The sequence below is a fragment of the Fundulus heteroclitus genome, unplaced genomic scaffold (genome assembly GCF_011125445.2).
Source record: "Fundulus heteroclitus isolate FHET01 unplaced genomic scaffold, MU-UCD_Fhet_4.1 scaffold_47, whole genome shotgun sequence".
Lineage (NCBI taxonomy): Eukaryota > Metazoa > Chordata > Actinopteri > Cyprinodontiformes > Fundulidae > Fundulus > Fundulus heteroclitus.
The window spans coordinates 2,328,716-2,451,315 of NW_023396890.1; the positions used below are offsets into that span (position 1 = coordinate 2,328,716).

Sequence of the window (122,600 nt, forward strand, 5' to 3'; positions counted from 1 at the left end):
TAAATGCTAACGTTTCAAGAATGTCAACAAAACTGTAAAGCTGGAAAAAATGAGATGCATCCAAACCTATAAAACCTATCATGATGAACCCAGCCGTCCCTCTTTGTCCCCTTCTGTCTCCGCGTCTCTCTCGCCGTCCAACAGAGCGAGTCCTGTCCCAGAATAAACTGCATGTGGAGGGTGATGTCTATTTCACATATTTCTACTGCAGATAAAGAAGACACACCTGACAACAAACGTCACAGAACCTGAATTTAAAAGCTGAAACATCCCATTAGGTCTAGGACATGTCACAGCTGCTAATGTGGTTTAGTAATGTTATTTTTCTCTTATTTTCTATTTCATTAAATACAAGTTGCTTCAGTTTGATGTAATGAATGCAGACGTGAAAAACAATAAGCCTGAAATCCAGAAAAATGCTCCGATTTCTTTTAAAAAACTCAGCTCAGAGGCTTAAGTTACAGAAGCTGATGGGAGGAAAGCTTCTGCTCTCTGTCCATTTCCACACTCTGTCAATAGATTAACACGTCGCTTTAGGAACGTTTCAGTAAAAACATCCAGTTTATCATCAATTTATCCAGCAATGATCAACTGGATGTTCTGTTACTTCAGGAGGGAATCCTCTGACCAGCAGAAGTTTGTTGTGTTGTTGGCAGCAACAATGCAGAAGGAAGAGACCACCACTCAGATAGAAATTACCCTCAAGCGTCAGAATAAAAAAATTTAGTCAGAATTTGAAAAAAAGACACAATCAGATACAAAATTCTCAGAAAAACATTTCTACAACAGTTTGTTTTCTAATAAATTAGGTTTTACAAAAATACACAGTTGCATATATGAGAACCATTTGTGGAGGTCAGAGTAAAATGAACAGCAAACAGTTAGAAATAAAAAATATTTATGTCTGCAAATATGCAAACATCACACTGACATAAAGAGGAAGTCTACAGCATGGATAAGTTTTGTACATTTTGCATGTCTGGCACCTATTTCCACCAAGTAGTGCATCCTTGTTACAATTCAGACAGAGAAATAAAAGAAAAAAATGAATATTTAACAGTCAATAAAACAATGATCTATATAACTGTAGAGTTACACAGAGATGAACAACTGGTACCCAACCTGTTTGCATGTGGTTCTACCATTACTCTAAGTGCTTTCCTTGGCCTGTGTGGTTCTGTAGAGGTTCTTTAGCCCTTTGACCAACAGATTAACTGCAGCTGCTTTGCTTGTAATCTCAGGTTGTGCTTTAAAACGGTTTGGACAAACGCTTTAACCTTTTTGAGGTGCTAAAGGCAAGAAGTTCCCAGAACGGACAGATGAAGCAGTGTGCATGTCTCAGTGGTTCTGAGGAGTTCCGGTTTGCTAACGTGGCTCAAGAACTTGTAGCTTAGAGTTTCTAAGCCTCATTTTTGCCTTGAGGACAAACACGCAGCTTCAGCCAGCCTGACTGGTGGATTTTCAGAGCTTTGGTGGTAGCCGTTCAGCTCCAGCCAAAATCCTGGCCGGTCATTTGGTAGAACTTGAGATTGAAGGGTCTGTAGAAGTCTCTGAGCCGGAGCAGGACCTCGGATGGTATCTGAGGATGAGGTCTGCCCTTAGACTTCCCCAGGCAGCGGGGCCTGGCACTGCCCACAGGCTTCTTCAGGCACGGGAAACCTTTGGTCTGGTTGAAGTAGAAGTGCTTGTCTGTCACCACCCGTTTGAGGCCTAGAAAGTCCTGGACTCGTCCCATCTCGCCCGCCGGGTCCGTCACCAGGCGTTCCCCGCTGACGAACAGGAAACGGGACAGAGGAAAGTAGCGCAGCCAGTTCTCCAGGTGCTTGGCGTAGATGCCGACGCGTATGGCGCTCCAGGACGTGTCGATGAGCCCCGTGGTGGTGTTACGGAAGGCCATGCTCTGGAAGGACGGCAGCTCAGGCGCTTTGGACACGGACTGGGTGTAGTCGGACACGGCTCGGGTCACCGGGTCTCGCACCACCACGATGAGCTTAGCCTGCCGGCTCATGGACTGGATGCGCTGAGGGGCTTCTTTGGTGATGAAGTAGCTGGGGGTCTTCTCCATGGTGATCTGACCCTCCAGAGTACGAGGCATTAAGCTCCTGCATGAACACAAAAACAACATTACAGTTTTTATTGGTTGCTTTGACACAGCAGTCAACTCAAAACCCACATTTTTCAAAACAGTTAACGCAGAGGCCTAAACAGTGGCACCAATGGTCAAAATTAAACATTTTGTTTGCAAAAGGCTCCAACTCTGCCAAAACATTTAAAATATGAACCAAAAGCTAATTTTGCCCTCAAACAACACAACCTGCACACAAATGTTTGAGCCCTTCCAATCATTCGTTACACAAGGGGCAACAAAATACAAAACACCACACTCAGTGTGAATCAGTGCACCATTGCTGGTTCATTATAGCCAAAGACTGTAGGCAGCTTACATGTCAGTGTCATTTGTAGTCAAATTTGCGTTTTTGCAAAAAATGGATCCAGAAGCAAATATGTTGTGATGCAAATTTTATTGATTCTTCATTCTTTTTTTTTTTCCAGATAAACAAATGAAATATTCCAAAAAATGAAAGATTCCAACAGAAAATACTAGGGCTGTTTGTTCCTTCTAGTCCATTCTGTCCTGACGAATAGGCCACATGGCCTCATCTACGTCACATTCAATATTTTCCCTTGCACCTAGGGAAAATTTCTTCTTCCATGCCTGATCCATCCTTTGACATGCCTCTGCATCTATATCATAGGCAGCAGCAGTCATTGCATTGAGCAAGGGCATCTGTTCATAGGGGCGGTGATCACATACCTTCCATCTCCATGCACTGAAGAATTCCTCTATAGGAATAGATATATCTGTATATACTGTATAGCAGCATTACCTGCTGTCCCGTCAAAAACTCTTACAATGGATGCAACCGTGTTTCTATTGAGAAAAGGTTGGACTCTTTGTCCTGCACCTCTAAGTGAAAGCCATGATTTACCACATGATCAATCATGGTTGCCCAAATTTCATCTGTAACTTCAGCCCTTCCAGCTACACCTCCACCTCACACATGAATTCCTCTTCCTCATAATCTTCTTCCCCTGACCCATCTACCTCTTTCTCTGACTCTCATCTGCCTTAGACAATCCATGCTTGCAAAGAACAATACACAACATGACACCTTTTACGTAAAGCCTGCAAACTGATTGCAAATTGAAAAATTGTGTAAAGAAGTGTCAGTCAGGTGATTCAGTGATTTCATTCTGATCAAGAAGTTTCTAAGAGCTTGGAACATTATGGTTTTTGTTTTGCTACCACAGCTAAAGCAATGGAGTTTGGACTGCATGAATGACATCTGTGTTAACTGTTTTGTAAAAGGGTGGGGAAAATGAGTCAAACCAATGAGAATGGGTTAACTCATTTGCAAGACGTGTCTTTTGCTATGCAGAGATGGTGATGCTGAAAACTGAAAGGTTGCCAGTTTCTTCAAACAGGTCAAAGCAACCAATAAAAACTGTAAAAAATCTGCATATCTTAAACATTCAGCATCTACAATTTGTGAAAGAAATCACTATGTTATTCTGTTCTAAGCACATTATTTCACATTTTCTGAATAGTTTACAAGTCTTGTTCATTTTGCTTATAGTTTGAGATAAACCTGTGACTTTAAATGTTGGCAGAGATGAAGAAATAAAGTCAGTGCTGACAAACAGAGAGAGAGAGAGAGACTGCCCAGTAAGGACTGCAGGAAAGGCTTTTCTCCCAGCTGCTGCTCCTTAATGTGTTCCTTAATTCCAGGACAGATTCCTGCTGGACCCGAGGAGGTTACAGAAATTGTTCTATGCCATTCATGTAATGCAGATGTGTGTTGATCCTCATAAAAACTTTTACTCAGCTGGAATCGCGGCTCCAGGAGTTGCAGGAGGACGATACAGGAGCTAGAAACACCTCCAGGGTCTTTGGGTTACCAGGTCTCTTCTGCCCTGGCTGCCATAGCTACAGACGTCACTGTTTCATTGTTTTTGCCTTCCCTTATGGTCGGCCAATGACTTTATTTTGGTGGTATTTAAAGGAATGAGGTATAGAAATGTAGTTTCTCATTCTGCATAATGAAAAGCTGCTGATATGGGTCATGTTGCACTGTCTGCAGTTCAGTTTTGCTACGCTAGCATCAATATGCTACATGTCAAAGTTAGCAAAGGCAGAGACGTTGATCCAGTTTCTCTGCGTTCTCATGAAAATAGAACAATTTTTAGAAGCGGCTTGAATAAAGAAAGAAGAGGAAAAGATCATGAAGAGCGGCTCTGATAGCTGACAGCATGTTGTCAGAGACGGCTTGCAGCTAGCGCTAAACCGGGACGTATCACCGCTGAACAGAACCCAATAAATACCTGAAAATGAAAGCCAACAGCACAGATTCACACCAGATTCTGCCGATAGTCAGTTGTGTGAAAAGGGCTCAAGAAAAAGGAGATGCTGACACTTCTTTGTCAATTTGTACCTGTGTTGCCATTTCTTCCTTTCCTACTTGCATCACTGTAAACACAGTTAATGCCTATGTATTTAAACCATAGGGCATCAGTTTATTGTTCTTTATAGTTCAGTAATTTCCTGAATTATGGAGATAATAGATATATCTCAATTATTTTTATGATAATAGTATTAATTAAAACCTTTGCTCTACAGCCTGGTCTCCACCTGATGACAGATGAGGACCGCCTGATCGAACCTTAACGTCACAGACTGTAGACAGTATTTATCACGGTCATTTAACAGGTTTCTTTACCATATTAAAACTACGTTAAATCCCTGAAGGTCATAGTTGGTATGAAATGTTCTGCAGCCTACAGCTGAGCATGAAAGAACAAATGCAGGAAGGCAGGAAATGGCTGGTTGGGTTCAACCGGCTGCTTTCTAGGCTCATAAATGTTCCTGCAGGCTGTCTCAGCCTCCAAGGGTTTCAGTAATGTTCTTTAAGTGCCTAATAAGGAGTTTTATGAATGACAAATTTCTCCTTGATTTCATAAACCATTGCGCCACTAAAACCCGAACCAAAGGACTCCTGCACTCATCTTGCCATTGGCTCGGCTCTAAGCCAGGTTGCTGCAGCCTGTGAGGCGTTCTGGCTCTACCAGCAGCTTTTAGAGAGCTGGATTACCGTCTTCCCTGTTATCCTCACCGCTGCTGAGATGACTTACAAACTCTGAAGCTGTGATGAAGCGCCAGAACACGTTTCTTTAAAGCCTCATAAAATACCAGAACAGGCTGTACAGAGATTGAAGGAAATCACGGGGAAAGGAAAACGCATTTGTCTTTTGTCCTGTACTATATTTAAGAACTAGCATAATAAAGAAAATAATGTTATAACTGTCTTTTTCTATAAAAGCAACAATTTTCACTGCGTGGAGATTCAAAGCATGGACTTGGTGTGTGTAAGCAGTGAAGAAGGCCAGAGCTGCTCGTTTCCAGGCTTCCCTTCCCTTCAGAGCGGCCGTGTGGTGGCGGGCGGGCGGGCGCAGACTTCCTGGTTGGTCTGTCAGTGAAGGTCTTATGAAGCTCTGCTCGTCTGTCTCTCATCCAACTTTACTCGCTGCGCTCCAAGTGCAGCATGTCCTCTGGTGTGCAGCGCCAAATGCGCAGCCTCGGGTATTCAGAAGAAATATCTGAGCTGCATTAGAGGGCTGGAGCAAAGCTGAACGGGAGGAAAACAGAGAATCCCAAACAGAGACCAGTTTTGGAAACATGGTTGTTTCTATGGCTTCCTTCTCTTCGGGGATCTTTTAAAACGTCAGTTTTGAGCCGACGCTTTTACCTCAACCTGCTGAACTGAAAGCGGGATTTGAGCTGCTGGATCAGGGGCTTATTTCTGGTTGTCACATGATGTAAAGGGTGATATAGTTTTAAGACATCTGGTTCCTAGAAGAAAGAAGGCAATGTCTTATTTATGACCATGAAAGCTGCTTTTAAAGGAAAATTCCAGTGTTGGATCAAAACTCTTGGGGGTATTTAGTGGTAAAGGTTCTTTGTGGCGTTGCACCTATAACTCCTGAGCTCACCTTGTCTATCTGTGTTCTCTGCATCTCCAAGAACATTTTTTTCTCTAATCCAACAGAGAACATGCAAAAGCAATTAAGTTCTTCCAGTAAAGAAAACAGGGAAAGTTGCATTCTTTAATTAACATATTTGTGGCCAAAAGTCACTTGGAGCCTCTAATATTTGTCCCAGGAGGCATCATCTTTTCCTTCAACAAACACGGTGAGTTACTGACCAAAATCAGAATTAATCTTTCTGTTTATTTTGAGGAATACAAGTAAAGCTGAAATAAAGACGCAGCAATATGTTAAAGATTGATTAAAAAGGTTTCTTGGGAGAAGCGCTCTGTCTTTCTGTGGCTGCAGGGAGTTTCTAGACTGTGTTTGCAGCACAGAATCAGTGTTTAATTCCAGGCATGTGGGCTAATGAAAGCCATGGAGCCCCACTGGAGGCTTACAGGGGCTTCTATTGACATGCCGTTTACATTTTGGACCGTGCAGCAGTCTGTGATGTCGGGCCACACCGCAGCAGAGACCAGCGGGGACGCAGGGCGGTCATAGCAGAGAGGAGATGGAGGGAAGGGAGAAGGAGACGCCTGGGTGCTCACAGGAGTCCAGGGAACGAGAGGGAGAAAGAAACGCTGCACGTCTTCTCTGATCTACAGCGAGCCGCCGCCTAAAACCTTAATCTGTCTGTTGGCTTCTGAAGATGAAAAGGCGTTTTTTGTTCTTTCTTATCTAACGAGTTACTGAAGGAAACCTGAAGTTTTCATCTCACCTTTACATCTGGAGCAGCAACGCAGCGGCTTCTACAGCACAGACGGCCGTTTATCAGAGCGAATGTGATCATCTCTGTGGTCAGAGTGGGGGGGGGGGGGGGGGGGGGGGGGGCTGAGGTTCATCAGGGCCCATTTGGGTTCCGGGCTGCTTTATCACTCTGATAGGAGGAGAGAGACGCGGTGGTGATGAAGAGCCAAAGGGGCGATGATTTACGTGGATTCAAGCTCTGCAAACCAAACTTATGGAACTAAATGTTTAGTTAAAACGCCTGAAAAAGATCCGGATCTAAATTAAATATTCATTATTAATGCGACCGTATGGCTGGAATCTCATGAGTAACAGAAAGAAGAGATGCACCAAGTCAATCATTGTTCCACTGTCAGCCAGAGAAACTCCATTAACTAACTGGTTAATTAGCTAAGTATGTTTTCAGCCAGAATAAAACTGTTTAAACTTTGTATTTTCTGCAAAGGTCCAAGAACTTCGTTTGTAAAGCCTGCGACCTGAAACGTGCGTACATCTCTTTCCACGTTAAAGTTGGGATGTATAAAAAAAGTTGACATTGGGAAAACATTCAGTAAATCTGAGCCAGGCGGTTTTAGAGACGCAGGTGGTGACGTGACGTCATGGTTCCTCTCAAACATTCAGTTTCACTCCATAACAGACTTTAATCGACTTAATTAGAACGCTTCAGAACCGCTGTGTTGGTCACCCTGGTGACACATAACCTCTCACTACTTAAATCTTAAATAAAAGTGTTTTCTTCTGGGTTTTCTGGCGTTACACTCCTCTCCTTGTTGATCTTCAGGGTGACGTCTTCCACAGATTAACAGATTTTTAGTTTAATGGCTGTAAACGGTCAGATCCACTCGTGGTTAAAGCTGCGCTGCTGGAAGACCTTGTAGACGGAGAATTAGGAGGAAACTTGGTTTCAGGGATCAAAGATCAGTCCAACCTTATAATAATAAAGATCATAATAAAACGTTTCTCAGAGGGAGCAACGGACCCACAGATGCAGAGGATTCCACCTACTGCCCCCCCACAGCGGACAGGAAAGATGGTAGAGATAGCGTTGGCCCTGCTGAGCCAGAACCAAACAGCACAACCGTGAGGTGTTCAGTGTCTGTAGATTTTTCCTCTTTCCACAACTGTCTGCGCAGAGATTCCTTCAGATTCTAGTTCTGGTTTTGATATCTGAGGAAAGACCTAAAAGTTGTCTTGCATGTGGATCTGTGTGCTACGCTCGTTATCTTTGCACAGAGCGGACCTTCCTGCAGTTTATACATCAGAGCTCTGCCTCTCTCTGTACCGCTGAACTTCTTGAAAGATGTTGCAGGCATCAACACACCAGAACAAACTGAGCTGAAAAGCTGAGAGAAGGTTTCTTCTCACGGCTGTTTGTCCACAAACCGTTTCCCTCTCTCCTACGACACAAACACACGTGTGCAGAGTAACACAGAGCTAACCCCTCGCTCTGCACCATGGAGTCACATCTGTGAGCAATGAAGCTCTCAGTGTGTGTGTGTGGGCAGCGCCGCTGCAGAGGAAAGAGTTTCTGGGTTATGAAGTCTCTCTCTGGGCTCCGGCTCCAGAACTCTGAGCCGTGATCCGAAGCGGCGCTGCCGGGCCGGAGGCCAGACCCCCACATCCTCCTAATCCCCGTCAGGCTGGGCTGTGAGGAAATGGACTCTTCCCCCCTGAAGGTCAGGCTGAGACCACCGAGGATCACTCATGTGATGCAACGTGCCATCATGGACAGATTCCTCTGCTAAACAGGCTGCGCTTCCTCTCCAGACCCCCCCCCCCCCCCCTCTCCTACTGACTCCTCGTCGTTCTCCTGCAGCTTTAAAGGCGGCTTGGTGTCTGGGTGGGAACGTCAGGAGAACATCTGACACGTGCAGAAGAGTTTAAACAGAAGGACATGGTCCATGCAGCTCAGCAGCTGTCTGCCTGCAGGAGAGGCAGTGGTTACCGTCGGCCATCACAGGCTGGTTATAAGTCTGCAGGGAGGGGGGGGGGGGGGGTGCTCCATTAAAGGCAGCTAAGGTAATGTTTGTCCTGTTTCTGTTGACTTTGGACCGTTACGTTACGTAGATGATGTTTCTGCTTTACTGCCGTCTAAAAACGTAGGAGCCATTTCCCCTCATGTGTGTCAGATGGCCAAAACCAGATGCAGGACTAAAATGTGTCGGTTTGTCTGAGTTTAGCACGAGGCAGCATGGAAAGCACCAGTAAAATATCCCAGTTTCACCATTTTACACTAGAATTTTTTAACTAAAACATTTAAGAGACAAAGGCACAGGTTGTTACATACTGATAATTACCAGTATTACACTGTTATTTATCACATTTATCTGTAGTTACTTTGATTTTCCAACACTGACAATAAATAAATAAAGAATAAACACAAAATTTGGATGTAGTTTCTGATTAAATATTCTTATAATAAATAACCTTTTTGCAGTTCTGTTGTTTCTATGTTGTATGTTGTTTTATTATAGAGTAACATAATCACAGTGAAGTCAGACTGCAGTCAAAGTGTCACTTTAAAACTGTTTTACCTTCATAAAGGAAACGTATGATTATTTCCTGACAGATGCTCATTATAAGTGAAGCTGTCTTTTTTCAGCCAGCTGACAGGCAGTGTGTTGCTACCCACAGCTCTGGTCCTTCTCATTATTAGAGCTTCACACTGTTTGATGGCTATAAAAGCGTAACTTTATAAGCAGCCGGTGGCAGAGGGAGCACAAACGATCTGCCTGGTTTCCTAAAGTTCATTTAGTTCAAAACTGGTAATAATAAGTAAAACTTATTTCACAATTCATTCCTCAAACATTTATCAACACGTCTGATCTCGTCGTTTTATAGCCACAGGATGAGTTAATGAAACATGATTCTGCCATAGAGTCAGAGCTTTAAACCTGAAAACATGCCGTCAGCCACTGAACGGCAGCCTGTTGCATCATCACTGCGACTTAAATCCTCAAATGCTTCATGGTTTCTCAGCTCTGTCTGTGTGTGGCAGGTTATTAAAGCCTAAAGCTTTCCGTCCGGCAGACGCGCTCCGGTGGTGGCGAGTATTTTTACTGACGAGGTTTGCATCACAGGGGTAGGTCGGTAGGAAAGAGCTGAAGAATGTGTCTAGCTGAGAGGAAAAATACAGGCGTAACGGTTAATAGACACATCTCAAGGCCTGAGAGCGGTGGGTGAGTGAGAAGAGGTCAGTCAGAGTTTCCTCTCAGTAACCAGAACGGCCCCAATAACAGAACAAAGCCACAGACCTTCAGCTCCTGTGATTCCCTCTGATGCTGCTGCAGATGCTGCACAGAGCAAATGGACAGAAGTTATCTATCGCTTTCTGTCAAAGAATGTTAAATAGTAAAAACGGTAAATGTAAAGCTTTTCACATTCAGTCAGCTACATCTCAGCTGCCCTGACTCCTGCAGGATGAGTTCAGTACAAAAAGTCAGCTTTGAGCAGCAGCTCATTTTTCTGTGATTAGTACAACCTGACTGAGTAATCTTAAATTAAACAGATGAATTAGCATAAACCACACTAGAAATGCCTATTTATTTAAGCTACATGTAATTTAAATTTTATAGATAAAATTACAGATGAAGGCTTACTAATAAAGTTAATTTATGGAACAGAAAATATTCACATCGATCCTTCAATGAGTCAACAAGAACAACCAACACTAGATTGTCCTACACTATCCAGCAGACAGTAAACGTAACGTCTGCATTTCCAGCGTTCTGATTGGACGATCTGAGCGTGGGGCCGTAGGATTTGTGCCCCACTATGTCTACTGAGAGCGTACTGAGCATGCTCACTGAGATTTTAGATGTTCATTATTTAAACAAACGTTGGTGGACCGGCTCCAATATCAAGACGTATCAGGAGGATTTAACTGCTGAGCTTGTTAGTCTTCTGGCAGATTTAGATATATAAACAGAAATGTTTATAACAGAAATCTGTCTTTTTTACAATATTACTCTATAAAGAACGATTATTGTGAACATAGAGCTCCACAGTGACATCAGGCCCCACTGGCCCCCAATGCAGAGACATCTCCTCATCTCCCATGTCAACAGAGTCCACTTTAAATATTCACGCGGATGTTTTCCACCTCTGGCAGCACGACTGACGTGACGCCGCCTGTCAATCTGTCCTGGTGGTCTGTTACCAACCGACCAATCAGCGATCTCAGTTTGTCACAAAGTCTGACATTACACAGCCTCACCAGTGCACAACATAATATATTATACAAAAACTCAGAAAAATTACATTTGTTATCAATTATTTAAAGGAAATATGTATAAAAGAGCTCATTTTATGGCCCAGCTTGTTTCCTTTTCTAGAAGCTAGCTACTTTCTACCTATAGCACCTGTAGAAGATCACTGAGACTTGGCTACGGCCAAAAAAATAAAACAATACTTTTCACCCTCAATATTTTTTAAAGTTTATTAATGTTGAAATGACTAACACAAAGATTTTAACGTTTGCTAATCATTTTCATTCTTTGAAAGGGCAAAGTGCTTATTTAGCCTTTTAGTACATCATTATATATATATATATATATATATATATATATATATATATATATATATATATATATATATATGTGTGTGTGTGTGTGTGTGTGTGTGTGTGTGTGTCAGTAATTGCTCCCTCCCCTCCTCTGTTATCAGATGGGAAAATCAGAAGTCATGTCCCTGCCTGGCTCACAGTAGTCTCCTTGTGTGGCTTCATCTCTGAGCAGCCAGAGGCGGCGAGGGCCACGCCCTGCTTTCATCAGAGCACAGGCGGTCTGATCACAGTGAGATACTTCCTGTACCCAGCAGCCTCAGTGACGTCATACGGCTTCATAACATAATAACGGCTTTATTTACTGGAAAACCCGCCATGTCTGAATCAATTCTGCACCACAGAGCGCATCCAGATTCCTCCAGTGGTGTTAAAAACAGAAGCAGGCAGATGAGCGTTCACACTGAGCCTGGTTCTGGTTCTGCTGGAGGTTCTCCTCCCTGTTAAAGGAGAGTTTTCCTCTCCACTGTCGCTTCATGCATGCTCAGTATGAGGGATTGCTGCAAAGCCATCAACAATGCAGACGACTGTCCACTGTGGCTCTACGCTCTTTCAGGAGGAGTGAATGCTGCTTGGAGAGACTTGATGCAACCTGCTGGGTTTCCTTAGAGAGGAAACTTTCTCACCAACCTGGAGGATCTGATGGAGTCTGACTGAGCGCTGTTGCCTTGCAGCAAGAAGGTCCTGGGTTTGAGTCCCACCCTGGGTCTTTCTCTGCATGTTCTCACTGTGCATGCGTGGCTTCCTCCCACAGTCCACAAACATGTCTGGCCTCTCTAAATTCTCCTTAGGTCTCTGTCTCTGTGCAGCCCTGTGACGGACTGGCGACCTGTCCAGGTGAACCGCCTCCCACCCACTGACAGCTGGAGACAGACAGCAGAACTCCTCAGGACCCCAGCAGGGACAGACGTGGATAACGGATGGATGGATTGATGGCAGCTAAGTCACCAAGGCTGAAACAGCCAGTTATCTAAGGGGGGGAATACTTTTTCCACATTGAGCCAGGTTGGATAGATTTTTTTCCTCAACAAATGAAATCATGATTTTTAAAATATTTTTGTAACAACCTAGATTATCTTTGATAGTAAGATTAGTTTAATCTGAAAAACCTGAGTGGGACATAAAGGTGAAACAGCATAAATCTGTAGGGGTGTGAATACTTTTCTTGTGAACTGAACTGTTTGCTCGTCTGGTTCCTTTCTAAGGACTCGGTGCAGCGCCTTCAGCCTGGAGAGCGTCCACACGGTGGCTGATCATGGAGCTCCTGGCTCAGCGTCTCGTTCTCCAAGTCTTGTCTTGTCTTAGTTTGCTTGACTTCAAATTGTTCTGCAGCTCCGTGCGCCAGAACCGGAGGCGTAATTAACCCAAATTCCTTTAGAAACCAGGACAGACATCACGACGGTTAAAACCGGTTATTCTGAGTTGGAGAAAGTCAACTGGACGAGCGTTCTGTAGGAGAACCGGGTTTGTGTTGACGGGTTCTGATGACATGGCCTCACCTTCGTCTCATCCGGCCGTCAGACATCTAACCGACACGGACAACGCGCTGAAACACTGATCTGCTGTTCCTGTAACATGATCACAGCGCCTACGTTATCCTGTCGCCACACAATCACCAAGAAGAAAGGGAAGAGGAGGAAGAGCAGGAGGAAGAAGAGGAAGAGCAGGAGGAAGAGGAGGAGGAAGAGCAGGAAGAGCAGGAGGAAGAGCAGGAGGAAGAGGAAGAAGAGGAGGAAGAGCAGGAGGAAGAGGAGGGATTATGGCGTCTCTGATCAATCAGGATCTCAGACGAGTCTCTCTGCCTGGAGTTTGTGAAGTCTGATCAGTCTCCATGAGAAGATCCATCAAAGTGACACCAGCTTCTTCCCTTCCTAGCTCTGTGAATGGTCCCCCCCCCCCCCCCCGACCCCCCCTCTGCTTCTCTCATCAGTCATCTCAGCGTCTTAAACGTGACAAAGCCAAATATGAGTTGTAAGGCCGTCCAATGGGAAGCTGTCATAAAGTCAGGCCTGAAAATCCATACCTGCTCCACCACAATCAATCAAGTCCTTCAGAGCTTCTGCTTATTGCTTTTCCAGCTTCATTAACATATTTCCACCCTGACAAGCTCCCATTTAAACAGCACTGCATGCATTAGAAAATCTAATTATTAGAAATATTGATGCAAAAGACCAAAACATCATTGTGAAGCGGAGGGAAAATGTTTTAAATCAAAGAGAACATCTGAGAAGGTGTGCATAACTCTTCTAAGCAGCGTGCTTTAGAGAACCACCGGTTAGCACCAGGCAGTTATTTCTGCTCATCTTTTATCTAATTTAGCCCATAAAACCATATAGAGCTGAAAAAACAAGGGGTGTGAATACTTCTGCGATGAACCGTACGCTGGTCGTAGATATAAATCATCTTCCAGACCGGGCCGGTTCTGATCCAGTGAGACCCACGCGGTTCCTAATCTTCCCGACCTGAGAGCCAGGCAGCGAGGAATTCAGCAGCAGCCTCCTCTGACAGGAAATAAAGAAATGGACATTCCTGTCTGGCCGCTCCGCTCTGAGCTCTACGACTCTGAGACACTCGTTTGAATCAATAAGCGAATAAAAGACGGACTCTGAGGGGCATAAAGGGAGAGAAAACACATCAGCTGCTTGTTTTCAGATGAATGTATCCGCATTCATCCTCGTTACTGATGCGTATCTCATCGCCTATAAATGTCAGCGTCTAGGAACGAGCTTCTGATAAATAAATCTGAATAATCAATGAATTACTCTGATACAGGCAGAGAAATGTGCTTCATTTAGGACTCTTTTATCCAGAAACTGTAATAACTGCTGTTTGCTGGTGTTTTGATGTGGAAACCTTAAAGCAGAACAACGAGGTTCCTTCATCCTCAGGTAGCAGACCACAGCATCTCTGCAGCATCTCTGCAGCTTCTCTGCAGCATCTCTGCAGCTTCTCTGCAGCTTCTCTGCAGGAGGGGACAACCACGTCTTCTCCACGTCTAAGCTTCTGTTTTCCAACAATCTCTCATCTGTGTTTCACTTCATGACCAGCAGCCAAAGATGGAGCCCAGGAGAAATGTCTGGGTGATCCGGACTTCTCTTGCTCTTTAGGGCATTTACAAAGTTCCAGAAAAAAAATAATAATCTTTTGAGTACATGAATGTGTAACTGCTCCTGTCTGTCTTGGTCCTGAGTCTATCCTGTGTAGTTTGCTGCTGTGAGGGAACCTAACATCCTGTTTCTGTCTGGCCTGTTTGTAATTTTATGTTTCTATTATTTTACATTTAATGTTAACATCAACCAAAAACCACAGATGGAGATTAGCCGATGGCTACAATCTGGCATATTTACATATGATATGTATGTCCATTAATAAGTACAGTCCCTGTTAAATAATAAATAAAGGAAATAAATCAGTGGGTTGGTTTCATAAGGAACCGACACAGCCTCTAAGTCTGGGGTGTCCAAACTTTTTATCACGTGGGCCAAAACTGTTCAGTCAGAAATACTGGAGGGCCAAAAATGCACTTTAAAAACCAACTAAACCCAAACAGTATATTGTGATTTAAAATAGTTTTATGACCTGCTCCACAAAATATGGGCATGCAATATTTTAATTAATCAAATTAGTCAGATTTTCTGTGTAAATCCTTGTAGATCCAAAACTTCAAAATGGTTTTGCACGTTTGCTTCACTCAACGATGGTCAGACAGTTTACAAATTCTTTTGGGCTCGACTGAAAAAAAATTAGAAAATATTTGTCTATTTTTAGTATTTGTCTATTTTTAGTCAGTCTTTGAAAAACTCTGCCTGTATTTAACCAATTTTAATAAAGAATAATTTAATGCAAATTTTGGTGCAACAAATGGCCCCCGGGCCCCACTTTGCCCCCCCCCCCCTGCTCCAGATGGTTAATAATACAATTTAAAGGTTTAGACACCTTATGGAGATCACATCTCAAGGTTCATAAATGAAAGTTCCCCTTCATAATTTAAGTTAAACGTATTACTGATGACCGGTGTGTTGTGTGATTAGCTGTGGCTAGCATGCTACCACACACGTGTTCTATTTGGGTTATTTATTTAACATTTATTTACCATTTATTTGCACTTTTATTTAACGAGTATCTGTGATTCTGTTGAGGAAGCATCTTCCATGTTGAGACTGAAGAAGGTGAGTTATTTGTGTTAATAAAACATTTATGCCTTTAATTATTTGTCATTTATTTATCTATGTGTTATCAAAAATGGTATCAAGTTAGATCATTTTGGTATCATGGAAACCCTAGATATAAGAAAGCCAACTATTAAATATGAAGCAGAAGAAGTGAACTCTGGTTTAATTTTAATGCGAGTATTTCTGAGGCCTCGACCTCTTTAACAAAGTTAAAACCAACTGTGGCTAAATATTCTTCACTCATTCTGTATAAAACATAAAAATGAAAAAAGCTGAATAAAATTTAAAACACGGTAAAAGTAAAAACTGTTTTTAAGTGTGGTTTGTTTTTAGCTCTTTTACTAAAGATTATTTAACAATGAGAATACATCAGAAAAAGAAATTATCGGGTTTTAGATGGTTTAGACGTCTTTTCACAAAGTTTGTCTTATTTAGTCAATTTGTGTTGATTTGATTAAAAATGAACAAATATTTACTTTTAATAAAGCATGAAGGGCCTTAAATTTTTATTCTCCTCTTTTTTAGGTCTTAATATTTTTAACCAGGTTATTGGTAGGAATACATTTTTTATTAAGTTTGTGTTCATAATTTAGTTGTACATGAAGTTCTGTTATCTACGCCTCAGAAAAGTTTGACTTTGATTTCACAGAACTGTGGACTAAAAGTTGGAGGAAGTTCATTTTAACACTCGACCATTTATTGTATAATATTTATAATTAGCTTTGCTTATTTTTATAAAAACATTTAAATTAAATATTTCACAAACAGACAATTGAAGACTGAAATCATAACACATTTCTTTACTCAAAGATATTTTCTCTTAACTTGATCTTATAATTTATAGTATGACAGATAATTAGTTAAACTGAGCCAACCTTAATGAATTGCTGCTATAATTGCATTTTTCAGAATAAAAGCACATTTGTACCAAACAGATGGTCTGAATGCTGTGAGCTGGATGTTAATAGCCTTAAAGCCAGTAATCTATCGATGTTTTACAGTTTCCTTACTGCCGTAAAACAGGACCAGCACAGGGATAGAGGAGCCGCCATCGCTGCACAGTTCAAGCTAAAGCAGATAAATAAAACCACACATTTTAAAAAATGCCGTCCAGCAGCAGCGTTCTGTCATCCTCGGCTCTGACACTGCAGGTCCTCACTTCCATCAGGAGACAGAAAACGTTTCTGAGCAAATCATAAATCCTGCAAAGCCTGCAGAGTCTGCTGCTCTCCAGGCGCAGGGAGACCCAACGTGGAGCGGCAGAAAGCCTCATGTCCAGCTGCAGCCAGAGACCTGACCCGGCACGGCCCGGCACGGCACGGCACGGCACGGCACGGCACGGCCCGCGTTTCCCTGGGCTGTCTCGGTTAGCGCCTGCCTTTTTTTACGAGTCTGATTCACAGGGAGCTGACCTGAGCTGTCAGCAGGTCAGAGGAACGCGCTTCGTTACGCGCCCTGGACAGGGTCCAGCGGGACTTTAGGGTCCTGGTTGCATTAACGGGAGCAAAGGTGAAGCTGATGAACGGATCAGAACCACTGCTGACGCCCTGATGCATCACTGGAATCAGTCAAACCACAGATCTGCTGCCCACAGCGGCACAGAGAGGAACATTTAGCAGTTTTTCTGTTAAATCTTTCAGCAGAAAGAGCCGCTGCTGCAGGAAGTTCTCCTGAGGCTCAATAAAAACTGGAAATAAACAAAACGCTGCTAAAGATTTAAACTCATGTCAGTCTGACGAACAGAAAATAAAAGTTTTACATTAAACCTTTAGGAATGACATAGAATACATACTAAATGTTTGAAGTTATTGTTATTAACATGAAGGGTATTATATTATATAGGCTATTATATTATCTGGCCAAGTAGAGTTAGTAAAACTTTTGTCAACAATTAGCTTTAAAAGTTTTCATAAATCTTGAGCTTTTCCACCTTTTTCTGCTTAATTTAATTTTATCATGAATTTATCAAACCGGTCAAGTAGCAGATTAGTGTAAAGAGGAAGAAAAATGAGTTTTAAAGGAGACAAATAAAGAGTGTGAGCCAGTAGAAATGTGAGGGATTGTCTCTGATTAAAAGGAGATTTTTCTCCTTTCTTCTTGCAGAATAACTTTGGCTCAGAAATGATAAAAGAAGGAAACTGTCCTGTAGCGTACTGATGGAGTCAAATCTGTAAATCTGTGTAGTTTAACTATAAATTCATGAAGTTTTACTGGTTTTAGTGTCTCTTCTCTTCCACTTCAGTGAACTTCATGCAGGTCTGGAACCGTGTGGCTCCTCACGGCTGAGGTTCTGAACACAGGTGGAACACCCACAGGGGTGGGAATACCTCCGCCAGGCTTAAAGTGCTGTTTCTAGGTGAATGTGGTGCGCACCAGTCTACAGTGAGTTTTACCTGTACCACTCCAGCCCCTTGTCGTAGAAGCGGTCGAAGAAGTGCGGCTCTGCGCCCACGGCCCTCACGTCCGGATGGACGCGCAGGAACTTCAGCAGAGCCCGAGTGCCGCCCTTCCTCACGCCGATGATGATGGCCTGGGGGAGCTTTTTGCTGCCGAAGTTGTTGGTGATGGAGATGTTGTTGGAAGAACGGAGTCCGTTTGGAGAGGCCGACTGCTGCCGCCGGAGCAGCGACTCCGGGGAGGCGTCGTGCGCACCGAGGAGGCGCTCGCCTTCTGGAGCGTCATTGCTTGAGACGGGATGTTGGTACGCGGGTCCGGGCAGTGATTCGCAGTACTCGCTGAGGCAGTAGAAGAGGTAAGTGAAGAGAAAGATCATGGTCAGGAAGACGGACAGCTTGGACTGCGCCCTCAGGGGTCCAGAGTTGAACGCAGCTCTCCATTTACTACATCCCATGGGTCGCGATCCTGGGCGGGAGGACACAGCGCAGGAAACATGGCACACGCAGGGACTCCATACCGCCGAGCTCACCAGGTCCTCACATTATAACCGAAACCACTTCATGTGGGGACTCCAGCGCACGCTGCGCCAAACCTGCCCACGGCGCGTCACGCCAGCTCTCCAGATCTCCATCGGTTTGCTGTGTTGTTCTCAGCATCCAGGAACGAAAGGCAGCGCGTCAGTATCTCCTCGGTCCTCCTCAGGCTCTGCGCCTCCATAGGAAACCCACACCCACGCCCTGTTCACCAGACACGCCCCTTTTCATCCCCACGCCACGCCAAAATAACCGAGAACATAATCATTATTGGGTGACTGCCCTCTAATCTCCTGCAGGGAACAGAGAAGGGAAGCCTCTCATGTTAAATGATTATTAGAGTCATTCCACAGGAATACGGTAGTTACTTTAATTGTATTTAATTTGCTTTTAATTAGCTGGAAGAGAAAAGGTTTAAAAACTAGAGAGGTTCCACTCTGCAGCTTTCTGCGCATTTAAAAACCGCCTTAGCTGAACTTTAAGCTGATCATCCAGGAGAGACACCTGCTGTCTGCGGACCACACACCGTCCTGCTGCCCAACATGACCCAAATCTAACCCCCCCCCCCCCCCCCAACAGGGGCAGACAGGTGTCACCTCCCTCTGTGTCCTCCTGTGGGAATGTTTGAGCATGCCCCCCCCCCACCCCCCCCATCTGATGGTTCTGTTCTAACAGTTTATAGAATTTGTTCTTTTTTCTGAAACTCAAAGGAAAAAAGAAGAAATGTAAAAAGTGTCTCTGTTCTTCATTGTGTCGGTTTCTAGTGGCAAGATGGACCCGCTCTTAACTTTTCACTTGACTTCTGCAGAAAGCCTTCATCGCCTCATTAGGTTGAGATGAAAAATACTTTTTATTCTGCAGAACATGTTTCTGGGTTTATTATTATTATTCTTTCTGACCTGGAAGCGTCTGTTTATTCACAAGCATGTCCGCATCTGCAGATACACGTCAAAGTATTTCTTAGAGTCAGTGATCTTATCCTGCCAGCCTGGAATGATCCCAGACTAATTCATGATCAGTTCTAACCTTTAAAACATTACAGTCGACAGCCAGACCTTAAAGACCTGCAGCCGGGGGAAAACGTCGTCTACAGTTTGGGGAGTTTCTCCTTTGCAAAGAAAACCAAGAGGTTTGAAAACAGGATCTGTTTCTGGACAGCAGTCTGATGCGGCTGCAGGCGTCCCCAGCTAACCTTACGCCTGATGATGTCACACAGGGACCTTCAGTCAGGAATGCTGGTCCAGAGAAGACCCTGTCACAGTGTTTTTGTCTGAGACCCTCATGCAGGCAACAAAAGGACGGTTTATTGACACGAGTGAAAGAGTGAAAGAGTTTAGTTCTTCTGGGTTTGGAGGAGAAATGCAGGACGGCCATGAGGAGGAGGCGGTTCAGGCTAATGATCCTTGTTCTTTCTTCCAGGTGAAGAAGGAGAAGCGGAGAGGAGACTTCCAGGGAGAATCCAGAGGTGAGTTCTGAAATGAACTCTGAGAGTGAGCGGGTAAAGAGCTGGAAACCCGGAACGGACCGGTTTCCCTAAAAGACGGACAATAAACTTTGAGCATCAGATAAAGTGAGAGCAACGAGCGAGGAGGAGACCAGATTACCTCCAGATTACCTCTTAACGAGGAACAACAATCTGGCATCTACCTCAGAGAACCTCCCCGCTGATTGGACCTCGACCAGCTCCAGGTGAGAGGCTGCTGGAACCAGTCAGAGGAGGCAGGACACACAACCTGCTCACAGCCCCAGAACCAGGAGAGACCCGGTCCAGGTCAAAAGTCAAGCCTGACCCACTTGGTGAAGATTCGGCTAAATAAAGGCTAAATAAAGATAAAATCACATCAGTTTACTGTTATATTGTTTATTTATTTAAAACCAGTGTTATTTTATATTAGACTCTTTCTAGTTATTTATTATTCAGGATTTAGAGGGTCTGGGCTGAATTTCACAGCATATTTCTGCCTACAGTGAAAATAGTCCTCCAGGTCCAGGAACTGTGGTTCTGAGGTTCCTCAAACACCTGAAGTTCTGCAGTGTTGACACCAAGCGAGGCTCTGCATGGATGATGGATCTGAGAGAAAGAAGATCTATCGACCCGCGGCTCCTCAAGTGTGGCAGTATGTCAATTCAAGGAGTCTGCAGAGCCAGAAAACATCATTTATCCTCCTGTTCTCTGCCTGCATTGATCTGTTGTGATGCTGAAAGACAATCAGGGACGTGCTGCTGCGCGTCTGCTTGGTCAATATCGCTGCTACGCGCTGTTCGTGTGCTGCTGTCTTAGTCAGTTAGTTTACTGAACTTTTTTCCTGCTTTAATACACCGAGCCTGTTGCTGAGGCTAGGAACTGCAGGTCAGCAAAGGAAGGGGCAGACATGCACCGACCGTAGATCTGAAGAGAGAAGAGAAAAGCTAACAGGTCTTTATGAGATTCTGAATGAACAGAGAATGCAACTTTTATCAATCATAAATAAACTGTAGAAATTGGAATATGACACAATCAAATACATTAACGAGACCATACGCTGTGTGCCTCTTTAATTCTGACATAGGAATATTGCATTATTCTCCTCCTTCACGCTCTCAAGCTTCGCCTCACTCCTCCTCCTCACGGCCTCCTCCACCAGTATCCGGACCCCGGGGGAAGACTTCACTAATCCTAATTCTAAAATTATTGTCCAAGCTCATAGACATTCGCAGCTTCTTCTGCTGAGATCCAAGCGGCAATAAAACCTTCTAATTTACGCCAATAAATCTCTGTAATTGCCTCTTTTTGTCTGTGTGAGCCTCTCCAGATTGAAATTAGAGTCTCCTGACCGCCACACACCTGTACCTGTACCTGGGCTAGATTCCCTCCCACCCCTGACTCTCTAAAGGCTGTGACAAGGCTGGGATGAGAAGCTGCCTCCAAGACTGGTTCCAGGTCCAGAGTCGACTCTGACTATTGTTCTAGTTATTTTTAGTAGAATATTAGAGCATCCTGGCTTTGAAGACCTTTATTGTTTCTTTCAAGAACTTTATGCGTGATTCGTCAGCTTTCTTTGCATTAGCGAAGCAGAAATCTCCCTCAAACATCCAGTGAGTTTCTGCACAGGCATGAGCTCTGACTTCCTGCCAAACCACTTTCTGTTTTTGTCCCTTTGACAAAAGCGGATCCTTTCTTTTCTCACATTCAATGCACCTCTCAACCTGTCCGGAAGGGCGTTGTCCCTGTTGTCCCTCAGGGTAACGGAGAGCATTATGCCGCTGTGGTGACAGTTTAAAGTGAATATGATATGAGGAGCTTCCTCCACTGGGCCTGGAGCTGTTACTCTGTTGCCTCTGAGCAGGCAGGTCCTGGGTTTGAATCCCAGTCTGGGCTTCAGTGCTGTGGGGGATTTTGGCCCCTGGGGGGGGATTTTGGCCCTGTCCTCTGGGGCCCTGCAGCACCGTGTCCCTGGCCTCCTCTGTGCAGCTGCTGGGTCTCTTCTCTTCTGAAAGCCATCCTTTGTGACAACTGCAGACCTACATTGTAAGACGCATTAAGTCTACTTTACTAAAAAAAAATATGCAAACTCATTAAAAATAAATACTTTTGTGAACTTAAACTGTCAGTATGTGCAAGTTGCACACATGAAGTTTGCACAACTCTGTGAACTTAATAACTTTGAGCAGACTTAATAGTGACAGTGAACTCTTTTTGGGGAATCATCCTTTAGATCTGCTTGCAGGAAGCATTCCATCTGGATCTTAAGTTATTTTTCAGATTTTCTTATTATGTTTCCATGTTGTTAATCCAGCAGTTCTGCGTTCTGAATAGACGTATTACTCAGGACACTGGGACTCTTTATCTGGGTGAAGCATTTATGTTTCATATATTAAACAACCAGCAGATCTCAGTGTTTAACGTCTTAGGAAGGCCAGTATTTTATATTATTGACTACATCCCATTATTTTATTAGCCAATCAGCTAATGAGGTTAAACTGATCTGCTCATGTCTCCACCTCTTTCAAATACTTCATTTCTATGTGCGGACTCAACTTATCCAACCGTTTACAGCACTCAGCTAAAATGAGTATAAACATCAGGTTGGTGAGAACTGAGTTTAATTAAACTGAACGTTGCATTTTACAGAGTAAATCTGCACCTAAACAGGAAGATGAGGTCAGTTATAATCCTTTATACTGAATAACATCAGCTGTGCAGGAATGCTAATATTTAATTTTCCTCCGTGTTGTAGAGCAAATCTGACACAGTTAACTCAACCAGACCCGTTCTTTCTGTAAAACAAATGTTGAACGGATTTAAAACAACTCAATGCTAGAGTTAAACACAGAGGTGAGTCCATGATGCTGTGGGCCTGTGGGACACCATGGGAACCTCGTTGAAATAAAAGCATGAAGTCACAATGTTTTAAGGAAAAATCTGCTGGGCCGTCCTCATTGGCTGTTTAAACAAATGTAATAATACAAAATACCAAGAGGAGCCATTTTAGAAGGATGTAGTCCAGGAAATTAACAGCAGAGGTACAATTAGCTCCAACTGTGATTGTGTGAAAGTATTTCTGAACACGAATAAATGTACCTTGAATAAATGTACTGGAATTACAGGTTGGGGTTTTCCTTTTTACGCGTCTTCACCTGCTGACTCTGATAAGAATTTCGTTTTTAGATGACAAAGTATCAGTTTTTGTAGTGCAGTAAAGTGAATATCCATTGGTCTGTGTTGTGTTCACATAGCGCCCGTCTTTGCAGGTTCTGACCGGGTTCTGCTGACCCGTCCTCCCAGAACCTGAGAGCTGACAGAGGACCGCCTCACATGTCTCTCCCCACAGAGACGGAGGGAAGGTTGCTGGTTCCTGCTGGCTGAGGCAACAACACACACCTCATTATATTCATTTAGCTTCCTGAATAAATTACGCTGATTGTTTTCTCTAATCTGTGGTAAAAGCTAAAAGCTACTTAAAATGCGCCTTACACTACAGTCAGTCATCTGAAATCTACGTTTCACTGGTTTTCTGTCACAGCCAGTTTATATTCACTCATTCAGATTTATTCTGTGGGTCTGCTGTCGAGGATTCAAAGCTTTTTGCTTTATAATACAGATCTGAAAATGTCAGGAAGGAATCTTCTGTTGATTTGCAAACTGCTGCTTCCCTGTGCAGAGAAAACATGCAACGGCTGAAAGTCCTGCAGTGGCAGCGGAAAACTCTGCAGGAATGTGTCCTCTTCACCGAGGATGTCACACAAACAGATCCCAGCCGTCTGTGCCGGGGGGGGGGGGGGGGGGGTCTGCATGCTGTGAGAAAGCCAGCTGCGGGGCCACATTCCCGGCCTAACTGCAGGGCAGAGTTCTGCGGTGAGCCGGGTAAGTATAGGCCGCGGCGCAGCGTGCATTATCTGCCGGGCGTGGCCAGGAGCTGCTGCTCTCTGAGTGCTTCCAGAGGAAGGCACGCTAAGTGGCAGGCATGCCTGCACAGGACTGCAGCCTCGCTGGGCGACACCGAGCGAACCAGAGGGCAACCAGAAGACATGTTTACCACTTTAAAGACGGAAAGAATGACGGCAGCAATAAAAACTCACATTTAGACGCTGCAGGGACCGTGGAGCAGTTTATGAAACACGTTTCTACTGAAACATGGGATTAAAAAGAAAAAACGGCTCCAAGCAGCGAGAAAAGGGTCAATAAATGAACTTCAGATGGTTTCTGCTTGGTGGAAACATTCATGAACAAAGGTGAGGGGGGGGGGGTCATGCTGGGATCTGCTGACACCAAGCTGACAGGAAAAAAGGATGTTGAGAATCAAAAGGAGGAGATAAGCCGGCAGGTGTTTCATGTCCAGTTGAGATCCAGACAAAACATCTGAGATACAATCTGATCATGTGACTCAGATGTTCTGTGTGTTTGTGGCCCAGAAGAGGCTGAAGGAGACGCTGTAGTCCTGAAAAAGCTCCAGGAGGAGGAGGACGCCGTCAGGAGACGAGACCTCTGAGGAGAACTGGTCCTCCAGCGTGTCTCTCCCTGCAGCTCTGAGCATCAGCATCTCTGATGGCTTATCAGACACGTGTGTCCCAGATAAAGACCTCCATGAGATGCCAGCCTGTTGGTCGTGTGTCTGCCAGCTTCTCCAGCAGATCCTCAGATTTCCTCCCTGTGGAGGTCCTGGCTGCAGCTGCAGAGCGACTTACTGCGTGGCGTGGAGAGGACGCCCAGCAGCCATGACGGGTAGAAGCTGCTCTGTGATGCTTCTGGTCACTCCTGCTGCTGCCATCCCACTGGAGACAGCGAGATGTTTAAAGCCTGACATGATGAGGAATTATCAGAGCAGCAACTATTTAAACCGAGCCCAGCTTCAGTTTCTTTGCTCATAAAGATTTTAGATTTTAACAATCCTTTGGATTCCTCCCGTCTGATAGGATCCTCTGCAGACCTCCAGCTGCAGCTCTTTGGGCTTCAGGACAAATCAGACAAAATTGGTGTCAAACATTTGAAAAGCAAAAATTTTCGTTTATGCTGCTTTAATTTTATTCCAGGTTAAAACTGAATTATTCATATTCATAGGTTAGCATCTTATAATTTACATAAAATTCACAGTTTTAGCATGGACAGATGTTCACTGACTTTTGATGACCTCCACAAACTATTATTAATATAATTAAAATGATAGCAGTACAAAAATTTTATATATTTTAAAATATGCATTTTAAATTTTTTATATTTAAAATATATAAATTTAAAATATTTTATATTTAAATATGTTTAAGGCTTAAACAAACCTCAACGAGCCGAGTCATCATGTTCTGCTCATGTGGGAGTAAACGTGGGGTGTTCTAACTTATTCCTCACCAGAATCTGCATTTTTATCACATAGAAGACGCTGTAGGTTCTACAACGAGACATGCAGCCGGCACCGTGGACCAGAACCGACCCGGTAGGTCGGCCACTGTGATGGTCGGTAGCTACGGTGCATGAAGATGGAGATTTGCTTGGTGTCCACAGGATGGTCCATAATTCAGCCCAGATGGCTGCTGGTTCTGGTTCCTCTCACAGACGGGTCGGCTGCCTGTCAGCTGATGCTTTCTGCAGCCGCTGCATGATTTCATGTCTCTGTGGGTCGTAGTCACCCAGCAGGAGCCGGCAGTCAAACACTTTTACACATTCAGACGCATTCATGGCAGATTCAAACCCAAACACTGATGGACCAGCTGGTTCTGAACAACGAGCGGAGGCGTTCAGGTCCAGTTAACGGAACCGTGACAGGAGTTTCCTTCAACAGAGAAAAAGAAGTTTTCCTCCATCTGGACAACGAGGGATGTCTTAAAAAGACAAATGCTGACGTTTAAACGTGGCTGAGAGGCGCTTGGTGCTGATCCGACGGGCCGACCCAGTCCCAGTTTTGGTTAAATCTGGTTCCTGGTGGAACCGGGTGGAACCAGGTTCTCCTCATCGGACCCTGATGGGGTTGTAAGAGTTGCTATGTGAAATAAATGATAAAACCTTTTAAATCAAATATCTGCGGTAAGAACATCCTAACAAACGACCCAGAACCACCAGAACCACCAGAACCACTAGAACCACTAGAACCACGACTTGCTCTGCGGTTGCCTAGAACATGAAGGAGCTTCGTGTCTCCATCCATGGTGACGTCCTGAGATCGTCTGCTATGACGTTTCTTCATGAAGCCTCACTGAAGGAACCAGGAGCTCCTCCCCAGGCTGCAGCAGAACCAGAGAACCCAGAGAACCCGGCGCTGATGAAGCCGTCATTTTACAGCCAGGTGAGGTTCAGCCAGGTGAGGTTCAGCCAGGTGAGACACCTGGAGGAAGGACGCCGTTCTCCCAGGACCAGCAGAACGTTCTCTGTGGGTCGCAGCGTCTCTTATTAACCCTCTGCGGTTCCTTCCTGCGTGTCTCTGTGTGTTTTGGCCCAGACTTCCTCCCTAATGAGCCTAACTATGAGCCTAAGCTTTGACGAGTTTCCTTCTCCAAAACGTTCTGGCAACTCGTTTGCTTTGTGAAAATAGCAGAAGCTTTTTTCCTAAAATAATATTTACAGTGTTGGTAGCAGGCTTGAGCAAACCTACGGGAAATGTGCCGTCTGGCCTAATTCAGCGTCTTCCATGCAGGTTTCTCCTGTAAAACCAGGGAGGAACTGGAGCGGCCGGTAACGACGAGGCCGACCTCTGAACGGCGTTCCTGCGTAAAGACGTCAGCAGGTCATAATGCAGCCCGCCTCTAACCAACCTCACATTTTTCCTCCATTCAATCGGTCCCTGAACGCCTCGGGGCCGCCGGGTTAATGGAGCGTTTGTGCACCGCTATGATGCTCCGTCTGCTGTCTGCCAGCAGCTTGACCTTAGGCCTCAGATCCACCGGGGAGAAAAGATGTCTCCTGGTGGAGCCGAGTCTTCACAGAAAGCTTCTTTTATTTTCTCCGCTGCGAAGCGAAAGCCAAAATGTTACCTAATGGATGTGAGTCACAGAGAACAACAGCGACCAGGAGGTTCATGTTTTCCTCTGCTAGCCGAGCACAAATTGCCTGGAGGAAGCTTTTATTCAACCACAAGCCCGGTTCACAGCAGTCCGACAGGTCAGCAAACCTGTTTGTGGTTCAGACTGATGCTGCTACGTGTTTTCTGGGAAGTGGCGTTAAAAAGCCGTGACAGGAAGCGTTTAGTTGGGTTTCTCTGCAGAAAGCTAAATCCTTCAGGTTAAATCTCTGCCCTGCAGCAGATAATCAGAGGCTGGAAGCAAAACCACCATGAGAGTCTCACACAAAGAGAACCAGGAGCAGAATGTGGTTAAAAATAAATAAAGACCATAATAAATTAAGACAACACTTATCCTGACTGCTTCTAACAGCAAAATAACCATTACACTTAAAATAAGTTTTCCTGAAACATTTCTTTTATTTTGGGAGTTAAATTATACACACCCCTGGCAGACTGGGGCTGAAATCTGTTTTTCATTGAACAAAGAAAATGACAAAAGCATCTCTCAGAAATGATAAGACAATATAAACCAATTTAATATTTTATTAAAACCTGGCATGACAAACATAACGGATTCCCTGATTCCCGTCAGTGCTTCAAAACATCACATTTAGCTCCTGTTAGAAGAAACATGTTGGTCACATTGAAATATTAGTTTGAATCTAAACCTGACGGGGTGTGAATAATTTTGGGCTTTCTTGGTTTAGTTGTTTTAGTTTTTAACGTGGAGTAATTTAAATAAAACAGCAGATTGCAGCAGATGACCCACACCGTGCATCCAGCCAGCTAGAGGCGACGCCTGAACACGGCATCAGTGAAAGGAACAAACGGACGTAGCCGTAGTCACTCCTTCAGCTTCTAGTTGTTTAAAAATCAACATGTGAAGAGCTACCAATCAGCAGAATTCAGCTTAATAACTTTCATTAACAGCTTTAATAACTAATGTGCAATAACTAATGTGCAATAATCTATTTAATACACCGTGCAATAATCCTGAAAGAAATTACTTCTGCTGCTATCACCACCTGAATATATGTCAATACACATGTATATATATTTGTATATGTATATCACCGTGAATGTAAATAAGACATCATCTTTCTTTTTGTATTTTTGTTCTTATTTTTCTCTTTTTCTTTGATCCACTGTATATAACTGATGCACCTTCTCTACTTTGCACCTTCTTCTGATTATTGACTAATGAGCTGATGTGGCAAGTGAATTTCTCCAATGTGAGATCAATAAAGCCTATTTTATCTTATCTTATCTTATTTTATCTTAATGGGGGATGAGCTGATGAGCAGCTAAATAACATCTGTAATGTTAATGTGAATAAACGCAGCAACGATCAGATCATGAGAAAACGGGTTTAAGATTAACTGAACCAGAACCTTTATGGGTCTGAAATGTTCAGCTCTGTGATCTGATGCCAACGCGTTGCTCAAAGGTTTCTGCTAATCTAGAGCTGCTCCTCAGAACGGGCCTCAGCCAAGGTTCTGGTTCTGTAACGGTTCGTGTAAAATAATAAATAATAATAAAATAACAGCCTTCTGGTGCTGAAACCAGCAACCGATGACTGGAAAGGAGAGGAAACTGGTTAAACCTGATTTCCTTTGTTTTTTCTGTAAGCTTGCAGAATCAGGCAGATGGCAGGACATCACCTTCCTCCACCTGGACCAGCAGGTTAGTGATGCAGCAGAACCTGCAGAACATGGCCTGCAGGCTGCAGCTGGACCACAGAGAAGGAGCCAACATCTGTAATTAATGCTGACAGAGCAGACAGAGCAGCTTTCATCCTGCAGGAGATGTCGCCCTCTAGAGGTCAGTCACATGATCTGCTTCTGCCTCTCAGGACCAAAATCCACTTTGAGAACATTTCAGCTAATTTAAACTTTAAAAAAGACCCGTTGATGCACGTTGAATCCTTACTGAAAAGTGCTATTTAAATAAACTTGCCTTGCCTATGATGCGTAATTTCACTCATATCCAGCATTCAATGATTCTTTATTAGGGAGAAACTGTTTCTGGACGGGCCGAAGCTGCAATCAGAACCAACCGTTCTCAAAATAAAACGTTCTAATGTCAGCCTCAGCGTCCCATCACAGAGTCACAGCCGTCTACTGAACATGCAGTCTGCTCCTTGGTACGGAGGAGGTGGTGAGGAGGTCCTGCGATGTTTCTGTCTTTATAAATGTGAGTCTGGCATGAAATAAACGATAAAAGCACAGAAACAAACCTGATCCCAGTGTTGAGCATGGTGGAGGAACTGTGATGCTGCGGGCCTGTCTCTCCTCCCAGAACTTTTAAAATCAGCAAATCTTGAACTAATTGAATGTAATTGCTTTATTTGTTATTTTAGGTTTTAAGACAAATAGATAAATAAATATCTGGAGATTTACAAACCGTTCAACAATACAGCGATCCAAAAAGCAACACAGGAAAAGTTCACCGAACCAAATCAGCCTAAATCCTGCAGAACGGCTGCAGCTGGAGGACCCGGGGATAACATGTGGTCCAAAATCTACAGCTTCTATTTTTAATTACAAATGTGACATAAAATGGTATAATAATACACTTAATAAATAGCTTTTTTAAGAAGTGCTACATTTCAATAAATAATTTGGTCTAAATGGGTCACAGATGGCTCTGTAGCCTGTCAAAGCTTACAGCTGCTGTCTTATTGGACTAACAGGGGAGCTGATAGGTGTTGCACCAGAAACTTGTAAAAATCTATTTATTTTTCATAGAAAATACTCCCAGCAGAATAAAGACATTTAAAATGATGCTGCTGCAGGAGAAAAGTCGTGTATTTCCTATGTCCCAGTGTTAACAGTGGCTGAGAGCGCGTCTCCACCCAGCAATCATTCACTCAGCAGCAGGAGGTACCAGGAACCTGCAGGAGAACCGCTCAGAGTCTCTACACTCAGCAACGTTCTGACGCCTCGCTGGAAGTTTGTTCTAAGAATATCAGCAGACGTGTGGTCCAGGTTGGTCAGTGATCATCAGCAGGCAGGGAGTCCTTCTCAGGCCTTTCCCCCGTCCACGTCACCCTCTGACCCGACCTGAAACCTGGACCCGTGCCGAGCAGCAGCAGAACCAGCCGTCTGCTCGCTCCTTACTGCTCGCCGTTACCTGCAACCAGACACACAGCAGATAATGATGTTCATCAGGTCAGCGCAGAAAGGCTGACCGGTGCTCCATCTCAACAATAAAAAGTAGCTCTGCCGTTTAAAATCATTCCAGGACCTACTGGTTCACAGAGAAGAGCTCGGCTCAGTGGAGAAAGCATCCAGACAGCTAGCAGCTAGCAGCTAGCATCCAGACAGCTAGCAGCCAGACAGCTAGCAGCTAGCATCCAGACAGCTAGCAGCCAGACAGCTAGCAGCTAGCATCCAGACAGCTAGCAGCCAGACAGCTAGCAGCTAGCATCCAGACAGCTAGCAGCCAGACAGCTAGCATCCAGACAGCTAGCAGCTAGCAGCTAGCATCCAGACAGCTAGCAGCCAGACAGCTAGCAGCTAGCATCCAGACAGCTAGCAGCCAGACAGCTAGCAGCTAGCATCCAGACAGCTAGCATCCAGACAGCTAGCATCCAGACAGCTAGCAGCTAGCAGCTAGCATCCAGACAGCTAGCAGCCAGACAGCTAGCAGCTAGCATCCAGACAGCTAGCAGCTAGCATCCAGACAGCTAGCAGCTAGCAGCTAGCAATGACAGCAAAAGTAGCTTAAAAGCACGGCGGTGGCGCCATCATGCTGTGGTGCTGGGTAGCTGCTGCAGTAACAGGCCGCTGACTTTCAGCAAAGCTTCAAATATTCAGTCAGATTAAGACAAACAATCTGTTGGACTGTGAAGCAACGATGAACCCGAACATCCAGAAGAAACGACCTTAAAGTTCCTAAAAGGTTTCATTGAACTGACCCACAGCGCCGTACCTGAGCTGAGATAAATAAAAGCTTCTGCCAGTGAAACCGGGTCGGTGTGCGGTACCTTTGTTTGGGATGAACTTGAGCGAGTGGCTGAAGATTCAGAAGCGGGACGCTCCATCCTCTGGACCGTCGTTCACAAACTCGTGGCCCAGCCCGGTGCCACACTTTCCGCACAGAACCTGTGAAGGAGCAACAGCGTCAGCCTCCAGGATCCGATGTGGCTGAGGTTCTACTGACTCACGGGTTCTACTGACTCACGGAGTCGGACCGCAGACCTTGTAGGCGGTGAGCGTCTCCATCATCTTGGTGACGCTGTCCTCTCTGATGGTGTCGGTGAACGCCGGCCACGGAGACGAGTGGGGGAACTTGGCCCGACTGGAGAACAGAGGGTGGGTGCAGTTGGAGCAGGCGTAGATTCCTGCAGGGAAAGGTCCGGAGTCATGCTGGAAGGAAGCAGCAGCTGTAGCTGAAGGTTCTGGTCCAAACACTGACTGCAGTCTGGCTGTGGTCCATTTCCTCCATGCTGACTAAGGCCTCAGTCCCAGATGAGGAAACCAACCCTGAGGCATGATGCTGCCACCGTTACTGAATAAAACATGTCTGCCATGGAGAAGAGGCTCATATTTCACAAGTTAACGCTCTAAAGTTGATCTGGTTAAATATCCTGCAGATGCTTGCAGGCTGAGAGGGAGGCCATAATCTGAGGATTAAAAATAATCTAAAGATTGTCAGCATTGAAACGACCACCTCTAGATTCTGTATATATATATATATATATATATATATATATATATATATATATATATATATATATATATATATATATATATATTGTCTATAAGTCAAATTCCTTGTAAGTGCAAACCTACTTGGCAGTAAACTTGATTCTGATTCTGACCTTGAAACCTTTTTTTCTGTGGAGCCAAACTGTGAATATGTCTTAGTTAACTATAAAGTTATTTATCTGAGGAGGGCCTGATGTCTGTCTGCATGTCGTCTTCATTGTGCCAATCTGAGTGCATGTGTGGAGAATAATATACCACATGGTATATTATGAGATGATGTGTTGTGAATAAAGAAGATGGAACTGAAATAATGGAAATAATGTCATAAATTATAGACGACGCTGAAAGCTACGAGGACGGTTAGGATCCTGAGACCCTGGGGAGAATTTATTTCTGAATAGTGTGAACTCTCTGTTGATCCTAATGTCCTGTTTCTTTGACTCTTTTATTTTCCTATCATGTTCCAGACTAACTAATGCAGCGAGTCCAGCTTCTCGCCTCCCTGCAGCTCTTCTAGCCTCTGTCTGCGGTTCTTTCCCACCGCCTGGTTCCTGCTGACGCTGCTGCTGCTCCAGGGCGTCTCCAGATGTTCCTGAGGCTCTTCCAGATGTTTCTGAGCTCCAGACATCGTTTCTATGCTTTGTTCATCTACAGTCTCATCCTTATGTTGTTTTATTCATAATTACTGATTACATTAGAGAAAGCTCAGTAATTAATTTAATGCGTGTTGCGACAAAAAGCCTCTATTCTATTCTAACTCTGCATTTAGGCTTAAAACGGGATTTAATTCAACTATAAACATGTTTAAATCTGCTGAGGCGGTGATGCGGCTTCCCTTCAAGTTGCTTCTCTATGAAAATTCATTCATTCATTTAAAAAAACATGCAACCGCGGTGCTGCACAGGTGAATAATAAATAGGAATATCAGAATAATAAAAGGCACTAAAACACAAGGTTCACAATAAAAAAAAAAACTAAATTATCAATGAAGGCGAAGACAGCCGAACCTCATGATGCCACTGTTGATGAATTTCAGAGAGAAATCAGGCTCATCATCAGGGAGCAGGTGGCTGGTTCCGATCCTGCTGACCCAGTGGGACGTTACGTCACGTCCTGTTTGCTCACCTGGTTTAAAGTGATCTCTGTAGATCTCATCCCCCACAAACCGACAGAAGGACATCCTGCTGCTGCTGCTGGACAACAACCACCGCAGCGGGTCTTAACCTGGATTCTGGTTCTGGTTCTGGTTCTGGGCTCTCCTGGCCGACGACACCGCCGCTTGGCTCCTTCTGGCGTGCAGTGACGTCATCCCGGCTGATCGCTGGAGCTCCTCCCCCTGCAGTGCTCGCCGCTGCCGCAAGATGTCGCTGTTGGACAGCAGAAGAAAAGCCAGTTCATTTAGGAGGAGCAGAAAACCAGAAAACATGTGGATTTAAATGGAAACGCAAGAGAAACACAAAGAGATCCAGCGGTTTGAAGGAGACATGAGAGGTTTCTCCCTACCTGAACATCTGATTGGTCACTCTGAAGCCTCACCTGCTACTTTTCAGGTAAAACAAAAATCCCACAAGGTTGGAGAAACCTTCATTCTGGTTTTAGGTGAGCTGACAGCTTCCTGCGCCAAACGGTCCTTCCTGCAGACTTTGGCTGATCAAACAGAGAAACGGAGCTTCTTTCTATAAAACATGTAGTCTTTTTAGAAAAGTTGTGTTTTCCTGCACCTCAGCAGAAACCCTGTAACCCCCTGACTGCTCCATGGGGTTTGCACCCCTCACTGTCTGCATAGACACTCAGATGTTTGCAGAACAGTTAGTTTATAGATTATATCTGCAGATGTAGTTGGTCTGAACAGTTCTATATTTTTAATGTGTCAGTTTCCTTTGTGTCTTTGCTTCTGGAGTTACATTCTTCATCATGTCTGGAGCAGCTGTACGGTTTATCTCTTATGACTGGTCCACAGAGAAACAATTTAAAACGATTTAAAACAGGTCAGTTCATAAAGTGAATACTTTCAGATGCTGTTGAGTCACTCAGCGATCACCTATGGAGCACATAATGACAACCTTACCATGTTTTTTGTTTGGAGAAATTAGCTGAATGCATAACTTAGTTATGATTTTATCCACCCTGATCTCCAGTTCAATCCATTTATTTTAACAAGATGGCTTCCAGGGATCGACTGGACCATCCAGCTGCTGTCGGCAGAAAACTAAACCCGGTCCATTTATCCTGTCGTCCTTCCTTGGATCGTAAAAGGTCTACCAGGACACCTGAGAGACGGCCCCTACCATGATGCTCCCCCCTCCTGACCTCGCTGTTGGTCCTGAGGAGAGATGGTCCATTCTTCCTCCATTCTTCCTCCAAACACGGTGCAGCAACGCCCCCAGAGCTCAGTTCTTGTCCCATTCTCCCAGAACTTCACTGGCCCGTCCAGATATTCTGCAGTAAACGTGTTAAAGCTTCAACTTGCCTTTTCTTCAGCAGTGGTGAATGTTCCTCCAGGCGATTGTGGCTGATGTGTCGCTGCTGGTTTTCATGCTAAAATGGTCCCTGCTAACTAAAACAGAAACCTTAACCTGCAGGAACAGTGAAATTCTTCTCTTTTTACTTCTGGTTCTCACGGGAACCCTCAGAACCTCAGAGGTCCGTCTGGAACCAACAGCATCAGCATGTTTTACAACAGCAAGGCTGTAAAAAGCTCTCGGTAACACGGCTAACTGGGAGCCACACGTCTAAACAGACTTAGAAAAAATAACGGCCACTTTAATCATGATAAACTAAAGTGGACCGGCAGCTGTCCATCATTGTTCCAGAAAAAACTACAAACATGCAGCGGTACCCAGTCTGGTCATTTTCTGCTTTATTCCACATTATACAAAAATAACGTTTCTGTAAGACAAATGAAACTGTAATAAAGTTTTTATTGGGTTGTTTGATGCACATCTGGAAAGGTCTCACGTGGTTCTTCATTTTCTGCGCGCTTCATTCATACTTGCAGTAGTGCTTCAGAGCCTCTGGCAGCTGGAGCCAGTCGATAGCCATCCTGTGGACGATATGCTTCTGGATGGCCTTCCTGCAGAGCGTCTGCAAGGAGGAGACTGGAGGAACATGGAGAGGACAGACAACGGGAGCAGAAGCAGGAAATGAGTCAGAAAAACCTTTCAACAAGAACTATCACAGAAAAACCTCCAAACATAAGGACTGCAATGACCTTCAAAAAAGGGGATGCATGAATGCAAAGAGTCAAAAAACAATAAATTACCAAAAATCCCACATAAGGACAAAAAAACTGTAGAAAGTGAAACAAAACACGGAGATTCAGCTGGAGAACAGTTGGGAAGGCGTGAATGAGAACAAATGCTGCCAACGTTGGCCCAGCGGCACCAAACATCATGACTGCCGGTGCTGACACTCACAGCCGTACTCCACCTGGACTATCCGGACACACTTAGTGGCAGCAAACACGTCCACCACCGCGTACAGAGGCCTGCTGGCAGGAATCCCCTTGGCAGAAGCTCCCATGTCCTCTCCGTTGATGACGATGTGCATGTCAGCCGTGCGGTCGCTTCTCGGCACGTACAGAACTCCGATCCTGCTGCGTCTGGCTGTGGGAGGCAGCGCGTTTGTCTTATACAGATCGTCCAGGATGTGGCTGAAGCGTCCAGGGCGGCTCCGGCCAACCAGTTTGTCTCTGGGGATTCGGACAGAGTCAATGTACAAGTGCGTGTCCGTGAAGAAGGTCTTTGGTTTGGAGTTGCTGCCTCCACCTTCATCCTCCTGAACTCCATCTCCTTCCTCCCCTCGTCCAAGTCTCCGTCCAACACCGAGCTCTCCTCCTCCAGCTTCCTGAACCTGCGCCTCCTCCACCACCTTGTTGTGGTTCCTGGTGATGGCAAACACCCAGCTGTCCCCCAGCTCCATCAGGTCTGGGATGGAGTACTCAGGGACGGCCTCTAGGCTCGTTGGGTCCCAGGCCGTCAGGCCCACCCGGAGGTGTCCACACCAGCCCAGCTCCTTCTCCTCAATCTCAATGAGAAAGATCTCTCCAGGCTTCAGAGGGTACTTGCTGAAACAAACCCCGTTGGCGAAGCTTTCCACTCGGGTGGCCTGAGTTCCTGAGTGGTCCAGTCGGATATTGGTACCGTGGTTTGGGTGGAACTCCAGGAACTGTTCAGAAAGAGCCTCCATTTTGTTTTCTGCCAATCAGATGAAACACAACCAACTTCAACAAACTATTTCAAAGGAGACTGAAGTTATTATTAAAAGAATGAAAGCTTTGAATCAAACCTGCAGTGAAGCTTCTTAGCTAGCGTCAGCATGAGGCCTGACAGAACCGCTCGGCTGGACGCTGCAGGAAGGGCCTGGAAGGCTATTTATACACCGCCGCATGTGTCAGCCGATCCAAAGGTATGTGTGTGTGTGTGGGGGGGGGGGGTGTTAAGGGGCAGCAAAATAAATCACTAGAAGACCAGAGAAAATGAACACTTTGATAATAAAAACTGCCAAGAATGAACAGGAATACAAGATTAACAGATTCCTCAACTTCAGGACAGATCCAGAGTTTAATCTGGTCACAAAACCTCTGATATAACGACACACATTCCACCAGTGTCAGCAATTATTTACCAGATATTAGGTTAAAGTGCTGAAGAACACCTTGAACAAAGACAACAGCAAACCAGCCTCGTGTGTTTGGATCAGCAATCAGTCAGAAAACCAGCGACGATTCTGGAAAAGCTCATGAACTGTTTACTAAACTGTTTTATGCTGATGATACTGTGATGTTTGCTGTCAGCTGCACTGATGTTTTCATCCTGTTTATGGTTACATCTGTGTAGCTGCTGTTAGTCTTGGCAAAATAGGACAAAATAAAAAGAAATACTGATGAAATAAAGCTTTAAAGGGAAATTAACATTTTCTTCTTCTCTGTCATTAGTGTTCAGTTCATTATTTATTTAGTTATTAATGGTTCTGTTAGATTATTGTTTCTTTGTGCTCTTAGCTTCTGTATCCAGTTCAGTCTTTAGAAGCTTTATTTAGTCTCTTTAGTCATTCTTTGGTTCTTTTTTCCTTCTTTCTGTTATTGCTCTCTCTCAGCTCATTACCTGTCACTCACCTGTGCTAATTACTTTCACCTGCCTTCCTCTCTGCCTCCTCTCCTGGTTAAATTGCTGGCTTCCTCTTGCTCCTTGTCAGATCTTCCATTATGCTTCCCCTGTTCTGATTGGCTCCTTGTTAATTAGACTGAAGAGTCATTTTAATTAAGCAAAAGCTCTGCAGCTCAGGGCAACACCTGCAGGTTAATTTCTCCTGGCGTTGCTGTTAAACAGGTTAGTGGCCATTGGAGGATTTGCCCTTCCACATGAAGGGAAGTGATTCCTTCACACAGAAGCTTAGAAACATCAAAGATTTAACATTTTCTGAAGCTAGTAATGAAATCTATTTTACCAACAGTTCCTACAGAAAGCCTAGATTAAATCCAGGGGAAAGCGTGAACCCAGCAGTGAAAAGTCTCGTCAGCGATGGACGATGACCTCTTTACTCGTTAGCGCTCCTCGTTATGTAGGCCAGCATGGAGGGAGGAATCAGGCCAGTTCATTCATTTTCTCCCCTTCAACACAACGCTGGCTTCCTGACACTCATGGAGGCTCAGAAGTTTTCATACCCCTTGAACAGTTTTCAAAGTTTTATTAAAGCCACAAAGTGTGAGGAGGCTCTAGTCAAAGAAGTGGTCAGCCTAGTGCAGAGGTCTGGTGTTCAGAAACCTTTAGATCCGTTCCTGATCCAACACACCTGAACCAAAAGGACCTCGTTAGAATGTAGTCAGGTTCTCAAGAGTCCTGCTATCACCTGATTATTTGACTCAGGTGTGATGAAGCAGAGACACCGATAAAGGGTGCAGGACACCAGACCTCCAGGACTGGACCCTGATGAAGAGGAACCTGCAGAGATCCACGGTCTGTTGACGGGACAGAACTCCACATCTGGCCTCTGTGTGGCAAGAAGAAGCCATCACTGAGAAGATCTGATTCCCTCATGCTGTACGGAGGCTTTTATTCAGCAGGAGCAGGAAGCAGGTCAGAGCTGATGGAAGATGGATGGAGATAAATCAGGACCATCCTGCAGGAGACCTGAGACTGAGGTGGAGGTTCTCCTTCCAGCAGGAGAACCAGCCTGAACATGCAGGGTTAAAATGGCCTAGTCAAAGTCCAGACCTGAACCTGAGCCTGTAGCACCGTAGCTCCTGTGAATCTGAGCTGTTTCACAGCGATGGACGAGCAGAAATCAGAACCTGTAGACCTCTAGACGTCCAAGGCTGGTAGAGAACCACCAGAACCACCTGCAGCCGGACCTGCAGTGGTTCTGCAAAGTGTTCGCTCAGCGCTGCTGAATAAAAATTAACACAACATTCTGGATATCATTTATAAAAACGATTAAAAACATGCATCATTTTCCCAATTATCAGGACTTTGTGTCAGTCTGTCACATAAAATCCCAACAGAACACAAATTAGAAGATGAGAAAACGTGAAAAGTTGCTTTTGGGCTTGAATCCCTGAATGAGTCTCAGCGCCTCGTTGAGCCTGAAGGCTGCAGCAAACGGTGGAGTTATGGGAGCTGAGCAGGACGTGTCCCCCGTGGAGACCAGCATCCGTCTGACTGGGCGGCTGCAGCTGTAATCTGGATTATCGCGCAGCGCGTCACACATCTGGCTCCGGGCTGCGCCTCAACTGGAGGCGAGAACGACAGAGAGAGGAGAGATGGAGGGAGGGATGCTGCTCTCCTCCTCGCTCTCCAGCCGCTCAAACCAAGCAGGAGGCATCAGCGTCCGCCACGCAGCTTTCCTCACCTTTCCACTGACAGAACATCTTTGGGTGAGTAAACGTCCATCATTCCTCCTCCTAAAGCGTCACCGGCGAGTTTTTAAAGGATAATTCAGCGTGGAACAGCAGGACTTTCACTCTTTATTCCTCTGCTGCGCTGATAGGAGGAATAAACCGTTACTGAGAGCCAGCAGCCATAAATTAAAACATGCGTTTTCAGTATGTTCATTTATTATTTCATCCTGAAAATATTCATTTTATTTAGAAAAAGCACAAGTGTTATTAAAGAAAACGCGACTATTTCTGTTTAGTATTTTACTAAATCTCGGTAAAACGCTGCGTAGATTAAACAGATTAAACAGTAATCAATTTATTTGATTATTAATATAAATGTTCAGTCAATCATTGACTCATTCAAATAATTAATATATTTTTGTTGCTGTATTTAAATTATGACATAAAATAATCATTAAAGGAATCCATTTTGTAATTAATTGCTCATTTATTTTGACGGTGAACCTTTTGGTCCTCAATAGCTTCACTGTCACACTTCATAATGTGATTTAATTCAATTCAGTTAATTTATGTGGCAACAATTCACAACATGCGTCATCTTAAAGCACTTTACTATAAAAGTAAAGAGTCAACAGAGTCGTGCAGCAAATTCCGGGTCAGTTACGTCCTTTCCAGTTGATCCCAGACATCAGAAGTTTATCCTCCAGGTTGGTGAGAAAGTTTCCTCTCTAAGGAAACCCAGCAGGTTGCATCAAGTCTCTCCAAGCAGCATTCACTCCTCCTGAAAGAGCGTAGAGCCACAGTGGACAGTCGTCTGCATTGCTGATGGCTTTGCAGCAATCCCTCATACTGAGCATGCATGAAGCGACAGTGGAGAGGAAAACTCCCCTTCAACAGGGAGGAGAACCTCCAGCAAAACCAGAACCAGGCTCAGTGTGGATGAAAGAAGCTCAGCCAGCAGCTCCGTCCAGGAAAGAAACGGGTCAGACAGAAAAAGCTCCTATTCTCCTCAGCTTCAGTCGCTGGGTTTTGTTTTTTATATATGATTTATTTATGATTTAATGCTTTTAATGCTGATGAAACATATTGGATCATAAAAGGCCAAGTAACGCAGCAACGGTCTCATTTACACTGATGGACCACCAGTTAATAAGAGTTGCATTGCTTCTGGTATTCATTTCTCCTCAATTAAATAAATAGAGATTATGATTTTAATCTGACAGTTTTGTTGCTAACTTTACTGTTTCTGATAAAGCAAAGGAATAACTGTCATTAGCAGAAACATGTCAGCGGATTAAACAGTTCTCTAATAATCAGATAAGGGATTTAAAACCAACAGATTAACCTCCTAATTCTGTTAGCTGGAGAGTTTCTCCATTCTGGTGGCTAAAGCAAAACCAAAACACTGCTGGCAGTTTTTCTTTATCAAGCAGCTGAATTGAATAATTTTTTACATATATGTAAAAATAAAATATGAAGGGTGAGTTTGGGTGAAAGCGAGCAGCAGCATCAGGTCGATCCTGGAGACTCCAGGATGAGATGAACGTTGGCAGAGGGCCGGTGAAGGACTGGCTAGTCACTAATAAGTGAACCGGCACAGAAACACAGCCACCAAAATACCGCTGCAGCTCATAATCCCCTGGATTAATGTTTAGGTTTTACAGTAAAATCCTGATTGAATGTTAATCTGAGATTGTTAATGTGTGATCAGAGTCCTGCTGCAGACATGAAGGCAGGCCTGACCTCAGAGTGTTATCATCATCAGACGACTGAGGAATGTCTGCACCAGCAGCCAAACTGGAAATATCATCAGCCGCTTCTGTTTTATGAGCTTATGGCACGACATGTGCAGAGATGCGTCTTTTATTTGTGTTCCATCAGCTGATGAGGGACGTCCTGCATCCATGCACAGCCAGGGCCGCCTGCCAGATGGTGGAGGAACATCTTAAAGGAACCAGCTCCCCCTTTAGAGAAGATCACAAACAGCTTTTTCTCTTTTCTTTGACAAAATGCTGATAAGGTGGTAACGTTATGGACGCTGGACGTAGACCCAGCAGCGGCCAGGAGGCAGGCACAATCCTGTCTGATGAGGAAACGAGGAAAACGTGCAGAAGCTGAGGAGGAGGAGGAAATGGACCGAGAAGAAGAGCAGAACCCAGCGAAGAGTGTCCTAGATAGAGACAACAGGAAGGAGGAGCGGCGGTCAGCAGCTGACATCGCTGCAGGGCAACAGAGGAAAAGGAAGCACAGAAATAAACGAGCCGTACAACCGGTCGCTTCTTTTCTGTTTCTGTTTTAGCTTAAAGTCAGACTAAACCTGCTGCCGTTCTCTAACACAGAGGTTAGGATTTTCGTTACCTCCCTTCCCATCATGAATGCCCAAAGGTCTGCAGAGCCGGGCTGCTGGAGGGACGGTTAGCTTTAGATTCAGGTGTAGAGAAACCGTTAACCGCAGCAAACTGAGCCTGTAGAGTCCAGATAAATGTGGTTCCTTGTTCACTTTAATTCTTCCTGTTTATGGGCTTCTTTAGATCAGTTTCCTCTGGTCTGTTTCTGATTTTGAAACCTGGCTAAGAGAAATTTGTCTTCGTCTCACAAACACCTCAGGAAAACAGGAAGTCATGGATTACAAAATAAAAGCATGTTGTCGTTCTGATCAATTGCTGCGGGTAGCAGGAAGTGTTGCAGCACAGATGCTGTATGGATATTGTTTAATATGGTGGAGTTTTCCTTTCCACTGTCGCCACGTGCTTGCTAATAATGAGGGAGCTGCAGCCGGCTGGTCAGAGTCGTGTCGGAGCTTCTGAAAGCTTCTCTATTGAGACACAAAGTACCTCCATCTTTCCCCGCTGAATGACGACCGTAGCAGATCCATCCGCCTCTCACACACGTAACGCCGCTATTGGCTCGTCAAACTAAGATGGTCACGGCTTAGACACAAAACTCAGAGCCTTAAACCAATATTTGTTACAATAATGTAATAACTGACGGCCCAAAATCAATTTTACGCAGATTAGATGATGGATCTGCAACTTTTATCCCGATAGAAAAATACATTTTCCCGATGGATGCTGTTCCACTCCAATAAAATGTGCAGCATAACCCTTTAATCTGATCCTTTCACGGTCAGAAATATTTATTTAATTTTCTAAAATGGTAAAATCCAACTTATAGCTGCAGGGCGGGATGAGGAACCATTTGGCTCAGTGCAAATAATAAAACCCTGCAGCAGTGCAGCTTCACAGCTCTACAATCAGCTTAAGACGTAAAGCCGTGGCTCGGATGTTTCTGTAAAGTGCTTCTGGCACCTTGCAGCTCGTGCTTCCTGTCGCCACGCTGCCAATATCTGGGAGTCAGACTGACCCAGACCCTCAGCTTTAGCTCCCCTCCGTCCATTCTGGACGGCAGCAGATTAATTTGACTCTACCAGCTGCTGTGGAGTCGGTTCAGATTGTGCCACACGTCGTTTTAATGCGGTTACGTAAATGTGATCAGTCAGGAGTCTGCTTTAACTGCAGACCACAGCAGTTAAAGCATTGGGTGTTTCCACCTGACCCCCAGCAGCACTCCTTTGGGCTCTGCCTGTTTCCAGTAAAGCAGAACTGCTTCCTGTGCCTAAAAGTTGCAGCAGAGTTGCTGTAAGTTGGTGGAGCTTTTTCTGATTTCTTGGAGGTTTCAGCCGCCTTCAAGCTCTACTTCCTTAAAACCTTTAAATGCAATAAACAGCGATGAGGAAGAAATGTGCTGCAGGTTCCTGGACAGAGACGACCGACTTAAATCCTGCAGAAAACAAAGACTAGCCCGTCGCTAACCGTTCTGTCTGTTACGGCTCTTAAATCAGAGCGGATTGGACGACAGCCGGTTTATTGGTGCAGCTATTGACCAATCAGTGGAAGTCTTCAATTTCAGTGTTTAAAAGAAAATAAATCAGTTGGTACTTACAGTGCCTTGCTAAACTATTCACACCCCTTTATCACCTTACAGACAAAGGAACCTCTGTATATTTCATTGAGGTTTCATGAGCCAGAACCAGAACTCTGTAGAACCTCCTTTTAATGCAGGTCCAGCAGCACGTCTGACATTTTCTGCTCATCCATCCAAATGAATGTCAGCCAGTATAATTTCCAAAGTGTTGCCACAGGTTCTCAGTTGGATTCAGGCTTGGACTTTGACTAGGCCATTCTAACATGAATCTGCCCTGATCTAAACATCTCAGGCTGGTTCTCCTGCTGGTTCTCCAGGGATGGTCCTGATTTAATGATGCTGGACAAACGATTTCTTAATACGCCATCAGAGTGAGACGCTACTGAGGTGAAAACTGATGGATTTGGAACAATACTGTAATCCAAGCTATTCTTGTAACGGCTGTGTTTAAATAAAGCTTTTCATGAGACTCCTGCTCAGCTGTTCCAGCCATGAAAGTGAAAATCAGTGAGATCCAAGGATGTGCTGCCCTAGTTTACTCAGCGTTCCACACAGAAAGTGTCTGAGCGCCTCTAAAGCTGTCAGCATGTGGAGCGGCTGCTATGGGACTCATGCTCACTTGGCTGGGATCCTCAGATTATTGGAGAGTTTTGTGATTCTTCAAAGGCCGGCGCCACAGCTGGGACCCAACAGTGCAGTCTCCACTGATCAGACGTTTCTGTGGGAATGGAGAACAGCTATTCCTTCCTCCCTGTAATGCATCACTGCTGTAATGTTTGTCTTCTTCCTCCCTCTCACAGGCGCCCTGGCTCGGACATGTAAAGTGAAGACATGGCCGACAGAGGGACGTGCGGTGAAGGAGGAGGCGAGGACGGCACAGAGGTGGGAAGCAGATCCTCTCCTCGTGTTCTCCTGCCAACGGGCGGCTCGGTGGGCACTAAGAGGAATCTGTCCAGGGGGATTGTGATCCACCTGACTGGTACTGAAGGGGAGTGGGACAGCCTAGATGATGATGAGCTCGTTTTCTCCCTGGACCACGGCGAGGACTTCGTCTCTAAAGCTCTCCCTAAGGAACGTCTGCTTTCTGCAGAAGACGAGAAAGGCTTGAAGTGGCAGAACTTTTTCGTCCCTCTCTCTCCGTCCTCCCCGGGTTCTCTGGGGAACTGCTCGGCAGCGGGCCCCAGCTTCCTCTCCCCCGCCTCCTCCTCGCCCGGCCCGCGGCCCCCGCCGTGCCTCGTCAAGTCGCTGTCAACCGAGCTCGAGCCGAAGGAGGGTTCTACTCTCAGACCCAAGCCCTTCCTCAACCTGGTGAAGTCCATCTCCACAGAGCTGTCCCGCTCTGAACCCGAGGTGTCGCAGTCCAGATCAGACTCCCGCCTCAACCTCCACCTGTGGAAGCAGCTGACCCGCACCGGGGGGGACTCCCGCACCGCCCCGCCCTCCCCCAGCACGCTCTCCCCCAGCGCCGAAGGCTTGAAGGGGGGCTTCTTCAAGATGGAGCTGGAGGACACCAAGAGGAAGCTCTCTGAGGCCATGCACGAGCCTCTGAGCAGCATGCTGAGTAAGATCATGGGGGAGGAAGGCGGCGGCAGCCCCAAACACCACAGCAGGGCCACGGCGGCTCCTCAGAGCGGCTGCAGGAGTCTGGGGAGGGACGGCAGCACAGACACCGTCTTCTCAGATTCTCCTGTGAGGAGAGCAGACGCTGAAGTTCTTCCAGTCTTTGAATGGCCTTCAAGAGTTCAGCGTGGCCTGTGTCCTGTGCATCACCCAGAGGAGGAGCTGGAGATATGCTCTGATGGTGACACCATGCAGGTGTTTGCTGTAGAAACCCTCAGACGGACAAAGACCGCTACGTCCTGCCGTGTTCCTCAGCCGCCGCCTCCTCTGCCTCAGACGGCTTTGTTGTGTGTGGCGCTGCTAGCTTACGGCTATTTCACCCTTCCTCTCAGTCCGTACCTCGCCGGCCTTGCTTTGGGACTGGCTCTGGGCTTTTTGCTCGGCCTCTTCCTCATTCGCATTGGTTCCTGCGGTTCTGATCGCCGGCCGTCTGCTCACAGACCAGCGGGAAACGCAGACGGCTTCATCGGCGCGGCGCCGGACAGCCTTAAGGTAGGCGACGGCATCAGGAAGCTCCGCCTCCTCAGGGCTCCACGTCCTGCTCATTCATTCTCAGCCTGGTTCACATAGAGCTGGACCATAGAGATAAAAAACATATCGATAAAATAGAAAACATATCGATAGAATAGAAATCATATCGATATCGATAATTATCAACAAATTTAAAGCATATATAAGTGCAGCCCTGGACATTTAATGCTGCTGCTTAGCGACTTCTTTTTAGATACAGACACAAAGACTGAATTCAAACTCAAACCTTTATTCAACCGACTTTTTACCTAAACTGAAAGTTTTTAAAAAAGAAAAAAGAACACATGCTCTCTGAACTCTCTGAAGGGGGCGGAGCTTGGTTCCTGGGTCTGCGCTGTGATTGGTTAGGAGGATGTAATGATGTAATATTAATTATGATTATAAAATGATAGGCTAGAATGTAAAAAGAAGGAAAACTGTTATTCTATTGAACTTTTTATTGACCCTTTTTTTTTCTATCATCCATATATATGGTTACTGAATTATCGTCCAGCTCTATTTCAGACGGTGTATTAATTCGGCCATCACCAGATATTAAATCTGCTCCAATGTTCACCTGATTTTCTTTTCTGAGCAGAAATCTGCAGTTTTCCTGTAAAGCAGCAGTTTCTCCACCTGCCGTTGCGCTGTGAGTGGGGGGGGGGGGGGGGGGGGCTGCGTTCACAGCAGTGATAGACGCTGCTAACAGCCAATCACAGCCAGACATTCCTCCTGGCTCTGATTGGCTGTTTCTGACCGGGAGTGATGGATTTCTGCCAATAGCAGCAGCCATACTGGAATATTTTACTGTCAGGACATAGAGACAGTTTTAACAAATATTTAGAAAATAAATATCTAAAAGTTACCTGATGAAGCTTTAAGAAAATAGAGCAGATCTATTATTCAGTCATTCTGCTCCTCTTTTCACAGCTCTGATGTTTGGCTTCATACAGTCATGTTGAATCGTGTTAAATTTGGTGTCTTTGTTGATAAAGCCTTAAAACTGGATGCTTTCCTGGGTAACTGGCTATAAAACATAATCATCATCTTTGATTGAGGTTGGGGTCAGGATATAGGGAAGGATCTTCCAGAAGCTTAATGATTTTCCTCTTTATCTATTCGACGGTGAAGGCATGTTTAGGATCAATGTCTGTCTGACCATTTCATTACTTCCAGGTTTTTAACACCAGAGCAAAACCGACTCCTTCAGATAAAATCAAATCATTCAGGATGTTCAGGAGAAAGGACAGAGTTATTATCCTGCAGCTTTTAGATGCACACACCTCCATCAGATGAATGTCTCGGTGCCGGTTCTCTGCAGAGCTGAAGCTCAATGAGGGAATCCAGCGATCTGGTTCAGGTGTGTAGGAGCAGGGATGCACCCAAAAGCTGCAGGTCCAAAGCTCAGAGGACCGGAGGTCAGGGACTAGCTAGGACGCTAGTTTCACAAACCTGGACTGCTTCTTATTTATTAAAATGTTTTAGCCCAGCTCTCTCAGTACCGACACCAGAGGACTGGGATCAGCGCTGGACTCAGACAGAAAGAAATGTGAAAACGTCTTTTAGTTTCTAAACGTTCTGCAGCCAAAGCAGCAGAAAGCTTCTATGGATTTCTCCTGATTTGTTCTCAAAGGAGGCCGTCGAGTCGCTTCAGTGACTCCGTCTGTTTTCTGCACAAATTAAAGCTTTATTAAAGGAGCTTAACTCCAGAACACGAGCAGCCCCGGGTCCAATTAACACCGTCAGGTCCACATTCAGCAGAGAGCCGACGCTGTCAGCAGCTCCCTGTGGGATGAAGACGGTGAAAAACCAGCTCCACTGTCAGGGTTTGGAGATAATTCCTCTGACTGAGAGGAGAAAGGAGGGTTTTATTTTTCACCAGCTTTTATACGGAGGTGAAACATTTATCTGGGTGGGATGGGTTGATTTATTCAGGGTTTGATGCCTCTATGGTAGAATAAAGTTCATTAGAGCAAAACAGAACGATGAACCTGAGGCTGACACGTCTTCATAAACTGCTACAGATTTACATCAGCTGTTCTCATTTATTACCTAAAGTCAACAGAATGACATCAACTTGAGACGCCGGCTGCTCGGTCAGCTGCACGTTGAACACACACTCAATGAGCAAATTCTTCAGGATTAAATAATATTTATCATCTTCCAGCTCAGATACTGCAGACTCCAGGTTCAGGTTGTTATAATGAAACAAATCTTTGTATTTATGTAAATGGCCTGACTGCAAATATCACTGCATGCTTTGCCAAACCAGAAATGTTTCTCCTTTTAATGTTCTCTGACATCTTCAGGGCTGGATGAATGAAATCCATGATTATGACCCAGAAACCTGCCATCCAGCTCTGACTCAGTCCGTCTTCGCCACCCTGGAGGGCTCCTGTCTCCGCCTGGACTCCCCACGCACCAACATCAGCCGGAGGGCCACGCATGACGAGAGGCTCCAGGAGACCGCCTTCATAAAGTCCCGCTGCTTTCAGCTGGCAAAGAGCAAAGTATGACGAGCCCAAGACATTTTAAACACGCAGCTTTATGGTGCATTTCACTCCTGACTGGAAATGTCATCTTTATGGAGCATGAACCAAAAATTCAGTTTATTGAGAGTCAGGAGTCATTAATGTGTCAGAAATCTCCTCTAACAGCGGCGATCAGCAATGAAATGGAGACATTTAGCGTGGCAGAGGTTACTCCATATAAATTTATTAATGCATGTGATTTTGAATAATTAATGCAAGGATCTAAGAGGATCATTAGCCTTAAAGTTCAAGCAGAAGGTCACAGAAACTCTAGTGAGGTAAAGGTTAATTGGCCCTTAAAGATGCTGCAGTATAACCCGTTCCTCATTGTTCTCTGCAGGTCTTCCTGCTGCCGCCTGCGTTGGCTCGGAAGAGAGTCTGGAACCCCAAATATCCCATCTGCATCCAGCTGCATGCCGGAGGCGGAGCCTCTCCAGGTGAGGAAGACGCAGAGCAGGTGGAGAAGGCTGCAGCTGACCGAGCAGCTGACCGAGCAGCAGCTGACCGAGCAGCAGCTGACCGAGCAGCAGCTGACCGAGCAGCAGCTGACCGAGCAGCCCCCATAAGGCCAGCCAGCACAGCTCCAGTCAGACTCTTCCTCTTTGGACGGACCGGACGGGAGAAAGAGGAGTGGTTCCATCATCTCCTGCTGGCATCCAAGGACGGCGAGGCGGAGAAGGAGCGGGACGAGCAGAGACCCGGCAGATGTTTGACCAGAGCGGGTACGAGAAGTGCTTTTATTTGTTTTATTTGTTGAGAAATCCTCCCTAAAGTACCTCTGCTGAGGCTCAGAAGCCTGAGAGCCTGAGAAGCTTCTGACTTTCTGATGAGGAGTCCTTGTGGCTAGAGCAGGGCACTTACCTCCTGGCAAGGCTGCAGGTTCCCTGGTTTGAATCCCACAGAGCCTTGTCCCCTTCTATGGGTTGGTGCTGGTTGATGGAGTCTGTGTGAATGACTCCACTCTGTCACCAATAAGTCATGTTAGTCAGAGGCGTTTGCTGCAGGCTCTGTGGCGCCGTGGCCTGACAGAGATCCCTCCTCCGTTATCCATCAGAGAATCGTCTGTTTCTGACGGATGACGGAGTGAAACACGTCGTTTTCTGAAATCCACACAGGCCAGACTGGAAGTCACAGGAGGTGTAAAGGGAATATTGAATATTTGGACCATATTCCATATATATATAGTGGCTTCATGCATGCTCAGTATGAGGGATTGCTGCAAAGCCATCAACAATGCAGACGACTGTCCACTGTGGCTCTACGCTCTTTCAGGAGGAGTGAATGCTGCTTGGAGAGACTTGATGCAACCTGCTGGGTTTCCTTAGAGAGGAAACTTTCTCACCAACCTGGAGGATCTAATGGAGATGACGTGATGTGAATTGATGCTATAGAAAATAAATTGAATTTAATTCTATTATATTTCAAAATAAAGGGAGGGGGCGGGGCGGGGCCACACGGCAATAGATGAGGAAGCATGAAAAGTCCCGTAGTTTGACGCCGGCTTCAGTCCCAGAATGCTCCCTGAGGGACGGGATTGATGCAGAGCACACATTAAACTGGAATATATGTATAACGATGATGAATATTATCATAAATACTTGACATACCTTTACGTCCCTCCCTGGTCTTTGACTTTAATTCAAGGTAACTGGGTTTGTGTCCTGGTTGCCAGGTCTGGCCAAATGGAGGCACATTTAAAAGCCGGTTACCTGGAGGGCGTGTGAGCCGCAGCATTGGTCCTTAATGCAGGTAACAGGAGGTTTAGATGCTGTGGCTGAATAAATTTAATTCATCACGGCTTCCTGTTGCTGATGCGAGGAGCGGCCATGTTTAAAATTTAAATGAGAGCATTTAATGGGAGTCATTAATTATGGGAGTGCCGTTAATTATGTAGTAACTGCAGTCATTCGTGTGAAATGGTGCTGTAGTTAAATATGCATTTATTGTGAGGCATTTATCACATCTTTTCAGTAAGCATGGAGGCTTTGGTTCCCTGACCGGACCCTGAGCTCCTCTTCCCTCTCATCCGGACAGAATCAGTTTATAGAACAAAGACGAGTCTCCTTCATAGACGGCTTCCTGTGATAGTTTTATTCTCTGCATGGCTCCTTCAGAGGAACGATCCTCTAACACCTGTGCGTCCTGCAGACGATCCAGCTCCCAGCATCCATGGCCCAGGCAGCTCCAGCAGGGCGGGCAGCAGCGACGGCGACGCCCCGTCCTCACCTGCAGCCTCCAGGCCGCCGTCTGAGCTCGACTACCTCGGCTACATGGATCGGCTGCTGGCTGCAGATGAGGCCACCCCCCTGCCCAGTCCGCCGGCCGGCAGCGCAGAGGCAAGCCCCGCCCTGACGGCAGACGTAGGTGAATCTGCAGGTGAGATACGGCGAGTCTCCGTCAGTCTGAGCCAGACTCTGCCTCTTTCAGAGCGTCTCTCGCTGCACCTGCGATCAGGTGAAGCCCCCAGACGTCAGCCAGACCGCCTGGGCCAACGCCTTCATCGGCCGAGTCCTCTGGGACTTCCTGCGAGAGAAGCACTGGGCCGACGCCGTCTCCCACAAGATCCAGAAGAAGCTGAGCAGGATCAGAGTGAGCGCTCTCAGTCCCAGACAGGTGAAGCGTGGATAGGCTCCGCCCCCAACGCTGACACCTGCTGTTTCTGCAGCTGCCGTACTTCATGAACGAGCTGACGCTGACGGAGCTGGACATGGGCCGCTCTGTGCCGCAGATCCTGGCCGTCTCCAGACCGCAGGTCAACCACAGAGGTCAGCACCCCCCCCCCACCCCCCACCCCACACCCCCACCACCCCGGTAGGTCCTGACAGAGAGAAGCCTGATGTCACAGAGTCAGGTCATGTGATCCTACCAGAATATCTGTTACCAGCTCCTCCTCTTTACCCCATCATCATCTAAGAGGCTGGGCCCTGCTGTTCACCTGCCCCCCCCCCTTTCCTCCTACCCCCCCCCCTACCCCTCCAGGCCTGTGGGTGGAGCTGCAGCTGCTCTACACTGGTAACCTGCAGATGACTCTACAGACCAAGTTCAACCTGTCCAAGCTGGGCAAAGAGGCCAATCAGGACGCAGCGCACTGCTTTACGGAGACGGGAGGCCCAAGGTCAGCACTGACACACACACACACACACACACACACACACACACACACACACACACACACACACACACACACACACACACACACACACACACACACACACACACACACACAGTAACACAGACACACACACTGACACACAAAAGGGAACTAAAAGTAGGTAAAATCCTCTTGAAATTTGTGTATTTTTCCTTGATCTGAGCAGCTAAATAATATTATCTGCCAATGAAATGAGATTTTTACACTTAAAACGAGAACAATTCATCTCCATCATCTTATTTCAAGTGCAGGATGTCTAATTATTTTATTTTAGGGGTAGAAATTATCGTTCCATTGGCAGATAGTGTTGTTTAGCTGCTCAAATCAAGTCAAAATATACATATTTTAAGAAAATTTGACTTACTTTTAGTTCCCTTTTTGTAGAGCACAGTAACACACACACACTGGAAAACTGGAAAAGTTAAATGAAATAATTCTGCAATGGTTCTTTAATCTGGTTTGGATTAATTCTGGATTAATTCTGGATTAATTCTGGATTTTCTTCCCTTTTTTGCTCATCCTAAGTGGTGCTGATGTTCCAGGAGCATCTTTGAACTTGACTTGTTCTGTCATCTTCTTGCTGATGGTGACTGAATAAATGTTTGACACCTCCTGTGGACCCTGGGGAAGACCTGAAGATCAGAGCGGTAGATGAACATCGGCTGACCAGGTGTCCACATAACGAGGTGTTGATGTGACGAACCTTTGGCCAAGGAGAGGAGGAACGCCTCCATCCTCCCTCAGCTCAAAGGGAGGAGGGATTAGCAGGATGGCAGCTTCTCATGAACCTGCTGGGACACCAGAGCCACCGTTCCCATGCAGAGAGAAATGAACCCCTGGTTTGGTTTGAAATCTGTAAAGTTATCAGATTATTATCAGATTATTGTTTTGCTGCAGCAGCAGGAGGATCAGGAAACCAGAGAAATTACTCCACCTCCCTCTGGTCCTGCAGAGCCCTTCCTGCTGGCCTGGCTGTCAGAGACCAGCAGCAGTGGCTCTCTGCAGGCTGTGGAAGGAGGACATATTCACTCCAGAAGCTCCACATGAACTTTGTGTCCTCCAGCTCTCCTGATCTTCTCGTGTGTGTCCTCTCCCCACAGCCGGCCCGTCCTCAGCGTGTTGGCAGACAGTGATGAAGAGTCCTCCAGTGCTGCTTCGTCTGATGAAGAGGAGCTCCTGCTCTCTGAGCCCCACTCTTCAGCCGGGGAGAAAAGCTCAGCATCAGCAGCTGACGGGTAAAAACTGCTTCATCCAGAACCTGCAACCCAAACCCACTCATGTCTTCACATTTAGTTACGTTAAAACCAGAAACTTTAGGTTCTAGGTGGTGAGGCAGAGTGGAACCTGTGGTTCACCCAGAACCATCTGCAGGTCCTTTAGATGTTTGTCTCCACCAGCCTTAAACATCTACAGACTGACTTCTTCTTTGCATACAGCTCAACCCAGTCGGATTGGAGGAACTGGACTTTGACTAGGCCAGTCTAACCCATGAACCCCATAATACCTCAGGCTGCAGGTTCAGGCTGGTTCTCCTGCTGGAAGGAGAACCTCCACCTCAGTCTCTAACAGGTTCTAGGATGGTCCTGGTTTATCTCCATCCATCGCCCACCAGCTCTGACCTGCTTCCCTGTTATTGCTGGAGGAAACTTCCCCACAGCACCATGCTGCCACCACCGTGTCTCCCCGTGGGACCAGACAAGGTGGTGGCACGCCTTCTTCTGGCTTTCTTTCAATGATTACTTCCTGCTTCCCACGCTTCCATACAGCCCAGATGGAGATTATTCTTCTGTTGGCAGATTCTCCCACCTGAGCTGTGGCTCTCTGCAGCTCCCCCAGAGTTCCCATGGACCTCTATGCTGCTCTGCTTAGTCACCCCGGGTGTCGGGTTAGCTCCATGTGGGAAGTTATTCAGATAACTTTATTTAGAGGATTCAGAGTGAAAGGAGACTGAATGCTGATTTCTGCCCATTTCTCAGCTTTTTATTTATTAAAAATGTTAAAAACCACAAAGCTCTCCCTGCTACTGCACATCTACGCAGCGCATAGCACATAACATCCCAGCTATTAAAGGTTAAAATGTGGAAATGCTCTGTACTCTCAAAGGAATGTTTTGGAGCGAGCGTCTGAGAAAATAGCATAAAGGGTAAAATGGCGTGTTAAATTGCAACAGAAGCGTGATTTGTTCTGTTTAATGAGCGCTGCTGACATCACAGTCCAGATGGTTGTGGATCTCAGTCACGGATCAGACTTCAGCGTCTGAGCGCTGAGGTCTGCTGCCAAGAAGCAGGATGACTAAAGCTCTCCTCCTCCTCTAATCCTCTGCTCTGACAGGCCCGGCGGAGGAAAGACCGGCAGGAAGATTTTGAGATTTGTGGACAAAATCGCTAAATCCAAGTGCTTCCAGCGCGCCGCGGAGAGCGAGTTCATCAAGAAGAAGTTTGAGGAGATGTCCAACACCCCCCTGCTGCTGTCTGTGGAGGTCAGAGAGCTGTCTGGGACCCTGGTGGTGAACATCCCAGCGCCCCCTACTGACAGGATATGGTATGAACTGAGACACTGAGCAACACGGAGAGGATTTCAATCCCAAACCTGATCAGCCTTAAAATAAACCAGCAACTGAATTAAGGGAGGGATTATTTTCAGATGCAAAAGGCTTTGTGGTTTTCACACATTTACAGACGTAATCACAGCCTGATTTACATAAAGAGAATAAAAAGTAAGAGGAAGAACTGAAGCAGATATTGTTGCTTTAGGAAGTGAAAAACGTTTCTGTCACAGGAGGAGCCGACATTACTGAGATAGCCAGGAGGTTCTGGTGAGGTTCTGGTGGGAGGTTCTGGTGAGGTTCTGGTGGGAGGTTGTAGGCAACTAATGTCTCTGTAAACCCAGATCAGTTGGGTTTAGAACGGCTCAGGACCAAAGTGGACCGTTACCGTCCTAAAACTACTCCGGCCTCAAAAGCTTTGCAACATTTTCTGAATATTTAAAGCATCGTCTGGTTTGCCTTAGCAGCTCATTTACTCAGAAAGAGGTGAATACTCACAGAACATGAAGCCTGAAGGCGGCGCGCCACCAAAGGTCTTCCTGTGTGAAACGTTCAATTCAATTCAATTCAATTCAATTCAATTCAATTTTTATTTATATAGCGCCAAATCATGAAACATGTCATCTCAAGGCACTTTACAAAGTCAAGTTAAATCATATTATACAGATTGGGTCAGATTATACAGATTGGTCAAAAATGTCCTATATAAGGAAACCAGTTGATTGCATCAAAGTCCCGACAAGCAGCAGTCACTCCTGGGGAACCGTAGAGCCACAGGAAGAGTCATCTGCATTGTACATGGCTTTGCTGCAATCCCTCATACTGAGCAAGCATGAAGCGACAGTGGGAAGAAAAACCACCCATTAACGGGAAAAAAAACCTCCGGCAGAACCGGGCTCAGTATGAACGGTCATCTGCCTCGACCGACTGGGGTTACAGAAGACAGAACAGAGACACAACAAGAGAAACAAAAAAGCACAGAAGCACACATTGATCTAGTAATCTGTTCTATATTAGATGGTAGTAGCGGGTGAGCCGTCTTCTCTGGATGATGTCACAGTTAACAGAACGCCAGACCAGGTGTACCTACTATGAAGAGAAAAGAGAGAGAACAGAAAGTTAAAGCAGAAATGACAACACATAATGCATAATTGAAGAACAGTAGAACTCAATATAGTGAGAAAATTAGATCCTAATATACTCCAGTAACCTAAGCCTATAGCAGTAAAACTATAAAGGTAGCTGAGAGTAACATGAGTCACTAGTTATAATTTTTGTCAAAAAGAAAAGTTTTAAGCCTAGTCTTAAAAGTAGACAGGGTGTCTGCCTCACGGACCAAAACTGGGAGTTGGTTCCACAGAAGAGGAGCCTGATAGCTAAAGGATCTGCCTCCCATTCTACTTTTAGAGACTCTAGGAACCACCAGCAGACCTGCGGTCTGAGAGCGAAGTGCTCTGTTAGGAACATACGGGGTAATCAGAGCTCTGATATATGATGGAGCTTGATTATTAAGGGCTTTATACGTTAGAAGAAGAATTTTAAATTCTATTCTTGATTTAACAGGAAGAAACGTTCTGAGGCCAGAAACCGTCTGACATGAAGGCAGAACAACAAAAACATTAAAGCGCTTTAATAAAGATAGTTTTATTCTTCCTCATGGCTCTGATCGGTCGTCTCTATGCCTCTACGTCTTATTCTGTTGTCAGCACCGATGATGAGTAGCCGTTAGCTTGATTATCTCGTCAGAACATCGCTCTAATTGTCCCGGGGTGCCTCTGAACCCATTCTGCTGCAGGAACCGCGGGTTTATCCTCCTAAAAACTGTTCTGATCCATGATCTGAAGGTGGGACCCACCCAGAACCACCAGGTTGTTTCATTGTTCAGGCTGATCTCTGCTCTTTAAACGGACCGGGACATTTTATCCTGTCTCTGATGTTAAGTCATCCCGTGACACTGAACAGGATGTTTGTCCTCATTAATGAATCTGTTGGATCCTGCCGGTCGGTCTGCATGATTTTTTCAGACAGTGTCGACACTGATTTCCTCATTCAGCCATATTTCAGTTACGGTTCGGGACGTTTGGACTGATCCAAACTAACTGAGATTTTCCTGTTTGCTCTGCAGGTACAGCTTCTGCGTGCCGCCCAAACTGGATCTGCACGTCTGTCCCAAGCTGGGGGAGCGAGAGGTGACCTTCTGCCACGTGACTGAGTGGATCGAGAAGAAGCTGCAGGATGAGTTCCAGGTAGTAAAACCTTCAGCTCGTCTTTTACTCTCAGAGCAAATTCTCCTCCTCTCTTAGCTTCCTGTTTTTCTTGCTCAGAGAGTTTTTGTGCTGCCAAACATGGACGACATCTACTTACCCCTGATGCATTCTGGGATGGACTACCTGCACGCCTGCAAGTCCCAGAGCTCCTCCTCGGAGTCCGTAGAGAACCGGACCTGAAACGGGTCGGGACTAACTCCAGTGCCTGACCGTGAAACAGAAGCTCGGCTAAATGGTCGTAATGACCCTCGGGTCTGAACCAGGACCTGCTAAAGTTCTGGTTCTCTGGAAACTAACTGGAAGGAAAAGAACCGGTCTAAGTTTACATGTGAATAATCCCTGTGAGATTCTATTTATCTACTGATCTATTCAATATAACCCAGAACTGTTTTTAAGATGTGATGCATTCATAAAAAACAAATAAAGTTGTTTTATTAATATGTGGAAATTTATTCTCCTGGTTCAGAGTCACATGACGGCTCTTAAAACGCATTCCAGCCTGACGGGGCGACGCTACGCTCCTTATTGGCCCTTCTAATGCTTTACATGGAGGCTTTATGTTGCTTTGGGTGAATTTAGGTGTTTGGCACCAGTCAGCACCAGTCAGGACTAGTTAGGTCCAGTTAGGACCAGTTAGGTCCAGTTAGGACCAGTTATGACCAGTCAGGTCCAGTTAGGACCAGTCAGGTCCAGTTAGGTCCAGTTAGGACCAGTTAGGACCAGTTATGACCAGTCAGGTCCAGTTAGGACCAGTCAGGTCCAGTTAGGTCCAGTTAAGACCAGTTAGGACCAGTTAGGACCAGTTAGGACCAGTCAGGACCTGTCAGGACCAGTCAGGATCAGTCAGGTCCAGTTAGGACCAGTTAGGACCAGTCAGGTCCAGTCAGGACCAGTTGGGTCCAGTCAGGATCAGTCAGGTCCAGTCAGGTCCAGTCAGGACCAGTTGGGTCCAGTTAGAACCAGTTAGAACCAGTTATGACCAATCAGGTCCAGTCAGGTCCGGTTAGGTCCATGCAAAGCGCTCCACAAAGAAATAAAGAACCCATCATGAAGGAAGTTTATAGAAAATAAAGTAAATCATGAAAAGAAAAATATAAAAAGTTTAAACATAAAGCTCAAAATAGAACCAATAAATAGTTAACAAGTGATCAAATGAATTGATGACATCATTCTTGATGATTCTGCAGCAGTTTCCTTCTGGTTCTGGGAACACGGAGTAAACGGGTCTCTGAGGAACTGAGGGGTCCACTGGTTCCCAGGCAGAAAGCAACTCTGAGATCGTTTTAGCTCCAGGAGGCGTGCAGCGCCTTAAAGTCTGATAACAGGAAACAAAATGCTGTCCTACAAGCAGGAAGCAACAACTTATTATAATGGCTCACTGACCTTTAAATATTTTAATAATTATATTTAGAACAGAGCCAATGAAGCTGAAAGAGAGTCTGATCCAGCCACTAAGTGACGCTCTGGGGACCGACCCGGTGGCTTTAGGGGACTGTGGTGGTTTAGAGGCACAGAAACAGGAAGTCGTTTGTCATCAGCATACAGCAGCTTAGATGTTACGCTCTGCAGATCTGGGCTGGAAGGAGCCTAGAGGCCCAAGAACAGAGCTCTGAGGAACCCCACATGTGATCATTCAGATAAATCATGTTAGTCCCAGTTTAATTAATCAGAATATTATGATAATCAGAGCTGATGGCCAGTAAAAGCAGGACATGTTCAGATCAATGAAGCCTTTACCTGCTAACCCTACAGGAAAACCCGACTTCCTCTTTAGAATATAAACATTTGTTACGTTAAGCAGTTTATTTAAGTTAAATCACTCTTCTTTAATAAACCTGATTTTTTATAATCTATAACGGATATTATCTTTACACAAAACAACAGTTTAACAACAAAATTAGAGATGTTTTAATTTCTATTTGGTCTGATCAGTGAAATGAACAGAAAAAGCAGCAGATGATGACGACCCTGCAGCTGAGGACCTGCAGGGAGTCTGATCTGTACGTGTGGGAGGAAGCTGAATTACTTACGCCTAACGGGTTGTGTTTGCATGAAAGTGGTGAGACATGCTGTTAATAACTGAAATATTTCCCAGTGGAAATGACAGGTAGGTTAAAACAGTCAGAATAAGCATTGGTTGTGTGATTTTTAAGAGTCACAAAGGGAAGTAGTGGACCTGAAAGGTTTGGATAAACTCTGTATGGAGACGGATCCCAGCTCATCTTCCAGATCTAATCCTGACTTTAATTCCCTCAGATCTGGAGTCTGCAGAGGCATTACAGAGCTAATTGCTATAAAAGCTTGTGTTGAATAGACATCGCATTAAAAACAGCTGAAATATGAATTCATTCCTGATAATTCCAAAAAAAAAGTAAAAAACAAAGCAGCTGGACTTGTTTTCCGTAGTTGAAGACGTTTCACTTCCTCTCCAGGAAGCTTTCTCAATTCAAAAAGTCTGGAAATCTGAGAAAGCTTCCGGGAGAGGAAGCGAAACGTCTTTAACTACGGAAAACAAGTCCAGCTGCTTTGTTTTTTTACTTTTTTTTTTGGAATGACCATGACCTGATGACTGAGAATCTTCACCAGCCATTCCTGATAAACTAAGCCGTCTTTCGCAGTGGGACAAAGAGTAACTTCATCATTTCTTTGTTTTCTCCTGTGCAGCCTCAGATCCATCCTGATTCTAGAATCTGTTCATCTCATGTTCCTAACAGGTGACATTTCATTAATGCCTTGAAGACATTTCTCCAAACATCATCCAAAGACTCTCCAAAAACACTTGCAACCACTAGGTGGCGATAAGTGTCAGGAAATTATAGAGGCGAAGAAAGAAACCCTTCAGCCTCCATGAGAGATGTTCTGTTCACGATCTGCAGGCAGGAGGATGCAGGAGTTTAGGAAATGTGACCATCTGAGCCCAGAGTCAGGTTTTCTAACATCAGCTTCACTGAGTTCTCCTTCAGATAATAGTAATAGTAATAGTAATAATAATAGTAATAATAATAGTAATAGTAATAATAATAGTAATAGTAATAATAATAGTAATAGTAATAGTAATAATAATAGTAATAATAATAGTAATAGTAATAATAATAGTAATAGTAATAATAATAGTAATAGTAATTACTACTCTCTCTTTTATCTTCATAGTAGGTACACCTGGTCTGGCGTTCTGTTAACTGTGACATCATCCAGAGAAGACGGCTCACCCGCTACTACCATCTAATGTAGAACAGATTACTAGATCAATGTGTGCTTCTGTGCTTTTTTGTCTCTCTTGTTGTGTCTCTGTTCTGTCTTCTGTAACCCCAGTCGGTCGAGGCAGATGACCGTTCATACTGAGCCCGGTTCTGTTGGAGGTTTTCCTTCCCGTTAATGGGTGGTTTTTCTTCCCACTGTCGCTTCATGCTTGCTCAGTATGAGGGATTGCAGCAAAGCCATGTACAATGCAGACGACTCTCCCTGTGGCTCTACGGTTCCCCAGGAGTGAATGCTGCTTGTCGGGACTTTGATGCAATCAACTGGTTTCCTTATATAGGACATTTTTGACCAATCTGTATAATCTGACCCAATCTGTATAATATGATTGAACTTGACTTTGTAAAGTGCCTTGAGATGACATGTTTCATGATTTGGCGCTATATAAATAAAATTGAATTGAATTGAATTGAATTAATAGTAATAGTAATAATAATAGTAATAGTAATAGTAATAGTAATAGTAATAATAATAGTAATAGTAATAGTAATAATAATAGTAATAGTAATAGTAATAATAATAGTAATAGTAATTATAATAGTAATAGTAGTAGTAATAGTAATAGTAATAGTAATAATATTAGTAATAGTAAGATACGCAGAGCTGCTGGTTTCTGTTAGGCAGACTTCAGACCAGCTGTGCTTGTGTCTGAATAGCAGTTAGAAAGGCTCCAGCTGCATGAATCCATGAAACTTAAACCTATTCTCAGTTTAAAGCCAACTCATCATCATCATCAGCACCATGTTGATTCCCATCAGAACAGCTGTAACACCTACGCTGTGGAGAACATCTGCGTTGAAACCCCAAAGAGTGGCCAACCCCAGGCCTGTTAGCGGTTACCATAGCGACCGGTTAGCAGCTGCCTGCTAGCAGGATAACAGCTGAACCTGCTGCGTTTGACCGCTTTAGTTTTATTTTTAATAGGCGTATTTCCCTAAATGTTGGTAACATTTTGCATTCGCTGCTCTCCCTGCATGGCCAGCTGCAGCATCTAAACACGTGTAACCCTCACCTTTCTACCTCACTATGCAACGTTAGCATAATATTCATTATACTTTTAATTTGGCCTTTCTGATAAAGCTCATGCTCTGTTGCCTTAGAACTAACTTTAGATTAGATTAATTTTCATTGCTAAAAATTGTCTGTAACTCTGTTTTTGCCATCAAATTTCCCCATTATGACAATAAAAGAATTTCCTATCATATCTTATCTTACCTAAACCTAACCTGTCTGTGCATATTTTCAGTTTTCCGGGTCATCAACAGCAAACAGGCTTGAACTTCAGGTAAAAACACTTTTGCTCAGTTTTCACCTGTTTGTACGCCTTTCCACCTGTGCACACCTGACCCTAACAGCGGTGGCTGCTTGTGCTGCTCTGTGACGGCTACAAAGATGGCGGTGACCCTCCTGCCAGCGCGCGGTCAGGCGAGGACAGAATGGACGCGCTTCAGCGACAGCGGCGCTGAGAAACGGAGGCTCTCTGTGCATCAAGGCTGAATATTTCCTGAAGTTTCTCTTCAGTCCAGCCAAACCGTCACACCTGCATAACCCACAGAGCTGGCAGGTCTGTGGGTTATTAGGTCACACCTTGCTCAGGGGTTGAACAATGAGAGGATGGTGAGGCGGTAGAACCGGTTACCGCTGAGAAACCTTAGATGCTTCTTACATAACGCTGGTTTTTCTCACAGGAGTGTCTACGGTAAACGACGCGTTGAAAGTGAACTGAAACCGGACTGCAGGGAATTTAATTAATGAGTCAATTTGTCAGGAAGTCAAAACAATCCGTCTTCCTCATGTTTGTCTACCAGAAACTATTTATTTTCTCTTGAATCATGTTAGAAAAATGTTTGCTTCTTCTTCTGTTTCATAATGAGACTTTTTTAAGCTTGAGGAGATTTAGATGTTTTATGAAATAAATGTAGCAAGACTTCGATTTAAATCCCTGAAACTTTGACGTGGTTTCAGTGAAGAGCAGAAAACTTGGACTGATGGGTTTGTGAATGATTTGAATTAAGATTAGCTGCACACATCCAGTATTTCATAGCATGGATACATCCAAACTATCATGAAATGAGGCCAAATCGTTTTAAGGAGAACTTTTTCATACTTTGGACTGAATGAAAAGGTGTTTTCTTGAAAATGTGAAGTTTTTTATGCTTTCAGAGCTTCTCCAAAATAACATGAATAAACAAAACCAACAAGGATTTATTTCTTTATGTCTTTAGGATTAACGAAATGAAAATAATTTCCCTCTGGGATTATTAAAGTATTTCTGATTCTGATTAATTATTAAATGAATTTCATATAAACAGGGTTAACTGACCTCAGTAAATAAGAAACATTTAGAACAATAAATCTCCTTCACTCTTTCTACGTTTATCATTTGCAAACAATCCTTTCATTTCACCTTGAAGGAAAAAAATCAGTTTTTCTTTGAAGGAAGTGGTTTTTGTGTGGTGAGTAATCTCCTATCAGCCAATCAGATAACAGCTGGACGTCTCCCAGTGAAACTCATGTCCAAACTGACATGTTAATAAGTTTTCACGCCTCAGGCCGCCTTTCACCTGGTTTTAGTTCTAAGACATTTTGGACCTGATCCTGTCCTGATAATGTCAAACAGGAGGTGATTTTTCTGTAATACTGAAACGTTCTGATAAATTATAACTGTAAGATGATCAGAAATCACGCAGACGATGCTTTGCAGAGAAATCTTGGTGAATTGTCTCACAAACCCACTTTATTCCACTTCTGTATGTCCTGCCGGGGTTTTAATCCTCCAACCTGCCTGGACAGAGCAGCGGCATGCTTGGATAAACGCTGATTCCTATCTGTGGCACACTTCTGACTCATATAAGCTCATGTTTCCTCATATTTGACCATAAACCCTGTTTGATGGTAACTGGCCCGCCTAAAGTAAACAGCTCTTTTATGATTCTTGTTAAAGCTCCTCTCCAAGCCAAGAAATGCCACATGTGGCACAGATCCATGAGTTTAAGGAAATGAAATGCATGACTGTCGTTTCATCAGAGAGGTGGAAGAATGGATTTATTGCTGAGGAGACCAGGAAGTGAAATCAAAGCACTCAGCGGAGATTTCCTCCTTTAAGGTCAGCATCTCCTGGACCTTCCAGGAGCCAAAGCCAACGGAGGAAGTTGGTTCAGATGAGATCTGGACTTTTTTCCTCTGCATTTATTGAAAGGAGCTGCCATCAGATGCGTTTGGTCCAGACCTCCTGAAAGCTATCTGCGGTCTGAAGAGGTTCTCCATCTAGGCTGAGCTCCCAGCTGTAAGTTCTGGTCCTGCTGGAGGAGCCTGCTGTCTCTTTGAGGTTCTGCACAGGTCCAAGGTTCCCTGAGCCTGATGCAGTCAGACCAAGCCAAGGTTCCTCCACGTTCCTCCAGAGCTCTGATGTTTGTTCTGGGAAAGCTTCATCGTTCCTTCTGGTGAAACAACGGCTGTCTTCACTCACCGACCCAAAGCATCTCCTCCCAGGAATTTTGATCAGGTCCAGCCCAGCTTTTCTATCAGCTGTGGAGTCCTTCTGGACCTTCATCCATGGAGCTCATCATGATTTAAACAGTGATGACAGATGTGGCTCCATTTCCTCCTCTCTTTCTGCCCTCAGAGGCTTTCTACAAGCTCATGGAGCTCCAGGAAGCTGCTTGGAGATGTTCTGGAGGCCTCTACATTTAACATTTTATTCTTCTTTCTCCGGTTCTTGTCCATGACCCAAAAACCCGGCAATGCATCATTTTTCTGACGCTTCAGTATCTTTAGAATGAAAACAAGTGACTGACTTCATCGTAGTTTGACCTGGATAAAGTGACGGCTCTGCTTGATTTGGCTGCTTCCCAAAGTTTTATGGTTCTTTTCAGACTTGCTTTGATAATATAACATAAATGTGATTTATATTGTACAGCGTTCTGGGACTTTTTGTCTGTGAAAGGCTCTTTATAAATAAAGTTTACTGACTGACTTGCTGCAGTCCTGTGATGAGGAAAACTGCAGGAAGACTTACGGTTCCAGATCCACCGACCATGAAGGTGTGAATGTTTCCTGAAAGTAGAGTTCCCTCAGGCCGTTCTCCACAGCCTCCAGCTGCAGAATAAACCCAGAATTACAGCATTACTCTGAGTCTTCAGTTACCTTCTGTCACAGCCCTGCACTGCTGCAGCTTTTCTCTAATTCTGCAGCTTTTCTCTCGTTCTGCAGCTTTTCTCCCGTTCTGCAGCTTTTCTCTCGTTCTGCAACTTTTTTCTCGTTCTGCAGCTTTTCTCCCGTTCTGCAGCTTTTCTCTCGTTCTGCAGCTTTTGTGTCACACATTCATGAAAGATTCCAGCTGCTGATGAAGGTTAAGTCTGTGGCCTGACATCTGACCTTTTTCTGAATGAATTTACAGATTTTGTATATTCAGTCAACAACAAGGTGCCGTTTTGCATCAAATATTTGAAATATTTGACCTTTGCAATCCAAAGAGACTTTGCTGCAGAGAACAGCCCAGAGGCTTTTGTCAGCAGAATAAACAACTCCAGACAGACAAGAGTAAAGCAAAGTTGGACTCTAACATTTTATAAAACATCTGAAAAACATTGTAAAGCATATTGAGCAGGTTATTGGCTCCACTGTCTTCATTCCCACACAGAAAGCAGAGGGAAGTCTGCAGGTCTGTAGCTGCTGCCTCTGCACAGATCCTTGATCTCTGATCACTCGGCACCTAACGACCTCGCCGGCAGGCCGAGGTGCCGGATGTTTGTAACAGCTGTGGACGAGCATGTAAGGATTCCACGACTGTTTCAAGCATTCATAAAACCTGTGTGACATCTTCAGCAGACGGCAGCAGAGGCTTTGCATCATGAGGTGATCCTGCACCCCCCAGGGTGGGTCAGGGGTGAGGGGCAGTTCACAGCTGGAGGCTCCAGGCGGCTCTGCAGCCACATTCCTCCAGTCTGAGCGGTAAACCACGGCTGCTCAGCTCTGCTTAGAGCAGGAAGCCACCGCCAGGCTGGGCTGGTGGCTGGGAGACTGGAAAGGTTTATTCAGGTTTTAACGTCAGTGAGGCTGTTGAAGCAAACAAATAATAAATGAACAAATGCTTAATAATATTTTGGGTGTCGCTGATACGCTTTGAATCCAAAAACCTTTAAGAGCTTCCAGAAACCTTCACCTAAAGCTTCATTTCAGCGGACTGCTGCTTTCCTCCGTCCACAGAGGATGCTGCAGGGGTGCACTTACTTTCTCCACCCTCTTTAAATAAGCAGCTTGAAATAAGCAGCTTGAAATTGGACCAAGTCAACATTTAAAGTGATTTTCCTGCAGAGGGCTGCGATCCTCCGCTGCATCGTCCCAGCAGGTCCGCCTGGACTGATGCAGGCAGATCAACATCCTGATGGCGACAGGCAGAAGTTTCTGTTTCATCACTCTGTTTATCACAGATGGTAGAAATTATTGTCAGATTTTCTGCTGTGGACTTCCTTTAAAACCCATTTTTAGTGCTGCTGAGGTTAGCCTGCTTCACCTTTTCCAAAACCAGTTCTGATGTCCGGTTCAGATTTAGTCCAAGTATCAGGACCACAAGTCGCCCTCTGGTGCAAGGAAGGGTTCATGAAGAACTCTGGAGTCAGAGGCTTAGAAAGGAGTCAGGGGAGGTTTCTACTGTCCAGCACGGCAGTGGCAGCATCATGCTGAGGCCTGCGCTGCTGCCAGTGGAGCACACGGACCACCTCCAACATCCACAGCTGTGTGAAAGCTGGAGGCAGGTTGGCGGTTCTGACAGTGATCACATAGTTCACTTCTGGACTGAGCTTCCCAAAGCCCCACCTCTGCAGAACCAGGACCTAACCTGCGTCCAGAACCAACGCCTTTTCAGCATCAAAACCTGGACGCAGTCAGACCTGCTGTCTGGAGCCTCAATGCGCCTGACTAAGTGGTTCCTGGTGAGGAGCTACTCTGTTCCTCCGCTGGACTCTTTGGAAGATTACGGATGAAATCGGGAGAGTTTCTTGGCTTTATTTACTCAATAAAATAAATATAACCTGCGCCCTGTTTGAAATCACACATAATTCAGAGACGTTATGAGTTTTGGATTGTGTTTCTGTGGGGGGGGGGGGGGTCGCCTTCAGCTATTTCTGCTCCCCCAGTTTGACAACCTGCTGACCGGCATCTCCAGCCAGGACAGCTAGAGGCGCTCCTTCTCAGCTGAGGAGCGTCTGTCCATCTGCTAATGAGCATCTCAGTGGTAACGTTTAGCAGATTTTCCAACTCTTGCGTCGGTCGCTTTAGACGCGCTTAGTGCGCATCCGGCCAAATATGCAGCACAAGATGCGCAGAGCAAGATGCGCCGCAGCTCTCGGAGCCCCCCGAGGCGCGTCCCCCATAGACTCTGCATGTAAACCTGAAGCCTTTAATGCTCACAGGAGTCTGGACGCAATGATGCCTTCCTTTGGCCTCGGGAATCCACTGATCCCTCCACGCTGCGCACATGCGCAGAAACTAAAATCCAAGCTGAACTCTAAACCAGGTTATTTTTTTATCAGTTAGCAGTTCTGGTTCCACTCTGGGCGCCAGGTGCTGATCGGAGCGCCACTGATTGGTGGAGAAGACGCCTTCAGGTGGGCAGGTGGAGGTGTGCGTCTGTGGTCCTCCTGCTGCGTGTCAGCTGTTTGCGTGGCTGTGTTTCTGGGATCCTAAGTGGCGTTTTTCATCCACCCTGGTTGGTTTTAGAGCGCTACGCCTGCTGTTTGCTCCTGAGCATCAGCTGCAGGTGGATCCTTTGCAGAGGCCGGCTGCTGCTGCTTTCTGACCAGCCTTCTGGTTCTACCTGTTCTAGAAAAGCACCTGTTCCTACGTGTCTATATGAGCGCATACCTGAGCACTGCAGCTATATATATTAATGGCTCGCACTTCTACAGAGCATTCACCCATTCATGCACACAGTCACACCCTGACGGTGGTTGTAATTCCCTGAAACTTCATTAGATTTAGTTTGTAGTCCATCTCTCTGATACCTTTACCTGCTGCTTTTTGTTCTGTTCATGTTTGAATCGTCTTCTTACTGAAAACTGTTTTATAGATAAACTTTCTTTTCCCTGTAAAGCTGGATCTGCGTCTCAGAACCAAGCTGGGCTGCATCTGCAGCTGTGATCCAGTTTAAGTTCTGCTGAAACACCATCCAGCATGTTTGATACGATCAGCAGACCCAAACTCAGAGTGTATGTAAACTTCTGGTGCTTGTGCTGTAACAGTGGAGTCAAACATGGAGTCCAAACGGGTTTTATTGACCTGCTTTTATTTCATCAGTGAAAGTTTCAGGCTTTAACAGAGAAAACAAAGGATGAAGAAGAGGAAGAGGAAGAGCTGGACCTGCTGCAGCAGAACAGCAGGCCCGCCTCCTGCTTCATCAGAACCTGCTTCAACACAGAACACGGACCCTAAAGTGCTCACAGAGGAACGGTGAGGATAACAAGGAAGCAAATCTAACATTGAACAGTTCAGTCCCGCGGCCCCGAACAGAACCAGAACCAGAACCAGTAGAACTTTCCATCTGCCGGCTCCCACTCAGTGCTTCACTGAAGCTACGCTGCAAACTCAGCAGTTCAGCAAAGGAACATTTGTAACTCTTAGACGCGTCCGGCATGAGGAGGACATAAAATGGCAAAGCTGCATAAACCCGTCTGACGGCCGTGTCTGCAGTTTATGTCACACAGAACCTGGACCATCATCAGAACCTGGACCATCATCAGAACTTAGACCATCATCAGAACTTAGACCATCATCAGAACTTAGACCATCATCAGAACAATCAGAACTGGACCCCGCTAGCGGCCGTGGACGCCGTCCACTTCCACCTGGAGCCGGGTCTTGGTGGCCAGGGCGGCCTTGCGCGTCATGGTGCTGCAGCGGCTCAGGATCTCCTGGGGCTTCGGTCTCTGCGGCACCATGGGAGCCACCGGCGCCGCCTCGCCACCTTTGGACCCGGCAGACCCAGAGCTTCCGGTGCTGGACCTGGAGTGGGAGCTGTGGCGACTTGAGAAGCCGCCGTCCGCCGCCGGGGCCTGGACAGGTGAGCCGGGCTCCTGCGCCTCCTCCCTCAGGGGTGAGGAGGAGTCGCTGCTGGAGGAGAAGCTGGAGAAGATGGAGTCGGTGCTGTTGGAGGTGGAGGCGTCCTGCTCCGCCTGGGGGTGCAGCCAGCTGTCGGAGAGGACGTCCAGGGACTGGGCCCGGGGCCGCCGAGCCGGGACCGAGGAGCGGCGTCCGGCGTCCGGGTCGGCGCCGCCGTCCTCGCTGATGGTCTGTGGTCGGGAGGCGCGGGACTCCCTGGTGGTGGCCAGGTTGAGGGAGGAGGAGTGCAGGTGTCTGTGCACACCTGGCCGCGGGTTGCTGTACGGCTGCAGGTTCATGGACGGCACGTAGCCCACCTTCCCGTTACACCTGGGGAGAACAAGTCACCTCAGTCACACCTGATGCCCTGACAGGTGTAGGAAGCTAGGAAGCTGCAAGCTCCACGTTACATTTCCACTGGTGCTTTCCTGTTTTTTAGGAAATGAATAAATGTGCACCTAATTGCTAATATACTACACAATAAAAAGGAATTATTGTTCCACTCCAAATGTGATTGGTCTATGCATATTAGATCATTAGGAACATTAAAAATCAAAAGATAAACCAAAATATATCAGTAGGCGTTTACTAAAGTCTTTATAATAGTGTTCTACAACAGCAGTAGAATAAATCCTGAAGTTATGGCTTTTAGTTTCAGAGTGCCCCCCCCCCCCTCTGGACGCGCCCCTGCTCGTCTCTACAGGTAAGACAGGAAGTAGATACCTGATGAGCCACCAGCCGTCATCGGACTTCCTCAGCACCTCCACCACGGAGCCGATGGACACGGACACCTCGTCAGCGTTGGAGCTGGAGAAGCTCCTCACGGCACAGTGCAGAGAACCTGGAGCAGCAGCAGAAGGGTTAGGGTTAGTTAGTTAGGGTTAGGTCAGTGGCGGTAGGAGGAATCACTCCTACAGGTTCTCTAACACACAGGAGAACCTGCTGACATTTAGGCAGGAAGACTCACCTCCCAACACTCCCTTCTCTTCGTCGTGGTCTCCTTCAGAAAGCTCCAGGTAGGGCGCGGGGAACCAGGCCAGACGCTTGTCCTCGCTCTCCACCAGCCACCAGCCTGCAGAGGAAGCAGCAGCTGTCAGCCTCTGACTAGAAGATGATTCTGGACTAACGGACCAGAGGCTGAAGGCTGAAGGCTCTACCTGCCGGGTCTTTGATCAGGACGTCCAGCTTCTCGTCCGCTGCCACCTTGAACGGACGGTTCTTGGTGTCCTTGGTGTCGTAGGGGGCGATGCAGCGGTACGTCTGGGTGACAAACGGGTGGGTGACGTTGCCCACCTGGTGCCGGTCCGCCGCCTCGCCTCCTCTTCCGTCGCTCACGTCTCCAGACATCAGGATCATGACGCTGGAGGAGATGTGAAACGAGCGGTCAGAAAGAGCCAGGAACCCAGAGGAGGTTCTGGCTCGGCCCGTCTGGACCGCGGAGCTTACCTGTTCTTGGTGAAGTCGGTCTGCAGGTCGTGGTCTTTGGGCGTGAAGAAGCGGGTCACCTCTGGGCTCAGGGTCACGTCCTGCTCGCACTTCAGCAGCTGCTCGCAGTAGCTCTCCAGGAACACCATCTGCCTCACAGACTTCCTGGACCCCTTCTGCTTCAGGCTGCTCCTTCTGGCCTTTCCTGCACAGAACCAGAACCATTGGGTCCGGTGTCTGCTGGCATGTGGACCCTCAGACTTCCTACAGACTTTACGTTTCAGGATTCCTTACAGCAAGTTTAGACGTTTGAACACAAACCGTTCAGCAGGTTCCGACCCGTCATCGGGTTCTGACCCGTCATCAGGGGAACATTTGACCCAAATGTTCCCCTGATGACGGGTCAGCGGGTTCCGACCCGACCCAGATCACAGCAGAGGACGTCATCTCAACGTAAAACACATTTTACTTTAAAAACTCAGATTTCTATCCTTTTTGGTCCAGGCGGTTCTGAAAACTGTGGTACCGGGCCCACTGGTGGTACCTGAGCAGCCATTTTGGATTTCCAGGTTGGGGTTGGTCAAGCCGTCCTGGCTGTTACTCATTATTCTCACTTCTACAGAACCTTTTCTTGTTTTTGCAGCTCTAAACTTCATTATTGTAATTTGGGTAATCTGGGATTAAAAACTCTTGTTCTGACCCAACAGAACCGAGAGGTCCAGCTGGATTTTAGGTTTCATTTAAGCTTTTTGTTGAGCTGCATCCAGTTTCCTGCCAGGATGATGCAACCCGGCCGTGTTTACTGAGGAGGTTCTCCTCATAATTAATTTAATCTAACCATTTATTCTTTCTCCAGACCTTTAAAGGCTGCACAGGAACCCAGTTTGGAACCAGAACCAGAACCAGACTTTGGTTTCACTCCCAATGAAGACAGTTTAAGCTTAAACACATCTACTGCTTTGGGATTTATTGAGGTCCAGGTCCTTACCGGTGAATTTGGGGATCATTCTGTCGTTCTTCTTGAGAGGATTGAAGTTAGGGAACTTCTTCTTCAGCGTTCTCTGTCAGAATGAAGGAAGCGGAGCTCAGACCAGCAGCTTCATGGAGGACACATGCAGCTCTCATCAAGTTCTCTCACTTACGTGGAATTTCCTGAAATCCTTGAAGGACCTGTAGATGATCACCTCAGCTTCATCGGACCAGAGGACGGAGACCATGTAGGTCTGCGAGCAGAACCAGAACATTTAAACGGGCCGTTCTCTGGAATGAATGCATGGGAGAAATAAAGGTTCTGACCCACCTTGAGTTTGGGCTTCTCTCTGCGGACTCCTCCAACAACTCTGGCGCTGATCACGTAGCGCTGATCTGCGGTCATCCTGGTCAGGTTCGGGCTCGGATCGCTGCTGGAGAACCGGGTCGGGTTTTTGCTGCTGCTGCTGCTGGGTGATGCTGGATGATGCTGCCGGGCTCCAGCAGCCGCAGCTTTTATAATGCAGCGGGGAGGCGGAGTCTGGCCCGGCCCGGCCCGGCCCGGCGCGGCGCGGCGCGGCCGGAGGCTGAGGATGCTGAGCCGGCGGGGCGGAGCGCAGCAGCACCGCCTAAAACAGTCACACCTGTCCGGGAACACCTGACGCGACAGAGACTCATCTAACAGCTCAATGTGCCGGAAAATACGGAAATAAATGCGCTTCAAACCATCATCATCATCATTATTATCATCATCATCATCATCATCATCATCATCATTATCATCATCGTCATCATAAATAATTAAAACACGGAGATCATGATGACTAAATAATGTTTTGTGTTTTAAAAAGAGACAAATATGTGAAAACATGTGGACCATGTTAAAACATTTTAATAGAATATGTATAAAATAGATAAAAACGAATCACTAAAAAGAAACTGAATAGGTATAGTAGATATGTTAAAAAGCTGGATTGTGTATATGTATTTAAAATAAACTGAAATAATGTGCTAAAATGTGATAAATTGATTTCTATAGCAGACTGGTATTTTATGAACTGGCTCAGTTTAATGACATCAATAAAAAGCTGGAGCAGAGAGATGAAGGCTTGTTATCAGCTGCCTTCCTGGCACCCTGCATCATCAGCCGCCATAATTAACATCGCTGCACGTGCAGCCTCCTCTTACCTGTCATCTAATGGCAATAAAGCTGCAGAGCCGGGCTGCGTGTGCACGGCCTCGCACCTTAAGGCAGGTATGTGGGAGCATTCACAGGTGTGCCTTCAAACAGAGCCAGCGGCACAAAGGGGGGTTATCCCCAGCAGCACTCATCAGAGGGATGTGAAGCCCCTGCTGTGAAGGGATGCCAGCTTCTTATCACACAGACACCAAGAAGCAGCACGCAGAAAAACACCCAGCACGTGCTGCGGCCTAAAAGGTCACCACTGTCCAGCTTCCCGCTCCACCCAGAGAGACGTCAACACCTGAGGGGGGGACACGTGAGATTCCCAACAGAAAACAGCCGGGAGAACCCGCAAGGTTCTGGACATCGGCTCGTGGTCAACGTGGAGATGAACACGTGAAAGCTCTCTGAGAAGAGAAAACAGACAAGATTCCTGAACAGACATGCATGAATAGATATGCATGAATAGATATGCATGAATAGATATGCATGAATAGATAGGCATGGATAGATATGCATGAATAGATATGCATGAATAGATATGCATGAATAGATATGCATGGATAGATATGCATGGCTGCATCCAGAATTCAGTCGTAAAAATGTCTCTCTGTTGTTCTCTCCATGTGAAAGACATTACCAGACTTTCCAAAAGAATAAAAATGCACAAACTGCAGGAAACTAATTGTCTAATTATGGGGAGAAGATGCTCTGGTCTGCTGCATGTGTTAAACACTGTGTGTGGTCACCATCCCCTGAATGAGGCACGGCGGAGGCTCATTAAGGGAGAACCAGCCTGAACCTGCAGCCTGAGGCATTATGGGATGGATGAGATCAGAGAAGATATTTATTCTGGATAACTGAAACATTTAAACTTCCAGCCATAAAGTTAAAGTTGGTATGTTTAACATGACTGTGGGCTCAGACGTGCCTCCAGGTGACCCTCCTGCTGAACACACCTGTTCCATGGCGCATTATCTCAACCTGCAGCAGGTTTCACATTCAGGGCTTTTTGCCAGCAGCAGTTCCAGAAATACGTCAGTTTTCTCCTGAACCGATGATTCAGCCTCGGACAAAAGGCCTCTGAGATTCCTTTGTGACAAATTACAGCAGCGTCTCCTGCTGCTGAAGCTTCTCGGTGAGTGAGTGGGTGCAGCGGCGCAGAAAAGGCTCCTTTACTTCCTGCTCCGCTGACGTTCCCTCAGCTTCAGCTGTTCCACAGCATCAGGGAGGAAACCACTATTTTAAAAACAGAAAAACAACATTTAAAAAAGAAAGTCAAGTAGGAGAAACTCATTAGATTTAATAAGTTATCAGGTTTTTTCAGTGCTGTGAAAAACTAGCAGATTATTTCTGTTTCTGTATTTTTTTAAACATTTAGGATCATTAAAACTTAAGACGAGTCAAACCTGAGAAAACATCAAATATTTCATTTAGAATTTCATTTATTAAGGGAAAAGTTCCCCCAGCAGCCTGACTTCAAACAAGACATCACAGACGGCTGCATCCAGAAGTTCTGCCAGGCCCGGGTCCATCCATCAGGGTTCCAGGTCCGTTCCTGAGGCTCTGGGACCCGGAGAACCGCCGTGAGAACCAGGATCCACACATGGAGAGAACCTGGAACTCTGCAGAACCTTCCCAGGAGGGACCGGCCCACCAGAATCAGGAGCTCAAAGTCCAGGCGGTTCCGGAAGAACCCAGAACATCTGAAGTTCTGCAGGCCTCACTGGCTCAGCTAAGCTCAAAGGTCCATGGGAGAGATCCTAGACCAGAACCACTGCTGACCCAAAAGAACAGGAGGGCCCATCTCACAACTACAAGACAAAAGTGGACCTTAATGGAAGGTTCTGGTCCGGTTACAACTGGAGTGAAGCGAACAGAGCGTTTCAGAACCAGAACCTCATAGCTACAGTCAAACAGGGTTCTGGTAGTGGGATGGTCTGGCTCATCTTTGCTGGTTCTGGTTCTGGACCTGGACCTGGTTCTGGACCTGGACCTGGACCACTGTGATGGAACCATGAATTCTGCTCCATCCTGAAGAAGGTCCGGTCATCAGGTTGTGACCTTCAGTTCCAGAACCCCTGGGTTCTGCAGAAGGACCATGATCCAAAGCACATCAGAATGGGTTCAAGCGGCCTAGTCAAAGTCTGGACTGAAGTCTGGTGCTCTGCTGTGGCCGGACCTGGAACCGGACCAACGTGTCAGAATTAAATAAATTCTGCAAAGCTGAGCGGGTCCAGATTTCTCCTCAGTGACGTTAAGAACTCGGTACCAGTTATCAGCGGATGATTACTGGTTCCCACCGGGTCCGGCTGGTCCGATTGGACCGCTTCACAGCTTGTTGTATCTAATCGGGTCGTTTTGGTCTCATATTAAAATATTTCAGCCAGAACTTTTCAAAGCGCTGGAAAAATCCAAATGATTTATGTTTTCATTCTTTCCGCTCGTCTTCATCGTCATTCAGGTTCGGATCATCAGATTCTGGACCAGGTTTGGTTGCATTGGTTCAGGAAAGGTCCAGAAGCAACACGGCAGCACGGTTCTGGAGATGAAATTAGCATTTAACCAACAGAACTAACCCGAACAAACGGTAGAAAAGAGAATCGTGCAGAAAAAGCTTAATTACGTTTTCCTCTACAGAACATGTCGGGTACTTTGGCCCGATGTTCTGTTTCCCTGACCGTGTTTGGACCCGTTTGGGTTCTGAGGTGTAACAGGAGGAGGTTCTCAGCGTGATTTAGTTCCACTGCAGTCATTTAAAATGAACCATTTCATTTTAAAATGAACCATTTCATTTTAAATAAATCATTTCATTTTAAATGAACCATTTCATTTTTAAATGAACCATTTCATTTTAAAATGAATCATTTCATTTTAAATGAACCATTTCATTTTAAATGAACCATTTCATTTTAAAATGAACCATTTCATTTTAAATGAACCATTTCATTTTAAAATGAATCATTTCATTTTTAAATGAATCATTCCCTTTTAAATGAACCATTTCATTTTAAATTAACCATTTCATTTTAAAATGAATCATTTCATTTTAAATGAACCATTTCATTTTAAAATGAACCATTTCATTTTAAATTAACCATTTCATTTTAAAATTAATCATTTCATTTTAAATGAACCATTTCATTTTAAAATGAACCATTTCATTTTAAATGAACCATTTAATTTTAAAATGAATCATTTAATTTTTAAATGAATCATTCCATTTTAAATGAATGATTTCATTTTAAAGGAATCATTTCATTTATTTCCCTCCTGTTCATTTCTACATGTTTCAGATCCACTCCAGCGCATCAGATGATGAAGAGTCTCAGGTTCTGTGGGCGGTGCCGGTCCAGTGATCGATCATTTAAGCTGTTATACCAGAACCAGCAGCTCATATCAGTAATGAGCTGAAATCTGCATCTTATTTCCTGCATTTTAACGCCTAACTAAACAAAAACACAAACTCAAGCGGAGAAGCTCAGAGAGCCGCATTGTTCGGCCGGCCGGCCACGCCTGCTCTAAGCTGGCCTTCCTGGAGTCTTTCTAACAAACTTTTCCTGCTTTTGTCAATCATTGTTAAGACCTTTGTTGACTCCTAACCTGCTGGAAAAGCCCAGCTTAAATAAACTTTGACCCACTGACAAGAAGGAAGTTCTATCTGCATCAAAATCCAACCTTTGACATCAATCTGCAACCTGATCAGCATCGCTGGAAGGGATTGTTTTACATCCAGAATGAACAAAATGTTTTTATTTCCTCTTCCTCCCATCCTGACTCAATGCATCAGCTGGACTTGGGTCTGTACTTTGACTAGGCCATTCTAACGCTTTAGGATGCCATGATCTAATCCAGGGTTCTGCAGCCTCTCATTACTCTGACAAAAAAAGAACCAAGAAATGTTCTAAATGTAGATCTAATAACAGGGATTACAGGTTCTTGTAGAATAAACGTGTTGAACATCCACAACAGAATGACTCTTAAAGGACCAGTCTGACTTTTTAGATCTATTTTTCATGTCATTGGGGAAAATTATGTGAAAATGCAAATATTAACTTCCAAAAGGAGAAAATGTATCCATCCTCTTTTTGCTAAAGTTTGGCTGTTATTTATTATAAAGGCTGAAAAATTATTTATTCTTGATGGAAATAAAATGGTGTTTCTTTGTGAATGACAACATGTTCAGTGGATATTTATAGAAATGATCATTTGTCTTTTTAAAAGGTCGTAATATCGGTGGCTTTTCTTCTGCTCCTCTTTAAGGTCTGAACTTTAACTAGGCCGTTCTAACCCAGAACATCTCAGGCTGCGTGTTCAGAGAGGTTCTCCTGCTGGAAGGAGAACCTCCACCTCTGTCTCAGGTTCTCCTGCAGGTTCTCCATGGTTCTAGGATGGTTCTGGTTCTGCTCCATCAGCTCTGACCTGCTCCCCACAGCATGATGCTGCCTCCACCGTGCTCAGCTGTATTTGTTCACGGTTCTGTTTGTTCATTAATGTTCTCCAACAAACCTCTGAGGCTTTTACGTATGCGCTAGATTTCTATAAAGAATAATTTACTCATTTTTTTTAACATTCAGGTGGCTTCCAGAGGGTCTGGTTTTAATTTAGGATCATTAGAGGAAAAGCACTTTGGATTTTTATTTGTGAGATGTTTTATGAACCACGTTTCATCTTTCTTTAACTTCCTGGTTTTTACGGCTCGGTGTTGTTGAGCGTCAGGGCGTCTCCACCGCCCAGTCAGAGCTGCAGCAGCTAGAGCCAGAGGTGTCTGTGCATGGGGACGGACGCATCAGTGACAAAAACAAAGCCGTAAGAAGGTTCTAGAAGATCCTAGAACTGGACCGACATTCTGTAACCTCGGTTCTGGCCTGGATCCGGTCCTGAAGGTCAGATCCTGGGATGGGCCGAGGCCCTGTCATCATTTCACCAGAGAGAACAGCTGATCCCACTAAAGTCGCTGTGCTGGTGTGATTATGATGAGTTTTGGTGATGCCAGTTACACAACAACAAGCCGAGGTTACAAAACATGCTGAGATGGACCGGCCGCACAGTCACCTCTTTGTTTCAGCTGCCAGGAACCTGGCAACGCCAGTCAGGAAAAACAAGCAGTCGCATCAATCATCTCACCTCCACGCATCTTCTCAGAAAACACCCTGAAGATGGAAATCTCTCTATTGTTGTTTAAGTTGGAATTTAAGAGACTGCCATTAAAACAAAGACGAGGAAGTGCAGAGACTTTTACCGATGCATCATTTGGATTATTTGGTTATTTTAGGGTCTAAGGGTTTATTATTACAGCTTGGGTTTATTGGAAAATAAAGTCTGGCTACCAAGACAATAAAGAGGAGGACGTGACAAGAGGCTGCCGAGCTTTATTGCAGGCAGCTGATGTGCAATAAGAAGAAGTCTGAGATCTGGTTCTGTGCTACCAGGAAGCTGCAGGCGTGTCTGGAACTCCAGGCTTGAGAAATAATGGGAAACTTTGAGATGTTTGCGTTTGAATCAGGATGGCCGGTAAACTCAGATTTTATTGACCTACATCTCGCTGACTGGGTTTGACCAAAGGTCATGAGATGTATGGAGGAAGGTGGAGTAAAAACATTACAGCTCCTAGAAGGCTTCCCTGGAAAAACGTGGCGGTCCGATCCGACCGCTGCCAGGAAGCCGGATCATTTCCTCACGTATTCGTCACCCAGCGCCGGTTGATGAGGACCTGTGGGCTCTGAGAGGGACTCCCTGCCTTCTGAGCTAACTGGGCCCAGACTTCAGTTTCCACCGTGACAGCCGCTGTTTATGAAAACCTCATCATCTTTTTCACGGGTCCATTTCAGGGACACTTTCAGAGGTTCTGTTGGGTTTGGCAGCTGATGTTCTGGATCATGAGACCCGTAGGTCCAGCTGGTCTTAACCATTAAGGTTCTGACCCTGCAGAACGGTGGATGGAGGACCAGAGGTGTCAAGTAACTGAGTACAAATACATTTCTACAAAAGTAGAAATGCTGCTTATTTATACTTTATTATTAGTTATTTTTTTAGCCTACTTTCTATTTCTACTCCTTACATTTTGAAAATAGTCTCTTAGCTTCTATGTCAGTTTGATTTTGTTCTGGCTTGTGAATAAAAAAATTTAAATTCAGATAAAAAGCGCTACCCGGACAGTGGTTTTGATTGTTATGGACCACGTTGTTCACCAAACACCCCGACAAAAACTTAACAAGAGCTAAACGTAGAAGAAGAACTATGCATTTTTAGGATTATTTGTTATTTTCCTTTTTTTCACTTTTTGATTAACCGTTAGGATTAATTATTAATTTTGACAACACTGTCTCCTGCGCACAGACGACCATATAAGGGAAAATAGTTATAAGAGGGTAATGAACTCATTTTCATGCCCAGTTATTATCTTACATCTGTTGCCCTCATTAATTTCTGCGGCTATGCTTGGATGTCCATTTATATTCCAGTAATAAGTGAAATATTATTGATAAAATGTCTATGAAGTTTGACTTTTTGCACCGATACTTAAAGACAACCAAACATCAGATTTTCTGCTCCATGAAACCGTGTGATGCTCAGAATTACACCTTCATGGACCTTTAATATATATGCATTACTTTAATACTTTAAGTAGTTTTATATCCTTTCATACTTGTACTTGAGTAAAAAGTTTGAGTTGATACTTCTACGGATGTTTTTACGAATTAAAGGAAACACACTGAATCTATTCCTCACAGATTCATTGTAGTTATTAACTGCTTCCTGCCGGTTCCTACGCTATAAACTTTAATTTAAAATGTCCTAAAGCACTGACCCTAGACTGGAGCACAGATGTTTACTAAGAGTTTATTTTTGCCAAACACATTAATCTCCCCAGTGAGTCAGAACCGGGTGGCGTTTTTATGAGCTGCAGCATTTATGACAGACAGCACAAACATTCAAGCACAACTGAAGCGGTTTATGGGAAAATCTCCTGAGTAAAGCAGCCAAACCAGTCGGGTCCAAACTGTGGCACTGAGTCCGTCACCAGCAGCAAACCTGACAAAAAAATAAAAATCTGTTTTTTTATTCAGCAGCAATTCACAGTCAATCTGATCTGAAACCATTTTACAAAAAAAGTCAGTCTGAATAAATAAAAAGACAGATTACAAGTAGATCCCAGTTATCAAGCAATGCAGCCGAGCTCACTGTATTGTTCCCATTTTTACATTTTCTATGTAAAACAGAGCAGAGAAGCTCTGACCCAGGAGTACTTTCTATGTTAGAGGAAAGTAGAGAGGATAACGCAGCAGTAGCTCCTCCAGTGGCTTCATCCAGGAGAGAAACGGGTCGGACTCTGAGAGACAGAACCAGCTGGATCATCTGGAAGGTGAAGCTGTTGACGGCAGGTCAGATGATCTGCAGCCTGGATGGAAACACAACAGAACACCAGACCAGGTGTACCTTCTATGAAGAGAAAAATGACAGAGAACTAAAAGTTAAAAGCTGAAATAACAACAAACAATGCAGATTGGAGAGCAGTAGGAGAACTCAGCAGAGTGAGAGAAATAGACCCTGATGTCCTCCAGCAGCCTAAGCCTATAGCAGCATAACTATAGAGATAGCTCAGGGTAACGTGAGCCACTCTGACTAGAAGCTTTGTCAAAAAGGAAAGTTTTAAGATTAGTCTTAAAAGTAGACGGGGTGTCTGCCTCACGGACCAAAACTGGGACACAATGAAAACATCATCTTTACTCGGCTTTAACCTGCCTGACCTTGAGTCTGATAGCACGGACAGGTCGGACAGGAAGGAGTTTTCCATAATGAAATTAGATCAGGAGTAAAATGGTCAGAAATGTTGAGATCCAGAAGCTTTTCCAGTCTTAAACAGAAGTGATAAAATCTGCTTGTAAAAAAAACTCCACCTCATCAGAGTCCATAGATTTATTATTTTGTGATGTTAGATCTTTGGAAATGCCACTGATGGTAATTTCTGTTTCAACTCATTTGATCTACCAGGTTTCCATTGATGAGGCAAGGTGTGCTGCATTCACATCATACCTATTTTAAGCCCTTAAGTCTAACAGTGACACTTAAAGTGAGGCTGTGCCAGCTGGTCCAGTTCTGTCAAAGAAGACATGGTTTGCCAGCATCGTGTTCTGTGCCAGAACAAACAGCCCAATTTCATAACCATCCAGCCCCAGTTACCAGCATACCGTCTCCTTTCACACATGCCCAGAAACACGCTTACGTGCGGTATGTGGTGAAAGCCTTCCAAGAAGAAGAAGCTCATTATTTCCCTTTAATTAACCAGGAAGCCCCACTGACATCATTTTCTTTAACTGAATAAAAACAAAACTGAAGTAATAATTTGTGGACCAATAGAGGAGAGATCCAGAGTTAGCTGCCAGCTTCAGCTGCTTCAGCTAGGAACCACTGATCAGGCCTGAAACCTGGCTGGGAGCTCAGGTGGGAGAATCTGTAGAACCACCAGTCCTGTACTCCACCTGTCTGGCCTTAATGCTTAATGCTGAAGAAGAAAGTCCTTATAGGAGGTCTGAACCAAGGAGAGCCTAGTCAAAGCCCAGACGTATGCCCAACTGAAGATGTTTGGCAGACATGAACATTTGCACACATCCCTCCACTAATCTGGCAGAGCTGGAGCTAGTTTGCAAAGATGTGATCAGGGTGAGCCTCATTTACTTATTTATTTAAATTAGAACAATGCACATTTATCATCACATCAGCTTAAAGCATCAATGTAAATATGCCAGAATTAGCACAGAAGCTAATTAGCATCCGCTGCCCTGAGGCAGGTAAGAACAGTGAACATTAAACAAGAACAGAGTGGACACAAACAGATAAAATCACAATAAAATCAGGTTAACAGATCAATTCACCTGTGAACACGTCTGGTTAGTTTTCAACCAATGTTTCAAGGAGATTTAAAAAGTATGTAGGCTGCACAGCCTGAGCAGCGTGTTCCCTAACTGCTCCTCTGATGGACGCAACCGTTTGGCCACGTTTGGTCCTACGCCGCTCAGATTACAGCCTCCTCTGGTTAAAGCTCTGCTGTTTGTTCTAGTAATGTTTGTTTGCTTATAAAATCTGTTAGAGGAGGAGCAGCAAGTCCATTTAAAAACAAGGCATCCATCCAAAAATATCTGAGGACGCTCAAAGTCTAAAATGTTACAATAATGATAACGTGAAGGCCTTTTGTTAAAAACTTTCAGTTTTCTTAAGGAGAGACTGTAGGGGTTTCTGAATGGCCTCTGAAGTGAGAGGCCATGTGGTCTGGCAGTAGTTTATGATCTAAATAAATTAAATATGGCAGTAGTTTATAATCTAAATAAGTTAAATATGGCAGTAGTTTATAATCTAAATAAGATAAACATCATGGCAGGCATAAAGGTTGTTGCTGATTCAAAAGTCAGAGAGGGTCTTATATGCTTAAAGTTTGAAAGATTAAACCTAATTATATCTGAGATTCTCCTTACATGCTGCTTGAAATTTAAATTAGAATCAAAGACTACTCCAAGATATTTAAATGTTCACATCCAGTCTCTGGATGCTGCATCGCCCTCTGCTGGCTGTGGGGAGAACAACACGCAGCCTCCTGGCCGCTGTGTCTCCACGTCTGTCACATCTTCTGCCTTTGCTTTGACTTCTCTCCTTCTCAGTGAAATACTCAGAGCTTCATGCTCATAATGTGCTCAGACATTATATATTATGTCTATGATAAAGTGGACGAAGCTCAGTAGCGCCCCCGTGAGGCTGGAGAGGGGAAGGCTCCTCCATCCAGGCTGAAGTTCTGCTCCTGCAGGAGAACCTGGACCCAAACAGGTGATTATCAGAACCAGTCCTGAATTATTCTGCATGGCAGATTAACTAATTCAGTCCAGAACATTTCTGCTCATACATCAGCTGGCTGTCAAAGAAATCCGCTCAGCTGACACCAGTTTTTATTTTAGAACCAGACTGACAGAGCAGAGCATAAACGGTGCATTAGCGCCACCTGACGGCCGCAGAGCGTATCGACCCAGCCTGGTTCCTCCAGTGAGAGCTGCCTGGTTCAGCCCAGACCATCGATGCCATCCGGGTCAGCAGGAGAACCGCTGGTCCAGCCTGACCGCTCTCTGATGCTCTCCCTGGACAGGAGCGTCTTCTCTGGGTGCAGACGTGCTGAGGTCCGGCCTGCACCGCTCCTCCAGAACCAGAACCAGGACCAGGACCAGAACCAGCTGGTAGGAGGCCATGAAGATGTGACTCAGGGAGAAGCGCTCAGCTTCTCTGGAAACAACAGCCGTCCTTTCAGCTTAAATGTTTTACTTCAGAGAAAATATTACAATAAAAACACGACAGCATGTTTTGATCTTTTTTCATTTTCAGGCGATTCACGCGTTACAGTCAGTCCCAGCCGCCTGGGATGCTGAGCCATGGCACGATGAGGAGGAACATGATGGGTGGGGTTAACACCGTTTAACAAAAATAGTCTCTTTAGTGAAGATAGATCTTTTTATATATTATAGCAATAGAATAAAACTCTGAAAGCTCAGGGTCTGACGTCCTCTAAGTGTTGCATAGCTGAGGAGATAAATGCAGGAAGGAGATGGAGGTGTAAAAATCAACCAAGAGCTCCTAGTTTAATGCTGCCTGCAAACTTCCCTCCTTTAATACTTTTAATACTTTCCCAGGATCGTTTCAGATGCTTAGTTTAATGGCGCTTTAAACTGAGAGCTAACTACAGAAATCCACAACAATCCCACAGGAGAATAATCTCAAGAAGCAGGAGGATGAAAATGGAGAAAAGCTTATTTCAGGAAATCTCCCAGATTGTACCTTTTTTTTTTTTAAAGTGCCACTCGCTGCTCAATCTGGAAAATAAGAAAATATACTCTTGGCAAACCCATGAACAACAACTTGTTAGCTTAAAAATGTTCTCCCAGACCAGGACGCGGCTCCTGCTGCCTCCTCTCAGACCCGGGTTCTGTCCGGTACCGGAGCGGACTCCCGGTCCGGCAGCAGGCCGACGTGTGCCAGCTGCTCGCTCCGCTGGAGGCTGGAGGCTGGAGGCCGGAGGGGGAGGCGTCCTGCTGCAGACCAGGAAGGCCCCAGCCTGGAGGCACGGAGCCTTTAAAAGCACACGTTAAAAGGATGAAGGAGAACGGTGCAGGAGGCACAGCCAGTCTCTGCTCCTCTCTCCACCAGCTCCTCCCAGGAAGCACAAAGCACCGTCTCTGCTGGCATCCATACATTCGCTCAGCTCCTCTACAAAGGGAGGCCGGCGGGTGGCTGTCCTCCTCAGCAGACCTTCTGCTTTCCACCAATAGAAAGATGCCGTGGCGGCGGCGGTCACCGGAACTCGTAGATGGCGGCGCTGTGCTCCGGAACGTGGGTCAGGTTTAAGGACTGGTACCTAGACAGCAGAGAGGACGCAGGAAGCGTTAGGATGTGCTCTGCAGCGCAGGAGATGAAACTAAACCAGCTTCTCCTTCTCTGAGGTTCTAACGCCCGCTTTACTCGTGTTTGCAGCTCAAACCAGACTTAGAGCAAGCTTTAAACCTGCTTCATCTAATCCTGTTCCAGCGCGCTCACTGCAGGCTGTCCAGATCGTCCAATGAGACGGCGGCAGCAGGTGGCTGCGCTCTGAACCGCAGCATCTATCCGGATCGTCATGCAGACACTGGGTCAGGCCCAGAGCGTTAGGCTCCACCTGACACTACATACCTGATATACAACAAGCACAGCTCCACTATAATGTCTACATGCAAACCTTTGGTATCTGTGTGAAGATAAGGCATTAAAGAACGAACACCGCTGTCACCGATGTCTTTAGGTCTGATTTATAGGTGATTAAACAGCCTCACCAAAATAAAACAGCATGAAACCCCTTTTTGAAAACAGCAGAGACGCGGCAGACTTTGTGGATCCACACCTTGACTAACGGCAGCAGACATGATTCACAGCTTTTAGTGGGCAGTGTGCAAGAATAACCTGTCATTTTGGCACTTTAGCTAAATGGAATCTAAATTCCTCCGTCAGACTCCTGCACAACATTTACTCATCAGAAGGCTCCATAGTGCGTTTACCTGCAGCAGGAAGCCACCTCACAGGTGTGGCCGTTTTTTCACGCTGTCTAAAAGGTAGAAATATGTCTAATATCTGTAAACATCCACCAGCGGCCATAACAGCAACTTTAATACCGGCCCAAACGCTCCTAAAGCTGAATCTGTTTTCTAGGAGAGCAACTCCCAGTTTTGGTCCGTGAGGCAGACACCCCGTCTACTTTTAAGACTAATCTTAAAACTTTCCTTTGTGACAAAGCTTCTAGTCAGAGTGGCTCATACCCTGAGCTACCTCTATAGTTATGCTGCTATAGGCTTAGGCTGCTGGAGGACATCAGGGTCTATTTCTCTCTCTGCTGAGTTCTCCTACTGCTCTCCATTCTGCATTGTTTGTTGTTATTTCAGCTTTTAACTTTTTGTTCTCTGTCATTTTTCTCTTCATAGAAGGTACACCTGGTCTGGTGTTCTGTTAGCTGTGACATCATCAGGGGAGGCAGATCATCCTCTATTACCATCTAACATAGAAAGTACTCCTGGGTCAATGTGAGCTTCTGAGCTTTCTGTGTCTCTGCTCTGTCTTCTCTACCATAGAAAGTACTCCTGGGTCAATGTGAGCTTCTGAGCTTTCTGTGTCTCTGCTCTGTCTTCTCTACCATAGAAAGTACTCCTGGGTCAATGTGAGCTTCTGTGCTTTCTGTGTCTCTGCTCTGTCTTCTCTAACATAGAAAGTACTCCTGGGTCAATGTGAGCTTCTGTGCTTTCTGTGTCTCTGCTCTGTCTTCTCTACCATAGAAAGTACTCCTGGGTCAATGTGAGCTTCTGAGCTTTCTGTGTCTCTGCTCTGTCTTCTCTAACATAGAAAGTACTCCTGGGTCAATGTGAGCTGCTGTGCTTTCTGTGTCTCTGCTCTGTCTTCTCTATCATAGAAAGTACTCCTGGGTCAATGTGAGCTTCTGTGCTTTCTGTGTCTCTGCTCTGTCTTCTCTAACATAGAAAGTACTCCTGGGTCAATGTGAGCTTCTGTGCTTTCTGTGTCTCTGCTCTGTCTTCTCTAACATAGAAAGTACTCCTGGGTCAATGTGAGCTTCTGAGCTTTCTGTGTCTCTGCTCCGTCTTCTCTAACATAGAAAGTACTCCTGGGTCAATGTGAGCTTCTGTGCTTTCTGTGTCTCTGCTCTGTCTTCTCTAACATAGAAAGTACTCCTGAGTCAATGTGAGCTTCTGTGCTTTCTGTGTATCTGCTCTGTCTTCTCTAACATAGAAAGTACTCCTGGGTCAATGTGAGCTTCTGTGCTTTCTGTGTCTCTGCTCTGTCTTCTCTAACATAGAAAGTACTCCTGGGTCAATGTGAGCTTCTGAGCTTTCTGTGTCTCTGCTCTGTCTTCTCTACCATAGAAAGTACTCCTGAGTCAATGTGAGCTTCTGAGCTTTCTGTGTCTCTGCTCTGTCTTCTCTAACATAGAAAGTACTCCTGGGTCAATGTGAGCTTCTGAGCTTTCTGTGTCTCTGCTCTGTCTTCTCTAAGCCCCAGTGGGTGGAGGCAGATGAGCGTTCACACTGAGCCTGGTTCTGGTTCTGCTGGAGGTTCTCCTCCCTGTTAAAGGGGAGTTTTCCTCTCCACTGTCGCTTCATGCATGCTCAGTATGAGGGATTGCTGCAAAGCCATCAACAATGCAGACGACTGTCCACTGTGGCTCTACGCTCTTTCAGGAGGAGTGAATGCTGCTTGGAGAGACTTGATGCAACCTGCTGGGTTTCCTTAGAGAGGAAACTTTCTCACCAACCTGGAGGATCTGATGGAGTCTGACTTTAGAAATATATTTTATGAATTGGTGCTAATTAAATAAATGAAATTGAACTGAATGTAAGAAATGAGTGCGACTGCAGCGTCACCATTCAGAGCTCCTGTGGTAGTAATAGCCCTCGATGGTGGCTGTGGATTTCTGGAAGCAGATGTAGTAGAAGCCGGCGAAGGAAGCGCCGCTGATGTCTTTGATGGTGTGATCGGGAACCAGAAACTGCTCCTGGGGAACAATGGACCGGTTAGCAGCTGACTGAATGAGACAGTGAGCAGACCTGCAGAACATTAGCACGCTTACTTTCCACCTCATGAAGATATAATCCGAGTTCTTCAGCTCGTCGTAGTCGAACTCGTCAGAGTTGAAGGTCTTTGCGTACTGGTAAAAGGCCTGGAACTTCCCCTGAACACAGACAGACTGGCCGTTACGGGACGCCCGGCTCACCAACACAGCTTCTAATAAAACATTTCCACAAACCCAGTGTTTGCGATCCACGTCTTCGTCTGCGTCCCACTTCCTAGTGAGGAACGGACGCTTCCTGCTGATGATCTCTCCAGCGAAGAAGGTCGTCAGCGTTGGGTATTCCTGCAGGAGGAGCAGGGAGAGTTTTACCTTCACTAAACAGAACTTTGTGAGCAGATCCGTAGTTTTCATCCTTTTTAACATCAATCCAGCGTGAAACTCTGAGCGGTTCTTCACTTCATCGTCTTCCCTCATCAGGACCAGCGGGCTGGAACGGTTCCTCCAACGATCCGACGGCCTCCATCACTAAAACCCCGAGGCTTCGTTAAACTGTCCTCCAGCCCAGTTAGAGGTTCTGGTTCTGCTGCTTTTTGTTAATTCATGAATAAAAGTGGTTTATTAACAGAATTAATTAAATGAATCCATTACCAGGATTGTCAGAAAAACACTGAACGGTTCATTTCTGTCGACCAAAGATCCAGATCTAAGAACTGTTCAGGATCCAGAGAGCCGAACTGGTGACTGCAGAACGGGAGGAAAAAGGTTGTGAGTTTAAATCTGCTGTCTACCTTTAAGTGCTTAAGTGATTAGTTTTTATTTCGTTGTCTTTTCTTGCAGTAAAAACAGGAACAGACTAAAGTTCTCCACACTGATGTGTTCTTTGATCTGTGGAAAGGAAACTTTATCGGTACCGATGAGTCGGGCAGAACGGGCCGAGCTCTGGACCAGATGCTACAGATGTTCCCGTCTGCACCACAGACCTGCCTTTGGAGCATTTAAGAAATAAAATGTTGATTTTCCTGTTAAAAGGAGAACTGAATTATTTACCTACTTGCATTTTCTCTTTTGTGTGTTTATGACTCTAAAACTATTTAAATAGGCCTATTTAGTATAAATAGGCCTAATTAAATTGGCCTAATTATATCTGCTCACAGTTTTATCCAATTACTCGATTAATCAGAATCAGAAACTTTCTTTCCAGAATCCCGGACCGATCAACTGGACCAGCGCGGGAACCTTCAGGCCCTTCGGGGCGGAACCAGAACCGGACGGGTTCTGGTGTGAAATAACGCCTCAGCTGACTGGTCATCACTTGGATTACAAGTTAAAACTTTAATTAAACAGTAAATCACACCGATGCTGTGTTTAAGGATGTGATTTTGAACTAAAAGGTCATTCTAAAGCAAACCGCCGTATGTGTCGGTTCTGATTGACGTGATTTATTGTGGAGCTACGGCCTTTATTTGGAAAGTGATGTCAGGAAAGTGGACGGAGAGAGGAGGACGACTTTCTACCATCGTACAGCTCTGCAGAGTTAAGGTCACTAAACCTTAATCCACTCTGCAGAGAGCAATAGTGCAATGACACGAGCAGGCTGAAGTTTATTTAGTGTTAGCTGGAGCTCCTATGATTTCTGATCTGCTGTTTTTGTTGCTAATGTTTCTCATCAGTTCAGGGTTTGGTTTAAAGGCATTACCACCCATTACAAAGTTAGGACTGGGCAATATATCGAGATTTTAAAAACATTGTCTTTTAAAAAGAGAGAAAAGATTAGACTATATTGCTTATATCCAGATGATCTAACGTGATAATTATACTTTTATGTGTTCAGTGGGTTCTTTTTCAGCCGTTTCTCACATTTATCTGCAGATTGTTTAGGAAATGTGCCTGTGAGACATTTGGGATAAAGCTTTGATTCAGAGACGCCTTTTTATTATTACTTTATGAAAAGCAAAACATATGGAGCTAAATATCGTATATCGGCATTCTGCCTAAAAACACTGAGATATTATTTTTGGTCCATATCGTCCAGCCCAGTACAAAGTAGTGGGAAGAGATGAAGGAGCATGAGAAACTACTTTGTTAGCATTTCCCGAGTAGAACAGCTGCTTTTACAGACCCGAGTAAAAGCAGCTGCCGTACCAGCAGCGGTCCACGGACCACAGGTTGAGAACCTGGTTTCTAGCAGCCAGAGGAACATGTTGGCATTAAGAAACATGGCCGCTTGCTTTTCACCACCTCTAGAAATGCACCAAAACATTTAAAAAATAACCGAAATATCTGAGAAACAGGAGGGATGGAACCTCTAATAAACTGGACATTTTAAATTCACTTTCAGACTAAGATTCCTTTTAATGCAGCTTTCTGCTCATATGAAAACAAACAAGAAGGATCTGTTGGAAATATGCAGAGAAATACTCACTTCTGTCAGTCCTTTAATCTTCAGGTAGCCACACAAGTAGGAATCCTCCATGGTGACATGCTGCGAGAGGAAAAAACAACATTTTCATTTTCATCAAGTCCCATTCATCCATTATGCTGCCAACGTGATTAATTAATTAATGTTCTAGTAGCATTAGCTGCTGTCCAGAGAGGAACCAAACAGGCTGTTTCTCTAGTTCCAGCCGGTATTCGGTGCTGTTTGCTGGGCTCCAGGCCGGCGGGCCAGCAGCGATGAGCTGAGCCCAGGGTGATGTAACTCCCCCCGGCGCTGCCCGCTCCAGCTGTCAGTCAGCCCGGCTCACACCAGCAGTCACTTTCACACCCAAACACCCACAAACACATTCAGGCCCCCACCTGTAAAACAACCTCCACGTCGTACGAGTTCCCTTTGCTCTTCTGGTGGCCCCTGAACCTGGAGCCGCTGTACAGCAGCGACGTGACGACGCCCGGCTGCTGGGTGTTTATCGGCGGCGGCGGGATAAGCGAGGCCGAGGATGCGAAGGCCGCGGGGGAGTCGCTGACAAATCCGGCGGGGACGGGCATGGCTCCGGCGTCGCTGGCTGGGCACCAACCGCAGTGGATGGCCGTGCTGACGGGGGACTCCGCTGGCTTCTACAAACAGCTAAAGCAGCGTCGGCTGGGTCCGAAAACATTCACGCAGCCATTAGTCTCCGCCAGCGCTCCGTCTCCCCCGAGCTGTGCTGCTACAGTCAAGCGGACTCTGAGCGGCAGCATCGGCCTCTCTCATTGGTCAACGGAACTCACTCCGCCAACATCCTGAACGGTCATTGGAGCAACGCGCGGAAGGCTTCGCGTGAACATCTGAGTGTAGTTTGTTGCCTGGTGCGCCAAGGTTCTACGGAGGGACTAAAAAACTACATTTCCCGTCGCCGCAAAGGGATTCAGGAGGCTGTCTGAAAGAGAAGGTCACACGCGTCGCTGTGAACGCTGCCGCTGCTCATAGACATTATATTTACCTGTTTATATATATTTATTAATATATATTTATACATATATAATGTTTATGGGAGCTGCTCTTCTACACGAGAAGTAAACAGAACCAGCAGAAGTTAGCATAGCTGCTTTATAGAGTTAGCAGTGGCCGTTAAAGTGCGCTTGCTCTAGCGATGCTGCGGCATTTTAACTGAGGGTCTGTCCGTTGTTTGTACCTTAGTGCCCAGCAGCGTTGCTCGCCGGTAGGTTTCACTATGTTTAAAGGTTTTATTAGACTGCAGAGCCACTGCAGAGGAGCCATTTCTGTTTGTAAAGTGTGTCCAAGACATCAACACTCCAGGGGTTTGCGGAAATACTCCTCCGCTTTAACAGGTAGGATCACACGACGCACGCCGGCTAAAACGGGGCAGGAGCGTCAATTTATTATTTATTTTCTCTTTACTAGAGAGGAAGAGATTCTATCAAGATGTCAGTATATCCCAAGGAGAAGGTGAGCATGAACATCAAGTCTTTTACTGCCTCTTTTTCTTCTAATATGACGATCAGCTTTATTTGGTCAATAAAGACAGAGCAGGGATGTTGTGGCAGTGGGAATAGCCTGGTTTCCTGTCTGGTTGTGAGGTGTGCATCAGACACAGCCTGGGGAGAAACTGTGCAGGCTGGTTTTAACAAACAGCGCTCTGCAGCGCCACCTGCAGGTAAAGGCCTGAACAGGTTGTGTCCAGGATGTGTGGGGTCTGCAGAGATGTTAGCTGACCCTGGACCTGTTGAAGGTCAGCCCTGATCATCCTTCCTGCAGCTCTGATTGTTCGTTGTAGTCTGGTCATTTAATTTGGGCCTGTCCTGATTGTGGATGAGCCAAACCACCCAGTGATGCACAATGTTACTAATTAGGCAACTACTGAAGTCTGTTTCCTCGGATTTAATTAGAGGGACTGTGTCAGATTAAAAGGAGCTGTATTATTTTCCTTTTAATCTTGCAGTCGTGCTGCATTGTGTTGCACTCGCATCAAACCCCAATAACATTCACTAAAGTTTGTAACGTTACAAGATGTGTCAGAGTGTGAGTCCCGGTCAGCGTTATTTTCCTGTCTTTACACCTTATTCGGCTGAATAACGCTGGTTATCTGTAACGGAGACTAAATTTCCAGGTGGTCTGTATGAGGTCAACCTGGACAGGAGGAAGCTGAAAACTCCCAGCGGGACGCTGTTCACCGTGCCGAACGAAGCCCTGGCCATCGCTGTGGCTACAGAGTGGGACGCCCAGAAGGACACCATCAAGTTCTACACCATGCATCTGGTACCGATCAGACCCAAAGAGGAGTCTAGATTTCCCAAGCTCCTATCATTGTTGATGGAATATTTTTAACATGTTTATCTTTTTAAAAATGCAATGTCTCCGTTTATCTGGTAGAAACAGGGAAAAAACTGACAGTTTATCTAAAAAGTCCAGCATCATGAGTTTATTTACTGAACGTCCTGGAGGACTAAGCTACCCTGCTGCTAACCTGTAGACTGAGCTTGTTGATGAGTTTAAACTGATGGTGACGGTGAAACCTTCCTCTGCAGACTACGTTGTGCAACACGGCTCTGGACAATCCCACTCAGCGCAACAAAGACCAGATGATCAGCGCTGCTCTGAAGTTTCTGGAAACGGACACAGTTTGGTAAGTTTCTCTGCTGTGTGCTCCTACCGTAGCACTGGACGATGTAGAAAAAAAGCACATTGATAAAATAGAAATTATATCGATCGACATCGATAATTATCAAAAACTTCTAAATGTACATTTTAAGTGCAGCTATTTTATGCTGTTTGTAGCTAAAGAACACTGAATTCAAACCCTTTATTCAACCAATTTTTACCAGAGGTTTTTAAAAAAAGAACTCTCTGAAGGGGGTGGAGCTTGGTTCCTGGGTCTGTGTTGTGATTGGCTAGAAGGATGAAATGACTGTAGGATGAACCTACATGATTGGCTAGAATGCTAAAGGAAGGGAAACTGTTCTATTGAACTTTTTATTGACCTTTTTTCCTGTCACACCACACATCTATCAATGATATATATTGTTATTGAATTATTGTCCGACCCTATCCACCCTTAAGGACATTTTCCTCACCCAATGCTTCAGTTAGATTAGAAGTTAGTTGTCACTGAAACCAAAATTCAGACATTGCTGCATTTCAAACCCTTTTGATAGTTTTTAAATGTACATAATCTGACTGGAGCTAAACTCATTTCAGACATTTGAGTCTTTACTGATGTTCATATTTTGTAATACAAGTGAGTTCACAGGTCAACAGATGTGGATCTCTGCAGCATTTTAGCATCTGGTTGTTTCCTCATGGAGCCGTGTTGTTGGAGTATTTAAAAGCCTTGGTTTGGCAAAGCTGTGCTAAACTAAGAAGTCAACAAGTCGCTCTAAAACTTGACATTGAGCATTAGTTGTACATCTGATCAACTGGAGTTTGACTAGAAGACTGTTGTCGAAACAAGAGAGAAAGGTCTCTAAAGAAGAGCGAGGCCAGATTTGTCCACAGCATGGGATGAAGACAGGCAGGCAGCTTCACTTACTGCTGCTAACGGGTGTTGAACCACGGATCTTTTCACAAAGATTATCCGTTATGCCTTCATTTTGACTTAAAGTGTGGCTCAACTAAACAAGTTCACGTGAAAATGTAAAAAACTGCACAGTAACGTTAAAGCAGCGGCCATAGGCCCAGTTAATGCAGTTTATCTGCAGAAAGGATCGATCTCTGGGGAGTCAGACATTAATAAAATGCCCTGGGTTGGATCCGTCTTGGTTTTTCTGCACTTGGGGTCAGATTTCCACATAAAGATGAAGCTATTGTGTCGTTAAACTGGTCCCTCACTGCTTTCTGTGCCTTCAGCTACAGAGTAGATGAACCTCCAGGTTTGGTTGAGCTGCAGAAGAACGAGTGGGACCCTGTGCTGCACTGGATCGAAAACAGGTAAGAGTCCGCTTCGACTTGAGGATTACTGATGTTGGAGACCTGCTTTATCTGTCGATTAAGACGTAAAACTGTCTCATCTGTCCTTCACACAACAGATACAACGTGACTATCGGATCCTCGTCAAGTATTTTGGGTCCTGAGATACCCGAGGAAACCAAAGACACCTTCAGGCAGCACCTGAGCTCCTACACTCTGTGGTCGCTGACAGGTAAAACGGCAAAGCGCTCAACCTTCAGAGGGCCTTTCACACACCAGGCCCTGATTCTCAGCGTGTGGTTGCTCCTGCAGGGCTGGAGTTTGTGATCGCACAGCTGAAGTCTCTGGTGCTTTCTCTGGGGATGATCGACAGGCATCTGAGCGTGGAGCAAGCCGTGCTGCTGTCCAGACTGGAGGAGGAATTCCAGGTAGGAAGGAAACACAACGCTACCCCGCTTATCTGTCCAGGTTCACACATATTAAACTGGCCTTTAAGAGTAGTTCCTCAGGTTTTTAAATGTTTTCAAAGATGTGGACTTAATCTGCTTTATTTATAGTTAAATCCAGGATCTGAACATTTAAATGTTTTCATTATTCAGCCATAAAAAGGCCTCTGAGCTTGATCAATGACCGGATCTGACTACATTACCACCAGCACCAGATTTAGTATATTTTGATTTTATATTCATGTGACAGACCAACACAAAGGTCTAGCACATGGTAACTCGGGAGGAGCTGCAGACATCCGAAGCTCGGGTGGCACAATCTGTTGGCATAACTAGACATAATTAGTTATGCACAAATGTGGCCTTTATTGAAGAGTTACAAGAAGCTAGATATAGCAAAAGAGAAGCCAGAAGAAGTCCTGTTTGCAGTTTGCCACAAAGTTTGCAGGAGGAACAGCAAACATGTGGCAGGTCAGAGCTGATGGAGATAAATCAGGACCATCATGCAGGAGAACCTGAGACTGAGGTGGAGGTTCTCCTTCCTGCAGGAGAACCAGCCTGAGACATTATGGGATGGTTTAGATCAGAACAGACTCATGGGTTAGAGACCATCTGTTAATGTTAAAGTGTATTACTCTCCCAGCAGGAAGTCTCTTCGTTGTGGTCATGTTTCTCTTTGTGTTTTCCTCTGGACAGATTCAGCACTGGGGGAACGTAGAGTGGGCTCATGACTACGACATGTACGAGCTGCGGGCGCGCACGGCTGCAGGAGCTCTCTTTGTTCACCTCTCCTCTGAGAGCTCAACCATTAAACAGAAACTAATGCAGGACTGAGGACGGCCCGGATCAGCTGCCACCAGTGAGAGACGCAGCAGGAGATCTGAATCATCTGAACCATCAGAGTCACATGGCTGAGGAACGGGACATATCACCAGATTGGTTCCAGTGAACTTCTGTCAAATTATCTCAGTCCACTAAATCACATCTGAGGACTTTTTATTTTAAGGTTTTCACACGTAGCAGCTGTCAGAATGGGACTCTGTAGTTTCTGCTGGGACATCCCTCAACCCTTTCAAAATAAAGCGTCACCTCAGTATGTATGATTGTTGTGGTTTGGCCTTGGGTCTTTGGTTGAGGGATGCGTTTTTAATTTTTTTGATTAACTCTTTCTTTTCTTGGAAGTTGAACAAAATAAACCCAAAGTCCTGCCTGAAGATGGAAGTTTCAATAAACCAAATCTCCAAATCCAATATGGCTGCCACACATTTAGAACCCAGCACTAACCACCGTAGTTAATTTTCCTTTTTTGACGTCTCCAAGGGTTCGTATATCACTGAAGCAACATGTTGCTGCGCATTTATTTATTTATATTTTACTTACTAAGTACTCTTACTTACTTACTTTATTTTACCTTGGAGATCCCATTGATGTTAAAAATCTCTTTTTTTTAAGGGAGTCCTGCCAAGATGGGCAGCAGCAGTACAAATAAATTTAAATAAATCATAACATTAAATACATTTAGAAGAAGAAACTAAGAAAAACGTGTACATATAAAGGAATTAAGCTTAAATCTCCTGAGTCTAGATGTAAAAGCTTTTAAAAAATATTCAGTGTCATATATCCAGTCATTCTGCAGCATATTCCAAATGGTGCAGAATATAGAAAAGCCTTTTAATCCATCTCATCACGGGAAGATGGAGCTAAAAGCAAAAGGTCACGTGAGCAGAAACAGGAAGGTGCAGTCAGGTTATCTATGCATAACGGCAGTAGTCTAGGTATCGCCATGCATTTAAAAGCAAGCTGGTGACGGTTCCTGGTAGTCTGAGCCGGCCGGCCCCCAGGAGACAGGAACTCATGGTGGTCTTTACAGGTGGAGGTTCACCTGAGGGCGGCAGGTAAGCTGCAATGACAAATGAAAACAGCAGAAGCACTTCTACATAAAAGACAATACAGTTCAACGGGTCTTTTACATCCAAAGAAAAACAAACGTATTACAAAACTAAAACTAAACTTTAGCCTCAGTTCCTTCACAAGTTTCTCCACATGGGGGTAAAAGTGAGGGAGCCATCGATCACGTCTCCGAGGTTTTAATGCTCATTAATCACTTCTATTTCCCTCCAGAGTGGTCACTGACTGCCTGGATCTGGCAAACAGCATCTGTTCTGTCTCGTCTGCATTAAGCAGGAGCTTCAATGCAATAACGAGTTCTGAATTACTTTGAAGGCTCCTAAAGGTGACTAGCCTGGAACCAGAGTTCAGCAGCTGATGTGTTTCTATTTGGTCCAACCTAACGATGCCAAGTGTTACAGCATGAAGAATCCAAACATTATCAATAAACGTTCAGTCCAATTTATGTGAGAAGTTGGAGATAGATCCATGGAATGTGAACAAAAGTTCTGGCTGATAACGGGATGACTTGTGGAACTGATTTTCTAGTGAGCAGACTAATTAGCAGCGGGAATACAAAGGATTTTCGTTCTCTAAGTCAGAATCATCTAAATAACAAGAAATAAAGGCTTGAAAGATTTCACTCTGCTGTATCTCTGTATATCTAATATATCTAACATACACATATTAGATACATATTTAGATTATATTTTATATACTATATATATTATACATATATTACAAATATATACACTAATGCATTATAATGCATTATATTTTAAATAAGACATATATAATATACAAGTTTCACTCATTATGTTAAATTTTATTTGTGATGTAGCTGTCGCTGGTTTAATGACAATTTAAAATATTTCAAGATGTAAAGCAGCACACCACCCATGAAATGTATTCTGAAATAATGACTGCTTTTAACATAAAACTCCACATTTTACTTTATATCGCATTATTGTTTTTAAATTATAAAGACATTAAATAAAGGACTTTATCAAGTTGCGTTTTAATTAGGAAAGGTATGATTATTAATATTTAGTTAATATATTAATATTAGTAATATACTGAGGCAGTTTTGCTCCTCTTTCATTTCCACCAATGAGCTGTAAGCTAATAAACATAAATCATTTCTTATTCTCATGGGTTCTTCATGATGGCATCGATAAGATAAATATTACAGTTACGTCAACAGGCGTTTATTGGGTAACCTTTGGCGTGTTTTATTTACAGTCTCCGGAACGAGTGCTGCAGCTGTCCAATCAGAGCAAAGCGCCAGAACGTATTGGCCAATGGCGTGCGGCCGTGGGCGGGGCCTAGCCACCGTTTCCTGTTGTATCGTCACCGTCCTCTCATGGACTGACTTGTTTGTTGTCGAGCAAGATGGAGTTCCTCCTGGGGAATCCTTTCAGTACGCCGGTGGGACACTGCATCGGTGAGCCGCTTTCTGCACGGCAGCTGCTTCTTCTTCTTCTGCTGTAGTTTTAGACGTTTTCAGCCGTTTTACAGGCTGCTAGCATGCTAACGTCCCTGAATGAGCCTCCGTTAGCCGCCTAGCTAACTGCCGTCTGCAGCGCTAGCTGTTACCGTGGAGACGTTGACGTTAACACACCAAATGTCTCCTTTAAGCGATGCCCGTGAAGTGCAGCCAGCGCTAACGGCGTTAGCTGCCCCGGGGGCCGGTCAGCTGGCAGCTAGCCGCCGGGCAGCGCCCTGCAGGCTAATCATGCTAACGTTGTTTCTCTGGCATTCCGCATGTGTGTTGCAGAGAGAGCCACCGATGGCTCGTTGCAAAGCGAAGACTGGGCCCTCAACATGGAAATCTGCGACATCATCAATGAAACGGAGGACGGGTGAGTGTCAGGGCGCTGTGGCCCCAGCTTCCTCCCTCCCTGGCCCCAGGAACAGGGCTCTGGCTGTGGGCTGGATCCACGCAGGGCCTCGCTGCTTATCTCATCCTCCATAATCTGCTGCTCTATGCTTGAAGCTGGAGTGAAGTTCAGTTTGTTTGATTAGTGGGTTGTAAAGTGGCCCAGCCCTGCATTCAGTGCAGTCTGCTGTCCTTACACCAGCTTTGTAGTCAGACGACTGGCTCCCTGCTTCAATGCACCTCTGTCCCTCCAGTAGGATCAAAGGGTAAAAACAGGTAATCTGTCTGTTTAAAGGAAAGTTCTTAAAAAGCTGCAGAGGTCCACAGCTCAGAGGAAAAGCTGTTAACTGGATTCTCTTATTCATGCATCTAAATCTGGCCCTCCTGGAACCCTGCCATGGAGAAGGAGGTTCCTGAACGTTTCTTCAGCAGGTTCACTTCCAGCAGGACAGCCACCCACAGAGCTTCTATGGGGGGTTTAGATCAGGGTGTCCGTCACGTTTTAGGTGTTTACCTGATTAAACACACTTGACCGTAACCAGAGGTTAAGCAGCAGACCTCTGCAGACCCTGATGACAGACCAGAAGCTAAATGATTCCTTTGGAGCCGGCCAGATCTACCGCTGCAGGTCTGGATGCTCAGTTCTGACTTTTTGCTGCCGTTCATACAACAGTTAAATGTGACCGCCATCATTCTTCTGTGTGAACGGTTCAGGACCTCAAAGCGACCCGCGTGCGCAGATAACAGGAGACGTTTCACAGTAGCATTGTTTCTGGAAGTAATGGTGAATTGTTTCTAGGAGGGATGGATGACCTGCTGGGAAGTGAACCTGCTGAAGAAAAGCATCCCCACTCTGACATGGTCCTGTCTGTCAGCGGTGAATGGTTTCTAGGAGGGATCAATAAAGTTTCATTAAAAAAAACCTAAATACCTGCCGACGTCTCTCCCTGTTATCATTAGAAAGCTGTTCAGTAATAGAGTCGCATTAATAAGACGAAGGTAAGAGGAAAGCAGCACAGCCGTTAGCGGTCTGTATGGAGCGCTAACGGCTAACTGATGACATGTAGCGAGAGAGAAAGACGGATAAAATGCGACATGACCGTTCAGACGGCAGGTGTTTTGAAAAATATCCGACATAAGGAAGTGGCACAGGTCAGATTTTTATTAGGGGGGGGGGGGGGGGGGTGAAAGGATCAGAATTAGGCCGTTCTCTGCCGTGGAAAAGACGGATATTGGTCACATTTCCCTGCAGCGTGAGCTGGACAGAGCCGGACATTTCTGGTTTAGATGAGAGCAGACACATGGGTTAGAATGGTAAATGTCTTGTACTTGTATAGCGCTTTAACTAGTCTTGACGACCTCCAAAGCGCTTTACACTACAGTCAGTCATTCACCCATTCACACACACGTTCACACCCTGACGGTGGTGAGCTGTGTTAGTAGCTACAGCTGCCCTGGGGCAGACTGACAGAGGCGAATGGCCTAGTTAAAGTCCAGACTCCTAATGAGAGAGTTGTTGATGACAGACGTTCTCCTCCCAGTCTGACTGAGTCTGTTCTTCAAAGTTCTCTCTTTATGTGCAAATCTGGTAGAAACGTCGCCTTAAAGACCCGCAGCTGTAAATGCAGCTTCTAAGCTTCTACAAGGTATTTACTTTATTTACTTGGCCATTAAAGGCATGCCACACTTTTAAGATCTTTGTTCAAAACAAGCCTTTAAATGGAAAGATGTGTTTTTTCTTCCTCTCCGTGTTCTTTGTCATAGAAAATCTTTTAAGAAATGTCGTCACATTTGCTCCTATGAAATGAAATTTAAATCTGCAGCCAGGAAGTAGAATAGAAAATTAGAAGGTTGTCTGTAAAATGCTGTAGAAGGTTCCTGGATCCTGTTTCATGCGGCTGTGGATCTTTCGGTGCCGTCTCCCTAAGGATGATGGTCTTTATTGTTTTTATTTGCTGAACACGTTGAAACAGCAGAAGTTGTTGTTTCTCTTCAGGCCAAAGGACGCCATCAGAGCCGTGAAGAAGAGACTGGGAGGCAACAGGAACTACAGGGAGGTGATGCTGACGCTGACGGTGAGTCCAAGTGGCCGTTACACCTGACAGGTGAACATTTGGCCTCCAGGTGCTCATGAAGAGCTCAGAGCTGCTCTCCCTCCACGTCTCCAGGTTCTAGAGACGTGTGTGAAGAACTGTGGTCACCGTTTTCACGCCCTGGTCACCAGCAAGGACTTTGTGGACGGCGTGCTGGTTAAAGTCATCTCTCCTAAAAACAACCCGCCCACCATCGTTCAGGACAAGGTGCTCGCCCTGATCCAGGTGAGGCTCCGGTTACCTGTCCCAGCTCTGGTGGCACGGCGGCTCATGTTCCCACCGTGGATCCTGGAGGGGGGGGGGCAGATCGTTCCTCCTCCTGGATGTTGATACTTCCAGCTTTATGTGAGACCCTGGTGTCAGCCAGGAGGAGAGGAGAACACCTTAAAGCATTTTACCTGCAGTGAAGGCTTGATGGCGTGCTGTCAGGTGTGGAAACACCTGGCTGCTCCCAGTGTTTCTACAGGAGCAGCAGCAAAGGTGACCCTAACCCTGAATACACAGATAAATCAGCTTTTAATGGTTTTCTTGCACTAAAACATTCCCTGAATTTAATCCACACACGGCTTTAGTCCCGACTGTCCTGGTAAAATGGGTTTATGTGCTGTGCTTAAAATTCATAATTTAATACGGTTCATTTCTAGATCCAAACAATATATCGAGAAATAAATTAATAAACTAACATTTGGTACTACTTAAACACCCACAAAGTACCAAAAACAGGTGCTGTTGGATACTGGTACCGGTTCCTAATATTAATATTAATGTCGTCGCTGTTTTTCTGCCGCGGAGGAACCGAGGTCAGGAAACATCAGGAAACATCAGCGGTTCTCCTGGAGAACCTGGAGAACGTCTGAGCTTCAGTTGGGCACTGCAAAAACGGATCTAAAAATACGTAAAATGTTCTTAAAGTTGGTGTATTTAAATAAGATTATCAGCCAGTGGAATAAGATTTTTCCACTTAAAATAGGAACAACTCATCTCCATCTTATTTCAAGTGCAGGATGTCTAATTATCTTATTTTAGGGTAAAATACTAATTCCATTGGCAGATAATTTTATTTATCTGCTCAGATCATTGACAGATACACTAACTTTAACAACATTTTACTTTTATCCGTTTTTGCAGTGGGTTAAGGTCTGAACTTTGACTAGGCCGTTCTGACGCATGAATGCTGATGTAAAGCGCTGGTTCTGTTCAGTTTACAGTACGACCCGGAAGCCTGAAGTCCGGCGCTGTTGGTTCTGTGTTCCTTCATGTTCTCATGTGGACGTTCTAGTAATGGCGGTTCTAGTAATGGCGGTTCTAGTAATGGCGGTTCTAGCGTTTCCTCTCAGACCAGGCCAGTGTTTTCCTGTCAGAACCTGCTTGTCTAGCGGTACCGACCCGTCTGACGGTTCTGTGTGTGCAGGCGTGGGCCGACGCCTTCAGGAGCAGCCCAGACCTCACAGGTGTGGTCCAGGTGTACGAGGAGCTGAAGAGGAAAGGCATCGAGTTCCCCACGTCGGAGCTGGAGACGCTGTCGCCCATCCACACGCCTCTGCGGGTCAGCGCCGCCGGGTCAGAACATGGCCCCGCCCCCACGGCGGTCCTGACTGACCCGTTGTTTGTGTTGTAGGCGGCGCCGGCTCCAGAGGGAGACTCCGCCCTCAGGTGCAGCACCAAGGCTAAAGCGGCGCCGCACTCGGTCCCCCCCGCCTACAGCAGCCCTCAGGCCCCCGACCTGCACGCCTCCGGCTCCATCAACCCCACACCTGAACAGGTGCGCTGACTCGGCAGAGCGGCTGTAAGTGGCGGCGCTGGTGGCTGACCCGGTTCTGCTTGGTGTCGCTCAGATCAGCCGGCTGCGCAGCGAGCTGGACGTTGTCCGTGGCAACGCCAAGGTGATGTCAGAGATGCTGACGGAGATGGTGCCGGGCCAGGAGGACGCCTCCGACTACGACCTGCTGCAGGTGGGTGGCGCCGGCCCGGCCCGGTCCGGCCCGGCTCCAGAACCTCTAACCCGCTGCTGTGACTGCCTCCAGGAGCTGAACCGGACCTGCAGAGCCATGCAGCAGCGGATGGTGGAGCTCATCTCCTGCGTCTCCAACGAGGCGGTGACCGAGGAGCTGCTGCACGTCAACGACGACCTCAACAACATCTTCCTGCGCTACGACAGGTCAGAACCGCCCTGGTGCCGACCCGATCCGGTCAGGGGGACCAGAACCGACCCGATCTGGTCTGGAGGGACCAGAACCGCCGTGGTGCTGGCCCGATCCGGTCAGGGGGGACCAGAACCGACCTGCTGACCCGATCCGGTCAGGGGGGACCAGAACCGACCCGATCTGGTCAGGACGGACCAGAACCGACCCGATCTGGTCAGGGGGGACCAGAACCAACCCGATCGGGTCAGGGGGGACCAGAACCGCCGTGGTCCTGGCCCGATCCGGTCAGGGGGGACCAGAACCGACCCGATCTGGTCAGGAGGGACCAGAACCGACCTGCTGACCCGATCTGGTCAGGAGGGACCAGAACCGAGCTGCTGACCCGATCCGGTCAGGGGGGACCAGAACCGACCCGATCTGGTCAGGAGGGACCAGAACCGATCCGCTGACCCGATCTGGTCAGGATGGACCAGAACCGACCCGATCGGGTCAGGAGGGACCAGAACCGACCCGATCCGGTCAGGGGGGACCAGAACCGCCGTGGTCCTGACCCGATCCCGTCAGGGGGGACCAGAACCGACCCGATCTGGTCAGGAGGGACCAGAACCGATCCGCTGACCCGATCTGGTCAGGATGGACCAGAACCGACCCGATCGGGTCAGGAGGGACCAGAACCGACCCGATCCGGTCAGGGGGGACCAGAACCGCCGTGGTCCTGACCCGATCCGGTCAGGGGGGACCAGAACCGACCCGCTGACCCGATCTGGTCAGGATGGACCAGAACCGACCCGATCGGGTCAGGAGGGACCAGAACCGACCCGATCCGGTCAGGGGGGACCAGAACCGAGCTGCTGACCCGATCCGGTCAGGGGGGACCAGAACCGACCCGATCTGGTCAGGAGGGACCAGAACCGATCCGCTGACCCGATCTGGTCAGGGGGGACCAGAACCGCCGTGGTCCTGACCCGATCCGGTCAGGGGGGACCAGAACCAACCCGCTGACCCGATCTGGTCAGGAGGGACCAGAACCGACCAGAACTGACCCGATCTGGTCAGGATGGACCAGAACCGACCCGATCTGGTCAGGACGGACCAGAACCGAGCCGCTGACCCGTCAGAACGTCTCTGCTCTGGGACTCTAGCTTCACGGTTCTAGTGAAACGGACCGGACTCTGCTGGTGTTCTGACCGGAGGCTGGTCCGATCCGGACCGGGTTCAGGGACGAGGGAAGCAGCCTCTGGTCCTCTGGACCTGGAGGTTGGAGATCCGGTTCATCTGATCTGAACCTGGTCCTGGTAGAGCAGAGTTTATGGATCGGTACAGAACCACATGGTCTCTCTGCAGCCGGGAGATTAGATGGACTGTTCCTGGTTCTGACCCTGGTTCTGTCAGGTTCTGGCTGGGTCTATCTGGTTCTGACTGGTTCTGACTGGGTCTCCTGCATCAACTTCTCCCTCAGTCTGAGGACGCTGGTCTCTCCCAGAACCTTTGGGCCGGGTAAAGTCCAGATGTTCTGGTGTTTTCATGCAACCTTCCTGTTTCTGCAGGTATGAGCGGTTCCGATCCGGCAGGTCCTCGGCTCAGAGCGTCAACAACGGGGTGAGTGTCGGTAGAACCGCGGTTCCTCTCCGTTGTTCTTTTACCTTTTATTTTGGATCGATCTCTGTCCATCACCCATCAGCCTGCAGGCGGCTCGGTTCTCCTCGGTACCGGTCCGACCTGAGACCCGGGTGGTTAGAAGCTGCCGTGTAGCTGTAGACCAGCAGGGGGCGTCGCTGCAGAGGAAACGGCTCCTCCCAGTTTAAAGCAGCAGACCGAAGACATTAATGTCCTTTTGGTTCTGATCCAGAAGGTTTAAAAGGTTTTTCAGGTGTTAGAATAATTGTTTGCATGCAGGTCTGTAAAAAAAAAAGCTGCTTTTAAAAGTATTCACCCCCCCCCCCCCCCCATGTGTTCATACTGGGAATAAACGACTTGTTACGGCGCCTCAGAGGGAAGAAGGCTCTGGGTTCTGTTTGCCTTTAAGGATCCTAAACTTTAGACTTTGTCACTAATTTTACTTTAATGTTTTATTTTGGTCTGTTGCATGAACTAAAGGGGGGGGGGGGGGTGTGTGTGTGAATACTTTAGCGTTAGCCGCTTCCTGTGGCGCTCCGTGCTTCCAGCCTTCAGAGCGTTCCTGTAGCCTCAGCTTCTGGCGCTGGTTCTGATGGGTCACCAGGTTCTGGCGCTGGTTCTGATGGGTCACCAGGTTCTGTTGGTGGTTCTGATGGGTCACCAGGTTCTGGCGCTGGTTCTGATGGGTCACCAGGTTCTGTTGGTGCGTGTTGTGTGGACGGCGGCGCTAACGGTTGTCCCTGTCTCTTCCTCTCTGCGTCCTCTGTCCCCGGCTAGCTGACAAAGGCAAGTATGGAGGCGCGGTGCTCCTCCTGACCAGCAGCTCCTCCTCAGACTGAGGTGGAGCTGGCCTCCTCCCACTGCTTTACCCCATGGCAGTGGTTCTCAAACCTCCCAGCCGCTAATAAAAACGTCCGTCTCACACAGAACCAGCAGATCAGAGGTCCATCAGGTCCATCAGGTCCATCAGGTCCAGTCCAGGGACAAAGGGACCAGCGAGGAGGACATGGAGTCTCTCTGGGTCTCACAGCCGTAGATAAATTAGTTAAAGCGCGTCTCCTGCAGCAACCAGACGATCAGGGATTCTGCAGCAGAGCCGCCGTCATGCATGTCTGCTCATCGCTCTCATCCATCCGTTTGGGAACCGCTGCCATGCCGCATGCCCCCCCCCCCCCCAGACACCCTGAGAGCCTGAAACAGGAAGTAGATTAGGCAGCAGCAGCTTAGGACGGCGCCAAAATAAAAGCACGTCCTGTTGTCTTCTTAAGGGGGTTTCTCTGTTCTGTCAGCACCAGTGGCGGTTCTAGACCAAATTTACCAGGGGGGCCAAGGTGGGGCCAGTGTTTTTTCACAGGGGCACAGAACAAAAAAATAAATTAAAAAAAACAATAAAATGGCAATATTTAACTGTGTAATAGTATTAAGTGGGCCACTTGTGGCTCTGGAACTGCAGGTTTCAGACCCCTAGCAGTTGAAAACTTTGCCCCCTGCTCAATACGGCTAAAGCTAAACATGGAACATCTTAAGTTTTAAATTCTTTTTAGTGTAAAACTGCATAGGTAAAAAATAATATTGGTGAAAGGGACCAGTCAGTTATGGTTTCTTTACCATTGGAAATAATTATGAGAAGTGTATTTATTCTCATGTCTTCAGTACAGGGGCCATAACAGGGGCCAGGACCATTTCTACAGGGGCATGGGCCCCTGTTGGCCCCTGTCTAGAACCACCCCTGGTCAGCACGTTCCCCCCCCTTAAGAAGCAGCTTTCTATGCAGCTCCTCCTGTCTCCTCAGCTGTTTCCATCCCTCCTGCTGTCCTGCACCATGTGCTCGTGTTCCTCTGTCTCCTCACATCGCTGCGTTCCTCCTAAAAGCTGTAGGAGCTTTAAGGTTCTCTGTTGCTTCCTACCAGGTCCTGAGTGAGGCCACAGAGGACAACCTGATCGACCTGGGTCCAGGCTCCCCCGCGGTGGTCAGCAACATGTCCAACGCTGCCCCCGCTGCAGGGAGACCCTCGTCCCCGGCCACCCTGGCCTCCCGTCTGGCTGGTTTAGGTATTTAAAGCTTCTGTTAAAAGCCACCAGATGATCTGAAACGCTTAGAATTATTTATGCAGGGACCCGTTTACACCTTATTGGTATATTAAGGCTGTGTTCAGGTAAATATGTAAATATGGAGCTCATTAGACGCTTCTGAAGTGTTTACGCATTAGAAAAGTGGCGTTGTAGTTCCCAGGGTGGACCACTGGGGGGCAGTGGACCTCTCAGCTGATAAACTATAATAATCAGAAGTGAAGCTAACGCCTCGCTGCCATTCTCCTGCAGACGTGGGTGCAGACAGCGTGAGCAGCACCCTGAGCTCGCTGAGCGGCGCCAAGCCTCCGCCGGCCCAGGACGACTTCGACGTCTTCGCTCAGACCAGGAGCGGCGCTCTGGCCGAGCCGCACAGAACGTAAGACGGCCTGCAGACGCTTTGTGGCTGCGCTGCTGCTGCTGCTATCATCTAACCGCCGTCTCTCCTCTCAGTCCTGCAGCAGAGAACCCGGCGGCCGGAGACGGGCCCCCCCCCACGCTGGACGTCCAGCAGCCGGCAGCAGGAGGGGTGAGCTCCTCTCGTTGTGTCCCCTTAGTGTCCTGCTGTCTCATCACCAACCGTTCTGTTTGTCCCACCTTTATTACAAGGCGCTGCACTCAGTTATTTTCTGATGCTGCCATAAAAAGGTTGTTGATATTTTTATTTCTAAGACGCCTTTTTTTTCTTTGCTTATTTGTGTTTTGTTGTCAGTCCACTCCTTCGCTCGGCTTCAGACCCAGAAATGACTGAGCTGCATTTTGTCTGATAAATGATTGAAAATTATCCCCATAAAGACTCAAATCTCACCGACAGCTGATTGGTGCCTTTTGAGTCCCGTTTCCCTCTGGTTCTGGTTCTGGTTCTGGTTCTGGTCTCTGTTTGGACCCGTTGACTCTGAGTTCTCAGCCTGCAAACCCAACATTACAGCAGCAGAGAAGCTTTTCATTTGGGGGGAAATTACAAGGATAAAGTCATAAAGTACGTTTACAAAAGTGGTTAAAATGAGGAATCTTCACCGACCAGGAAATGCAAAATCTTTTTAGCAAATTACTTTTTAATTATTATTATTATTATTATTAGTGTCTTTGAGACGATTGTGCAACCTACTGAAAAATTAAAATTTGTATTACGGTCGTTTGATTAAAGCAAATAAATGATTCGCCACAGAGGAGTAAATAAAAAATAATCTAATTTTAAGATAAAGTTTTAATTTTAAGAAAAATGTCATAAAAATCTTTTTCCATGGATAAAGACATAAGTTTACAATATTAAAATATATCTGTGACATTGTAAAGTCAGGATCCTCTGCCATAGAAAATGAGGTTAATAAATCATAGATTCATCCAGGCGAGCAGTGAGAGGAAGATTCTCAGCCAGAAACCCAGAAGAACCAGAGCTGCAGAGTTCTCCAGAGTTCTCCAGAGTTCTCCAGAGTTCTCCAGAGTTCTGCAGAGTTCTGCAGAGTTCTCCAGAGTTCTGCAGAGTTCTCCAGAGTTCTGCAGAGTTCTCCAGAGTTCTGCAGAGTTCCCCAGAGTTCTGAGAGTTCTGCAGAGTTCTCCAGAGTTGTGAGCCGGCGAAGGAGCGGACTGAGCGGCGCCTGCTGCTGTGGCGGCAGACGGGACGTCTCCCCTCGCTCTGCAGCTCCAGGCAGCTTCTCCTCCCATGACTTGTGCTTTCAGTTCCACTGCCGTTGCGTCTCAGTCACGTTTTCTGTTGTTTGGGCTGTTTTTTTTTATTTTGTGGCCCTGCGGCGCCCTCCATGCTGCCCCCTAGGGCCCGGGACGTCAGTCCTCTGTCATGGATGACATAGAGGAGTGGCTGAGTACCGATGTGGTGAGCCAGACCATAACTTTTATTTCTGCTTCTCTTTCTGTTTCAAGCTTCAACAATAAATGTGCTTACGTCTCCTTACACTATTAATCACTTTCTAATTCCTTTGCCCACTTAAAGGGGACATGTCCTGCAAAATCCCCATTTTTAGCTTGAATCCGTCCTGTTGGGTCCTTGGAGTCTCCAGCAGCAGAACAGCTGGATCTCGTCTCAATTATTCCAGCTGCTCTCTATTCTCTCTATTTGCTGCAGAGCTGCTAAACCTCCAGCTCACCGCTCCCACACAGCCGCCATGTCTGTTTCTCACAGCAGTTTTGTAGTCCAAGCCATCACTCCGTCCCCCAGCGGACTACAAAAATGGCCGAATGGGACGCAGCTGAGAACAGGGGCAAAAAGGGGACTGTGGGGTAAATTAAGGAGGATTTCAGACCAAAGCGTTTCGGTTCCACTTTATCTAGAGAACGTCTGAATGATTTACATGAGAGAAGGCAGGAGGAGCAGGATATGTCCCCTTAAAGGTGCACTAACCGTGTTGGTTGATGAAATAATCAGAGAAAGTTGAGCTCTGGGTGATTGATCAGAAATCAGCACTGCCATGCCTCAGAGGACGTCCTCATGAAATTCATCAGAACGTCTGCAGACCTGGAATGATTTACAGCGTCCTGCAATCAGCCTTTAATCTCATTACAACAAGAACTTTGATTATTTAATGATTTCCTGACAAACACAAAGGCCATAATCATCAGGTGGAACAAGGTGGGTTTTCTATTGGAAAATCTGAAAAGTGCGGCGTGCATTTATATTCAGCAGCCCTGAGTTAAAGCTGTCTAGAAATGTTTATGGGGGGGGGGGGTCTTTAGATTTAAACAATTAGAGAAAATGTAGTTTGATCCTCCTTGTAAAATATTTCATACTCTGTCAGAATCCACAGAACCTTGTAATCTGGGCCACGGGTTCTCAGTTGGATGTAGGTCTGGACTTTGACTAGGCCGTTCTAATCCCTGAATCTGCGCTGATCTAAACTAACCCTGTAATATCTCAGGCTGCATGTTCAGGCTGGTTCTCCTGCTGGAAGGAGAACCTGCTGCAGCCTCTAACAGGTTCTAAGATGGTTCTGCTCCATCAGCTCTGACCTGCTCCCCACAGCATGATGCTGCCTCCACCGTGCATGGAGTCTTCTTTGGTGCTTTCTATGATTAAATTAGAGGACAAGTGCTGTATATGTCCTAATTGGGTGATTTGACTGGACTTTATCTCTGAGGTATTAGAGATGCTTGGAATACAAATGCACTCCACACTTTTCAGTTATCCACTGGTGAAGATCTGCGTCTTCCTTCCACGTTCCACCACTCTGTTCCGTCATCGTTAATCCCACTGGGGAAGGCTGATGATGTGAAAACGTCTGTGGGTGTGAATACTCATTTGGCACAGATTGATTAAATTCTCTGAGCTCTGGTATCTAGAATCTGGGGAGCAATCATCTCCAGCAGGTCCCAGCTGGTACTGATGCTGAGGTAAATGGCTCCTCAGCTGGCGGTCGGAGTCAGGAAGCAGCAGAAGTTCTTGGTTCTGCTGCTTCCTGACGCCTGAGTTTGAGTGGTTTGCTGTGGGTTGGTGGTTTCTAGTGATGGATCTGGGCTCTGTTCCTTCCACAGAAGGGAGATGAAGGCGAGGAAGGAGTCACCAGTGAAGGTAAGGTCACACTAACAGGCTTTTCTCCACCTTCACTGGGTTTCTAGCTGCGTTTTAACCGTTTCTTCCATCCAGAGTTTGACAAATTCCTGGAGGAGAGAGCCAAAGCTGCCGAGGTGACCCCCGGCCTGCCGTCGCCCCCGAGCAGCAACCCCGGCGCCGCGCAGGCCACGCCCAGCAGGAAGAAGCAGGAGCGACCGGAGGACGCCCTGTTCGCCATGTAGACCCCCCCCCCAGCCTCAGACCCCAGAACGGACTCGCCTGCCACCCACCGACCCATCATAGCACTACATCTCCACAGGAGCAGACTGGTAGCAGAAAGGCTGAACAGGCAGCGCATCACAGGAGGCCTGGATCCTCATGGAGCTTCATGCTGCAGATCATCCTACAATCACTACAGCAGGACGTCCTTTTCTCATCAGATCATCACAATCACTACAGCAGGATGTCCTTTTCTCATCAGATCATCACAATCACTACAGCAGGATGTCCTTTTCTCATCAGATCATCACAATCACTACAGCAGAACGTCCTTTTCTCATCAGATCATCACACTCACTACAGCAGAACGTTCTTTTCTCATCAGATCATCACAATCACTACAGCAGAACGTTCTTTTCTCATCAGATCATCACAATCACTACAGCAGAACGTTCTTTTCTCATCAGATCATCACACTCACTACAGCAGAACGTTCTTTTCTCATCAAATCATCCTACAATCACTACAGCAGAACGTCCTTTTCTCATCAGATCATCCTACAATCACTACAGCAGAACGTCCTTTTCTCATCAGATCATCCTACAATCACTACAGCAGAACGTCCTTTTCTCATCAGATCCTCACAATCACTACAGCAGAACGTCCTTTTCTCATCAGATCCTCACAATCACTACAGCAGAACGTCCTTTTCTCATCAGATCATCACAATCACTACAGCAGAACGTTCTTTTCTCATCAGATCATCCTACAATCACTACAGCAGAACGTCCTTTTCTCATCAGATCCTCACAATCACTACAGCAGAACGTCCTTTTCTCATCAGATCATCCTACAATCACTACAGCAGAACGTCCTTTTCTCATCAGATCATCACAATCACTACAGCAGAACGTTCTTTTCTCATCAAATCATCACAATCACTACAGCAGAACGTCCTTTTCTCATCAGATCATCACAATCACTACAGCAGAACGTTCTTTTCTCATCAGATCATCACAATCACTACAGCAGAACGTTCTTTTCTCATCAGATCATCACAATCACTACAGCAGAACGTCCTTTTCTCATCAGATCATCACAATCACTACAGCAGGACGTTCTTTTCTCATCAGATCCCTGAAATCAACCTTTAATTTCCCTGAATATTTGCTCCTGACTGCAGAAGCGCTGCGTGAAGCGCCACAGACCCACTTTGATCTGTACATGTCAGGTTTATCATTAGTTTGCTGTATATTTAAGCTCCATGTATGAAAGCGATGGGAATTTAATGTAGAGCTGCTGTTTCTTGCTGTCATCACAGGGATGTTAACAAAAAGGGAAATAATCCCCGTGGTTGAGTTTAAAAAGAAGGGAGCTGTGACCGTCACTGAGATTCTCTCTGAAGCTGCTATAGTTCAGCCATGCTGGTTTGGGCTGCCAGGGCCGGCCCAAGGTCTCACGCGGCCCGGGCACAATCACTCTGGGCCCCATCGGTGCAGAACCACCCCTAAACGGCAGCCGGGTGGAACCAGAACCGGGGAAAGGTCCGGTGATCGACTCATCCGCCGCTACGATGTGCGTTAAACGACCTGAGCTCAGAAATGTGCAGCAGAAAAACACGGATTAGCAGAAAACACGACTGTTAAAATCACTATGAATCCTGGGAGTAGAGTCACCCCAGCAGCTGCAACATTCGCTCATGCCTTGGGCCGGCTCTGCATGCTCTACTCAGCGGCTCTTTCTGTGTTTTGTCCTAAAATCCTGCGTAGAGACCAAATGTTCTCCTTCCTGCTGAGAATGTAGAAACTTCCCGGCTCTGTCAGGCTTCAGCATCACCACAGGTGGAGTTTGCACATTATTAACATTCTTATTTGCTGACATCTTTCCAGGCGTGACCTTTCAACGTGACATTTGTTTTCAGAAATGAGCTCCACGCAGACGCGGCGCCACAAACGAGACATTTTGATCCCAGACAAGCGTTCAGACGCAGCGTTTTACACCAAGCAAGCGATCTCGCTGGTCTCCTTTGAGCCGTAGAAGTAATTTATTTGTTTTGTGATCAGTATTTAAAATATTTTATCTGTGGAAGAATTAGAAAGGGAAAATGAAGAGTTGAGGGTCAATCATGGGAATGCTTTGAAGCGATTGGCTCCTGTTTGTGCTGATGAGATTCTCCTCGCTGCTGCTGCTGCTGGTTTAGCTTCTCAACTTGTTTTATGTTGATTATTGTTGGTTAAAATGAGCAAACATGAAGGATTCGTGTTTAGTCTTAACTGAACAGAACACTAATTTAATGCGGACACGCTGCACCTTTTAAAGAGACGGTTTCTTCAGCTTTGTTCTCGGTGTTCTTCGTGTGTTTTGTGTTTCAAAGTCGTCTCAGCTGAGGGGAAAGCGAAGCCTCGGCGTTGGTCTGGGCTGAACTTCGGTCCGGCGCTAATCGGTGTTTCAGTGGGTTACATCAGACGTTTCCTGGGTTGCTTCATCTTTTCTTTGTGTTGGTTGACTTCTGCATGAACTCTAAATAAAGTTAGCTGTCTGATCCACATCCACGCTCCAGGTTTTTATTCCTCCTGCATGTGCTGCTCTCACCCTAACCTTCCTCCTAAAGCGCAGCAGGTCATCAATAAACAGATTTAGTTCACAAAGAACCGTTTCACTCAAAGGCGTGTTTGAAAGTGTCCATTTCTACTCCTTATAATCAAGTTTCCTGAATATTGCATAAAACCAATTCAGAAAAAGGATTTTAACAAATGTTCTGACCTCCAGTGTCCAGCTGAGACCCTCCACTGGTGGGGTGGGGTGGGGGGGTCAGCCAGTGAAGACGGCGGCTGTTCAGAGTGCAAACATGCTTAGAAAGTTTAGTGGAAGGATAAACTGGCTAAAAAGTTGTTCAGACAAAACAGCAACTTTTGAGAACATCTTGAATGCCGATGAAGGTTTACCAGGAGTTGGTTCTGCTGCAGTTGGAGCTTCAAGACGAGTCCAGAACTGGAACCAGGGACGTCTGCAGCGTCTCACCTGGGTTAAGGAGAGAAAGAACTGCATGGTTGTGTTGCTCAATAGTCCAGAACCAGAATCAAGGTTATTGCCAAGTAGGTTTGTACTTACAAGGAATCTGACTTGGTGTTGATGGTGCAGACAAAATAGATATACAGAATCTAGAGCTATATCCAGTTATTGTGCGTTAATGTAACGCAGAAGGTCTGGAGATGCTACGTTGGTCCTGAACGGGGAGGGAGAGATGAAAGTAAGGCTTTCATTTAATTTGGTGATTTAAACTCGACCCCAGATCCATTTAAAACGCCGTCCACCTGTCCTGGTCATCATTTTAATCTGCTCAACCTGTCTGTGTGGCGCCATTATGAAGCTAAATTGAGTCATAATGTTTGTTTGGAAAATAAAAAATGTTAAAATCATTTTTCAGGTTCCAGATTTTTTTTTTTTTTTTGTTTAAAACTTTTGGCCTGGCTTTTGGGCGGGGCCTCAGATAACAGGTGTGGGGGGAGGAGGCGGGGCCTCAGATAACAGGTGTGTGGCGTCTCAACACAGCCAGACCACTGATCTCTATTCACTGGATGCTGATTGGCCGTATATAATACACGTCGCTGTGAAGCCACCAGCCGCCATATTGGTACTCCCTATTTCCCCCCAGTAACTAGGGAATATGAGCGCTACAGCATCGAATAACGAGGATTTTCTCATGTTCAGGGGGGGCTTAAGACTTTTAAATGTTATATGCCATATACTTTATGTTATGTTCTAAAACTATCAAGTACTGAGAAAGTCATGTGCTGAAATATTTTAGGCGCAGAGGAGAAAGGTTTGGGTATCAGGGAACTATTGAACTGAAGGGGGTGCTTAGTGTGGTCTATTATCTAACACTAACCCCAAAGTCAGGGTTCCTACCCACGGTGGGCGTCAGGGAAGATTTTGATTGAATCTTGTTTCTCTTTTCAAGAATCATTTCCATGCAGTTCATCCTTAAGCCACACAAGGGAGGGTGTTGCTTTTTTTTTTACTACGGTCAAATCCACCAAATTAGAATTCAGTCACCAAAGGAGAGAAACGGATGCTTGGAAAATAAAAAAGACAGACAGGTTGGCAGACCAAGCTGCAAACTGTGGACGTCAGCCTATGGAGACTAAAGATCTATTCTAAAGGAAAACTGTAAGACTCTCTAAAAAGACACCAGCAAAACATTTTTAATGAAGCTGGTGAAGAAACGTCTGGAGGAAAAAGTTCACGGAGGACTTGTGTTGTCTGAATATTTTTACTGGGACGACAAGTGAGCAGAAATTCTCTGTATTAAACAACTGGAGGCGTTGTAAAGCACAACCAGTGACAGAGCTGCAGAAACAGCAGAGGAGTCAGAATAAAACTAAAGAGGCAGCTGGTGAGGACAGCGTGGAATCACTGCTTTATCCACATCTGTTGGCCTGCAAAGGGATTTCCATAAAACAATGTAAGAAGTATTTTGTGTTGTAAACTTTAAGAGCGTTCTCTGAATTGTTGTCTTTTTGATCAGCTGTGCAGCGACAGGCGGAGCAAACACTGCTGTTCCTCACTGAGGTGCCTGCTTTGCAAAGGAAGCGTTCTGAACAGAGTTTATGAACCGAGGAATGAAATTCTTTAGTTCCTTCTTGAGAAGAATCTCCACTTGCTGAGCTGTTTACTGATAAATGGGTTTTTACTTTGTCGTATCTGGCAGATAATTGCTCAATGAGCTGAGCTTAAAACTGCAAGGAGAGCCCGATGACACTTTCCACAACTGGAAACATGTTTTGACTTTTCAGAAGTCACTGGCCTTGTGGTTCACACACCTCAAAAGGTCCAAAGCCAAACCTTTACATCTTTCTAACTGTGATACAGCACATATAAGCGATGCCACTGACACACATAACACACATTGTTAAACACTTTGTGGCGCTCACTGATAGATTTGATCGTTGCTATCCAGAGGAGAAATATGAACTGTTGAGTGGAAAGAATCCCTCTGAAAGCAGAATCAGAATCAGGAGAAAGAAGAAACTGAGATATTACAACTGAGCAGTGACTCAATGCTAAAGACAGTGATGCATATAATTATCCTTATTTAGGATAAGCATCTCATGTGAATGTCCTCTCTTCAGCAGGCAAACATTCTGCTTCTCATTCCTTTTACAACTACATAAAAATGCAAAGCTGGACTCTCAGTTTGGACAGAAATCAAAACTAAATACTGAAATAGACTGAATGTTGGACCAGACGTGCGTGCTGCACCATCCTGTACATCAGACTGGACTGCAGTACTAAAAAACAACCATCCATCACATTAGCAAAGAAAACAGAAATTATTTAGTTATTATTTTCTACATTGATGTTTGTGTGCCATCCTTTTTCTTTGTTCAAAACATGTTTTTATTGTTTGTGTGTTTTGATTGTTCTGGTTTGAGGAACACTCAGAAAAACTAAGAACTGATTGTTTATCGGAAAAGTTTTGTTTAATTAGCGTTAATGTGTAAACTGTTTCCAAGAAGGGATTTCAAATTTAAGTTAAACTTCGACATTATTTATAACTGAATTGACCAACAAAACGCATAAAAATCACATTTGCTCTAATTTCAGTTAAGAAAGCTTCATTCAAACGGGGTCACAATATTTAAATTGTTTTCTAATTGTGGGTCACAGCAAAAAAAAGTTTAGGAAACACTGATCTGGCAAATAGTTTTGTTTTTTTAGGACAGTGGGGGGAAGCTGGAGTTTCTCCCTGTGTGGGTAATGGTTCCCACTCACCTGTTTATTCAGATCAGGTTCTGTGGGGCCATCTGACGTTAACTTTAACGGTTCTATGGGTGTTTGTTGGTGGGTCGATCCGTGCCGCGGTGCTTTTGGTTCCTGGCAGCAGCTGCAGGTCTGCGTCCGCCTGGTGGGTCTCCTGCTGCAGCATCACAGATCCTCCACTGCAGTCAGCGCTGGACATGAGGTCCTTTAACAGGACTTAAGATTTCAGTTTTGTTTCTCTGGCAGAAAAGATTCTAGGATTTTTGAATTGAATTTCCTTTATTGTCCCCCGTGGGAGAAATTACGCTGTTGTTTTTATTAAGCACCGTATCTGATGATGTATTTTAAACCAATTTGTGTTTGTAACTAGAAATGCCTCTAAGAAAGGCTTTAACAGCCTGAGGCTTCATGAAACCCTTTTTACCGGCACATTTCTGACACGTGACTGAGTTCAGTGTTCATTTACATGTTTAACCTTTTCTTTAATAAAATCTCCAGCTACTTGTGCCGTATTCCCAGCAGGGACCTTCTAATAGCAGAAACACCAACATGTGTCCCTGCAGCCCTGGACTGACACGGTTTTCTTATTACTGACCCGTTTCAACATAAGAACATATTCCAGAGATCCATGTAGAAATCCTCAGGCTATTTTCCACATCTTCATCAGCTGGAGGCAAAACTTCTCCAACCGCCGTTCTTTTTTACTCCACCTTTTACTGTTTAATGTGGAGAAATTCTATTGAACTGATGTGTTTCCATATAAATATTTATCTTTATTCCCATAATTTGCATCACAGCCTCGGTGAAATCTAACCCAAAAACAAACATTTGAGATTAAATGACCTCTTTGTGTTTATTATTTACTTGTTATTAATGTTGCACATCAGTAGTTTCCCAATTTCCTGTACCTTTAATTCAGCGGCTTTTTGCCGTCAGCTGCTAATTTAGCGGGCGGCATGCACATAATGAGGTCTCCGACAAAAGAACAGTTCGTATTTAGATAGATGAGAAATACTGTGGAAGTAATTATGAAAAAAGCGTCTGGGTTTGTTCAAAGAAGCAAAGAGGAATGAAACAGAGGAGGTGGATTTCCAATAGTTGTTTAATAGAAGTGATGCATTCAGACACACTGCCAGTAGCTAAACTGCCACCTAGTCACTCAGCTGGTAATATGTGCATTGACTTTTGCAGCCTGACTGCTGCACCGTTTTCTGTTTAGCCGCCTCCAAAGACTCCTGTAGCCTTGAAGCACTTTATGCTAAGTTAATTTACCCAAATATATCCACGGCATCACAGCTACAGCAAGCCTCCGCTCCTCAACATCAACAACTTTGTTAATGGAAACTTGCTGATCCATGAACGCTTTGTGCCACGCAGACGGTTGCTGGGGGGCAGTTCACACGCGAATGTTAAAAACCCGCACATCCACGAGGGGCATTTGCAAAGGAGGCATAAGGTGTGTTTAATTATACCTGCGTCAGGGCTTTGTGGGTGTGCACGTGCCGTCGGGGGAGGTGCTGCTGTTTAAGCTCGGGGAGCGGCCGTGGTATTTAAATAGGGTCACTTCTGGGCCTCACCTTGCAAGTGTTTTGCTATATTAAATGCCACTCATGTTAAGTGTGTCGAAGCCCTCCTCTCATGTAGTCAAGACATAATATAAAGGTTAAATTGAAAAATGTCCCTTCAACAGCGAGCCAACATGCAGTGATTGATCTCCCTGTTCAGGAGAGAAATGTTCCCCAGACCTCCGTTTCCACGGGCCTCCAGCAGACTTAATGCCATGCGCTGTAATAAAGACTGACTGCATTACTGCATTAAGTGTCAGTCAATCAGGATTTCCAAAGGTCAATGAAAAATTAGCTAAATCTGAGCTGAAGCGAAAACAACCGGCCTGCTTCACGGCAGCCTTTTATCACGGTGGGAAAGCCCAGATCCTGCTAACGACAGGAAACATGGTCCATGATGAGAAGATGTTCTGGACCGGCCCGCTGGAGCTGAGCCTCCAGCCGGGCTGAAGCTGCCAATAAAGCTGCTGTTCAGAGCAGAGCAACGCATCCGTTAGGAGCTACGGCCCCTCAGCTCACTTCTCCTCCATTTAGTCCCATTTAGATCATTAAAACGGCTTTTATTGGTCATGGTAACTCTATGGTGGGGCGTCTGAACATTCATGCTTTTAGAGTGGGAGAGAAACCCGGAGAAACCGGGCGGAACCAGAACATTTAGTGCTAACTGTGACGTTTCTATGTGTAGCTTTAAACATGGGACCTAAGATGGGACATGTGGTATTTTTACAACCACAACCAGAACCAGAACAGTTCGACTGTTAGCATGCTAGTGCTAGCAGTTAGCATGCTAGCGGCTAGCAGCCCAAACATTCAATCAATCAATCAAATTTTCATTCAGCAGAAATTGACAGGTTTTATCGGTTAGCTAAATGTTTTGCTAACGATATAATCTTTGCAAACATGATGAAGCGTTTGTTGGGAAAATGTTGAACTTTTTGAATATTTGGGATTTTGACTAAAGTCTGATGTTTAAAGTCCGGAAATGATTTTTTTCTTCTCTCTGTTTTACCTGAACTTGTGTCAAAAATTAAGGCCATTTTAAAACATTGTTGTGAAACATGAGACGTCTTGTATGCAGCAGATAAAGTTACAATAATAAAATACAAAAGAGATAACTCAAGAAGTCTTAATTTAAAATATAAAAGTCTTTTTCTGTCACTCTGATGAACGCCACGGGTCTTAATTGAGGTTTATTTGTCTGTGCTGCAGGAAACGGGTTCTGAAATGATTCTAACATGTTCTGTGCTGCTGAGGTTCTTCTGACACGTTCACATCACAGCTGGACTCACAGGTTCTGTGTAAATGCATATTAACTATACTTGAAATACTGACTGTAGGCACAAATTACAGCACAAAAGGTAAAACAACACAGAGACTCTACTGAGTTTTTATCTTTTGGTGAACATTGATGTTTTTCTCAGACGCTCCCTTGAAGTAACCTTTTCCATCTCAGGTCCAGTAGAACATCCGGCAGAACCTCTTTGTTTCCCGTAATACATGTTCAAGTTTTGGAAAACGCTTCAAGTCCAAGTTCTCGTCATCACGTAGAAATGTTTTTCATTATTTGTCTTCTCAAAGAGTCCAGAAGTGCAGGTTCAGGTGCGGTTGCTCCAGAACATGGGCCGGCGGTACCGCTGGGACTAAATGTAGCGGGCCATGAGAGGATCTGAACGCAGGCTGTGGTGGATCTGGAGTGGACAGGATGTAGTCGATGCTGAACTTGATCTCTGACTCTGGTTTTCCCTGCTGGCTTGAGGTCGGGATGAGGTGGTTCTGATGGGGACCGGACCTGGGCCTTTCAGGGTTCAGGTTGCAGAGGGCAGAGTCAAGCTCAGGGCGGCGAGACGCCGGCCTTCGCTGGTGGACGTGGCTCTCCGCTGCGTGAAAAGAGGCGTCTCCTGAATCCTGGAGGCCAATCTTCATGTTCCTCCGGCGCCGGCGCCGCCGAAAGTTTCCGTTTTCAAACAGGTCCAGCATGGACTCACAGCCGGCCGCGAAGGTCCAGTAGTTCCCCTTTCCTTTCTCGTTGCCCTCGGTGCGAGGGACCTGAGCAAACAGAGGAAATCAGTCACACGCTGATAAGAGAGACAGACCGGCAGAGATCAGAACCACTGACCGGAACGTCAAGTAGTGAAAAATCAGAACCCTGACCCAGTAAAACAAAGAGCTGCCAACGCTGCTGCCCATAAGCAGGATAAAGCCCAGCAGGATCCCTGCAGCGCTTCGACTGAGGGGGAAAACGCAGGAAAGCTGACGAATTCCTGCAGCTTTTATTGGAATCAAAATTTAATCAATCAAAAGAGAAAAACCCAAAATATAAATTAAATATAATATAAGTTAAACAAACCATCAAATAAAACCATAAATCAGTTTCAGCCAGACAGAAAGCGTGATCGGTGCGCCTCTAAGCCGAATAAAACGATTTATTTGACTATTATTAACGGTTTGGCTAATTAATAAGGCAGAGGTGAGAGCGGCGGTACCTTGATGAAGCAGCTGTTGAGCGACAGGTTGTGCCGGATGGAGTTCTGCCAGGCTCTCTGGTTGGACCGGTAGTAGGGGAACCGCTTCATGATGAAGTCGTAGATGCCGGACAGAGTGACCCGCTGCTCCGGGTTCTGCTGGATGGCCATGGCTATCAGAGCGATGTAGCTGGGTCACACAGACGCACAGCATTGCATCAGGCGCTACCAAAACACTTCTTCTGACCCGTTTGGATCCAAAGTCCTTAAATGCAATTATTTTCCTACTGTTTGGACAGAATTCATGAAATAAAGTAGAGCTAAAAATCATTGATACTCCTGACAGATTTAGGGTTACATTAATTAAATTAAACTAGCATGTTAGAACGTTTTGGACCGGTCCAGCCAGAACCTTGGCCTGGTTCTGATAGAGAATCTGTGGAGGGAGCTGAGGATTGGGATGATGAGAGCTTTCCTCGATTATCCAGAAAAACAAAATGAGATTTTTTAACAAATATCAACAAAACCAAATCCAATATTTTCTGCACAATGTTTGTCTCATTTTACTTATTTATTCACATGTTATTTATCTGAGAAAAAATAAATTAATATTGTAGAAAGAAAAAGTGAAGTGTGGTTTTTTTTTAACTCAAACCTTTTAAAGAACGTCTCTGATATATTGGTCAATATTTTTTTAAATATAATAAATGTTTACTAAAAACTTGGTTGTCATTGAAATGTTTTGCTTTAAATATTTCATTATAGTTTAGCTGCATTATTTTACTATATAATAAATAATAACACTTCTCCATAAATTCAGGTTATGTTGTGAAGAAAAAAATGTAGCAGTTTCATCTCAACAAAATCTTTTTAGTTTTTCCAAAAAATGTAAAACCAAATTCCAACTTCAGAAGCAGATAAATATCTGGTGGATTACAGGTGGTCAATAAGGTGTTTTAAATAATAATTACTTTTTCCTAATTAATAGAAGCAAACAGGTTAATAATTCCTCTTCAGAAACCTCTTATTATTCAGATGTTTTGCTGGAAATTCTCCTAAATCAGGATAAACATGTTTATCCTGATTTAGGAGAATAAATGCCTCCTGTGGGTGATGAAGAGCGTGTTCCCACTTCAGAGAACAAACCACATGAAGTGGAGCTGCAGCCTGGTCCCTGTAGAGAAGCCACCTACCTGTAAGCGGGTCTGCAGATCTTCTTCTCCTCATCGGTACCAGAGGAAGGGTATCCGTCCCCGTCGTAGTTGAAGCAGTTGAACGGGTAGTGGGAGTTGTCAAACATGTCTGGACTTGGAGGACTCAGGTGTGCAGCAGCAGCAGGACCGTCCCGTCCAGAGCCCAGCAGCAACGCTGTGTCCTGCTGTGCTGCTCCGCCCGCTGACACTGGCTGCTCTGCTGAGACGGCCGCCTCCAGCACCCCCACCCCTCCTGTCCCAGCTGCTCGCCTGGATCCGGCTCTCAGCACTCCCCTGCTGCTCTGGCAGGCTTCTTCCAGCCCAAATGTGCCGTCTCTGGATGTTATCTGTTATTTTCTCACACAGCATCAGAGAACCTGCCTGGCTAAAGTATTCACACCCCCATCACATTTTGCCCCCTTACAAAAACAAGTTTACCTCGTTAGGATTTTATGTGACGGACCGACACAAAGTGGAGCAGAACTCTGGCGCTGCAGCAGAAACTTCATGGTTTCAACTTTATTTACTTTACAAATACAAATCTGAAAAGTGTGGCAGGCATTTTACATTCAGTTCCCTTTTCATAGCCAGCCCTGCATAAAATCCAGGCCAAGCAGTCACCTTCAGAGATTCCTAATCAGGAGCCAGAGTCATTTAAGCTGAGTCTGACTGCACAGGTTCTGGTTCTGACTGCAGAGGTTCCTTAGAGAACAACCAGCATCATGGAGGCCAAGGAACCCAACAGACAGGTCAGGGAGAAAGTTCTGGTCCATTTCAAAGCAGGGCCAGAAGAACAAAGTTCTGGTCTAATGACACCAAAGTGACCAAGTGGCCCAGGCGACACACTACGGTGGGAAGCTAACGCTCCACATCACCCTAAACATCCCGAAGCACGGCGGAGGCAGCATCATGCTGGGGGAAGCAGATGGATGGAGCTGAACCAGAACCATCCTAGAACCTGTTAGAGGCTGCAGGAGAACCTGAGACTAAGGTGGAGGTTCTCCTCCAGCAGGAGAACCAGCCTGAACCTGCAGCCTGAGATGTTTATGGGATGGTTCAGATCGCAGGTCAGTGGGTGAGGATGGCCTAGTCAAAGTCCAGATCTAAATCTAAGTGAGCCTCTGTAGTAATATTGATCAAATTGAGCTTTTTTTACAAAGAAGAATGGGCAGAAGTGTCAGTAGATGTTCTAAGCTGGTGGAGAAGACCCTAAAGAGCTTTAACTGGACCTTTAACTGGACCTGTGGTGGTTCTGAATGCAGTTACATACCAGACAAGGATTTTCATTGTGTAAAAGTTTTAAATAGCACGTGTTATTAAGTTCTGCTCTTCTTTTGCTGGACGGTCCCATAGAATCCAAAAACTCAAGTTAGTGTAAACAACCTGGGATAGGGTGGAGAAAGTATTCAAGAACTTCAGAGATCGTTCACTAATATTTTTTCATGGAAATGTCGGAGCTTAACTGTATTTTCCTCATTTCTCAACACATTCCTTTGTTTTCCCAACCTGCCCTGCGTTCACTCAAAGCCGCTTTGACTGCAGAGTTTAGCTCTTAATAAGCGTCTAGGTGGGATCAGTGGGAGAACGTTACCGGGTTCTCCTGACACGCACTCAGAGATGGGTTTACATTCACTCCTGCGTGTCATATTAACTTTCTGGGGTTTATTTCCTTTCTTCTTCTTCTTCCTCCTCCATTCTGGAATAATTGTACAACACACAACTGCAGTTCTGCTGGAGGTTCTCCTCACTGTTAAATGGGGAGTTTTCCTCTCCACTGTCGCCACATGCATGCTCAGTATGAGGGATTGCTGCAACAATGACAGCAGCTGTCCTCTGCGGCTCCATGTTCATCCAGGAGGAGTGAATTCTGGAGGATTTTAATGAACTGACTGATTTATAATTAACCAAACTGAACTGCAGTGAACTTTAAATCCTGGAGTTCACGTTTATTCTTTATTTTCTCATCAACAAAGAGCAGAAATTATTCAGACGGGCTCAAATGGACCATCTGAGAAGGAGAACTGCCAGAACGATGGGACGGTTCTGAAGTCCTGATTACTGAGGGACAGAGAAGAACCACACATGGGTGCTACTGTATGAATATATCTGAGCCTCTGTGGATCAGAGGAATCCATCCAATAGTCCAGCTCTTGGTTTTAAAACCCCTGGAGCTGTTGGCTGAATCCTCCTGTGGGTCTGAAGCCTGCTGCTCGTCACCAGTACCGGGTTTGGATCTGAAACAAACTGAAAACAGAGTCAAACTTATTTAAACTGAAAACTCCTGAAGGACGTTAGATGGCGGGACAACACAGAGGGGCCCTGGAGCAGGTTGCTGTCCTGCACCCACAGCAAGTGCACTGGACGGATCCTCCGGCCCGCCTCCATCCGGCCGGGTTCTGGGTGGTCCAGTAGACTCAGAGGCTGCCTTCATGTTTTATTCCCCTGCTTTTTATAGCCTAATCTCTATTACTGTACTTAGAACAGCTGAGTCCACATCAACAAACAAAACCCTTCGCATCTTTGTTTTCTTTTCCTCTCTGCTAACGCTGGTGTGTGTGTGTGTGTGTGTGTGTGTGTCCGCCCTGGCAGACGTTTAGTCAACAACGGGAAGTTTTGTAGATGCTATCTATAATGCTCCATAATGGCCCCAAATTGTTTCCGTGTCTATAAATTAGGGGATGTGTGTTTTCTAGGGCTCATAACGGACCAATCAGAGGCCCCCGGGGGGCCGCGGAGGCCAGGAAAACAGCCTGGGGTCTGTCGGGCCTCTGTGTGTGGCCTCCATGCTGCAGGAGTCACTACATGCTGCATGCATGGACATCGGTACCGATTCTAAAGGCTCTGGTTCTGATCCAGCAGCGCAGCAGATAACCGGTCAGCATCAGATGAACTTTGAACATGATTCGGTTCTGTGAGCCGTCATCTGCCGTTTATTTCACTACGTCAGACCAACATGGGGCCCAGATAGGCAGGAAATGAGCAGGAGAAATGGACCCGGCCCGAGACCGGACCCTCCATCGTGTCTCTGAGCCTTGGTGTCCACACATGTTCTGATGTTTCCACAGAAAACCCAGCTGAGACCTCATCAGGTCCAGTTTGATGTCTGAGACGTTTGGGAGCAGGACCCAATACCGAGACTTTCTCACCACGCCGTTCCAACGTAACCATCCGCGCCGTAAGGCAGCCACAGCAGAACCAAGTTCTGCACACAACAGCAAACTAAAAACCCATGAAAGGGAAACAGATGTAAAGATATAAACACAAACGATTAAAAGTTAAACCACTAAAACCAAACAGAGTCATTTAAGAATAAAGATGCACATTTTAAAACGAACTAGTGAGAAATTAATCATCAAAATACACTCACTGGCCACATTATTAGGTACAGCCTGCCAGTATCGGGCTGGACCTCAGAACCGCCTCAGTTCTCCAAGCGGTGTCACCAGCAGGAGCTGCTATTGGGCCGACCCCAAAGATGTTCTGCTGGGCCAGGATCTGCTGACTGTGGAGTCCAGAGAACCCACCGGGAGAAACTGTTCTAGAAACCGTTGAGATGATCTGATCTCTGTGACATGGAGCATCATCCTGCACTGCAAAAATGGAACTAAAATTAAGTAAAATTTTCTTGAAATTAGTGTCTTTTTCCTTGATTTGAGCAGCTAAATAAGACTATTTGCCAATGGAATAAGAGTTTTGCACTTAAAATAAGAACATTTCATCTCCATCATCTTATTTCAAGTGCCGGATATCTAATTATCTTATCTTAGGGGTAAAATGACTCATTCCATTGACAGATAGTCTTATTTAGCTGCTCAAATCAAGGGAAAATATACAAATTTAAAGAAAACTTTACTTACTTTTAGTTCCCTTTTTGCAGTGTGTGGGAAAGGGACCTCCAGAAGACGGGTCCACTGTGGTCATGATGGAGGTGGACAACAAGAGAACTCAGGTAGGCTGTGGGGTAAATGAGGCTCAGCTGGTACCTGAGCTGGTACCTGAGCTGGTACCTGAGCTGGTACCTGAGCTGGTACCTGAGCCAGGTGAATATCCCCCGCACCATGACACTTCCACCACCAGCCCAAACTGTTGATACCAGGCGCGATGGAGCTGAGCTGAGCCTCTTTGGACCAGAGAACGTTCTTCCAACCTGTCCTGCTCCAGATTTAGTGAGTGTGTGAGAACCGGAACCAGTCGGCCCAGGCTGCTCTGACCTCTGACCCCATACAGCTCCAGCCACTGAATATTTTCTCTCTTTCAGACCGTTTTCTGGAACCCTGACAGATGGCTGTGTCAAAAATATTCATCCAAAACATTAGAAATGATGAAACACATTTGATTTTAAGCCTGTTTATTTTCACATTCTAACCAGAGCTAACGTTAGCGCTGCTAGCTAGCTGCTAACGCTAGCCGCTAACGCTAGCTGCAGCTAAAGTCCCTTAAATGAATCATTTAAGGGACTTTAGCTGCAGCTAGCTAGCATCAAAGCAGCTGCTGTTAGCTTTGGTGAATCTGTGGAGGGAAGTTAGCACAGTCTGCTGTCATTAGCATTATAATTCAGCATCATTTACCGTTTCTTATCATTTGCGTCTGATCAAGGGGTCAAAATGGACACTTTCTACTTCTCTAACGTGAAACCTGCCCAGCTCCAACCATGCTAGGCGTCAACCTGAGGAAAGAAATGATAGAAAGCATTCTGTAGAGTTTATTATATTTTCACATAAAGGAGCGGGCCTGCAGTGGCTCTAAACGAGCCTGAGTTTCCCTGTGTGATGGCAGCGTGATGGAAATAAAGGTGTGGGCTCTTTCAGGTGTGCAGCGTCTGAGCAGGCAGAGCAAAGGAAGCAGCTTCATGCAGAACTGGAGCCAGCGGAGCGGCTGAGAGGTCATCGTGTGAGGTTGGTGTGCGCTGGGATCTGATAAGGCCCCCGTGGCCCGCTCCCATGACGAGGCTTCCTCTGGAGGCCCGTCTGCGGCCGGCTGCAGCGATTACGGGTCTCTCTGGTCACTCTGTGTCCCTCTGATGGTTGTCTCACTCACCACTTCCTCACATCCATCTCAGCGTCTGGGTGTGTGTGTGTTTCCGGGGCCGTTCTGTGAGGAAAGGTTATCAAAACACAACAGCGCCGCACTGAGAACTGTAAACATGCTGGTGCTCAGATTTGGGCTGACGGCCATTTTCCTTTGTGCCGTGCAGCCATCTTTGCAACGCCACCTTTCTCTGTCGACTTGCTAAAGTATTAACGACTCCTGAACGTTTGCACATGGTGTCAGCTACTCCCAAAACATCAATGCTTTAGTGGGACTTTATGGCACAAAAGACACCGTGGTGCATGACTGAA

General features: G+C 45.7%; 9 protein-coding genes across 14 annotated transcripts; 3 read left to right on the forward strand and 6 right to left on the reverse strand.

Annotated features, from left to right (window-relative positions):
- Positions 1 to 1,106: 1,106 nt before the first annotated feature.
- Positions 1,107 to 18,739, reverse strand: LOC105929331 (heparan sulfate glucosamine 3-O-sulfotransferase 3B1). Its single transcript, XM_012867059.3, has 2 exons — positions 17,958 to 18,739; positions 1,107 to 2,102 (listed from the first exon to the last, which is right to left on the reverse strand). Exons 1-2 carry the CDS (start codon positions 18,413 to 18,415, stop codon positions 1,484 to 1,486), a joined length of 1,077 nt encoding a protein of 358 aa, XP_012722513.2. The 5' UTR covers positions 18,416 to 18,739; the 3' UTR covers positions 1,107 to 1,483.
- A 10,551-nt stretch (positions 18,740 to 29,290) lies between these two features.
- msrb1b (methionine sulfoxide reductase B1b) lies at positions 29,291 to 32,973 on the reverse strand. Its single transcript, XM_036132110.1, has 4 exons — positions 32,800 to 32,973; positions 31,165 to 31,307; positions 30,951 to 31,068; positions 29,291 to 30,094 (listed from the first exon to the last, which is right to left on the reverse strand). The coding sequence occupies exons 1-4, from the start codon at positions 32,852 to 32,854 to the stop codon at positions 30,078 to 30,080; spliced, it is 333 nt and encodes a 110-aa protein (XP_035988003.1). The 5' UTR covers positions 32,855 to 32,973; the 3' UTR covers positions 29,291 to 30,077.
- A 1,543-nt stretch (positions 32,974 to 34,516) lies between these two features.
- On the reverse strand, positions 34,517 to 36,053 carry neurl2 (neuralized E3 ubiquitin protein ligase 2). The gene is made up of 3 exons (XM_012867218.3): positions 35,962 to 36,053; positions 35,091 to 35,870; positions 34,517 to 34,772 (listed from the first exon to the last, which is right to left on the reverse strand). The coding sequence occupies exons 2-3, from the start codon at positions 35,860 to 35,862 to the stop codon at positions 34,657 to 34,659; spliced, it is 888 nt and encodes a 295-aa protein (XP_012722672.2). The 5' UTR covers positions 35,863 to 35,870; positions 35,962 to 36,053; the 3' UTR covers positions 34,517 to 34,656.
- Positions 36,054 to 38,398: 2,345 nt separating this feature from the next.
- Positions 38,399 to 55,500, forward strand: tex2l (testis expressed 2, like). Of its 2 annotated transcripts, XM_036132098.1 has the most exons (12): positions 38,402 to 38,548; positions 43,237 to 44,548; positions 46,876 to 47,076; positions 47,438 to 47,819; positions 49,246 to 49,457; positions 49,525 to 49,686; positions 49,763 to 49,862; positions 50,077 to 50,212; positions 51,349 to 51,483; positions 52,580 to 52,789; positions 54,919 to 55,039; positions 55,118 to 55,500. In XM_036132098.1, exons 2-12 carry the CDS (start codon positions 43,268 to 43,270, stop codon positions 55,238 to 55,240), a joined length of 3,063 nt encoding a protein of 1,020 aa, XP_035987991.1. In that variant the 5' UTR covers positions 38,402 to 38,548; positions 43,237 to 43,267; the 3' UTR covers positions 55,241 to 55,500. The 2 variants fall into 2 exon arrangements, with proteins under 2 accessions (XP_035987990.1, XP_035987991.1); XM_036132097.1 differs by lacking the exons at positions 52,580 to 52,789; positions 54,919 to 55,039; positions 55,118 to 55,500 and having other exon boundaries at positions 38,399 to 38,548; positions 49,246 to 49,433; positions 51,349 to 51,940.
- Positions 55,501 to 65,424: 9,924 nt separating this feature from the next.
- LOC105929413 (NADPH oxidase organizer 1) lies at positions 65,425 to 69,287 on the reverse strand. Of its 2 annotated transcripts, none has more exons than XM_036132102.1 (9): positions 69,141 to 69,287; positions 68,983 to 69,063; positions 68,829 to 68,901; positions 67,862 to 68,045; positions 67,573 to 67,775; positions 67,383 to 67,487; positions 67,139 to 67,256; positions 66,103 to 66,745; positions 65,425 to 66,048 (listed from the first exon to the last, which is right to left on the reverse strand). In XM_036132102.1, the coding sequence occupies exons 1-8, from the start codon at positions 69,213 to 69,215 to the stop codon at positions 66,133 to 66,135; spliced, it is 1,452 nt and encodes a 483-aa protein (XP_035987995.1). In that variant the 5' UTR covers positions 69,216 to 69,287; the 3' UTR covers positions 65,425 to 66,048; positions 66,103 to 66,132. The 2 variants fall into 2 exon arrangements, with proteins under 2 accessions (XP_035987995.1, XP_035987994.1); XM_036132101.1 differs by having other exon boundaries at positions 65,425 to 66,066.
- A 7,532-nt stretch (positions 69,288 to 76,819) lies between these two features.
- On the reverse strand, positions 76,820 to 87,262 carry LOC105929406 (glucose-induced degradation protein 4 homolog). 2 transcript variants are annotated; one of them, XM_021318938.2, is made up of 6 exons: positions 86,872 to 87,262; positions 86,498 to 86,557; positions 84,310 to 84,417; positions 84,133 to 84,234; positions 83,927 to 84,057; positions 76,820 to 77,027 (listed from the first exon to the last, which is right to left on the reverse strand). In XM_021318938.2, the coding sequence occupies exons 1-6, from the start codon at positions 87,058 to 87,060 to the stop codon at positions 76,928 to 76,930; spliced, it is 690 nt and encodes a 229-aa protein (XP_021174613.2). In that variant the 5' UTR covers positions 87,061 to 87,262; the 3' UTR covers positions 76,820 to 76,927. The 2 variants fall into 2 exon arrangements, with proteins under 2 accessions (XP_021174613.2, XP_012722634.1); XM_012867180.3 differs by lacking the exon at positions 76,820 to 77,027 and adding an exon at positions 80,332 to 81,384 and having other exon boundaries at positions 86,872 to 87,260.
- Positions 87,263 to 87,400: 138 nt separating this feature from the next.
- Positions 87,401 to 91,964, forward strand: atpaf2 (ATP synthase mitochondrial F1 complex assembly factor 2). Its single transcript, XM_012867206.3, has 8 exons — positions 87,401 to 87,843; positions 87,917 to 87,961; positions 88,623 to 88,771; positions 89,041 to 89,138; positions 90,359 to 90,439; positions 90,538 to 90,650; positions 90,731 to 90,846; positions 91,561 to 91,964. Exons 1-8 carry the CDS (start codon positions 87,726 to 87,728, stop codon positions 91,696 to 91,698), a joined length of 858 nt encoding a protein of 285 aa, XP_012722660.2. The 5' UTR covers positions 87,401 to 87,725; the 3' UTR covers positions 91,699 to 91,964.
- Positions 91,965 to 94,066: 2,102 nt separating this feature from the next.
- Positions 94,067 to 106,759, forward strand: tom1l2 (target of myb1 like 2 membrane trafficking protein). Of its 3 annotated transcripts, XM_036132099.1 has the most exons (16): positions 94,067 to 94,195; positions 94,529 to 94,613; positions 96,627 to 96,705; positions 96,799 to 96,948; positions 98,135 to 98,269; positions 98,342 to 98,485; positions 98,559 to 98,675; positions 98,748 to 98,881; positions 100,415 to 100,466; positions 101,262 to 101,270; positions 102,395 to 102,536; positions 102,807 to 102,933; positions 103,008 to 103,083; positions 104,329 to 104,388; positions 106,041 to 106,077; positions 106,153 to 106,759. In XM_036132099.1, exons 1-16 carry the CDS (start codon positions 94,144 to 94,146, stop codon positions 106,299 to 106,301), a joined length of 1,548 nt encoding a protein of 515 aa, XP_035987992.1. In that variant the 5' UTR covers positions 94,067 to 94,143; the 3' UTR covers positions 106,302 to 106,759. The 3 variants fall into 3 exon arrangements, with proteins under 3 accessions (XP_035987992.1, XP_012722622.2, XP_035987993.1); XM_012867168.3 differs by lacking the exon at positions 101,262 to 101,270; XM_036132100.1 differs by lacking the exons at positions 94,067 to 94,195; positions 94,529 to 94,613; positions 96,627 to 96,705; positions 96,799 to 96,948 and adding an exon at positions 97,849 to 98,012 and having other exon boundaries at positions 98,095 to 98,269.
- A 6,366-nt stretch (positions 106,760 to 113,125) lies between these two features.
- foxl3 (forkhead box L3) lies at positions 113,126 to 117,573 on the reverse strand. The gene is made up of 3 exons (XM_012867046.3): positions 117,262 to 117,573; positions 116,090 to 116,258; positions 113,126 to 115,652 (listed from the first exon to the last, which is right to left on the reverse strand). Exons 1-3 carry the CDS (start codon positions 117,366 to 117,368, stop codon positions 115,179 to 115,181), a joined length of 750 nt encoding a protein of 249 aa, XP_012722500.2. The 5' UTR covers positions 117,369 to 117,573; the 3' UTR covers positions 113,126 to 115,178.
- Between the last annotated feature and the right edge of the window lie 5,027 nt (positions 117,574 to 122,600).

What these genes read in the sequence shown, in the direction of transcription:
- LOC105929331 (XM_012867059.3), bottom strand. Translation starts at nt 18,415, where the DNA reads ATGGGATGTAGTAAATGGAGAGCTGCGTTCAACTCTGGACCCCTGAGG. An exon ending in AAGGGGCTGGAGTGGTACAG is followed by an intron (nt 2,103 to 17,957) that starts GTAAAACTCACT and finishes GTGTTCATGCAG; the next exon opens with GAGCTTAATGCCTCGTACTC.
- neurl2 (XM_012867218.3), bottom strand. Translation starts at nt 35,862, where the DNA reads ATGGAGGCTCTTTCTGAACAGTTCCTGGAGTTCCACCCAAACCACGGT. An exon ending in AGTCCAGGTGGAGTACGGCT is followed by an intron (nt 34,773 to 35,090) that starts GTGAGTGTCAGC and finishes ATGTTCCTCCAG; the next exon opens with TCTCCTCCTTGCAGACGCTC.
- tex2l (XM_036132098.1), top strand. Translation starts at nt 43,268, where the DNA reads ATGGCCGACAGAGGGACGTGCGGTGAAGGAGGAGGCGAGGACGGCACA. An exon ending in TTCAGCTGGCAAAGAGCAAA is followed by an intron (nt 47,077 to 47,437) that starts GTATGACGAGCC and finishes TGTTCTCTGCAG; the next exon opens with GTCTTCCTGCTGCCGCCTGC. An exon ending in CCCCCTACTGACAGGATATG is followed by an intron (nt 52,790 to 54,918) that starts GTATGAACTGAG and finishes TTTGCTCTGCAG; the next exon opens with GTACAGCTTCTGCGTGCCGC.
- LOC105929413 (XM_036132102.1), bottom strand. Translation starts at nt 69,215, where the DNA reads ATGACCGCAGATCAGCGCTACGTGATCAGCGCCAGAGTTGTTGGAGGA. An exon ending in AATGATCCCCAAATTCACCG is followed by an intron (nt 68,046 to 68,828) that starts GTAAGGACCTGG and finishes GGTTCTGTGCAG; the next exon opens with GAAAGGCCAGAAGGAGCAGC. An exon ending in CCTGATCAAAGACCCGGCAG is followed by an intron (nt 67,488 to 67,572) that starts GTAGAGCCTTCA and finishes CTTCCTCTGCAG; the next exon opens with GCTGGTGGCTGGTGGAGAGC.
- LOC105929406 (XM_021318938.2), bottom strand. Translation starts at nt 87,060, where the DNA reads ATGCCCGTCCCCGCCGGATTTGTCAGCGACTCCCCCGCGGCCTTCGCA. An exon ending in AGATTAAAGGACTGACAGAA is followed by an intron (nt 84,418 to 86,497) that starts GTGAGTATTTCT and finishes CTCCTCCTGCAG; the next exon opens with GAATACCCAACGCTGACGAC. An exon ending in ATATCTTCATGAGGTGGAAA is followed by an intron (nt 84,058 to 84,132) that starts GTAAGCGTGCTA and finishes ATTGTTCCCCAG; the next exon opens with GAGCAGTTTCTGGTTCCCGA.
- atpaf2 (XM_012867206.3), top strand. Translation starts at nt 87,726, where the DNA reads ATGTTTAAAGGTTTTATTAGACTGCAGAGCCACTGCAGAGGAGCCATT. An exon ending in ATACTCCTCCGCTTTAACAG is followed by an intron (nt 87,844 to 87,916) that starts GTAGGATCACAC and finishes TCTCTTTACTAG; the next exon opens with AGAGGAAGAGATTCTATCAA. An exon ending in CTGCACTGGATCGAAAACAG is followed by an intron (nt 90,440 to 90,537) that starts GTAAGAGTCCGC and finishes TTCACACAACAG; the next exon opens with ATACAACGTGACTATCGGAT.
- tom1l2 (XM_036132099.1), top strand. Translation starts at nt 94,144, where the DNA reads ATGGAGTTCCTCCTGGGGAATCCTTTCAGTACGCCGGTGGGACACTGC. An exon ending in CCATCCACACGCCTCTGCGG is followed by an intron (nt 98,270 to 98,341) that starts GTCAGCGCCGCC and finishes TTTGTGTTGTAG; the next exon opens with GCGGCGCCGGCTCCAGAGGG. An exon ending in GGAAGGAGTCACCAGTGAAG is followed by an intron (nt 106,078 to 106,152) that starts GTAAGGTCACAC and finishes TCTTCCATCCAG; the next exon opens with AGTTTGACAAATTCCTGGAG.
- foxl3 (XM_012867046.3), bottom strand. Translation starts at nt 117,368, where the DNA reads ATGTTTGACAACTCCCACTACCCGTTCAACTGCTTCAACTACGACGGG. An exon ending in ATCTGCAGACCCGCTTACAG is followed by an intron (nt 116,259 to 117,261) that starts GTAGGTGGCTTC and finishes TGTGTGACCCAG; the next exon opens with CTACATCGCTCTGATAGCCA. An exon ending in TCAACAGCTGCTTCATCAAG is followed by an intron (nt 115,653 to 116,089) that starts GTACCGCCGCTC and finishes CTGTTTGCTCAG; the next exon opens with GTCCCTCGCACCGAGGGCAA.